At 40.8% G+C, this 118,085-nt stretch overlaps 3 protein-coding genes across 4 annotated transcripts; 2 read left to right on the top strand and 1 right to left on the bottom strand.

The window, feature by feature from the left end:
• The first annotated feature begins 14,402 nt into the window (after positions 1-14,402).
• Positions 14,403-43,206, top strand: MAEL (maelstrom spermatogenic transposon silencer). Its single transcript, XM_060770581.2, has 12 exons — positions 14,403-14,593; positions 21,758-21,841; positions 26,746-26,836; positions 30,297-30,452; positions 30,794-30,835; positions 32,863-32,990; positions 33,628-33,682; positions 33,762-33,903; positions 35,459-35,521; positions 37,970-38,102; positions 38,742-38,802; positions 40,230-43,206. The coding sequence occupies exons 1-12, from the start codon at positions 14,462-14,464 to the stop codon at positions 40,367-40,369; spliced, it is 1,227 nt and encodes a 408-aa protein (XP_060626564.2). The 5' UTR covers positions 14,403-14,461; the 3' UTR covers positions 40,370-43,206.
• Positions 43,207-50,061: 6,855 nt separating this feature from the next.
• GPA33 (glycoprotein A33) lies at positions 50,062-85,885 on the bottom strand. Of its 2 annotated transcripts, none has more exons than XM_067466669.1 (7): positions 85,773-85,885; positions 67,848-68,002; positions 62,086-62,299; positions 59,593-59,757; positions 54,847-54,960; positions 52,925-53,048; positions 50,062-50,410 (listed from the first exon to the last, which is right to left on the bottom strand). In XM_067466669.1, the coding sequence occupies exons 1-7, from the start codon at positions 85,816-85,818 to the stop codon at positions 50,248-50,250; spliced, it is 981 nt and encodes a 326-aa protein (XP_067322770.1). In that variant the 5' UTR covers positions 85,819-85,885; the 3' UTR covers positions 50,062-50,247. The 2 variants fall into 2 exon arrangements, with proteins under 2 accessions (XP_067322770.1, XP_060626566.2); XM_060770583.2 differs by lacking the exon at positions 85,773-85,885 and adding an exon at positions 82,025-82,392.
• STYXL2 (serine/threonine/tyrosine interacting like 2) lies at positions 85,626-117,287 on the top strand. Its single transcript, XM_060770582.2, has 6 exons — positions 85,626-85,806; positions 87,909-88,033; positions 98,037-98,131; positions 109,005-109,236; positions 111,429-111,646; positions 113,356-117,287. The coding sequence occupies exons 2-6, from the start codon at positions 87,927-87,929 to the stop codon at positions 116,199-116,201; spliced, it is 3,498 nt and encodes a 1,165-aa protein (XP_060626565.2). The 5' UTR covers positions 85,626-85,806; positions 87,909-87,926; the 3' UTR covers positions 116,202-117,287.
• Positions 117,288-118,085: the final 798 nt, after the last annotated feature.

The following is a 118,085-nucleotide window of genomic DNA, read 5'->3' as shown; positions in this document are numbered from 1 at the left end:
ATTTGTCTAAGTGCATGTAAAAATCAAAGGAGCGGCACTTCCAGAGAAATTGTTCAAGTTCTGTGCCGAACAGCAAGATTTTTCAGTTGCATGAAAATGAAAAAGAAGTTTTCCCTTGGTACAGTGTTTAACTGGACTTTAAAAATCCAAACTGTGACAAAACAACAGCACAATTTGTAAAAACTTATTTTTCAGTCATTCGAGTTACTATTTGCACAGTAAAGTTTCACTGATTCGGCAGGAGTCAGTGGTGTGTTTTAAAATCACCATTTATGTAAACAATTGTGTAATTGTCAAAGGCTTTCATGATGGGAATCACTGGGTTGCTGTGAGTTTTCCGGGCTGTAAACCATGTTCCAAAAGCATTCTCTCCAGATGTTTCACCCACATCTATGGCAGGCATCCTCAGAGGTTGTGAGGTCTGTGGGAAACTAGGCAAATGGGGTTTATAGATTTGAGGAATGTCCAGCGATGGGAGAAAGAACTCTTGTCTTCTTGAGGCAAGTGTGAATGTTGCAATTGGCCACCTTTATTAGCATTGAATGGTCTTGCAGCATCAAAGCTTGGCTGCTTCCTGCCTGGAGGCATCCTTTGTTGGGAAGTGTTAGCTGGCCCTGATTGTTTCATGTCAGGAATTTCCCTGTTTTCTGAATGTTCCTCTTTCTTTACTGTCCTGATTTTAGAGTTTTTTAAATACTGGTAGCCAGATTTTGTTCATTTTCATGGTTTCCTTTTATTTCTTGTTTACTTGTACAGTACTTACTTTGAAAGCAGTTGCTATACTTCATTTTTGTAATTTTGTAATTTTTTATTTTTCCTTAATGAAAACATGCCAGTTTAACCTTTCAATGTGCTGATCGTACAGAAAAAGTTTTTGCAATTTAATGAACTGTTTCCATGTTTTTGATAGAACCAATTAGATCATGACATTTATAACCAAGGAACAAAAATCGTGTTACAGAGTGAAATACATGAGAGAGTTCTTAAAGAGATATGTCAAACATTTTCCAGAAGAGCTTCAGGCATGGGATTTTTGTCTTCTCTGCTGTCTCTCTGCTTCTCTGAATCAAACCCATTTCCATCAAAGAGACTTAAAAAGGTTGGGGTTGGGTTTTTTGTTTTTTGTTTTTGTAAAACAGATGCATATCTTATTTATATAGGCATAAGAGGCAATGATAGTTCATATACAAATGATATTGGAGAAAGGACATTTGGCTTCAACACTCATTTTAGTAAGGAAGTTTTTAGGTGGCTTGGTTTGAGCTTAGCCAGAGTTTCTTATATGTAAAAAGCGTGCGACTATGATCCAATGTCGTGAGGATGCATAAACCACATCAGAGCACAGAGAGGGCCGGGCTTTAGCACAGCAGGTTAACTACCAACTGCAGTAAATCTTGCCAACTGGAAGGCTGAGTTCAAAGCCTGGATCAGGGTGAGCTCCTGGCCTTTAGTCTTACTTTGTCTGTAGCCTTACAACTTACACCACAATTTTAACTTGTTTATAAATTAGTCTCCACATTATCAGAATACCATCTCCCAGTTTGAACCAGTGTGGCAGATTTCTATCTCCCAACAACTCTTTTCCTGTCATACGTATATATAAGATAAATAAAAAATATCCACAGTACTTTAATCAATGTTTATCAAACTGCTACATCAAACTCATATCTTATTTGGAGTAAACATGTTAATCTTTGCCTAGTTATAAAGTTAAGACCCTACAAAGAGAATTTGTTTAATATTGGCTTCCTTTTTCCTCCTGTATAAGCAAGCAAATTTGGCACAGATCATTTTTGCTGGAAATAAACACTGACTCATTTGTAAGGAAACAAGTTCTGAATTAAAGGAAGTGGCATTGTTCTGCGTTCGACCCTGATTTCATCTCACTTTGAAATGTCCTTATATTTTGATTTTACAGTGCTTATACTCAATGTTATTCAGAAATGAGAAATCTCCTGTAGCTCAGGTCTCCCATAGATCAGATCTGACAAGACCTTTGCTCCCCTTCTTCTTTCTAATATTAACTTAAAAGTTAACTTGAGGAAGAGTTCTTCAGACTTTCCTACAGAGATATAATAAGCAGCTGTAAGAAAGGAAAACAAACACATTCCTGCACACAATTTCTTTACACACCGTCCACAACCTTTTTTGTTTTAACTATGTGTTTTTAAAAACTTGTTGCAAACTCTTTGAAGGTCAAACAGGGAAAAGGAGCACAAAAATAAATATTATGATAACTGTAATAACCATTACCATGAGTACAACATGCTTTTTTGCATGTCAGGAAATGGAATTCTAACTTGTAACTGTCTTGTTTACGAATCAACTGTTGTGTGCCTATTGTTTTAATTGATCCAAAAAGCTTTGGTCATGCTTCAACAGAGTGACACAATACTGGCTATTTTTTACTTTCATGTGGTCCCTCCCTAGGAACCAGAGATTGGGGGGGGGGGGGGGAATCTGCTAATCTAGATGTCTTGACAAGGCAAGAGGGAAAGCTATCAGCCGAAGCTTTTGTGTTTGTCTTAAGCACATTCCAGATAGTTCAAACAATGTTTTCGTACGAGGCATCACTAGCTTATTCATTTGCGGGTTTCCCCTCTTCCTTTAGACAGCTTTGCCATTAATTTTTTTTAATTAAGAAAATATTTTAAAACTTTGGAATGCAAATAAAATTCAGAATTGGGTCAAGAAAGACATTTTGTCACTGTTTACCATAAGGCTGCATGGTTAAATTTCTACTCAATCTGGCCCCATCTCTAATCACCATTTGTAGTCACTGACTGACTTTAGGATTTATTATAAGATGATACAGACTTTTCTAAAAGAAGCACCATTCCAACTAAATATTTTTTTTTGTTTTCAATTAACAAAGTTCTTCTAGTGGAATAAAATTATAGTTCAACTGTTTGGAGCATCCAAAATTGCGTTATAAAAGAAATCCATCCTTATCTTAATACAAAATGACTAGATTTTCTGCAAAAAGTATAGCAAATATTTTTAAATTCCTTTCCCCTTTTGGCAATAGTATCTAAACAGTTCAGAAAAGCAATAAAGATAGCCTATAAATTATTTATTTCTTTCTTTATTTCAAACATTTGTACCCCCATCCTTCTCAACCCCTGAGGGGGAACTCAGGGCGGCTTACACCGGCAACAATTCATGCCAACACACAACATAGCAGTAAAACACAATTAAAACATTGCCCAAAACATTAAATATAAATATACAGTTAAAACATTATTAACAATAATATGGCCACATCCAAATTCTATTCAACATTCAGGGACTTAGTCCAAAGCCTGTCCATTATCAGTTCACATACATTGACTGTGATTGCTGCTAAGCCTGCTGTCCAAATGCCTGGTGCTACAGAGCATTACAGCAGTTCTTCTCCTTGGCCATTCTTCTCTTCCCCTTAATTTTCCAGCTTTACTATCAACCATTTCTTCCTTCCCACTGTGGGCATGTTGTCTTTTTCACCTCTCTTTTTAATGCACTGCTGACACCTGCCCCCTTACTCTGTGTCTGAATAAACAGCCTTCCCAATAAGCTGTGTCATTGTATGTGTCACCCTCTTTTCTTAAAGTTCTCACATAGAAGGAAACAAGAGAAGGGCTTTTTTATTGTGTCAGGAGCAACTTGAAAAACTACAAGTTGCTTCTGGTGTGAGATAATTGGCCATCTGCAAGGATGTTGCCCAGGGGATGCCCAGATGTTTTGATGTTTCACCATTCTTGTGGGAGGCTTCTCTCATGTCACCGCATGGAGAGCTGGAGCTGACAGAGGGAGCTCATCCATGCTCTCCCCGGATTCGAACCTCTGGCCTGTCGATCTTCAGTCCTGTTGGCACAATGGTTTAACCCATTGCGCTACTGGGGGCTCCTAAGAGAAGGGCTGAAAATATATAATAGCATGATGCTATACGAAAGATGAGAGAACGATGTGACAAGAAGATTACCAGCACCAACACTGCCCTCATACACACTTTGTCAGCATCAGCAACATTATGGCAAGAGTGGATATATATATATTAGCCTGAGTTGCAACGAATCATGTGAGGGTATACATGCCCTTACTTAATCATCCCTACTTATTTTATTTGAAAATTCACCTTCCAAGTATTTTTTCTGTATTTTCACTCTGCAGTGTCAATTTACCTTGCACTCAATTTCCATAGAAACAGTGATTTCTACAGCTTTCCAAGATGTAAAGCAGTACTCAACAGATATTGCCAAATTGCTTCATTACATTCACTAAAGGCCAGCGTGTCACAAAAAGTACCGTTTAATCTGCAGCAACTTCATATTCATGTAGTTTCTTTAAGAAGATTGCCTTGTGCTATAAAAGCTTTCACTCTTTCTTCTTTAACAGCTTCACAACAAATTGGTGCTGAAGCACTCACTTACCATGTCTCAACATGCATTTTTGTTCCTAGCTGAATCTAGTCAATTTATACTCTGCAGTTTCTTTTTTTTTTCTTTTTGATGCAGTCAAAAGTGAGGGGGAAATCTGGTTGGACATGTGTCTGCGCACATTTTTCTTTCCGTCTTGCTAATATGCTTCCAAGCTAATTCTGTTAAGACGGTTTACTGAGCATGATGCACTGATATAACCAATCACTCAGCAAGGACAATCCTCTAAACCAGAGTTTTCCAAATAGTGTGTTGCAACATACAAGTGTGTCACCTGTAGTCCAGGTGTGTCACATGAAAAATGCTCCTCCCTACTAACAAAGGCTTGGAGTGAGTGTGTTGGCCACCCCGGGGGGGGGGGGGCAATGGAAGCAACAACCTCAGCATCAGGGTCCTCCATTATCCTCATCCTTGTTGTCCTTAGCTCTGTCTCGCCTCTGATGGCAGCATCCCAAACAGCAGCCACAGACACAGCTGGCTGGGGGGAGGAAGAAGAGAAGAGGATAATGAGGATGAGTAAGGGCTCAGTGGAGAGGTCTACAGTAGGAATTGAAGGAAAGAATTAGAAGAGCCCCCCCCCCCCCCCCCAAGTCCACCCAGTCCAACCCACTTCTGCCAGGCAGGAAGACACAGGCAAAGCCCTCCCAACAGACAGCTATCCAGCCTCTGTTCAAAAACCTCCAGAGAATGAGATTCCACTGGACTTCCAGGCAGTCTCACTGCAGTTGGAAGAAACCCCCGAAGGGCATCTGGTCCAACCCTTTAACCACAATCAAAGCACCTGTGGATGGCCACCCTGCCTCTTTTTTAAAACCTCCAGAGAGATTTAATGTTCAACTGTAGGTACTGTTATAACTTATATAAGTTGCGCAATTTGTTGATTGATGTGAAGCAATTGCCACATCTCATTGAGATAAGAATATCTGTTGACAATAAAGCTTGTGATGAACCATGTTGAACAGCTATTATATGAGAATCTTATAAATTCCCAGTTTGTTAGTACAACTTAATCACAACGTCACAAAAGGGTATCTGGCTAAAAAGCATGTCATCAACATGAAAAAATTGGGAAGCTCTGCTCTAAATAGTATCAGGCTGTACATCTTTGATAGAAAAACAGTATTACCTATATATTGTCATAGCTGGAATCACTGGGTTGTTGTAGGTTTTTTGGACTGCATTGAGAGAATGCTTCTAGAACATGGCCATACAGCCCAAAAAACCTACAACAACCCAGGGATTACATATATTAATATCACCATGTATACCCATGTATAAATTGACTTCATGTATAAGCCAAGAGCTGGTTCTGGGTCAAAATTATGGATTTTTATATGACCTGCGGATAAGTCGAGGGTCACCTCATAGAGATGGGAAAGCACCAGCACTATCTCAGGGGTCCAGTCACCCTGGCCACCAATGTGACATTTTTTTTCACCCAGGCATTCAGAAAGGCCAGAAACAGAGCCACATCAGATAGTAGAAGGGATTGCTGCTTCTTTTAGGTTCTCCCAGAATGGACTAAGGTCTTGCCTTTTGCCATTCTGTGCAGGGAAGGAGATTTTTCCTTTCTTTATAGGAGTACAGTACTCTAATGTACCTGTGTATATGTTGATCCAGATTTTGGGGGTTACTTTTTGACTAATATTTCTTTACTGATAAGGGCATTGCCTGGTCTACCAGTGCAACAAACATCTGAAGTTCTACCATGAAGAAGTAGGTATACACTCTGTATATGTAGCTTCATTGTCACACTACTATGGTTCCGTACGTTTCTATTTGGACATACTCTCTAAAAAACTAAGCTTAGAGCAGCAGATTGTTCCTGTTTTTAACTGAAAGTGGCTGACCCTTATCCCTGTGTGCCAGACTGTGTGCCAGCCTTATGGCTGACTGTTGTGAAATCAGTGGGTGCTTATGGCAGGAGGGCAATGACCCTGATCCTCATTGGCTCCCAGCTCACCACCTTCTGTCTTGCCAGACACTTGTCTCCCTTTCAGACCCTTTCTCCCATGGAGCTCCTCTCGCTCTGCTACTGCCCTGTTTTCCTTTTCCTAGGACAACTTTTATGCACAATATGTCTCTTGGTCATATGTTTTCTGACAGCCCCAGGCTGTCATTTTAAGGTGTGCCTCTTTTCTTCACCCTCTTGTTGATCAACTGGGTCAAGAGACCACCACTATGCCATCCATAGTTCTTGTTCTTGCTGCTGGGCTGCTGAGTTATGGAGACCCTAATTTTTTCTTGCATGTTTTTCCCAGTGCGACTCTGTGGGTAGTCATTTGCATAGATTTCTCTCAAATGATACTTCTTTAGTTCTTCCTTCCCCTGACTCTCTCGGGCTTGCAAAAAAAAGTGTCCCCTGAGAATATCTTTTCCCAATGGCGATTCGGGTTTGAAAAGCCTGACAGCACAGCAATGTGTTCACTTGGGGTCAAGGAGATGAGGATAAAGCCACCCAAACTTTGCCTGATGAGTTCTAGGGTTTGGAAGAGGGCCTTCTCAGTGATTGTGCCCTGACTTTGGAGCTCCTTTTTTGTTGATAACTAGGGGCCAGGAGAACTCCGTCTTTGCTGTCCTGCCATGGGTACATGAGAACCTTCTTGCATCATTAGGCTTTTAGAAATGGAATGGGAATAGACTTTTAATGATGTACTGTGCTGTTTGATGGTTTGTATGGCCCCTTAACAATTTTAATGTGTTTAATTTTATAAATTGTTTGTCTCTTAAAAAACATCAATCGTTATATCGTTTTTAAAATCTGTTGCAAGCTGTCTTTCACGGGTGCTCTGTGGCCTTAACCCCAGAGAATGCAGAGGGCTGACTGGACAAACACATGTCTTCCCAGTCTGCCAGAGCAGATTTGGGGGACATGAAATGGAGAAAATGCCCCCTCCTAATTCTACAAATAAAAATCACTGTTGTGCTTATAAATAACAACCTGGGCTCTTGACAGACTGCACCCTTTGGCAGGGAAGAAAGTGTTAACTGTAAAATAAAATACATGAAGCTGATTGGTCAGGCACTGCACAGGGTGATGGATGAGCCTGGAACTTTTGGATACTGTTACATTTTTGTTCAGGATCGAGCTATACAAATGCTCTGAGAGAAATAGAGAAAAGAAGAGAGAAGCAGAGAGAGACAGACTGATTTGCTTCTTGGCTGTTGAAAGAAGATCTCTCATATGGACAAAGAAATACCATTTTAAATCTCTCTATGTGAGTTGATGCAACTGATCATATTGTACATATGTTGTCCTGAATCAAGAAGAGTAAACTTCTTGATCTTTACTGTTCACCTGTGTGGCATATATTCTTTCTCCGGCAAGGCAGTGTGTGGGCTAATCAAACAAGAACTACACGTGGTTTATTTTACATTCAGCCACAGAAAGCAGGGGCTCCACAACAAAAAAATTCAACATCACCATATAAGTTGTTATAAAATTTATTGACAAATTTAATGGTAAGAAATTTCCAGATGTATCTTGGGAAGTCTGGTGAAACTGTCATTTGTAAGGAGAGGAATTCAACTGTCATTTAAATAAGCTATTATTTGGGGGGGTGGGGGAGCTGAAGTAGAATTGTCTAGTACGAGATGATTTTAAAATACAGGTTGAACATCCCTTCACCGGAATTCCAAAATACTCCAAAATTGTCCACATGGGTGGCTGAAAGTTGCTTTCTGATGGTTCTGTGCAACATAAACTTTGTTTAATGCAAAAAAAAATTTTTTTAATGTCGTCTATAAAATCACTCACAGGATACGTGTATAAGATATATATGAAGCATAAATGAGTTTTGTGTTTAGACTTCAGTTCCATTTCCAAAATATCTCATTATGTATATAAATGCAAAAAGAGGTATCTGAAAATTTGAAAAAAATCCAAAACACTTTTAGTTTTAAGCATTTTGGATAAGAGTTAGTCAATCATTTCTTCCTGATATGCCACCAACCCAGCCGCCAAGGTTCTTGTAAAATGTTATCTTCCAGCAATACTTTTGCTCCCACGTTTTCTCAGTTCTTGACATTTTTAAACTGAGTCACACTAACCTTGATTTATTTTTTTTAAAAACATTCCGCAGTGGGATATGGTGCTCCTATAATAGGAAAGCTCTTTTCTGACAACATCAGTCTAAAAGGGCTTTGATATAAGTGAACAATAAACCTGCAAAACAGGACCATGGGCACAGATTGGGTCAAATTAACACAGAACATGTGGTTATAGAATTCTGTGCATTACAGAAATCCAGCAAAATTCTGTAATGCTTGGTACTGCATGTATCATGAATCCTACTTTAAAGTATCTGACTTTAAAATGCAAATATCTTTACACCTCATTGAATCACAAAGTTTTCAAGTCAGTAGATTAGATTACCAATTTCTAATTGGCAGAGCTCATCTATCATTAACAACTGCATGATGCTATGCTTAGCATCTCAAACATTTCTAAGACTTTCCTTCCATGCAGGGAAAAGCTTTTTCACTAAATGTTCTCTAAAGTGCAGCTGTAAATATAAAAGAGAAACCTGAACAAAATAAAAAATACATTAAGAGCTTGTAACTTAACACAAAAGCTAGAATCCTGGATAATTTGTAAAACAATATAAAATATCTTTTAATTTTTAAAAAACAATTCAGGTAGCAATTTGACATTACTAGTACTGTATGGTTCCATGATATAAGCGAAACAATCAAATAATACACCAACAACCACCATGCTGACATCCTTTCCTGTCTGGAAAAGGAACAATGCATCCTAAGGTCTGAGTTGGTCTGGCTTTTCTATTTAGCTGCATTTTGACAAATTAATATCAGCCAAACTGTTGATTTTACCTTACTTTAAGATGGATAAAAATAGTGTTTAGTAAATGACTCATTCTTCCTCACGCCTGTCTATTGTATCATAGCTAAAACAGCGTTGGGTGCCACTACATGCTACCCAGCAACTGCTGTTTTAGCTGGCATGTTAGCGGCTCTTACCAATTTTAGACATTTGCACAATGAGCCATAACAACCTAATGAAGTGCAAGAGATTCTACATTATTCTGGTTGATCAGCCCAGTATGAATCCAAATTGTTATTATTACTCACGAGAAAACTACAGAACACGATTGATTTGTCCAGTGTTTCATATACTTTCTTTATCCAGTATTCAACTATCTACAACTTGAACATGTGTGTGTATGTACTCAAAGCCCATTATATATAATGGTGTGGTAAAATGGTTTCCCATACATACAATGATAAAATCAAAGGGGGAGATATATATAGACTTTGAGTACCCACAGATTTTGGTATCCATATTCAAGCTTCGTAGTACAGTAGTTATTTCTTTCTCAAACTGCAACCGTCGGCATATTTAGCAAGGATTGTGGATGGAGGTATGTACAGTACTGGGGAACTAACTACCTCTGTTGCATATCATCCCAACCCTATCTTCTGCCCTGCCCCAAATCTTTTCTTCTCCAACCCTGACATCAAGTGTAAGGAAGAATGAACTTAAGGGAAACCAGCAAGGTATTAAAGAGAGATGGGGAAAGGCAAAGCAACTTGGCTTGATGCAGCAGCAAATGTCCCCAAAAAGTGAAATGTCCCACTGACTGATCTGATAGGTGTTGGTATGCTCACTATTGTTAAAAAGTAATTAGATTATAACTGCAGGAAAGTTTCCAGTTGCTTATGCTAGGATGCTCTTCTTTTGCTTGTAAGAGGTCATATATGTAAGCAAACATTTCCAAAGACAATGGCTGTGTTTCCTTTTTTGTTGAGTAACTGCAGAAGTTGCATCTATCCCATAGAATAATAGAATCAAAGAGTTGGAAGAGACCTCATGGGCCATCCAGTCCAACCCCCTGCCAAGAAGCAGGAATATTGCATTCAAATCACCCCTGACAGATGGCCATCCAGCCTCCAAAGAAGGAGCCTCCACCACACTCCGGGGCAGAGAGTTCCACTGCTGAACGGCTCTCACAGTCAGGAAGTTCTTCCTCATGTTCAGATGGAATCTCCTCTCTTGTAGTTTGAAGCCATTGTTCCGCGTCCTAGTCTCCAAGGAAGCAGAAAACAAGCTTGCTCCCTCCTCTCTGTGGCTTCCTCTCACATATTTATACATGGCTATCATATCCCCTCAGCCTTCTCTTCTTCAGGCTAAACATGCCCAGCTCCTTTAGCCGCTCCTCATAGGGCTTGTTCTCCAGACCTTTTATCATTTTAATCGCTCTCCTCTGGACACATTCCAGCTTGTCAATATCTCTCTTGAATTGTGGTGCCCAGAATTGGACACAATATTCCAGGTGTGGTCTAATCAAAGCAGAATAGAGGGGTGACTTCCCTAGATCTAGACACTATGCTCCTATTGATGCAGGCCAAAATCCCATTGGCTTTTTTTGCCGCCACATCACATTGTTGGCTCATATTTAACTTGTTGTCCACGAGGCATGGGCAAACTTCAGCCCTCCACGTGTTTTGGACTTCAACTCCCACAATTCCTAACAGCCTGGGAGTTGAAGTCCAAAACACCTGGACGGCCGAAGTTTGCCCATGCCTGAGCTATACTATAGAATTAATGCAGTCTTGCACCTTTTTAATTGCCAAAGGTCAATGCTATGGGATACTGGGGCTTGTAGGTTTGGTGAGGCAGCAGCCTTTGGCAGACAGGGCACAAGCCTTGTAAGCTACAATTCCCACAATTCTGTAGCATTGCGCCCTGGCAGTTAAAGCAATGTCCAACTTTTTCACCTCCACAAGGCTGATGCAACCTGAGGAAACATTACACCACTTCCAGCTTCATTCTCTCAGGCCCCTTCTACACTGCCATATAATCCAGATTATCAAAGCAGATAACCCATATGATCTGCTTTGAACTGGATTATATGAGTCTACACTGCCATATAATACAGTTTAAAGCAGATAATCTGGATTTTATATGGTGGTGTAGAAGGGCCCTTAGGGCCCTTCCAGGCATGCCCTATATCCCAAGATCTGATCCCAGGTTTTCTGTTTATTCCAAATTATCTGGCAGTGCGGACTCATAGAATCCAGTCTAAAGCAAAAAACCTGGGAACAGGTCCTAGGATACAGGGCATGTCTGGAAGGGCCCTTAGTTTAACCTGTTCCCTTTCCATACAGATATTCCAGAAAGGAATAGATGTCCTTGAATTCTTGTTCTTTCTGCCTGGCAGTCCAACAAGATGTAAAGGCCCCGACTCTCTCCCAATGCCCCTTCTTTTCTAGTCTTTTCATAACTACTCAAATTAATTGCAACCCTCGGTTACCTGATAAAGCAGGCATAGGCAAACATGGGCCCTCCAGGTGTTTGGAACTTCAACTCCCACAATTCCTAACAGCCTCCAGCCCTTTTCTTTTCTTATTGGCAGAGCTCCTCTTTCATTAGCAACTGCATAATGATACACTTTGCATCTGAAACATTTCTAAGAGTCCTTCCACACAACCCCTTATCCCAGAGTATCAAGGCAGGAAATCCCGCAATATCTGCTTTGAACTGGGATATCTGAGTCCACACTGTCATATTTGTTATTTATTCGTTCAGTCGCTCCCCACTCTTTGTGACTTCATGGACCAGCCCACACCAGAGCTCCTTGTCAGCCGTCGCCACCCCCATATATTCCAGTTTAAAGCAGATATTGTGGGATTTTGTGCCTTGATATTCTGAGATAGAGGGCTGTGTGGAAGGGCCCTAAGACTTTCCTTCCATGCAGGGAACAGCTTAGAAAAGGAAAGGGCCTGAGACTGTTAGGAATTGTGGGAGCTGAAGTCCAAAACACCTGGAGGGCCCAAGTTGGGAGCTGAAGTCCAAAACACCTGGAGGGCCCAATACCTCTTATAAGGTCTTGAAAGCAACAGGAAAATAAAAAACTACCATTTTATTCCTCTCCCTCCCTCTCTCTTATCTTTCTCTCTGCCCTTGCCCTTTCCTTCCCTCTTTTCCCTTTCTCTCCCCACCCACCCTGAGTCCACACTGCCATATATTCCAGTTCAAAACAGGTATTGTGGGATTTCCTGCCTTGATATTCTGGGATATAGGGCTGTGTGGAAGGGCCCAAAGAGAGGAGGAAGAAAGGGAGAGAAGGGACAGAGAAAAGAAAGAAAGAAAAAGGAGAGGGTGGGGAAAGGAAGGGAAAAGAGTGAAGGAAAGGGCAAGGGGGGAAAGGGCCCTTTCACACAGCCCTATATCCCAGAATATCAAGGCAGAAAATCCCACAATATTTATTTGTATTTCGTCCTATCTCCCCAAAGGGACTCAGGGCGGATTCCAATCATAAAAGGCATATATTTAATGCCTGAACATAACAAGCAATAAGCACGTGATAACGAAAATTGACAACTCAACATATAAAAGCAAACTTTTAACAACTGAAATTAAGAAATGCAACCTATTATATCAAACATGAAACGAAACAAAACATCAAACAGAAGCGTCAGTTTCCCAGAACCAGCAGGATTCCTAGGGGCAAGAAAACTGAGCTAGTGGGGGAAACGGCACGGGTACAGATGGCCAATATTAATCAGAGGTTTAACGACAGTATTACCATGTCTTCCTCCTCATCTTCATAAGCCAGTGAACAAAAGTAAGTTTTCAGCTGCTTCTTAAAGGCAGGGAGGGAGGAGGGGTATCTTTAGTTCCTTAAGAAGGAAGTTTCATAGGTGAGGAGCAGCCACAGAAAAGGCCCTTTCTCTCGTTCCCACCAGCCACACTTGGGACAGGGGTGGGACCGAGAGCAGGGCCTCCTCTGATGACCGCAGTGTCCGAGTTGGTCTGTAGTGAGAGACACAGTTCGTCAAATAGTTCGTCAGCCTGGACCTGAGCTGTTTAGGGCTTTACAGGTAATGACCAGCACTTTGTATTTAGCCCAGAAGCAGATTATCAGCCAGTGGAGCAACATGGGAGTGGATCTCTCCCTGCACGGAGCTCCAGTTAATAATCTGGCTGCTGATCCCTGAACCAGTTGAAGCTTCTAAATTATCTTCAAGGGCAGCCTCATGTAGAGAACATTGCAGTAGTCTAAGCAGGATGCAACTAAGGTGTCAAATCTAGCATGTCAAGTGCATCCGATGCACAAGTTTTCACTGTATGAAGGCGCTCCTGGCCACCGCTGACACCTGGGGTTCCAGGGTCAGCAATGAGTCCAGGATCATGCCCAGACTGCAGGCCAGTGTCTTCAAAGGGAATGAGACTCCATCCAACACAGGCTGTAATCCCACACCCTGACTAAAAAGGTCCAAGAATGTGCTTTCATTATAGAATGCAGTCTGATCCCACTTTAAGTTGCATTATTTTGGGCTTGGCCTCATGTTAGCCACCCCGAGTCCCCTTTGGGGAGATTATAATAATAATAATAAAACTTTATTTATAGCCCGCTACCATCTCCCCATGGGACTTGGTGCAGCCAAGCCCACAGTACACCAGTAAACAAAGGCAATAGCAAAAAACAATCAATACAAAACAATTAATATAAATCACATAAACAAAAATAAACAATAAACAAGATGGTGGTGGATTATAAATAAAGTATATTAGTAGTAGTACGGCTCAATGCTCTGGAGTCATGGGAGTTACAAGATCTTGAGCCTTCTCTGTCCAAGAATGCCAAACTATAAATCCCAATGACTCTAGAATTCCCTTCGGAAAGAGGTCAGTTAGATTTGGTCCCCTCCTCATTCTGCTTCTCAAAACAGATAAAACCCTTGTTATTATTATTCCAAGCTCCTTTGGGCTTGGATCTGGGTTAGCAGAGTCCACACTCAGGCCTGTGTGCCAGGGCCCTTACTCTCTCTCCTTCCTTCTTGCAGCTGCTAAGTTCCACTGCGAAGATGACGTCACCTCTCCTGGGCTCCCTCCGCTGCGCACGCGCTCTTCGGGCCCAGTAAGCCCCGCCCCTTTCCCAACCGCCGTTCCCCGCCGGCACGTGCTGGCTTCTCGGCATCGTCGCGCGCTTGGCACTTCCTCTCGTTTGGAAGCAAGGGGAGGGGCTCGCTCTTCCTCTCTCTCTCTCTCTCTTTCTCTGTTTCTCTGTCCGCTGAAGGAGATGCCGAACCGAAAGAAAGTGCGGAACGCCTATTTCTTCTTCGTCCAGGAGAAAATTCCGGAGCTGAGGCGGCGTGGCCTGGTGGTTGGCGGCGTGGCCGAGGCCGTCCCCTACTGCTCCGACGACTGGGCGGTGAGCCTCGCCGCCTTTCTCCTTTTAGGCCCCGTTGGCCTCGCTTTCCTCCCCTGACCAGCCTCTCCAAACTGGGCCTTTGTTTTTCCCGCTCTTTTCTAGTCAAAGCTTCAAGAAAAGAAACTTTTTGCCTAAGTTGCAATAGTACAGAAATATCTAAAACGATGTGTTTCACGTTGATCAATCATTTTCCTCCCTAAGTGAAAAAACTTCATTGAATAGCCTTGTAGCTTCCAAGCCTGGCTGCTTCCTGCCTGGGGGAATCTTTTGTTGCGAGGTGTTAACTGGCCCTGATTTGTTTCTTGTCTGTTGTTGTTGTTGTTCATTCGTTCAGTCGTCTCCGACTCTTCGTGACCTCACGGACCAGCCCACGCCAGAGCTCCCTGTCGGCCGTCACCACCCCCAGCTCCTTCAAGGTCAGTCCAGTCACTTCAAGGATGCCATCCATCCATCTTGCCCTTGGTCGGCCCCTCTTTTACTTTCTACTTTCCCCAGCATCATTGTCTTCTCTAGGCTTTGCTGTCTCCTCATGATGTGACCAAAGTACTTCAACTTTGTCTCTAGTATCCTTCCCTGCAATGAGCAGTCGGGCTTTATTTCCTGGAGGATGGACTGGTTGGATCTTCTCACAGTCCAGGGCACTCTCAGAACTTTCCTCCAGCACCACAGTTCAACACCACAGTTTCTTGTCTGGAATTAATTAATTAGTCACCTACGGATGTGAGAGCTGGGCCATAGGGAAGGCTGAGCGAAGGAAGATAGCATCATGTCCCAAATGCACTTTGTTAGAGATTTAGGATTGTCTGCACATTGCACCACCTCCAAAAACCTACATTTTACCTGTTATATCCAGCACTTTTTAAATTTTGTCCATTACATTTGGCCCGGCCTTAGGTTTTAAATACATCATAGTGTCATGTTTTTAGTGTTTTATTGTTTTGCTTCATGTTTTATTATTTGCTTTATGAGTTTTACTGTTGTATTTGTTTTACTGTTGTTTTGTTGTGGCCTTGGCCTTTGTAAGCCACATCAAGTCCTTCGGGATATGTTAGCGGGATATAAATAAAGTTAATAATAATAAAGATAGATGCTTTTGAACTGTGGTGTTGGAGGAAAGTTCTGAGAGTGCCTTGGACTGCGAGAAGATCCAACCAGTCCATATTTCAGGAAATAAAGCCCGACTGCTCACTGGAGGGAAGGATATTAGTGACAAATGGAGTATTTTGGCCACATAATGAGAAGATAGGAAAGCTTGGAGAAGACAATGTTGCTGGGGAAAATGGAAGGAAAAAGGAAGAGGGGCCAACCAAGGGCATGATGGATAGATTGTATCCTTGAAGTGACTGGCTTGACCTTGAAGGAGCTGGAGGTGGTGATTGCTGACAGGGAGCTCTGGCGTGGGCTGGTCTATGAGGTCACGAGTTGGAAGCGACTGAACAAATAAACAACAAACAATTTTTAAAAACCCTCTAAAATCAGGGCAGCAAATAAAGATCAACACTCAAAAAGCAGGGGAATTCTGGACATGAAACAATCAGGGCCAGCTAACACCTCCCAACAAAGGATTCCCCCAGGCAGGAAGCAGCCAGGCTTTGAGGCTGCAAGTCAGTTGCAACATTCACACTTGCCTCAAGCAGACAAGAGTTCTTTCCCTGGGCATTATTCCACAGATCTAGAAACCCCACTTTCCTAGTTTCCAACAAACCTCACAACTTCTGAGAATGCCTGCCATAGATGTGGGCAAAATGGCCATACAGCCCGGAAAACTCACAGCAACCCAATGTTGTAATATAATATATATACTACAGCTTACAATTTAATACAATACATTATAGCATACTAATAGTATAATGTACTGGTGGCATATTATATGTGTACTTACTTACTAACTTAGGCGATCCCTCGCTTTCCAAGGATGATTGTCATCCAATATTCTTGTGGGTCCGTATGTGGCTGTAGAGCCCTATTCTTGCTCTGCATCTTCTTCCGCAGTGAGGGCACTGGTTTCCAGATGGAAGGCGGTTTCGGCCGGGGTGGGCTTGACGCGCCTTCCTCTTGGCACGTTTCTCTTTTTCACCCTCCACTCGTGCCTCCTCAAATTCTGCAGCACTGCTGGTCACAGCTGACCTCCAGCTGGAGCTGTCAAGGGCCAGGGTTTCCCAGTTCTCACAGTCTATGCCAGAGTTTTTAAGGTTGGCTTTGAGCCCATCTTTAAATCTCTTTTCCTGTCCTCCAACATTCCGTTTTCCGTTCTTGAGTTCGGAGTAGAGCAGCTGCTTTGGGAGACGGTGGTCGGGCATCCGGACAACATGGCCGGTCCAGCGGAGTTGGTGGCGGAGGACCATCACTTCAATGCTGGTGGTCTTTGCTTCTTCCAGCACGCTGACGTTTGTCCGCTTGTCTTCCCAAGAGATTTGCAGGATTTTCCGGAGGTAGCTCTGATGGAATTGTTCCAGGAGTTGCATGTGACGTCTGTAGACAGTCCACGTCTCACAGGCATAGAGCAGGGTTGGGAGGACAATAGCTTTATAAACAAGCACCTTGGTATCCCTACGGATGTCCCGGTCCTCAAACACACTCTGCTTCATTCGGAAAAATGCTGTGCTTGCAGAGCTCAGGCGGTGTTGTATTTCGGCGTCGATGTTGACTTTGGTGGAGAGGTGGCTGCCAAGGTAGCGGAAATGATCAACATTTTCTAATGTTACACCATTAAGCTGTATCACTGGCATTGGAGAGGGGTTGGCTGGTGTCTGCTGGAAAAGCACCTTGGTTTTTTCAATGTTCAATGACAAGCCAAGCTTCTCGTATGCTTCTGCAAAGGTGTTTAGAGTGGCTTGTAGATCTTCTTCTGAATGCGCACAGACGACGTTGTCATCAGCATACTAGAGTTCTATAACATGTTGTTGTGACCTTGGTTTTGGCTTTCAGTCTGCTGAGGTTGAATAGCTTGCCATCTGTCCGATAGATGATTTCCACTCCGGTGGGAAGGGAATTATATGTGTAGTGGTATAATAATATAGTACAATATAATATTATATATGTTGTTGTTCATTCGTTCAGTCGTCTCCGACTCTTCGTGACCTCATGGACCAGCCTACGCCAGAGCTCCCTGTCGGCCGTTACCACCCCCAGCTCCCTCAAGGTCAGTCCAGTCACTTCAAGGATGCCATCCATCCATCTTGCCCTTGGTCGGCCCCTCTTCCTTTTGCCTTCCACTTTCCCCAGCATAATTGTCTTCTCTAGGCTTTCCTGTCTCCTCATGATGTGGCCAAAGTACTTCAACTTTGTCTCTAGTATCTTTCCCTCCAGTGAGCAGTCGGGCTTTATTTCCTGGAGGATGGACTGGTTGGATCTTCTCGCAGTCCAAGGCACTCTCAGCACTTTCCTCCCAACACCACAGCTCAAAAGCATCGATCTTCCTTCGCTCAGCCTTCCCTAAGGTCCAGCTCTCACATCCGTAGGTTACTACAGGGAATACCATGGCTTTGACTAGGCGGATCTTTGTTGCCAGTCTGATGTCTCTACTCTTCACTATTTTATCGAGACTGGACATTGCTCTCCTCCCAAGAAGTAAGCGTCTTCTGATTTCCTGGCTACAGTCTGCATCTGCAGTAATCTTTGCACCTAGAAATACAAAGTCTGTCACGGCCTCCACGGTTTCTCCCTCTATTTTCCAGTTGTCAATCATTCTTGTTGCCATAATCTTGGTTTTTTTGACGTTTAGCTGCAACCCGGCTTTTGCGCTTTCTTCTTTCACCTTGATTAGAAGGCTCCTCAGCTCCTCCTCGCTTTCGGCCATCAGAGTGGTGTCATCTGCATATCTGAGGTTGTTAATGTTTCTTCCAGCAATTTTCACCCCAGCTTTGCATTCATCCAGCCCCGCACATCGCATGATGTGTTCTGCGTACAAGTTAAAAAGGTTGGGTGAGAGTATGCAGCCTTGCCGTACGCCTTTCCCAATCTTGAACCAGTCTGTTGATCCGTGGTCAGTTCTGACTGTTGCTACTTGGTCCTTGTACAGATTCCTCAGGAGAGAGACAAGGTGGCTTGGTATGCCCATCCCACCAAGAACTTGCCACAATTTATTATGATCCACACAGTCAAAGGCTTTAGAATAGTCAATGAAGCAGAAGTAGATGTTTTTCTGACACTCCCTGCCTTTCTCCATTATCCAGCGGATATTGGCAATCTGGTCTCTCGTTCCTCTGCCTTTTCTAAACCCAGCTTGAACATCTGGCAACTCTCGCTCCATGTATTGCTGGAGTCTTCCTTGCAGGATCTTGAGCATTACCTTACTGGCATGAGAAATAAGGGCCACTGTACGGAAGTTTGAGCAGTCTTTCGCATTTCCCTTTTTTGGTATGGGGATATAAGTTGATTTTTTCCAGTCTGATGGCCATTCTTGTGTTTTCCATATTTGCTGGCAAATGGCATGCATCACCTTGACAGCATCATCTTTTAAGATTTTAAACAGTTCAGCTGGGATCCCATCATCTCCTGCTGCCTTGTTGTTAGCAATGCTTCTTAAGGCCCATTCAACCTCACTCCTCAGGATGTCTGGTTCTAATTCATTCACCACACCGTCAAAGCTATCCTCGATATTGTTATCCTTCCTATACAGATCTTCTGTATAGTCTCGCCACCTTCTCTTGATCTCTTCAGCTTCTGTTAGGTCCCTGCCATCTTTGTTTCTTATCATACCAATTTTTGCCTGAAATTTACCTCCAATGTTTCTAATTTTCTGGAAGAGGTCTCTTGTCCTTCCTATTCTGTTGTCTTCTTCCACTTCCATGCATTGCTTATTTAAAAATAGTTCCTTATCTCTTCTGGCTAACCTCTGGAATTGCGCATTTAACTGGACATATCTCCCCTTTTCACTGTAATTGTAATGTAATACAATATAATATATTATGATATTGTAATATAATACTAATATATTAAGTGGAGACCTCAGTGGTGCAGTGGGTTAAACCGTGGAGCTGGGAAGCGGGGTGAGCTCCTGTTGTAAGCTCCAGCTTCTGCCAACCTAGCAGTTAAAAAACATGCAAATGTGAGTAGATCAATAGGTACCTCTGGAAAGGTAATGGTGCTCCATGCAATCATGGCGGCCACATGACCTAGGAGGCGTCTACAGACAACGCCGGCTTTTTGGCTTAGAAATTGAAATAAGCACCAGCCCCCAGAATCGGACATGACTAGACTTAATGTCAAGGGGAAACCTCTACTTTTAATATATTATCATACTACTGGTAATATATAATAATACTGTTTTATTGTTGTATATTTTAAGTTGTAATGTTTTTAATTGTGAGCCACTTTGAGTCTCCGTATGGAGAAATGCAGAGAGAGATAAATAAAAAATAAAACACACTAATCAAACTGGTTTAGCCATTTTATAAAAGAGGCACCATTTTACTATGCAATTGAATGTCATAGAGCTTGAGCATCAGTAGATGGGGTCTACTGGGGTGTGCTATTGTTGTCTCATTTGAGAAAACTGGTAAAATCTTAATGCATTAATGACATGAATTAATGTAGTATTTACTTATACTACAACAGCAACAGTGTCACTCTATGGCAGGCACGGGCAAGCTTTGGTCGTCCAGGTGTTTTGGACTTCAAATCCTAACAGCCTGTTAGAAATTGTGGAAATTGAAGCCCAAAACACCTGGGGGGGGCTGAAGCTTGCCCGTGCCTGCTCTGTGGGCTTTGAATTTCAGCTGAAAAAGCTGGATAAAATACATAAGCAAAAAAAAAGGGGGGGGGGGTGAGCAGAAATGCTGAAGAAGGAATTATTCAAACAATCTGAAGTTTGTAGAAGTTATATTACAGCTCCTAATACTTACAGGAAAACCCAACAAGAGTAAAGGCAAAGCTGGCCACAGACAGCTCCTTGTGTCTCATTTTGGCTCTGGTCATAAGGCGTTTCCCCAAAAGCAGCCTTTGCTCACCAAAACAATAACTTGGAAGACGCAGGAGCAGATTGTGCAAGGCTACCCCAACAACCAACCATTTATTTATTTATTTATTTATTTGCTATATTTGTATACCGCCGTTTCTCAGCCTAGCCGGCGACTCAACGCGGTTTACAACATAATATAACAATCAACAATATACAGTTAAAAGCATAAAAAACATAAAACACAATTCATACATCAATACCAATCCAGTTCAACTCTTAACTAAAAACGTGATCCAGTTCATGGCATGAAAAACCATGGCATGAAAGCATTTGCAGGGAAGAAACAATCTGAAACACAAGGTTTTTTAAATTATTATTTTGTTGGTTAGTGCTATGCTAATGTATGGACAGGCATACCCTACTGTAACCTGCCATTCCACCAATCATCAGGCTCTCTTTTTGTACTTCACCATTTTATAAAAGTTTTACTATCCCATTCTACACAGGGTGTTTTAAAAAATGGGACTCAATTTGAAACCACTATATCTTTGTAACCATGAACTATTCATGAATGAAACTCCTACCACTTGAGAGAGGGGAGCATAGAGTTTGCTCACTACTAGATGTCTCTCCCAGCACACAAACTGCTCAGAACCTCAGTCATTCGCAAGATGGCATCCCAGCCATCAAGGTTTTTTATGTTCTATTTTTGCTAATGACTGAAGCCATGGTATGTATGTGCACTGGGAGATGCATCTAGCTCTAATCATTTGAAATTCTATGCCCCACAGTTTCAAATGGTAAGAGTTTCGTTCAGGAGTGGGTTGTGGTTGTGGAGATACGGTGATTTCCAAGACAGGTCAGTTTTTTTGAAACACTCTGTATAATGCATCCATGAGGTGGCATGGTGGTGGGTCCTGAAAACAACAAATACTGATGGCTCATTAATGAGTACTTGCTCAGAGTTTGGTGGTGTTCAGGCAAATAGTGAGTAAACCTAAAATTGAAGCATGTGTTTAGGTTTTACTCATGATATAGAGTGGGATTTAAATATTTTCATTCATAAAGTGTGGGATTGAAGTATTAGGAAATTTCTAGTCACAGTACAGTGGAAATAACACACTTTAAAAGTCACAATTCTGGGTGAAGCATGTTTAATTGGCTGGGTTGTGCAATGAATTTTGGTTGGTAATTAATTTTGAAAAACTTGTTTGAAGAAAATGGTGGAAAAATTTTCATGACCTTTGTTTTTACTCTCAAAGGCCCTGAGCGAGGACCAAAAAGAAAAGTATGCAGAAATGGCTCGTCAGTGGAAAGCTAAGACATCTGATGTAGCACCAGCAAAGGTATATAGTAGTGTGATTTGGGAATGGAAGTATTTTAGGATTTATATTCTTGTCCTCAAGGCAGGGTATAATAACTGAAGTACTTTCTCATAATTGAATGAACCTTGATAGTGATAGGGAAAAATAATAATAATAATAATTGTATCCCACCCCATCTTCCCGAGGGGACTCAGAGTGGCTCACAACAATATAATTATACAAATAATCCCAACAACAACACACTTAAATATGTCCAATTTAAATTAATGACAAGGCAAACTATTGAAAAATAAAGCAGCATTTTAAAATTACATAAAATAAGAATTTTAATGTATTTGGTATAATATACTGAGTTACTGGTGTTCCAATGATAGTAGTCATTACAGAAAGTTTTTTTTAATCTTACACTCCATTTGGTTTCTCTGTTACATAATGTGTACCACTTATCAATGTAGTTATTATTTTGTTTTTTAATTTGATGAGGGTTCCAGTCAAACTCTTTCTAAAATAGGGACTGGATTAAGCAGTCAAGACAACTCTGCAGGAATTGGTTAAAGTTCAGTATTTTGAAACATGAATTTTGCACTAATAATTTTGTTTTATTAGGGTTACATTTTCTCCATATTGACACCTAGAAGTTGTTCTATCATGCCGTAATTAGGTGCATCACAAGTCCTATATAGGTTGATAATGTTGCAAGTGTCTCGCTCCATTCACAAGAACACATATTCTATGTTAGAAAAAATAGAAAGGAGATGATAATTTGGAAAGCAAGAAGGGAGGTTATAACTGATTGGATGGGATTCCTATTCTCCCTGCAATCAAGAATGCTCATTACACAGTTTCTGAGTGCTGTGAGAACTGAAACCTGTCCACTCAATTTGGGATATTATTTATTATTATTTATTATTATTAACTTTATTTGTACCCCGCTAGCATCTCCCGAAGGACTCGATGCGGCTTACAAAGGCCAAAGCCACAAAACACAACACAAACAATATAACACCAAAAGCAAAATTAAAAACAGTTAAAGCAATATTGACGACATGCAATAGACAGTATATCAAGACACAATAAAAACTGGGCCGGGCCAGAGTAATGGGTACAGGATTAAAAGTGCTGATGTGGCAGGTGGTATACGAGGATTATAGGGCAAGTGCAGTGTGCGGTGTGCAATAATCTTAGTTCTACTAAAAGTGCTTCGAGGACTTGTTATTGGAGATTTCCTATTCTGGAAAGGCACATCGGAACAGCCAGGTCTTCAAGTTCTTTCTAAGGACTGCCAATGTAGGGGCCTGTCTAAGATCTTTTGGGAGGGTGTTCCAGAGTCGGGGGGGCCACCACAGAAAAGGCCCTGTCTCGTGTCCCCACCAGCCGCGCTTGTGACGCAGGCGGAATCACGAGCAGGGCCTCACCAGATGACCGAAGTGAACGTGTGGGTTCATAGATGGAGATGCGCTCACTCAGGTAGGCAGGTCCCAAACCGTTTAGGGCTTTGTAGGTAAGCACCTGTACCTTGATTTGGGCTCGGAAAATAAATGGCAGCCAGTGGAGCTCCTTGAACAGGAGGGAGGGTTGACCTCTCTCTGTAAGGAGCCCCAGTTAGCATCCTGGCTGCTGCCCGTTGGACCAATTGGAATTTCCGAGCCGTTTTCAAGGGCAGCCCCACGTAGAGTGCATTACAGTAGTCCAATCTAGAGGTGACCAAGGCATGGACCACCCCGGCCAGATCAGCCTTCGCGAGGTACGGTCGCAGTTGGCGCACGAGTCTCAATTGTGCAAAAGCCCTCCCGGACACCGCCGACGCCTGAGCCTTAAGCGTGAGCGATGAATCCAAGAGGACTCCCAAACTGCGGACCTGTGCTTTCAAGGGGAGTGTAACCCCGTCCAACACAGGTTGCCACCCTATACCCCGATCCGGTTTGCGATCGACCAGGAGGACCTCTTGTCTTGTCGGGATTGATCTTCAGCTTGTTCCTCCTCATCCAGATCGACACAGCGGCCAAGCACTCGTCCAGCACCCGAGAGGCCTCCTTGGAATTAGGTGGAAAAGAGTAATAGAGTTGTGTGTCATCTGCGTAGAGATGGCACCTAACTCCAAAACTCCGGATGACCTCTCCCAGCGGTTTCATGTAGATGTTAAAAAGCATGGGAGACAAAATGGAGCCTTGCGGGACCCCACAGGTCAAGGGCCAGGGGTCCGAGCAGGCATCTCCCAGCTTCACCATCTGGGTTCGTCCCTCCAGGAAGGACCGGAGCCACGATAAAACCGTGCCCCCGAGACCCATCCCAGAGAGTCGACCCAGAAGGATACCATGGTCGATGGTATCGGAAGCCGCTGAGATGTCCAAGAGAACCAACAGAGTCACACTCCCCCTGTCCAGATCTCTACGGAGGTCATCCACCAAGGCGACCAAGGCTGTCTTGGTGCCGTGACCAGGCCTGAAGCCAGACTGTGACTGATCTAGGTAATTGATGTCATCCAAGAATCCCTGGAGCTGGGAGGTTGGAGATCGGTCTGTAATTGTTCAGCACCGTGGAGTCAAGGGAGACCTTCTTAAGGAGTGGCCGTACCACAGCCTGTTTCAGATTGGATGGAAAAATCCCTTTCTCCAACGATGCATTAATGATCAACACAAACCAATCAACCAACCCCCCCCCCCCCCGGCTGATTTAATTAGCCAAGATGGGCAAGGGTCTAGAGCCGATGTGGTCGCCCTCACAGCCCCAAGGACTTCCTCCATGGTTTCAGGAAGAACAAGCCTAAAAGAATCCCACAAAATTGGACAAGCAGATGCCTCAGTCACCTCACCTGGTACTGCGATGAAATTGGAGTCGAGCTCAAGACGTATCTGAGCAACTTTGCCTGCAAAATGGTGTGCGAGCTCGCAACACCGAGTTGCTGGGTCGTCGAAGGTCTCCTCCCCCACAGGTGGGTGAAGGAGTTCCCTGACAACCCGAAACAGCTCCGATGATCTGTTTGCTGCAGACGCTATACGGGTGGTCGTGAAAGATTCCCTGGCCACCCGTATAGCCACGGAATATGCCTTAAGCGAGGCTTTAGCCCGTGCTTGGTCAGACACATCCCAAGAACTCCTCCATTTGCACTCTAGCCCCCTTCTCGTGTGCTTCATCACAGCCAACTCCCTAGTGAACCAGGGGGACGGTCTGTCACGGCGCAACGTGATGGGGCGTTTGGGAGCGATCGTATCTATCGCCCTGGTCATCTCCCTATTGTAGAGATCAACCAAGGCGTCGACCGAATCGCCAGGCTCCATGGCAGGAAGAACCCCAAGATTCCTCAGGAATCCATCCGGATCCATCAGTCTCTTGGGGCGGACCATCTTAATCTGTCCTCCACCCCTGCGGAGGTTAAGGGCGCAGAGAGTCTAAAACTGACCAGATAATGATCAGACCATGACACAGGAAGGATGTTTTGTTCTTCCACTCTGATCATTCCACTGTCCGCTACAAAAACTAGGTCAAGAGTGTGGCCAGCCTGATGGGTGGGTCCAGATATAATTTGTGACAGTCCCATGGTCGTCATGGTGGCCATGAAGTCCTGAGCTGCACCGGTCAAAGAGGTCTCGGCATGAATATTAAAGTCTCCCAGCACAACCAGGCGCTGGGAGACCAGGGCCGAATTGGAGACCACCTCTGCTAGCTCAGACAGGGAGACTGCTGGGTCGCGGGGTGGGCGGTACACCAGCACAAACCCCACACTGTCACGGTTCCCCACCCTCAGGTGGACACACTCGAACCCAGATGTTTGCGGAACAGCGCATCTGACCACGGCGATGGATTGCCGAAAGACTACTGCGACCCCTCCTTCCCGCCCCCCCCCCCCCAGCCTGGCCTGCTGATGCACTCCGAAACCCGGTGGGCACAGCTGAGTAAGATTTACTCCCCCCAGCTCATCCAACCAGGTCTCAGTAATGCAAGCCAGATCTGCCCCCTCATCCAGGATCAAGTCCTGAATGGCAGCGGTCTTACCATTGACAGATCTGGCATTGATCAGCAGGACCGGGGGAACTGCTATGGGGCCTATCACTTCCTACCTTCTCCAGGGTCGCAAGAACTCTGTTGCGCTTCTCCCTGGGACGATAGTAACCAGCCAGTCTCCTCCCCCACACGACCTGAATGGATAGTGGACTATTATATACAATCTCCCTTAAAATATTGAATCCCTGCATAGGATTACTGTGTATCTTCAATATATTTATAATTTCACTCTCTTGGAGGATCTGTAGGCCAGCCATTTCAGAAACCTGGAACTTCATTTTTGTGAATGAATAAATAATAATAATAATACTTTATTTATAACCCGCCCTATCTCTCAGGGCCCTATCCCAACAAAAATAGCAACACTTGAATGCAATAATAAACAATAGAAACAAACCAAATCAAAACAGTAATCAAATACATCTATACGAATTTATAGTAACTGCCCAAAAATGTAAGGAATTAAATAGATGTGGTAGATCTAAATAAATAAAACATTCCAGCATAATAAAAATCTGATAAACTAAAATACATTAAAATTAATGAATGATTTACAGCAGTCAACAGAGCCAGGGTGAGTTACCAGTGAATGAATTCAGCTGTAGCCTGTTTCATAGCCACCATAAGAATTGATATGATATATGTCACCCATATGAAAATTCACATACACTACACCTTCATGTTATTGCTGTGATTGAAAGACACACATACACACAGAGATAATAGTACTCCAGACATGATTGCAAGCAGAGTGGGGTACCTCATGTGATTTTGCACATAGCTTCAAATCAATATGTATAGGCTCAGCTTGGCTAGAAAATGCAAAGAAAGATCTGTCTTCTTTGCCTGCAATTAGAGATCAGTTTGCTTTGCTTGATTAAATACATAATGAGTTGTTTGATTGTCTCAACATTTTTTCTCAGTCATCCAGTGAAGTTCCAGCACCTCTTCCAACAAAAACCCAGAATAGAGTTTCTGCAAACCTCACAAGTTCTCTTACAAAGAGAGAGCAAGGTAAAATACAGTGAAACATCCTACATATTTTCAGTAGTTTATCTCTTGTATGTTCTGAATACAGCTGATACACATCTCTTGTGATATCAGGGGAGTTATAAATAGTATTATGAAGCCCATTGGAAAGAAACGACATAGCAGAGCACTCTTGGTCAGTGCTATGTGTACGATCTATAAAGAATTTCCTACAGTTGCTATTATGTTATTCCTGATGACCCCGACACTGAAATGTGGTGTCTTCATGATAGACTATTCTATTGATGCTTGAACGACCACTTACACTAGAAATAGCATAAAATGTAAATCAAAACAATATTTGAACATCGGGGTCTATATTCCGGTACTGTATATATTCTTTTTACAGTGTTCTGTGGAAAGTTGACCAGTGGGTCATGAGTACATTTTCATTCTGAAAGTCCAGCAACAAGTACAAAGAAATAATTTCTCTTGAACTGTCTAGGGAAATATGTTTGTTGGGATAACAACACATATAGCTCTGTCTTCTGTTAATTTGTCAAATTCACTTTCAAAACTGTCCATATTGACAGCTATTGATGAGTTTTGAGATACTGAATTCTCTAACTTAATGGTGCAGGAATACCCCTTTTAGCTATCTTGAATCTTCCACCTTTTCATTTCTGTGGCTGACCTGTTATTATGAGAGAAAGCAGCATTCTGTTTGATTTTTCTACACTGTGCTACTTTTATCCATTTTTCTTCAAGTCCCCCTTAGCTGTCCTAAACATTTCTAAAAATTGTAATCATTGTACTCTTTACCTTTTTGAGCGATTTCTTTGTCTTTTCCATTGTTAAATTGTCCTTTTTTAAAGAAATGCCATACCAATTATTTGAAGTATAGTCACAGTATGCATTTCTGCAAGGACTGTATGATATTGGCAGGTTTTTTTCTTGTAGTTATTTCTGTCCTTGTGACAACTGACATTTTACTGAATTCTAGCCTAGTTTGTTGTATGATGTTATATGTTGATACAGTCTAAAATGGAACAAAAGATAGTGCCAGAAGATGGGACGTCCAGGCCAGAGACACTCAATGAGCTACTGGAACAGAGCAGATAATAGCTTCAAGTAACACTGTGATTAATGATGTAACTGGGCTCAGGGCAAAAGGATATTCATCTGTCAATGTCCTCAGAGATTAAAGGAAAGTCCCAAACCGCACAACATGTATTATAGAACAATGAATGTGAAAAGCATGAACCAGAAGAAGATGGACATAGTGAAACAAGAAATGAAACATAGATTTTCAGCACTTGGGGTGAATGAGGTAAAGTTGACAGGAATAGGACATTTTGAGTAACTTCATTATAGAGTGTTTTGCGCTGGAAATAAAAATGGAAAGGAAAAAGGGTGGTGTCTACAGTGCGGATAAATGTAGAGGTCTTAAGTAATACAAATCTGGTCTGATATCTAACACTTAAAAGAAAATCCGTAATCTAAGTTCATACCCCAATGACAGAAGTAGAAGGGGAAAAAACTTTAAAGATCCTGTCAGAAAAAAATCGTTCACACACCAAAACAGGAGTTCTTGTTAATCATAGATGACTGGGGACCCTTCCACACAGCTATATAACTCAGAATATCAAGGCAGAAAATTCCACAACATCTGCTTTGAACTGGGTTATCTGAGTCCACACTGCCATATATTCCAGTTTAAAGCAGAAAATGTGAGATTTTATTCAGCTGTGTGGAAGGGCCCTGGAATGCAGGTGTAGAAAACTACAGAATCAAAAGATTTATTTGTTTATTTCCTTTATGAATTGCAAAATCTTACACAATGGGACTAGTTTTAGTCAGAAGACATTTACTTATAAGTCTAAACCAGGCTTGTCCAAACTGCAGCCCATAAGCCACATACAGCCCAGGACACCTATGAATGCAGCTGAACACAAAATTGGAAACTTACTTCAACATTAAGGGTAGTGGGGTTGTAACTTAATGGTGCAGGTTTGTTAAAAGGAAATAGGTTAATTATATAGACATATGAAACATGAGTTGACCATTCTTATGACTGTACTTCCCCCCCCCCTTTTTTTTTTTTTAAAAAATTTCTTTCATCCCTGTGCTCTCCTCCAGAGCCCACCCATGGCAGAAAAGTGGGAATAAAAATTAATAATAATTTACTTTTAAATTTCATGTTAGTTTATCATTCAACTCCACTCTCTAGACTTCTTTCATCAATGTGGATTATCATTTTTCCCTTTCCAATATTTTGCTATTAATAATCTAGCTGGTGTTAATAGCATATCTATTATTTTTCCCCCTCTTAACTTTCACTTCATCTCTTTTAATTGATAGCAATATTTCTGCTGGATTCCTTCTAATTTCTATATTCATAATATTTTCTATTTCTATTACAACCATTTCCCAAAAATCCTGTACATATTTACAATCCCACTACATATGCATATAAGTCCCAGTTTCCTGACACTTTTTTCGTGCAATTCTTGGGTGCCAATTTTGTAGATGACAACAGAATGGAAAAGAATAATCAGAATATGTTACATCTACAAATATATCCGTAATTTACATTATGATTGTATAAAGTGTTGCAGGATTTGCTGGTACGTGAAGTGATTTATAGTTTCCAAATCATGACCTAATATTCACTGCTTTGACTCTGACTCCCAGAATTCTGAGACTTATAGTTTAACAGGGTATTTAGAATTCTGTGTTGTGGAGACATAGTTCAACAAAGCTCACAAGCAGATAATTTCACTTCTGCAAACATGAAGATTCAACTTTTGTAGCAAGGTTTATAGGTTTCTTTCTCGTTTGTGATTTATTAATGTTGATACGCTGCCTTGGACCCCAAACCAGGAGAAAAGTGACTTAAAAATAAATGAATATGAGACCACATGATCACATCAGCCTTAGGGTCTTCAAATGGCTGTTGAGTCCATGGATGGAGAATCTGTGGATATAGAAAGCCAACTATAATTTTATTTACATGTGGCCAGTGCTCTTCAGTTTTTTCCCCAATTTGGGTCCACAGATGTTATTGAACAACAACTCCCATCACTTTTGATTATCTGTCATGTAGACTGGGAATAACAAAAACTACAACCAAACAGCAGTTTTTGCTCTGAGGTTCAAGGAAAGTTATAGGACATTTTAAAGTCAGATATCATATCTAAATTCAATCCATACTATCCTGAGTAAACAGAACTAATTGCAGCCTCACATATGTTATTGTATTGCACCCCCTATCAACTCTAGTTATGATGTCTAATGATGAGGAACACAGGAATTGTAGTGCAGCATCTGGAGGGTTATACAAAATGACATAGCAGGCCAGATTCGTCCTGCATGCCTTGAGTTTGACACATTTATTCTAGATTCTAACACATCTTTAATATGAGCTGAGTTCAATATTAGCATCACAACAGAGCTTTTCATATATTTTAGCTATTACGTTCTTTTATTCAAAATCATCTTTTAGATGTGCTTGAAACCTCATTCTACTTCCTGAATATCTTGAGCCATGGAATGCTGCCCCGTGATTGCAGTCAGCGTTTTCTTCCTTGTGAAATTGCCTGCGTCAAATATTCTCTTAAGAAAGGCATAATTGCTGAGTTCCATCGTTTTATAGATCCTGGTGAGTTCTGTGAAATGGAGGGACATGAATTTGTTCTTTTTCATCTTTGTGGAGAGAAGGATTTTTTCCAATCCCGTTTTAACAAAAGGACAATTCAATATATACAATTCTGGTAGTGGGCAATTTGGAAATTAATAAATGGAGTCAACTTGTGCTGAGGAAATGCATAATGATGTAAAAGCAAGGTTTCTTGTGGAAAAAGCAGTTTTTAAAAGTCATTAAGAGAAGACTAATTGAACATAAATCCCATTCTTTTTATGGAAGCAAAATGGGCTTTATTTTGTATTAGATAATAGCCTGGCATTACTATGTATTTATATTTTTTTTCTGGTCTTCTGTAGGAGAAGTGCCAAGAGGCTTTCGATTTCATTGCCAAGCTGCAGGTAGTACTGACCAAGAAAGTTGGAAAGTGACAAACACTAATGTGTTCTGTACCTGATGTGTTGCATTGTTTTATTTATACTTTACTTTTAATGTGTGTTCAATAATATGCTTTGATTCTGGTCTTCAGTAGCTAAGTTTTTCACTTGATCTCAGTCTGATACGTGATAACTTTGGTGTAAAGTATTGGCTAAATGCTTTTATTGCATCCTGTCCTGAGATCACATGTTATAGAATGGTGTGTCAATAGTTTCATAAAAATAAATATATTGCTTAGAGAATGTATGTGATCCATGGGAGTGCCAGCATAGCTTAGTAGACCAGAGTTGGAATCCCTGCTTGGCCATGAAACCCCTGTGGGTGAATGGGCAAACTGCACAAAGCCTCAGTGGAAGGCAGTAGAAAACACGTGTTGGAGCAAATCTTGCCAAGAAAATCGCATGAAAGTTTTTATCATACATTGAAAACTACTTAAAGCCATATAACAACAATAAGCAATGGGAACTGTACTTTGTTAAATCCTTACTATATTTCCTGTCCATGCTTTGTGAATGCTGCTTTTAATCCTAGCTAAAATATTTTAAAACTGATAGAATAGTGTTTTAAACTCATGACAATTAGTAGTAAAGTTCAGGTGATGAGAACAAAGCTGTTGTTATCCAGCATCAAGCAGATACTACAGTTCTAAAGTTCCTTCCATACTGACTTTTTTACCCATTAGAATGGAATAACTTGTTTCCTTTTTTAAATATAGTCAAGTTATTGAAAGAAATAGTTAAGTCTTTCTTAATTTAAAAGAAGGAAATTATTTTTATTTCTGTTACTTGTTTATTCTTGTATTTGTTTATATTTGTGTCTCCATGCCAACTCAGACATACGGTGATTGTGCCATAGGATCTTGGCAAAATTTATTCAGAGGAAATTTTTCATTGCCTTCTTCTAGAACAGTGGTTCCCAACCTGTGGTCCTCAAGAACTAAAATATAGTCTGCAGCCTCACAGCTACTACACCGTTGCAGCAAGATCGATTGGTCTTGCGAAGCCCTCTTATAATGCTGAAGCAACAGGGATGTAGGGAAGGGAGAGGCTGACTATGAAAGCACGACAACAAGCCTCGTGACTGCTGCTTGTTTACTATTTATTTATTTATACCCCGCCTTTCTCAGCTCGAAGGGGACTCGTGGCAGCTTACAAATTATGGCAAATTTCCATGCCACATCATGCACATAACAATAAACATGCCATATAAAATTGTAAAACAGTTTAAAAATATAAACAGTTAAAACATGTAAAACAGATTAATAACATACTAAATGCAGAGTTACGATTTCCAAACTTCTTAGTTTTTCCATAGTTGCTATTCAGACTGCTAGGTTAGAATGATATAGTAGCTAAAATGCTGCCTCCCTAACTCTCCCTAGCAAGCAGTCACCCAATCCCCTCCCTGTTTGCTGCTTCTCCTCCTCCTCCCTCCCCCTGAGTGGAGCCATTCCATGTGGTGCCTGGAAGTGGGGGCGCTTTGGTGTCTTCGTTTTTAGGCTTGCTCCTGGGGTTTTTTGGGGTGATGGTTCAGAAAACTGCATTGGATAGACCACATCAGCTCTTTCTGTGGGTGAACAGATGAAGACTACTGGATGGCATATGTTCTGTATCAGAAACTAGAGCTGATGTGGTCTATCCAGTGCAGTTTTCTGAATCGGCACCCTAAATAACCAAACTGAATCTAAAGTTGACTAAAAACTGATTCATAACCCTTTTGATACTAATGTTAGAGGTTGGTACCTGGTCAGAGTGGTCCCTGGTCAAAAATAGATTGAGAACCATTGTTCTAAGGCAAAGAGAGTGCATTGATCACGGTCAGCCATTGGCTTTCCTTGGATGACTGAGGATTCAAACCGTTGTATTCCAGAATCTTACTTCAGCACTCTAGCCATTATAACATACTGACTCACAAGTATTCAATGTAACTGTGTAGCTCTCTTTTCTTTTGGAAGGCACTAGTTTAAAACACTGCAATATTTTTCTGTTAGCCGACGCTACACACAAAATTCCTATATCGGGATTCGACCATCCAACCACAGATCGTTCTGTTTTGATTTGTGAACTGTACACATTCATCCAGCCCTGTTGGGGCACATGGCCAGTTATATATTGTAAGGTACAGTATAATATTTTCAAACTTTGTTTTGTGTTTTTAAAAAGTAAGCTAAGTTAGATGAAATACCATTTTTGCAAATTAGACAAGTCAGATAAAAATTTACTAAAAGAAAATCAGATGTTTTTAAAAAAACATATGGAGTACACATATGTGATTTAAATCAAGAATAATATTGTCTTTGGTGATGCAAAATACGCTGTTACTTGATTAATAAATTTGCATATTTTAGTTCATACATTTTTACCAGTCTTCCAACAACTGAGTTATCTGTGACAAATTTTATTTTGGTCAGTTTTCTCTTTGTTATTAAAATAAATCACAGTAGTTCTGCACATTTTAACTTGTCCATAAATGGCTTGAAATTAGACGTAAGCAGTAGGATAGCACCCTGGTTTTGATTCTGTAGTTACAATACAATTCAGAGGACCATACTACAGATCGTTTCATAGGTCTCCGTACTAGAATCTTCAGTTATTGATCTGCATGTGCTACAGTTGAAATAAGTATCTCCAGTATTGGCATATCTTGTTCATATCCTTGAGAAAAGCAAAGTACATAACAATTATTGGCTTAAATATGGGGTTTAAGGGGAAATGCATAATTGGGTCCATAAATTCCACCTTGTTTTTTTTTGCAGTCTGATGATCACTATAGAGTCAACTGGTGCTTGAAGCACATGGCTGAGAAAGCAGGTGGGAAGCTATTTCCTTTTATAACACAAGTGTGTCTCTTTTTAAACACTTCCTATTCTAAAACTATTTTTTCTTACAGGCACAGTAAATCATCTGGAGCTCCTCAATGTGGAGGATCTTATTGTAGAATTATATTCTAAAAAACTTCAAAAAGAACCTTCCAAGACCTGGGTGTGCAGCACACTGGATTCCTCTATGTGGGATTTTTCAGCCAATACTAGGTACAGTGTATACCATCTGCTCTCTTCACATTCTCTCAAAAGGTCAGAACTTCTGTTCATTGATGACATATAATACTTTGTCAGCTGTGTGACAGAAATATTAAATTTGGAAGACATAATGTTTCATAGCTTCATTATAAATGAAATCAAAGGCTCGTTGAATTAATTTTAATTTCTAAAGTGAATATTTAGGACTATTTTGAAAAAAAAAGTAATTTCATAAACATAGAATAAACAAGTATTTGCCTCAGGTAGTTGAATGTTAGTGGTGGACTAAATCAGCATCATATGATACACATTTAAATTTCCCATGGTAGATTAAGAATTTCCAGACCAAAAAGTGATGGGTTTATTTTACTTCAGGAACAGATCCGCTCTCAATTATTGTGAACCCTGGCTGTTGTACACTAATGTGGATGTTTTATTTAGATTTTTGTTACAAAATTTTGTCTGATTATGTATAGTTTAATTTATTGATGTCAGGTTTAATTTACTGATGTTAGCTCTTAATTTGATGTTAGGCTTTAATGTTACTTTTATATATGGGTTTTTTCTGGGATTTTATGTTAGTATCCTGTGTTTTATGTAGACATTGAATGTTTGCCATTGTTATGCTGGAATCCGCCCTGAGTTCCCTCAAGGAGATAGGACAGAATACAAATAAAGTTATTTATTTATTTATTTATTTATTTATTTATTATAGATTAGATAAATTAGAGAAGGTATATCTATATGCAAAATGTGTTGCGTTGTGAAGAACAGCGGTGTCCTTCATTGACTTCTGTCATGCGGCCATTGTTAACGGCATTGGGTTTCAGATAGTCTTTTTTAAAGATACTTTATATTCATGTTGAAATCCTCTAACAGCATTCTAGCCAATGTGTAAGCTGCTCATTTTATTTTAATCAGTCATAATACTTAGGCCACGGGGGAAAAATCCAAATATATAGTACATGCTTTTAAAAAATGCATGGTGGCACTTTTATTTGCAAGATCTATTAATGTAATTCCATGATAGTTAACAGAGAAACATGAAATTGCCTTAACTTGTTTCTGAGAGGGTTTTGTGATTCAGAAATCTTTCAAGTGGGTATTGCAAAGCAAAATGTATGCAAAATGTATGGAATGTGGAAAACCTTGCAGAACTCAATGGGAAAATGTTTGAGATCATGGTACTAATTTATTTGGCATATGTCACGTTTCCATTGACACTATGTTTGAATGTGTCATTATAACATTTGTTATTTCCCATGGGGACAAACAACAAATAATTGGATATTGTCTACTAATCTGAAAATCAAATATCGCCTTACAACATTATGCTAATATATTAATATTTAAATTTCACTTTTCTACGATTTTTTATTGTAATTCCAAACTAAGTGCTGTAGATGAAAATCTAAAATTCTTCTGTTATCAGGAACTAAAATGCTCTTTTATGTATCTTTATCTGGGTTATTAACTCTCATGGCTCTTTGAGGAAGGAAGAGTGGGATATAAATGAAATGAATAAATGAGTAATTTATAATTGTGATAAAATATGGTTTACCTTTAGGTGCCAGTGGCATGAAGAAAATGATGTACTATTCTGTGCTCTTGCTACTTGCAAAAAAATTGTGTAAGTATAAATGAAAGTGAAAATTTAGAAAACATTTACATTTTATGAAATAAAGGAATAATTTTTTAGAATCACCATTAACATTATTTGTAAGATAACCATGTTCTAAGTCTCCTTGTCTGTCTTCAAAGCATAATTTGTGATATTGTTCAATGTAATAGAAGTACAAACTGTCTGAAAAAACAGGTGTGATGGTTTGGCTGTTGTACTGTGATTCAAGACCAGGGTTTGAATCCCTCCTTGGTCATGGATGGCCTTGAGCAAGTCACTCTCTCAGCCTCAGAGGGAAAGCAGGTGCGCAAACCCACTCTGAAAAATGTTGCCAACAAAACCCCATGATTTGGTTCGCAGTAACTCAGAAACAGGTTGAGACCACAATAGCAACAAATTACTTTTGTGATGCCTCTGCTGTTTGAAGAGAAGAATGTTTCTGCTTTTCTAAATAAATTCAGATTTTGTTATAATTTTATTTCTCACTAGCTGTACCCGCCACGCATTGCTGTAGCCAACCTTCCCTCCCTCTTTCTCTTCTTTCTTTCTCTCCTTCCTTCCCTCCCTCTTCCCTTCCTTCCCTTTATTTCTTTCTTTCCTTCTGTCCTTCTCTTCTTCCTTTCCCCCACCTTTTCTTTCCCTTCCTCTTTCTCCCCTTTCTTTTTTCTCTACCTATTCTTGGACTGCAACTCCCAGCAGTCCTTCTGATCGATCTATCTATCTACCTACCTATCTCTATCTAATCTGTCTATCTGGAGGATTGCTGGGAGTTGCAGTCCAGGAATAAGAACTTGGAAATATGAAGGGTTCCCCATCATGGTCCCTGTGAATCGCACATATGGTATTTCCTGCATTTGCGCAGACAGTTTGGAATCTTCTAGAAAACTTATTAGACACTTTTAGATGGTAGCCCCTCCCACTCTCCCCTTGAGAGTATATATAGCCAGTGGGAGGGGCTACTGCCTCAGTTCCTTTCATCTGCTGCTCTGGCAGCAGCTAGGAATCTTTCTCTCATTTTTCTTCATCTTTGACTGGCATTTCTGGACTCTGTGAATTTTTACTATTTTATTTTATTTTACTTTAATTTTATTTTTCATTTTGTTGTGGTTATGATATGTTGACCACCACTTTCTTTAAGAAGTGTCCCTCATGTGGAGGGAAAAGCCGCCCAATGGATGGGTGTTTTATGTGTTTGCGATGCCTGAGGAGAGGCCTTGGGGTATGAGCTGGCACCTTCTGCCCCTTTTTTCACCCCTCAGACATGTAAGAGTCGTGATTTGCATCCTATGGCCCATCTCTTAAGTAGGCCTTTCCTTTCACCCACCCACCCCGCGCCAATTTTCAGAGGGAGTGGTATTTGGGTCTACTGCCCTCGTGCGGAATACTGCCACTGAGGGGACCATTTACCGTGCTACAGCTGAGGGGCTAGGGTACTTTCAAATGTTTTGCATCTTTGGATAGCCGTCTGGCCTCAGTCAGGCCCAATGCTATGTAGCCCAAGGCGGCTCCACTGCCTACCAGTCAGGGAAAGTCCTCTGAGTGGGCCAAACAGCCAAAGAAATCTTAAAAAGAAAGGCTCCTTGGATCATGCTCCTGTCCTAAAGGGCCTGGTCTAGGGGATACTGGGAGCTGTAGTCCGGAAGAGAGTGTGGATATGCAATTGTGTGTTTTGTTTGCCAGGGGAGTCATTTTTGCACATGCGCAGTAGCATCTTTTTGCTTTTTTGGCTTTTTATGTCCCTTCTGCTGTGTTTTTCAATGTTTTTATGAGTGATGGTCATTCCTTGGCCTGATAAGTGTCTTGTGTCCAAATTTGGTGTCAATTCATCCAGTAGTTTTTGAGTTATGTTAATCCCACAAACGAACATTACATTTTTATTTATATAGATGTGTTCTATATAGACTAAAAAGGTCTCTGAATTGTTGGTATATTTTCTGGGGGAAAGTTGCCTCTTTCAAAAATTGATTCAATTACTTAAAAATATTTTGGAGATTTAACTGCCACACTGAGGGAGGGGGTGTGAAGCATGTCTTTTCTTACCCCATATCCCACAGGCTCAGAAAAATTGCAGATAAGGCTCTCCACTTCTCTACCTCTAGCATTCACCTTTTTCAGCCGTGTCCACTTACCAATCTATTGCATCCATCCTTTTACTAATGAATTTAGCTTCACTTGGGAATAGGCCTTTGTTATTGATCAGGTCTTAATTTTTGGTCCTGGTAACTTCCTGTTGCTTTGCTTGCTCCAAAGTGGGCTGCTCTTTTATCTGAACCTGACCTGTCACTTCTTAGACTCTAACCTGGCAAAATTCATATTGCTGTGCTCCCTGGTCTTGGGAATACACTTCCTTCAGTATGCATATAGCACATTTTTGTAGCTTTGCAATTTGATGGTTTCTGTGCAACCTGTCAAAATGATAATAAAGTTTTGTCTCTGTTTGGTTCTGTTCAATTCTAGATACTGCATCAGCAATTCTCTAGCACCTATATACAACATACAACTGACCACAGCTCATTTACCTCTGGATGAGAGACCATCCTCAAAAACAGTGAATGCTAAGACGGTTGTATTGAATGCTAGGCGTTTTCAGGTGAACCTTTTTATTTAGCAAACTCTTATTTCCTACATAGCTGCATTCCCAATCTGGTCACTTTGACATGTTTTTGATTAAAATTCTCAACATCCCTGACCATTGGTAATACTGCTTTTGGCCAATTGGTATTCAATATCAAAAACATCTAGAAAGCATCAGCTTGAGAAAACCCCTTCTACAACTAGAGCTAAAATTCCTTAATGTATATAAATATATTAAGTATTGGTTGGGCCAGAAGAGTGTTTGGTTAAGCGTGAAGAGTGTTTGAAAGTTCATAAGCTACATAATAAAGCTGTTCCTGACTCTTCTGTGCAGATTTTGAATTGGCCAAGTAAATTATGCGTGTTCACAAAACTGACTTTCATTTGGCACTGGTTTTTTTCAAACAGTTTTTATAAGGTGGTAATATTAATTTTAGCGGCTTTCAGAAAAGGGTTTTTTAAAAAAATATATATAAATGAACATGCATACAAATGTATTTAGCTATTGGTACAAAAGTGGATGTTGCTTAAGCATTAAATGCTCCATGCCTCTTTGTGCTCGGATTTCTTGGAAAAAGTGTGAGTAAATATGTGGAAAAAGCTCAGAAGTGCTTTTATACCATAAGTGTGTAAATGATTAGTGTTTGTATTGCAGAAAGCTGAGGGCACTGTAAATAATAGGCACATCAGATCACCACATCAGAATGCAGATACTGGTGAGTAGAAATTAATGTTGTAAATGTAATGAACATTCATAATTATTAGAATGGGGTTTTTTTTCACACGTGTATTGCTACTATTTCTTCCTCTTCTTCTAATCCCCCCCTCCTCCTCCTTTTGTGCAAGTAAAAATTCCCCAACATAGCAGATTTTTTTCTTGAACTTCAGGCTTGTCTACTGCAGTCCAATACTGTTTCAGTTTCTTTTGCATCATCAGGTGTACCACTACTTGGTGTATTTGTTAAATAGTTCAGGGGTTTCTCTACATTGATGCATGTTAAAACAGTATTTCTTCTGTGGAAAAGAGAATATCCTTGTCATTTCTTGCTCAATTTCTACAGAGAGCCTCAGTCATCTGTGTTCACAGCTGTCACATTTTGTGTCTGATTATGGAGCATCTTCAAGATAGAAGTTTTTACATTTGCGCATTGCATCGTTAATTGCTTCTAGTTTTGTATTTTTTTTAAAACTGGCTGTATATAATCCATTTAAATAAGGATCATGTGATAGAAATCTGATCCACTTTCATGATATTGCAGGTATACTTGTATGTTGAGTTGAACATCATAATATATGTTGTTCATTGGACTATAGCTTGGCTACTTCTTGTCCAGCTCTGATTTTTCCATTTGTACCGTCCAAGATGTGTGCATGTTTTTTAGATGTAAGCCTACTGTATGTGCTTGACCTTCCCTTCAATACTTAGAAGAGCAACTTGGATGCATAAAGTTAATGCTCAACTTTTAAAAATAGGATGCTGTAAAGACACATGACCAGTTAATGTCAGTGAACTTAAAAGGTAAAATACAGTCTTTGAGGTGGTGACAGCCCTTATGATTTAGCAGGGAAATACAGTGCCTGTGAACATGATGCAGGGGAGAGAAATCTTTGATAGGTAATGTTAGGGGAAACTACCCTAAAATATAGCAGAGCATCCAAAAATCAAACATGATACATGAAATTGAGCATTCAAAGCATGAAGTGTAATTGGTTGTGGCTGTAAGAGGGGAAAAAACACCAATCACTACATCTCTCTGACACACACGCAGAGAGATATCTCAAAGCACACAGCACATACTAAGATGTAAGAAACAGAAGTAAAAGTTTGCAGTAGAAAAGTATTCATTCTACACAACCAATCAGAACGAGAGCAGAAATGGGGAGAAAAAAAAAGATACATTCCCAACTGCCATACAGGAGACGTGTGGGAAGGAAAACCCGTCTATACTGAACTAACAAACTTCTCCTCGTTGAGGACTTGAGATTTGGGCAGTGTGGGGTTGAATTCCAACAAGTATAACTTAACCTCTGAGTTCTGTTGAACTAGCAATCACAGTTTATTTATTGTGATATTCTCATGTGATCTGGATGATTTTGAAGTACATTTAGTTTGTATACTGACAGAAATGCATTATTTGCTTAGGTAATTATCCTGCAGGAGTGAAAACAGCGTGTGAACCAAGCACTAGATGCGGAAGAGGAATTGCACGGTTCTTTGCACAAGCAGCCCAGCCAATAGAAGCTCACACTAAAGAATCTCCTGGCAAGGACAACTCTTTTTAGGATTCCAGCCATCATTGAGAATTGAAAGGCATTACAATGACAAATGTTTGGCATTAAATGTTTGTTCCCCTTGATTAATGTTTACATCCTATGATTTGACATTTTCCTAAATGTTAAAAAGTAAGAAAGAATTAAGTTGGTCTACAGCAGGTTGTAATGAATACTTCTCAGTACCTTTGTGAATTTAGTAGAAATGAGAGAAGATGGGGTAAAGTGAAACCAGTAGTAAAGTATTCTTAAGCAATTTCTGAATCAGTGAAAACTGTTGTATGCAGTTTACAGACAGAAAAACTGGCATTCTGGTATTTACACCTGGTATTCTGTGGTAGCATACTTGCTCTGCGTGTAACATAAGAACCCTTCAATTGTAATTATTTTAGTTGCTTTAATGAATCCGTCCATTCCCAAAGACTGGGAATGTGTTTTGTACATTGTTTCTATAAAAGAGCTTAAATTAGCTATATATTGTTCAAATAGAATCAAAGAGTTGATAGTTAAAAAAAAACCTAGAAACACTTCCTCCCCCAAAGTTTTAAAGTTCTAATTTAGTAGAACAATGTAGTTAATCCTCTTTTTTTATCCTCCCTTGATGTAATCCAAATTATTAAGCATTCAGAATGCTCAAGGCCCTAAATATGATAGACCAGTTTTATGTTATAAATTCAGTTATAATTGAGTTTGATGTGTTCTATGCATGTTTCTTGGTGTCAAAATATATTTTAAGTTAGGGTTGTTGTAGGTTTTTTCGGAAACCTAAAAAAAGGGTTTATATATCTGTGGAATGACCAGGGTGAGACAAAGGACTCTTGTCTGCTGAATAAAATCTGGCTACCAGTATTAAAAAAAACTCAAAAATTACAACAGCACAACAAGAGAGAGGAATAACCTGAATAACCTGTTATCTCTGATCTGTTAGAAAAAATGAGATTTTTGCCAATGCATAAAGAACAGCAATGCTTCAGAAGTGTTTTTCAGTACCCAAAAAACAGCATGTTTTATATCATTCACTCAGGAGACAAAAATGAAGTAAACTTGAATAAGAATAAGATTTGGTTTACTCACAACCTTCATGAGTTCAGTATTCATAGGTATAAAACTTATCAGTCCAGTTTCAGATATGTTTGAGATAATTCTCTGTGCCATCTGGCCAGGACATCTCTTACAAGCAAGTGTGTGATCTGAGCAAGATCCTTTCTAAAATGAATCCGAGAGATATCTTGGAGACATCGTTCACATGCATATTCCTCGGCATACAGTCATTTTCCATTTTAGCCACTGCTGACTTTGAAATATGTTGCTACTATCTGGATGGCCCACTTTGTCCTTGACAGTGCCATACCATGAAATCTTCTGCCTTGGATATGATGCAAAGAATGAAGGTAGCAGCCTTTCTTTTCCCCATGTACCTCTCTTGTCCTTTCTGTCGCCTAAAGAAGGCTTGTACTGCACTGGGGTGCCATTTACACTGACCATTTAATGCAGTTTTTAAGTTAGTCTTCAAACAAACACCTACAAAAGCATATGAAAGAAAGGCCTTAATGTGCATTAGTACAGAGTACTCACCATCTGGGCCTCAAAATGGTTTCAGGATTCCCTGTGTAATCATGTGCCCAGATATTGGAAGTATGATAGCACTTCAGTTATCTGATTCGTGGTATGGTTAAGTTTTTTCATTAGTTTCCAGCTTTCTATTTCAAAAGTTTGACTTTGGGGTCAATAAAGCAAGAGGAATGAACTTTTCACTACCATACATATATGGCTCATAGTTACAAAAAAATATTGCACGAATTTGAGTTAACACTAATACAGTGTTATGATCTCTTTTACATTCTTACCAGGACATGTAATGAATTCATCACTTCAGGAATATCTCAATCGTAATAGAAGCATATGGCCTTACCAAAGTTTGGAAACTTGAACTTATTATGGCTGAGGGATTCATAGAGCTGTAGTCCAATGTGTCATTATTTTAGAGATGAAGAATGCTCATTTAGGCTTTTGACTATGTTGGTCGGTATTTGTGCAGATTTTTTTCTTAAGCTCTGACACCCAAGAAGCTAATGTTTTAAGAATCACTTTATAGGTCCCTTCAAATTGGAACAAAGAATACTGTTATTAACGAAACCTTGTATTATCTGTTCACTCACTTTTTGTTAGCTCTTGTGTAATTCCTAACAATCTGTTGTAATTGCTACTTTCAAGAAATTCCATACTTCTAGAACTGCAGGTGAATGCAGGCTGCAAGATGTTTTCCGAGATCTGAGACGTGACATATTACTTAGTTCCTGTGCATTTTGTATTATGACAAAAATTGTCTCACAAAGATACAACGAAGTAATGAACTTGACCATTAAGACTATTATTGCATAGGAAAACATTATTCCACAAATGTTTGTTAGGTTTCTTCTTTAGTTTATTTTGCAACAGGAAACCCATTTACAGCACTATTCTAAGAACTTGGGAGGTTCTCCACAAGCAGCAAAGTGTGTGTGCCCTGTTTAGAGTTTTCCTTTTACTTTGGAATAAAAATGTCAATCTGGCCAGTATGACTAATTTTCCAGGATGTGTTTTTTGTATCTGTTGGGTAAGATGATATAGGAAATTAGTGATGTGCTGCTCTAGCAAATGCTGAGAAATAATGAACAAGAAAGTCTAGCTGCATAAAAGATGTGTAGACATGACCACAAAGAAATATAAAATCAAATTGCCCTGAATTAGAATTCTGTAAGTACATCTGCACATTTTTTTCAACTTTTTTTTGGTAGGCTGACTATTCACTAGACTAATTTTCTTGGGGTAAGCACTTGCATTTGTTGTTACATCTAGTCATATATACATTAAGGGTATTGCAATACAGGACTTCTGGAAAGATCCCATCAGTGTTGCTTTTTTAAAAAAATATGCAAATCTCTTGGGAAGACATGGAGAAACATCAATGTTCTGCTCCCTTCATAGTCATGTGCTCATCTGCCCATGTAAGGTAGAGAAAGCAAATGTGAGGTGCAAGAGGTGTGTGAGAAGCCTCTTTTCCATCATTGGCACCAGCACTTCCCATGGGTCCCACTCCTCCCCTATATTCACACATGTAATTCTTCATCCTTGCCCCTTACCTAGTTCAGTCTCCCCCAACCAGTTTTGGAAGACTGTATCACCACTTTACTTCCTCTAAAAAGGACAGTTATTTCTTGCCATCAGGACCAAAATAAATGTGTTTTGCCTGGGCTTTTTCAGTCTCATCCAGTCTGGTAATTGACATCGAAATGCCAGTTCAGAACTAGAATGGTTTCCTTAAATTTAAATTGAACTTGGGTATCATCTGCATACTGAAGGAATCAAAACTCTGTTTTTCCCTGTGGTTTAATGTATATCATCCTGGGAGATCCTGTTTGATGATGACCATAGCCATGAACTGTAGTCACCATGTACAATTTTCTGAACTCTTTCCCTCCAGAAAATATGGGAACCAACATAATTGCTTTCAAAATCCTTTTTCTATAGTTGGTTCTCATATTTTCTAAATTTTATTTTCGGTTATTAAAATTGGATTAAAACTAAAAATACTCATGCACCCTGAGGCATTCTTAGTAGGCATTACAAGATAGATCACTTTTGAAGACATAATATGACAGACTTTTCATTCTGATGACAACTGCAGCAAGAATTGTGTATGCGCAGATGTGGAAACTAGAAGGAACCAAAAATGGAAGAATTAATAATAAAAGCCAAAATAGCGGAAATGGACATTTTGACAAGGTATCTTCGCATAAAAGACCCTTCAATATCCAAAGACTGGGAACCCTTCAGAATTTCATGGAAGAAAAGAAAATTCCAACATGGGGATTTCATGTTTAAAATGTTATTCTATTAGATTAGATTAGATTTTATGCAATGAATAGATAATATGGAAACAACAAATAGTCTTACGTGTATAAGAAAGGCTATGTAAAATTTGAAGATATATTTCAGTAAAAAACCCATACTATAATGTTTCTCAACCTGGGGATCGGGAGCCCTGGGGGCACCGTGAGGGGGATTTCAGAGGGGTCACCAAAGAACACCAGAAAAAACGTATTTCTGATGGTCTTAGGAACCCCTTTGGCAGAGAAGGCTGAAGATCTCTGCCTGTCCTCTTTCTTTTTGGAAACAGGGCAAATCCTCTCACCAAAACCCCTCCTGCTCTCTGGATGTAGGAGAAATAACTCTCCAAAACTCAAGGTCAGTGCCCACCAAACCCTTCTGTTGGTCATGGGAGTTCTGTGTGCCAAGTTTGGTTCAATTACATCGTTAGTGGAGTTCAGAATGCTCTTTGATTGTAGGTTAATCATAAATCCCAGTAACTACAACTCAAATGACAAAATCAATTCTCCCAACCTCATCAGTATTAAATTTTGGGCGTATTGGGTATTTGTGCCAAATTTGGTCCAGTGATTGAAAATGCATCCTGCATATCAGATATTTACATTCCGAATTAACAATAGCAAAATTACAGTTATGAAGTAGCAGCAAAAATAATTTTATGGTTGGTGGTTACCATAAAGTCGCAGCTTTAGGAAGGTTGAGAACCACTGCCATACAAGAAAGTTGCCTAGAAGGATTCTCTGGTCATCGATACCCAAAACAGCCACTTTGAATTTTGTTCCATAACTAGGCCAAAGCAAGATTGAAATGGAACAAGATGATCCATGTCATCTCAACAATATGGAATAACGGAAATCTGGCCAGAAAATATATTTATAGATTTATGTCATGCTCATATGTATGCCATTTGAGTAACAATGTGAATGATAATTGAAGACAGGACTTGAAAATAGTTACTTCTGGTAACTATCCTATGTCCTCTTACAAGGGACTGGAAGCTCCACTCAATAGTATCTTTAGAGAAAGTAACGGATCTTATGCCCTTAAGAGAAGTCTGCTTTACAGCAAGAAAGACAGTACTTTTGTGACTGATGTAAAATCACGGTATAAATAACAGTTTTTTGTTCCTTTTATATCGCTCAATGCTGTATTATATAAGTTGGTTATACATTTAATATTGTATCATATAAGCTGCAAAAAAACCATTTACCTTTGTGATTTATATACAATAATTTGTAGTGGATTTGTGTTTGTTGTGATTCTGGCAATCCATTGTCTTTTGTGTAACTATCCTATGTCCCCAATCAGTTCTAAAATGATCTGCGAAGGAAACTTTTATAGCACTTTACTGAATGACCTATATGAATAATGTATTGTCAGAAGTCCTGATATGAATTCTCCTACAGATGTAAATAATTCCTTTCAGTTTGTTTCTCTTCATCTTTTGTTGGAAATATCTTCTTTTCTATGCACAGCTTAGCCCTTCAGCTGCCTCTGAAGTTGTTGATTCTTATGTTAACTTTCTTCCTTTTCAAACATTTGCTGTTAATAAAAAGCTGCTGAAATGAATTCCCAAGGGTGGGATGAGGACATAAGCATTTAGAAAAGATACTCTGAGGACATCAGCTTTTTTTCTTTTTCTTTTTTTTCTTTTGAAAAAGAAACTACATGTGAAAGTAGAAAATCAGAATTTCATTTTATTGAACAGAGACAGGAAATGAGCATGAGAAGAAAGGAAGAGAAATGAATACGGATTCAGAGAGGCACAGTTGAAATGAAAAAGAGTAGATAGAGGAAGGAAGGGTGAAGAGGGAGAGAAGAACGAAAGGAGGTCCCATTAATACAGAATAATATGGCAATTTGATACACATTTAAGTAACATGGCTGCATTCTGCTCAAACCTGATACTTAGGATTTTCGTGGCACTGGCAGATAATTCAAAATATCTCGCAAAACTACAAACTCTTAAGGTTCTTATCAAGTATGGGCAAACCCAGGCCTGGGGGCTGGATATGGTCCTTTGGTCTCTTTTCTCAGGCCCTCCTATCTCTCACCATCCTATCTTTCCTTCGCTCTTTCCTTCCTCTTTACCTCTCTCCCCTTCGTTTTCCTTCCAGCCTTCTCTTCCACCCTTTCATCCTTCCTTTCCTCTTTCCTCCTTCTCTCCCCTTTCTCCTTCCTTCCTTCCTTCCTGCCTTCCTTCTTTTTCCTTCCACCTTCCCTTCTTTTCATCCATACTTCCCTTCCACCATTTCCTCCTTCCCTTTTGTCTTGTCTTCTTTCCTTCCTTCCTCCTTACCTCTCTCCCTTCCCTCCTCCTTTCTGCTTCCATCCTTTTCTTCCACCCTTTCATTCTTCCTTCCCTCTTTCCTCCCTCTCTCCCATTCCTCCTTCCGTCCATCCTTCTCTTTGTCCCTTTCTTCCTTTTCCTTCCTCCTTTCCTTGCTTCCTTCCATCCATCCACCGTTCTTCCTTTCTTCCCCCTCTCTCCCCTTTCTCCTTCCTTCCATCCATCCTTCTCTTCCTCCCTTTCTTCCTTTTCCTTCCTCCTTCCTGTCATCCATCCTTCCCTTTCACAATTTCTTCCTTCCCTGTTGTCTTTCTTTCCTTCTCTTTCCTCCCTCTCTCCCCTTCCTTCCTTCCATACATCCATGCATCCTTTGCTATTCAATTATATTATAAATGAAAGAAATTATTCACAAGGATGTAAAAACTAGTCAGATTTGACATTTCCTCATTTAGCTATAATTATGTTGACATATTGATAGAAACTATAATAGCAGCAGCTGGTGTCTTTCATATTGGAGGTCTATGTATGGATCCACTCTGATGTCTAAATTTTAGAAGAGCTATGCACAATGCTGAACCTTATCTCCCAAATAGGCTCTGCAATTCAGCTCCTTAAAATTTTGCATTAAATTTTGGCCTGAATTTGCCTCTCCAGTGACTGGAAAGCCACGGACTGCCATTTCTGAGTCAACTTGTTAAGGGCAATTAGTCATGTCTGTATATGTCTCTGGAGAAATTTTACCGTTTAGCCAGTATTGCACCACCAGACATCAGCCGGGAAGTAGCCAATAGTGAAAGGACCAAGACAGTGACATCTCCAGCCCATCCCCTGTTTGGATATCAGCCAACATGCCAATGCCTTAAATCAAGAAATAGTTTCCTGTCGTAGTCACTGTGAATCGTACACAGATACTTGCAGGAACACCCCAGCAAGCGAGAGTTCAAAAGTGACAGGCCAAAACCCTCAACCTCAAGCCATGGCTGATACTAAATGAGAGACTCCCCCAGGGCACATAGAAGACTCGACAACTGAACAGACTGTTCATTGGCACTATGAGATGCAGAGCCAACCTTAGGAAATGGGGCCACAAGTGGAGTTCTTGACATGCAAGTGTGGAGAAGAGCAAACCACAGATCACCTATTACAATGCAGTCTGAGCCCTGCCACATGCACAGTGGAGGACCTTATAAGCAACACCAGAGGCACTCCAAGTGGCCAGCTACTGGTCAAAGGACATTTAGTGTAATGCCAAGTTTTTAAAACTTTGTGTTTTTTAAATACATTACAACTGTACCCTCAGTTTGTTTCTGATCTGATAAATAAATGTCTAATACCAAAAGGAAGCCAATCTATTTACTGCTACAAGTAGAGCACAAATATGTTAGACAATGCTTAGAATACATCTTTAATATTTTTTAAAAAAAACTTGCCGAGTTCCAAAAATAAACAGAAAATTCAGTAGAAAAGGAATCATTAACAATTCACGCATTTGAGGCTGTGCAGCCAGCTGCAATTCTAACTGCAGGAAATTAAACACTTCTGAAATGGAGGACTCTTATTATTTTCATTTCTGAGTCACCTTCCAAAATGAGTGCTATTTGGCTATTCTAGTATTTAAAGAATGTACAAAAATGAATCTGAACACAATGATGCAGCCAAGGGTGGGACAGGTTAAATGGACTGTCCAACAAATATCTGTGATAGTCATGTAATCACATTCTAAACAGCAGATGCAATAGATGCATTGGCAGGGGAAAGCAAGTCTAACTACTGATTTTAAGATTTGAATCATGGAAAAATACAGTATCTTCAGAACTAAGGCACAGCTGTGATGCGTGGTATCTAGAACTTACCAAGCAAATAAGTTGCAAGCAAACATTGTTGTATTATAAATGAAATAAAAATGTCATATATTTGTCTATTAGTTTAATGGTAGTGGAAGATATATCTGAACCAGCTCTCTGTTTATGTATGTGTGTGTATGTAAAATAGCTGATAGAAAACTAGCATGAGGCCAAATTCTGTAATCCCTGAAGACCTCTGTTAAGGCAATTTCCCTACCAGTTTGGAAGAGAGGAACAGGTTCCAAGTCTAAATGAGAAGGTTGGGAGCCTGGAGAATCCAGCTCCAGAGGGTGCTCCTTCAGGGCACTTCTCTGTCATGTTTACTCATCACCTAACTGAGGAGATCATTGAGGCATCATTGTCTCAAAAGGAGCCTTGAGGTGGCAGCATTCACCAGGGCCTCATTCACTGTCTGGTGTTTGCAATGGAAAAGGCAAGAGCCAAAGAATGCCAGCTCATTGGGAACTCGTACCAGAAGGCAGCATAGTTAAAGCAGTGGTATTCCCTGTAGTAACCTATGGATGTGAGAGCTGGACCATAAGGAGGCTGAGCGAAGGAAGATAGATGTTTTGAACTGTGGTGCTAGAGGAAAATTCTGAGAGTGCCTTGGACCGCAAGAAGATCCAACCAGTCCATACTCCAGGAGATAAAACCTGGCTGCTCACTGGAGGGAAGGATATTAGAGGCAAAGATGAAGTACTGGGTTGTTGTAGGTTTTTTGGGCTATATGGCCATGTTCTAGAAGCATTCTCTCCTGACGTTTCACCTGCATCTATGGCAGGCACCCTCAGAGGTTATGAGGTCTTCACAACCTCTGAGGATGCCTGCCATAGATGCAGGTGAAACGTCAGGTAAGAATGCTTCTAGAACATGGCCATATAGCCCAAAAAAGTACAACAACCCAGTGACTCCAGCCGTGAAAGCCTTCAACAATACAAAGATGAAGTACTTTGGCCACATAATGAGAAGACAGAAAAGCTTGGAGAAAACAATGATGCTGGGGAAAATGGAAGGGAAAGGGGCTGATCAAGGACAGGATGGATGGATGGTATCCTTGAAGTGACTGGCTTGACCTTGAAGGAAATGGGGGTGGCCACAGCTGACAGGGAGCTCTGGCGTGGGCTGGTCCATGAGGTCACGAAGAGTCGGAAGCAGCTGATTGAATAAACAACAACAAACCACAAGGCAGCAGTTCTGCTAAGCCTTGGAACACACTAGAGCAGTGATTCTCAACCTGTGGGTCACCAAATGTTTTGACCTTCAACTCCCAGAAATCCTAACAGCTTGTACACTGGCTGGGATTTTTGGGAGTTGAAGGCCAAAACACCTGGGAACCTACAGGTTGAGAACCACAAGTCTATAGCTTTTCCATGTCTGTGATTGTCTGTTGGTGTTTATGTTATCGAGCAAGCATGAGGGCTACTTGCCAATTGTGGAGTGGGCCCAATTACTCCACAATAACCATGCCCTCTGCTGATCTACCATCCTGATATGCCTGCCTGAGGCCAATGAATCCCCTGTGTTTTTTAAAAAAATCTTCACCCCTGTTGCAGGTGGGATGGTGTCAGTTCTCAACAATTTACAATCACAAGACACACATAATTGCTTTCTATTATGTGGCAATGGTGAAAATGTTTATAATGTCATTTTCTTACCCTCCCTTTTCTTGGGCAAAATTGAGAAAGAAACTTATAACCTGGTTAGCCTTTCAACTTGACTGTTCTTCATGTGTTTTAATGTATTCCATTATGCCACCAGATTCCCACCCCCACCCCATTGCACAATCTTCTATGCATAATGTCCTGGAAAGGCACACCAGAGAAGTGAGGGAGGAATAATCCATGTGTGCCATTTTTTTTCTTTCTCCCTGCTGGAAATGCTTGTTTCTAGGCCACGGCTTCAGAAGACTCTACAGATGGTCTGCGGGCTGGTGGCATTTGTAAAGTGTGGTTCTCATTCTCCCCCTCCTCTTCCTTCTGAATCTCTTCTTCAGATGGTCCTCGGATTATAGCAGGCACATTTGGTGGCTGGTAGCGATTTTCTGTCTCTCTAAATATTCAATAAAGAAGGACATGGGTTTTAGTTAACAATGATTTTTATTTTAAACATAGTTATAAGCAATGACTCAATAATGCAGAACTAGAACTGCCAACCATTATTTCAGTTTTCTTGCAGTCTGAATCGAATCTTGAGCTGTAAGTGGGTAAAAGTCATAGCATAAAGCTATTATTTCTTTCCTACTTCCTCTGTCAAAATAGTGCTCTGTAGCCAAGTTACACAGCAAGTGTTCTGTTGCAAAGTATCTAGTTTAAATAAAAGCTTGCTGGACATCAAAATTATATTACATTTGCATTCAATAAAACAAATGAACCATAGCTACATATCACTTATGAAGTATTTATTTATTTATGACATTTACATCCTGCCCTTCCCACCGGAAAGGGGACTCAGAGTGGCTTACAAGTTATAGGTACATACAATATATTATATTATTAGCATAGCACAATAGTAGTACCATATATTACTATATTGTACTATACCATTATACTGCAATAGTATTGGTAATCTTACATATAATATAAAATATATAATTATTATATTATTATATTTTTATTGGTATTATATGGTATTACAATATTATGGATATTATATGTACATACAATATATTATAATTATTAGCATAGCACAATATTAGTATATTGTACGATACCACTATACTGCAATATTATTAGTAGTATTACATATAATATATAATAGACAATTACTATATCATATTAGTATTAGTTTTATATTGTATTATAATATTATAAGCAGGCGCCTGTAGTTGAATGCCACCCACTCTACATGACTTGCTTTCTAAATTTTATTTTCAGTCATTAAGATTGGATTTGATCATAATGTTTACACATTCCAAAGGTTCATTAGTTAATTGATCCATCATCATAGTTACAAGAAAGACTTGTGGCAGGTGTTCTAAAACAGTGGTTCCCAACCTTTTTTTGACTAGGGACCACTCTCCAACATTAGTACCAAAAGGATTGTAAATCAGTTTTTGGTCAACTTTAGGTTTGGTTTGGTTATTTGAGGTGCTGGTTAAGAAAATTGCATTGGATAGACCACATCAGCTCTAGTTTCTGATACAGAACATATGCCATCCAGTAGCCACTATCTGCTCACCTACAGAAAACCATATTTAATATTCTATAGCTGATGTGGTCTGCTCGGCACTATAAGAGGATTTCGTAAGACTAGTGGCTCTCGTTGCAATGGTGTAGTAACAGTGAGGCCGCAAACCATATTTTAGTTCTTGAGGACCACTGGTGGTCCACAGACCACAGGTTGGGAACTACTGTTCTAGAATGATAGCATCATGAAGTGGGCTGTAATCTCTGTAATATACTACAATAATTTCCTTAACTGATAAGATACGTAAAAAAAATTGTTCGTGGTTTTGAGGATTTTCTCTTTCTTTCATTGGAATGGCCAAGACACAATCACCAGAAGAAGAAGCAGCAGCAGAAGAAGGCCTTTTACTGAGACCCACAAGAAGCCACGTTCTGGCAAAGCCAAAGTTGTCAAACTTGTGGCTCTCCTAGTGTTTGGGCTTCCAACTTCCAGAAGCCCAAGCCACCTTATCCAATGGCCAGTAATTCTGGGAGCTGAAGTTCAAAATACCCGGAGGGCCATAGGTGTGTCACCACTGTGTTAAGCATATCAACATATCTGTATATTCCTTCATATATGTCAAAACAAAAGTTGGAATGGGCTGCTGTGAGTTTTCCAAGCTGTATGGCCATGTTCCAGAAGCATTCTCTCCTGAAGTTTTGCCCACATCTATGGCAGGCATCCTCAGAGGTTGTGAGGTCTGTTGGAAACTAGGCACGTGGGGTTTATATATCTGTGTAATGTCCAGGGTGGGAGAAAGAACTCTTGTCTGCTGGAAACGAGTGTGAATGTTGAAATTGGCCACTGATTAGCATTTAATGGCCTTGCAGCTTCAAAGCCTGGCTGTTTTCTGCCTGGGGGAATCCTCTGTTGGTAGGGTTAGCTGGCTCTCCCAACGAAGGATTCCCCAGGCAGCAACCATCCTATTAGAGAGTAGATAATCACAGAAATAATCTCTATTTACCCTTTAAACTAGTTCACAGTACACATATGCCCTAATTTTAAGGATAGTGAATTAAAGAGTCTAATCATGCTTCCTGAGCAAAAATTAATTATTTCATGCAACAGCTGAAAAGCTATTTGCATTTAAAACCACATGTTTAATTGTATGAATCTTTTCTATATTATAATTGATGGAAATAAATACCGCATTTTTTTCTATTACAAAAAAGTCTTGCATCATCAGATTATAGTGGGCACAGTAAGGAAAGCACTGGGTGCATTTTGTTTGAGAAAAGAAAAGAAAACCGTTTTGCCTCCTCTCCAACTGAGATTACATTAGTTCAATGTCACAGCGACACAAGAATTTCCCTTGTGTGGAATCCCTTATCCATCTGAGGGGCAGGAAGCATTCTGCTGCTTTTATATCACCCACTCTTTCCAATGAAAGGTACTCACGTTAGTTCATAGTCTTTATCCTTTGATTTCTTACAGCAGCAACAATAAGCCACAATGATGACGATAATGACTACAGCAACAAGTCCACCAATAACTCCACCAATGAGGGCAAAATTCATTGATGCTGTAGAGGAGAAGAATTGCACTTAGTTACCCCACCGTTGATAAACAAAATCAGTTTCCCTTGGCTGGAGAGGGGAGATGTTGGACCAAGTTATCTTTCACTATTTCTAATCTTCCTAAAATTGCCTACAGCAAACAATGTAGAGACCTAAAGGAAATCCTGTAGGACCCTTGAGACTAGGAAGAAGGTATCTTTAGCATGAGCTTTTGTAGACTTGGATTACTTTATGGAAAGTCCAAAGTATGTGCTAGAAATGTCTTCTTCCCACTTAGTTTCAAAGGTGCTACTAGATTTCTTTGGATTTGTTGTGTACAGTAGAGTCTTGCTTATCCGACTTTTGCTTATCTGACATTCTGTCTTATCTGACACTCTTATTCAATGGCCCCCTTTTCCTCCAGCATCTCCCCTTCAATTAAAGGAGTGCTCCTCAATTTTCTCTCCATTCCCAATATGTGAAAAAGGCAAGACGAGGAGAAGGAGGGAGGAAAGGAGGAAAAGATCCAGGACCAGAAATGGAAGTGTACTCCCTCCTTCCCTCTGTGATTTCCATGCTTTTCTCCCACATCTGGGCACTTCCTGCTGGGCCGCTCTAGCCCCAAGGCGTTGCATTGCCTTAACCCTTTGTATCCTGTTGTTAGAATTCTAGGTGTCCAGCACCATGTCGGATGGGTAACAGGAGGAGACCCCGTATTATCCGACATTTTCGTTTATCCGACATTCTGCTGGCCTGTTTATATCAGATAAGCGAGACTCTACTGTACCTTTGAGTTGTTTCTCACTTATGGCAACCCAAAAGCATTGGGGGGGAGGGGGGTGTTGAGATGGCGGGATTTGTTCAGAAGGGGTTGCCTTTGCCTTCTTCTGAAACTGAGAGAAGGTGACTTGCCCAAGGTTGCCCAGTGAGTGTCTATACCTGAGCAGGGATTCAAATCTTGGTCTCCAGAGTCATAGCCCAATGCTCAAGCCACTATGCTGGATCTACACTGGATTCCTTTATGTTACGCTAAAACAGACTAACAGGATGATGTCTTTGAATGAATAAAACAAAGGAAACTAGGAAATCTGGGTTATGACTTAACCAGTCATAAGTGAGAAGAAACACACTGTCGGATGGAATAACATGAATATTATTTGCACTATATATTCTTTTGGCAAGTAGTGACACAGTTGATTTGGTTTGTTGACAGACTGGCAGCACCTAGCATGACCCAATAATTAGGCTTTTGCTATAAACGACATGCAGTCCTAGATTTGTTTGGGATGGAGGAATATCTATTGTTTGGAGGAATAGAGTATAAATTGATGAAAAGAACTACAATTGATTATCCATGCTTGATTTTTTTTTCTGTGTCAGGAGTGACTGGAGAAACTGCAAGTCGCTTCTGGTGTGAGAGAATTGGCTGTCTACAAGGACACTACCCAGGGGACACATGGATGTTTGATGTTTTGCCATCCTTTGGGAGGCTTCTCCCATGTCTTCACCTGGGAAGCTATTGCTGATAGATGGGAGCTCACCTCGCTCCCCAGATTTGAACCTCCAACCTGTCGTTCAGCTGACCTGCTGGCACAAGGGTTTAACCATTGGGGCACCAAGGGCTCTTATCCATGCTTGATGGAAGTTTATATAACTTTCTGTACATCTTGTTCTAAGAAAATTAATCTATCTGCTACTTTTGTCAATCAACTTATTTTTAAATATTTCCCCAAATATAGCCTTCCAGGTGGAATTAGTGGTATTTGATGGCTTCCATGTTGGGTCGGGACAGTCACCCACTTCACAATCAACACAAGCTCTTACGGGGCACCACAGCAAGATTGATGTTGCAGCTTTCTTGTCCAATTGAGTTTTTGGATACGCAGGTGTAGTATCCAATGGTGTCTACAGAAATGTTCTTCAGCATAAGTGTTCCTCCTGTTTCCAAAGAAGGAATACAAAAACTTTGTGTCAGTATAGCAGATACAAATGTGTCATATATCCTCATTTGTGTCATGTTTCAATCTATGTTTTTTCCAGGCTTGTCCCTATGTAAGCTGCCCTGAGTCCCTTCGGGGAGATGGAGACGGGGTATAAAAATAAATTTATTATATTATTGTATTATCCATCTCATGATATTAAATCTAGTCTCACAAACCACCGGTGATTACATTTTTCAGTCAATATAATCACAGCCTAGGGAAATATGGAGTAGACATTTTGCTGCACTAACTCCTGCAGTGCAGATGGCAGAATGGTGCATTGGGATTGGTCTTCTACAACTAAGTGGTCTTCAGAATACCTTCATATTTACAGAATGGTGCATTGTGGAATTCAAGAGTTAAAGCTATATACCAAAGTGAGCCAGCATAGGGGTATCATGCTGTAGTAAATTTGCGTATGGACTAAGACCCTGTTGTCCGCAGGAATACATTCCTGGCCAGACCAGTTATATGAAACTGCAGATCCATTAATGTCCATAAGCATTAGTAATTTTAGAAACTGACATGAAGAATAGTGAATGTGAACCAATGGGTCATTGCATGCTATGAGGTCAATATGTCTCTTCTCCAGTTAGCATAATTTGTGCTGCTCACAATGGTCTGTAGACTGTGCTCAGTCCACATTGGGGTAAAACCCTGCTGGTCTATCACACCAGGTAGATTGAGGAATACTGGTGAAAAGTATGAATTCATTGAATACATTATTTGCTAGGCCTCCAGGCAAATTTTTACATAGAATCATGGAGTTGGAAGAGACCACATGGGCCATCTAGTCCAACCCCCTTGCTATGCAGGAAAAGCACAACCAAAACAACACCCCTGACAGATGCCCATCCTGTCTCTGTTTAAAAGCCTTCAAGGAATGAGATATTGTTGTGTTGGAGAACTTAATACATTCCTAGAGAGGACAGTGTTCAGTGGTTTCCCCTTCTTGTCTTAAAGCAATCCCATTAGCCATGCTGCCTAGAACTTGTGAGGTTTGCAGTCCAACAATATGCAGAGGACTATAAGGTGCACTTATAATGGGCATGGTCACAGTAAGAAAACATAATTTTTATTTGAACTGTGAAATTCACAAAAGTGGAAGTGGCAAAGAGAAAGCTTGTGGGGTGTGATTTGGGACTAATGCCCACAAACTTAGAATAGTATGAAAATAACTTGGAAAAGCCACTTGTTTGAGTTCTACTTGTAGGCCAGTTACAAGGCGCCAATTTAGGGAAGGTTGAGATGGTAAAAATAAGTTTAAAGGTTTTTTATATTATAAGAAGAGTAGGGATAAATAGAAATGTAAAGGTAGAGAAGTATTTTCCATTGAAAGTGCTTTTAGTCTGTCTGATTGTCTACAATTGTTAAGGCAAAGGTTTTCTCCTGATATTAAGTCCAGTCATGTCCGACTCTGGGAGTTGGTGCTCATCTACATTTCTAAGCCAAAGAGCCAGTGTTGTCCGTAGACACCTCCATGGTCATGTGTCCAGCATGACTGTATGTAGCGCTGTTAGTAGCTGACAAGTTATGGATACAGGAAATGCAGATGTTATACAGACATCATACAGAAAGGAGAATAATATGCGTGCCTGTGTCTATGTGTGTGAAGCCACATCTTATTAATAGTGCATGTACCAGCTATTGCTGCAACATAGCTATGTTTCATAGCTATTTGTCATTTCATTTTTCCGAAACTTGTAGTATATAAATGTTAACATATTGATCCTTTCAAAAAGAAAAAAAATCAGCAAAGAATGGCTTTCATCAAGAATGGACAATGTATGAGCACTAGCAGTGCATTGAAAGGGCACACATTTTTCTGGTGCACTGTCACCATCTGTAGGTCAAGATGGAGAATAACAGGTACATTATTGCTGCTTATGGGATTATTATTATTTTTTGTTGTTACAGTTGCTATTTTGAGCACTTATTTAGAATACCAAGAGGAAGTGGTCTTCCATCCAAATGTAGAAAAATGTTTGCACAACAGGATTCTTTAGTTGGAGGAGGAAAAATAAGCCACCTGCCTTATCTCTCCTTCTCTGGAGGAACATTCTGGTGGTGCTTATTGCAGGGGTCTCCTTTGTAGTTGCAAAGACTAGCAAAAGAACTCTAAGGACAGTACTCAAGCAAGCATTAAAGGGAATCACACAAATATCCCCCGAAAAGTGAATTAATGCAGTGAGGCCTACTTAAAAGAGCCCCAAAGTTTACACATTTATCCCATCAGTCACTAAAAGGGAAACTTGCATAATCTCTTCCAACTAGAACCTGCAAAAACTATGAGGTTTCACTTAACACAAATTACAAAACCTTAATTTCACACCTCCATTAGAGGTTTCAAGTTCAAGGAGAGTAGCAAGATTCACAGTGTGGGGTATCACATCTTTCAACAACAACAACAAAACACATATTAGTATACAGACAATCCCTGAGTTACAAACGTCAGAATTACATGCAACTCATAGTTAAGTACAGGGGTGAGACAACAGGAAGTGAGAGAAATCTACCCCTAAGAAAGGAAATTCACTCCTGGAAAAGTGATCATAGGGAAAAGGTGTCTTCATTGAAGCTTTCTCACCAGTCCTGGTTTCCACAACAAACCAAAATGTTCAAAATCAAATTCTCACAAGGACAGAAAGTGAAATGAAATCTTCAGAACAGGGGCACAGACAGCAAAACAAACACCACGGAGCTATTGATCTTTCCTAATGCTATCCAAAGCTTATATAAGTTTATATAAGCTTTGGAGAGCATAGAGGTTAATACCCCTGCGGTATTTGTTGGAGCATGCAAGGAATCAGTTAATGTGTGTGTGTGTTAACTGTAAAATAAGATGCATGATGCATCTTATTTTACACAGATTGGCTGGGCAACGCCTGGAAAGATGGTTGAGCCTGGGACTTTTTGATACTGTTACATTTTTGTTCAGGCTTGAGCTGTGCACAGGTGGTTTGAAGAGAGAAGAAGAGGGATAGAGTTTGAACTGTACTCTTGCTTCATGAGCTGCTGAAGGAGTTTATCCACATGGACAAAAGAAATAACATTTTAAATTTCTCATAAAAGAATATTATTTGGGTTGATTCAACTGATCAAATTGTACACATGTTGTTCTGAATTAAGAAGAGTAAACTATTTGTTCTTTACTCATTACCTGTGTGGCATATTTTCTTTCTCTGGCAAGGCAGTGTGTGGATTTATCAAACATGAACGACACATGGTTTATTTTATATTACACTACAGTGTTTGTTTTGCTGTTCAGAAGATTCCACCATATATATTTACATACAAATGCAACTTGAGATATATATATGTTACACCAGCTCCAGCACAGCCAATGACTCACGTGAAGAACATCTAGACCAGTGGTTCTCAACCTGTGGGTCTCCAGGTGTTTTGGCGTCCAACTCGCAGAAATCCCAGCCAGTTTACCAGCTGTTAGGATTTCTGGGAGTTGAAGGCCAAAACATTTGGGGACTCACAGGTTGAGAACCACTTAACTAAAAAGTGTTGGTAGTTGGTGGCTTCCATGTCAGTTTACCACTGAATCTGCTCTGTGTTTTAGTCTGAACTCTGAAGAACATCTAAACACTGGCACTACTTTGGAAATAGGAGTCAGTACCTTAAATAGCTCCTTTAAAATTTGAACTAAGTTCTGAAATGCATTTCCCATCAAATTGCAAGTGGAACTACTAGTCTCCAATGCAAGCGGAGCCCACGTTTTCCACCCCTACTGCAGACAAATAACCTTTCAGAAAAATGGGGAGTCAATTCCTCTGACTGGTTCTGTGTTGGCTATGAATGAATAAAATATACTATCCCACTTTTTCCCAAAGGGAAAACCAGAGTCAGCCCCAGTTAGTGCTTGGATGGGAAACTGCCAATGAATACCAGCAGCTGTAGGCTGTATTTCAAAGAAAAGCACATGCACACACGCAGAGTTCAGTAATATCAGTGTATTTTGAATCAGGATGGGCCACTTACAATTCCGTTAAAGCTGCTGCGGACTCAAACAGAAGTACATCTCTATGAGCTCAATTATTTGACATGATGGTGCTACCTGCCCTATGCTATGGTGCAGAGACATGGACAATGATGAAGGCTCTCTCGGAACAACTATGGGTTGCACATGCCTCCCTTGAAAGACAGCCCATTGAGATATCTCTCCAAACGCAGAGAGAACGTGGACTGCACAATGAAGATATTCAAAAAATATAGAAAGTGAAAGATTTTCTTGTTGCCCAACTCAAACAATGTGTTGCAGGCCACGTGACGCGCAGAACAGATGGGTGCTGGAGCAATGCCACTGCAACACAGGGATGGACGAGACCTCTTGGTCATCCTCCCACCCAATGGCTTGATTCATTCCATATGGTGTATAATGTGAGAGACGAACATTGTCATACAATGGTATACTGGTGAACTCATGCTTGAAATAGATACGAATGGAGGCAATTAGAGAAGATCCTGTGATCTGCATGAAAGCTGAGGCTCAGATCATCTAGGTGACTAAGTGGTTTTGAATAAGGAGAGGGGGTCTTTCTTACCATGGAATACTGCCATCTAACTGAATTTGACATACCTGGAAATTGTGTTCCTCCAAGTGGCCGAGACTGATTTTGTGCATCGAAACTTTGCCAGGAATATTGAGGCTGAGGAAATCCTTCCACAGAATTGCAGGTCAGGTTAATATTTTGTCCATATTCTGCTGTCCCAACAATACTGCACACAGGCCTGGATGGCCTCACTATCGAATGGGGGGAAAATAAGCAGAGCAAGCTCAACAACATAACAATGAAAACTGTGTTGATTCCTGACATCATGCTATTCTTCATAAAAAGCAGTAGCCCATAAGGATTTTCTATTAAAATCTGAAAGGCAGTACCTTCATGACTTAGTTTATGGTTCTATACAATAGAGCAGGATCTTAATTCAATGACAGTGCAGTTGTTTCATGTGCAGAAGGTTCCAGGTTTGTTTACTGTACCTTCAGATACAAAATGGGTGAGAAGAAGTTTGCACTCCTCAGATACTACTGAACCCCTGGCAACTCTGGCAACTCTAGGTACCTTAGCCAAAAAACAAAGTTGGGTGTTTCAGTCCAGCAATATCTGGAGATCAACAGAAAGGCCATTCCTATATTCAGGGAGCATTTGATGAGTAAGATTGCCTGAGACTACAGGCAAGTACTGCCAATCCGAGTAGTAACTTTCACCTGGTACAAGGTAGTTTTCCAACCTTCCTCAACTTTTGATATACCACTTCACAGAAAATGAGCTAAAGTACTTGGCTAACCTTAGGGCTGTCTGTAAAATAAGGTATAACTGAGGTTTTCAATCTTTGTGCTCCAGATATTTTGGACCCCAGCTTTCACTAGCCACAGCCATGGGCCCAGGACAGTCAGGACAGCGGGTTGGAGCCCTCCTCCTCAAGACTAGGCTTGAGGGGTGGGCTTTTAGTGAAATAATCTGGAAGCAGAGGCGGCCCTAGGTAATTTTCAACGGTAAGCAAACAGTATTCCCCCCAACCAATCACTGATATATATATTCTGTTTGTTGTGGGAGTTCTGTGTGCCATATTTGGTTCAATTCCATCATTGGTGGAGTTCAGAATGCTCTTTGATTGAAGGTAAACTATACATCCCAGTAAGTACAACTCACATATGTCAAGGTCTATTTTCCCCCAAGAGCGCCTCAAGAGCGCCCCTGGGCAAAATCAACTATACTGCAAATGCTTACTTTGGGTAATGGGTTGAGCTGCCCCTGTCTGGAAGAAACTGAAATTTCTATGAATTTCAACCACTTTGGGCATTATTAATCAGAAGTGTAGTAAATGCACAGGCACTAAGATATATCAAGGCAGTGGTTGTTACTGAGCCCTCACAGAAGTAATAAATACTTGCAGTGTATCCTAAAATACAGAGCTTCCCATCTGTGTGCCTGTGTCATGACCCATTAGCATGTTGACTGTAATGTGTAAGTGTGTTATGCAAACATATGTTGAAAATGTATAGCATATTACAAATCTTATACTGTATTTTTTAAAAATATAAATGAAAGGTTTTCATGAGATATGCTGTGCTCCCATACATCGGGGGCCAGAGGTTTAGCACAGCTGGTAAATCACCAGCAATTATAAGATCTATTAAGCGAAAGATTGCAAGTTCAAAGCCCCAGGTCAGCATGAGCTGCCAACTGAAAGCCTAGCTCATTGTTTACCTAAACAATTTGAAAACAGCTTTAGCTGTAATTAGAGAAATTAGGTACTGCTAAAAGCAGGGGAGGTGTTTTACAACACCATAAAGAAAGAAGATCAGAAAATGCTGGGTGACCAAAAAGAAGGAGGAAGTCCTGATGGCTCTTCGTCATAGAGGATAGAGCAACAGCACCCCCCATGGCACTAAAAACAGCTGGACACTAAGTCGAAACAAACCACCTCCTCCTGTTCTGTCTGTCTGTGTATTGTCTATACAAAGCGGCATTGAATGTTTGCCATATATGTGTATTGTGTTCTGCCCTGAGTTCCATTCGGGGTAAAAACGGTGGAATATAAATAAAGTGTTGTTGTTGTTGTTGTTATTTCGTTATTATAATTTATGTATGTGTCTGTATCTCTTATAAGGGATTTGTTTAACCTCTGGTTTGCTGGTAAAACTGAATTGCTGTGTCAAGAAGTGATACAAGTGTGTCAAGAACATGAAATGTTCAGAAAGCTCTGCTATATATACTTACTTGGAAGTTCCCCAAGGAGAGCATTTCTGTGTGTTCACTGTATTTGTAAGTGTCCTCATACTGAAGGATGTTTGAATGTTAATGGCTGAGAAAAGTAGTGTATCCTCCCTCTAAAACACAGAAATGTTCCTCCTCAGCTTAATCAAAACTGCATAATTCTCATTTCTAACCCAAAACAACAATTACTTGTATTTTCAGGTTGCAACACAAGACTGTACACAAGATCATTTTTGGGAAGCAGTTTACTTCCTGAACATCACAGGCACAACTTTCTGCATGCTGAAATGTGCTAAGGAATTAAAATATGGGACTGGAAGCAATGCAAAGCATCGAATGTGCCTTACCAAGAACCACAAGTTTTATCTCAACAGATTTCTCAGGGAGTTCCCCAGCGAGACGGACAGCGCATTGATAGGATCCATTGTCATTCGTGGTCAACTGAGTAAGAGTGATGCTGACATTGCCATTGTTTACATTTCCAGAGAATGTCAAACGGTCTTTGTAATTGTTTCCTTTATATTCGGAATCACCGAGAAGTTGCTTGGAAGCAAATTCTTCCTAGGTAGGAGAGAAGGGTACCAGTTAAAACAATAGACTTAGTTAAGGTTAAACATAATTTTTGTGGCACAAATCTTTGACTCAACAATCGCACTTTTCCTGTTCTTCTAAACAATGATTCTGCCTCACTATTGAAATTATATGACTTAGGCCCAGGTTATTTGAAGAACTGTATCTCCGCTATCTGGAAAGGTCCTTCTCTCTATTCTATCACCTTGTGAAGCTCCTTTGGAGGGAACCAGTAAAGGATCTTCACAGAGGCTGCTCCCATACTTTAGAACTGCCAGGATGACCCCATCCCTGTGTGCCTTTCACTGGCAAGTAAAACATTGTTGTGCCATCAGGTGATAAGAAACTGATAAAATGGGCCTTTTTTCTAGTTTCAAAAGGCATGTATATACTTTTAAATTACACATTCATAATCTTTACAAAACTTTGAGTTGCATACATAATTTCATATTTTGCAGTCTATTATGCTGCATGTTTCTTATCTTTTTAAAATGATAAATCAAACCATGCAATTCATCATTCTGGACACAAGGTGGCAAGAAAGATTTTTTTGCAAGAAAGATTATTTTTAGGTTCTTGTGGGTTTTTTCGGGCTATAGAGCCATGTTCTAGAGGCATTTCTCCTGACGTTTCGCCTGCATCTATAGCAAGCATCCTCAGAGGTAGTGAGGTCTGTTGGAATTAGGACAATGGGTTTATATATCTGTAGAATGGCTGGGGTGGGGCAAGGAGCTCTTCCCTGCTGCAGTTAGGTGTGAATGTTTCAGCTGATCACCTTCATTAGCATTTGAAGGCCTGCCTGAGCCTGGGAAAATCTCTTGCTGGGAAGTGTTAATCTGTGCCTGGTTGTTTCCTCTCTGTTGTTTTGCTGTTGTAATTTTAGAGTTTTTTAATATTGGTAGCCAGATTTTGTTCATTTTCATGGTCTCTTCCTTTCTGTTGAAATTGTCCACATGCTTGTGGATTTCAATGGCTTCTCTGTGTAGTCTGACATGGTGGTTGTTGGTGTGGTCCAGCATTTCTGTGTTCTCAAATAATATACTGTGTCCAGGCTGGTTCATCAGGTGCTCTGCTATGGCTGACTTCTCTGGTTGAAGTAGTCTGCAGTGCCTTTCATGTTCCTTGATTCGTGTTTGGGCGCTGCGTTTGGTGGTCCCTATGTAGACTTGTCCACAGCTGCATGGTATACGGTAGACTCCTGCAGAGGTGAGAGGATCCCTCTTGTCCTTTGCTGAACGTAGCATTTGTTGGATTTTCTTGGTGGATTTGTAGATTGTTTGTATGTTGTGTTTCCTCATCAGCTTCCCTATGCGGTCTGTGGTTCCCTTGATGTATGGCAGGAACCAGGCCCGTAGCCAGGATTTCGTTTCGGGGGGGGGCTGAATTTTTTTCGGGGGGGGGCTGAGTTTCGGGGGGGGGGGCTGAGTCTGAGTGAAAGAGGGTCTAGCCTAGCAAATCTTTTGTATCATTACCCCAGTACCCCCATGCATATGGGATATATTGAGTATGGTGATCGGATCATTATATGAATAAACATAACAGTTTAAATAATGCACCAATAAGGCCTTTTCGCGAACCACCATGAAAATTTGGGGGGGGGGGGGCTGAAGCCCCCTGAGCCCCCCCCCCCCCCCCCCCCCCCCCTGGCTACATGCCTGGCAGGAACGCTTTTCCTCTGGGTGGATCTTCATCTTTACTCTCGTGGTTTGGTTATTTTTTTTGGTCGTATCACAAATGCATATACAATGACTCCACTTAGGCTGAAAAATTCACTAATTTGAAGACCACTGTGAAGTTATTGCTTGAATTACAATGGGGTTTTTACTGGGCCTTTTAATGCTGTGTGATTTTAAGGTTTGTGTGATGTCTTTAACACATGTTTATATTTAACATGGTTTTAACAATATAAGTTGTTTGTTTTTTAATTTTATATGTTAATATTTTGTATTTTTAATTAGTCTTGTTTGATATGTATTGTTAGTTGCCTTGAGTCCCCATACTGGGAGAAAGATGGCATAAAAATAAAACCCATCATTGTCATCCTCATCAACTGTAAAGATTGAAGTCTGCCACTAGGCTCTAGTATTCCTTTTCAGTTTCCACAGAATCCAAGCATCAACTTGCACGTCTACAATATCCTTTCTTCAATATTTAATATCTGCATCCCTGGTTTGGGCTCCTTTCCATGATATTGACTCAAAATTACAAAGGAAAATTAAAGAAAAAACGTTTTGTGCCCTCGGGAGTCTTCTTCCCCCTTCCCACCCCCTAATATCCCCAGTGCAGGAAATTTTATTGAGGAAGATAAAAATGACCACATTCCTTGTCACTTGCTTCTTACACTATGGGTTGTAGATGCTAAATATCCAAGCATCACAGAGGGATGATAAGATAGTGTAGATAGTTTGCAGAGCAGCGTATTTTATTCAAAAGTGTTAAATACTGTGGTGGTGCAATGGGTTAAACTTTTGTGCTGCTGTTGAACTGCTGACCTGAAGGTTGGCAGTTTGAAACCATGGGACACGGTGATCTTCCACTGTTAGCCCTAGCTCCTGCCAACCTAACAGTTCAAAAACATGCAAATATGATTAGATAAATAGCTCCCGCTTCAGCAGGAAAGGCACAAGACACTCCAAGCAGTCATGCTGGTCACACGACCAGGAGGTGACAATGCAGGCTCCCCAGCTTAGAAATGGAGAAGGGTGCCTCCCCCAGAGCCAGAGACGAGCACCACCTCCAAAGCCGGATATGAAAGGAGAAGCCATTGCCTTTGTTTGTGTTTGTGTATCTCATTGTTTGCCAGTATCTGTTTATACAGTAATCCGTTCTGAGTCCCCAAGGGGAGAGGAGCAGAATATAAATAAAGAATTATTATTATATTATTACTACTCCAAGGAATTAAGGATATTTGTTAAGATAGTCACCAATGCTCTTTAATGCAGCACTATTTTTAAGCTTCAAGTAATGGGGAGAAGCTATTTTACTAAACCTTTTAAGGCTGTTCATGGGAATAATCAGTTTCCCAGTATTTGAACATAATAAAAGTACAATTCATGTACTGCGCTCTTTAAATACATGCACCTAGCTAAGAAGGAGAAGGTGCATTTTATGCAAACTAATGCAATTAAAGAAAAGGGGACAAGGAAACAGAAGTTTTGATCTGGGGTTTTTGATCCACAAAGAGCTTTGTTGCTTGTTCTGAACATTGCCTTTCCTGTTCACTAAAAAGAGAGGGAGAGAGAATTTGTGCTGTTAGCCGAAAGCTAAAACGTGGATTGTAAATTCCACGATATTCCACATAAACAGCCTTGCAGAGGTTTGATAATATTGTTACATGAAAGTACTAGAACAATTGGGTGCATAATAAATTTTGGTCAGTTTTGGAGAAAGGTTGAACAGGTGTCTTTCATGTTCTTTGCCATTTCCATTATAAATCCCAGATATTTTTTTTTAAAAAAGTATCAAAATGTAATGTGACAAGCTAACAATTAATTTTTGCAGGCTTTACACACCAATTACTTTAGAAAGCCATGCAATATGCTGCATAACAAATTTACAAGATGTGGGAAGTTTCTGTATGAATGACTATACAGTATATGTCACGTTATGTTTACTTTGACAACTTGTAATCCATTGCATTAATTGTTATGTTGCCTACTGCCTTTTGACAACCAAGTTAGACAACATGAGGAATGAGGAGAAAACCTCAAAATGCATCTCAAGAATACATCTCAGCCTCAAAAACCTTATGAGAAAAAGTAACAAGGAACTGGTAATTGTGAAACAGAGGAAGTACATAACAACATTACTAGCCATTCCTTGAGCTCAGGCATGGGCAAACTTCGGCCGTCCAGGTGTTTTGGACTCCAACTCCCACAATTGCCTCAAACTTAGTAAAGGGCCTTCAAGTTGTCAGGAATTGTGGGAGTTGAAGTCCAAAACACTTGGAGGGCCAAAGTTTGCCCATGCCTTCTTTAGCTTGATTTGGTTTGCTTTTTCCCCCCGGGGAGTGGGAGGGTATTGTGATGTTCTTCATTTACCAAAAATATTTATCATATTACAGGTAATTGTTTGAAGCTTTGCCTATTGCTTTTGAAAAGTAACATTGTGAGCTCTGCATTTCGGGGGTGACATCCTTGTTTCGCTGCCTTCAAATGCTTGTCTTTCTCGCAGACAAACCTTGCGGTGACCAGGGCAGATCAGAGCGCCTGCCTTATGTCGCCTTGACAACCAGACAACTCTAGCTTGGGCTTCTTTGTTTGTTTGTTTGTTTGTTGGGTTGCAGCCACCATAATGGTGCCCAGCAAAAAAATGTGAAGTGCCTGCAGTTTGTCCAGGAGGGGGAAAAATGAAATAAATAGCAGTTGCCTTGAATGAGTATCTGCAACATTTCTATCTGAAATAATGACCCACATTTTGACATTTGGGGAAGAGCCAGTGTTTCTAGGCAGCCCTTCTGTCACCACTGCTTTGTCCCCATGTCTTGGCAAGACACACATGGCGGCTAAGATGCTTTGAAGGTCTTTTCTCTTTGTTGCGTGCCTTCAGATTGTTTCTGACTTATTGCAACTTTATTGCATAAGTTCCTTGGCAGGATTTGTTCAGAAAGGGATTTCTTTTGCCTTCCTTTGAGGCTGAGAGAGTGTGGCTTGCCTAAGGCCACTCCATAGATGTTCATGTCTAAGTGGGATTCAAACTCCGATATTTGTATTTGCAGTTCAGCAATCAAACCGGTATACCTCATTGACTGTCAAATGCATCTTTACTTTCATGTAATTCATGGGTGAGTTTTCAAAGACTGCAGTATTCATTTTAGTCCTTTTTCATCTATGAAGATTGCCTGACAGTTTTGGCATCCCTGTTATCTTCCTAATATTTTATTTGGATTACTGTACAAATGGTGCTCAGCTCTGAACTGAAGAATGAGACATTTAAAAATCAAAAGAAGACATTTGGGAACAATAACAGGCAAGTAGGGGAAAGGAAAGAAGGAGAAATGGGGGGAAGCAGTGTTTTCTGAAACCAAAGGGTTGTGTTGCAACAGATGTGCAACCTCTGCTCAACTAGCAGTGTCCTTTTCCTCTGGTCTCTGAAGCATGAAAAGACAATGGAATAAGCATAGTGTTTGTCAAGGAGGCTTCCTTCCATGTCATTAGGGGTGGAGTTGAGCTACATGCCTGCAGGAATGTGTGTGTTTGTTCAGCAGCAGAGAAGAATTTGCTTTTGTATTATTGCACATCATGATCCTCATCTAAGTCACTTCAGATGCATCTTTTATTTATAGTGGGATATATCCTCATTTGCAGGCTGTTCACCAAGACTGTGGTCAAAGTGGCAGTGCTTTATTATGTAATACAAAACTAAGACTTTAGGAATAAGGAAGCAGAGTTTAGGCTACAATTTGCCCTTTTCTGGTTGCTACCAAAGACAAAGGAACCCTTGATTTGCTTGTTTCCAGGAGAGATCAAAGGCACTCAACCCAAAACATTCATGCATGATCTTATATCCCACACAACAGCTCTATAGCATAACTGCTTACCGTGTCATGTACTCTTTGCCAGGAAACAAAATCTCCAGCTTGTGGACTCGCAGTAGTGGCACGGAAGATGCAGTTCAGAGTGGCATTTTTCCCTCTTTCCGCCTCCACTTTGGGCTGAGGTGTTTCCACTGTGAGGCCATGAACAACAGCCACAACTAGAGGGAAGAGACAGAGAGAGAGAGGAAGCAGGGAAGTCCACCTTGATCTCTGTCATCATGGTTAGAAAACCGTACAAGCACCAAAATGGAAGTCGTATATGCATTTTTAGTATGTTTTAACTTGTACATTTTGTTTTCTTGTTGATATTGTGTGTTTATATTCTGTATTGAGTCCGGCCGCAAAAAAAGGTGGGGTAGAAGTATCTTAAATAAATAGATAAGTAAGTAAGAATGGATACTCTTCAGAGTTAACAAAGCTCAGTCTGTGATGTTATCTCTACATCTGCTGCATTTTCTTGTCTAAACATGAGAAAGAAGAATGAGAAAGACGACTCTGTTCCAACAGACCTCACTACCTCTGAGAATGCTTGCCATAGATGCAGGCGAAACATCAGGAGAGAATGCCTCTAGACCATGGCCATATAGCCCGAAAAAACCTACCACAATCCAAAGATGAATCTATCTCTCTTGGGGGAAAAAATTGAAATCAATAAAAATGACACCGCAATTATTATTTGGAGAAAGGAGATTCCATGTGACACAAGAAGGCCTGGATTCTCATATAATTCTGTGAGATGGTTCAAAAAGTAGCTGTTTGTATTATTTTGTATATATTTTCTCTTCTCCGGTCCTACCATGAACAATCATTCTTCCCTAGCTGAAAACACTTTGGTGGCACTTTTTAAATCTCTGTCACCTTGCAGCACCAAAACAAGGCCACAGCATTTGCGAGATACCTCCTCATTGTTTCCTGTCCACCTTGACCAACTTTTGCCAATTGTTAGGTGCTTTTATGGTTGCCACCGCGGACCAGTCTTCAGGGGCTTTTTAAAAATGAGATATGTTTGTATTTTTCATCCTTTTTTCTCAAATCCATCACATACTTAGGCGATCCTTCCCCTTGTCCGTGATATGGATATTGGAAAATATATTTACACATATATTTTATGTACATTAGAAAGACTGAAATGTAGAAAAAATAGATTCTCTCTGTATTAGAAAACCAAGCTGACAGGACAAAAGGATGCTGAAGGAGATATGTGTACAAGGCACAGGCGAGAGTAGGGTGAACATTCCAGGGGGGAGATAGGAACAGCTTGGTATGGACCATACCTTCTTCGACAAAGGATCTCTCTTGGTATTATCTCTCCTATCAGCCACAATATCCGAGTATGATGGCCTTCTAAGTTCTTGGGAAATGCCTGTGAGTTTTTTTAATGTGTGGAGGTCGGTGCACAGCCAATCAACACACAGTCTTCACAGAGTGAGGGTCCCAACCAGTGGCTTGGTTAACACAACAATGATGTTGCAGCCTTCTTCCACCTTCACAGTCATTGTAACATGCACCATGTTATCTTCCGCCTGATCCACCATTGAGGTCTCCGGATTGTGCTCAGTATGGAACCTTTCTTGTCCCCGCCCCTCACCCCCGGGAGTGCATAACACAGGTTCATTGGAACACAGAAGCCCCCTCACCACAACAAAGTGACAATTCATGAAGGGATGACAAGGAAAATAACTCTGCCAGCATCAATAGATATATGTTCTATCTTGCTACCCAAGCTGTCTAGAGACTCATTCTCACTTTCAAAATCAGGCCAATGTATATTTTTGTGCTTCAAAATATTTTTATTGATACACAGATTCTAACTACATAAAACCACATTTAAGGTATAAGACTTTATTAATTTTAAAGGTATGCTGTTTTAATTTAAACACTCTTGTCTTGCCTAAGATCACCTGAAATTATAGACTAAACACCGAGTAAGAAGGATTTGTAGGGCAGAATTCATTGCTTTAATCTTTCTCAGATGCCTGTTGCCTTTTTCCTGCTTGAGTGACTTCATTGACTCATCAGAAGAAAGTGTGCATGCCGTGCTGCAAGGGAAGTTTCTACGAGGGGACAAGGTCCTCTTTGCCTTATAGTTTTATTGCTACACCACACCCAGCTACCACCTATATATGTATGCAAACACATATTTTATGTAGCTCGTTCCAACCGTCATTTCTTTATTTTAACAGCAGTTCAGCAATGAAAGAAGTTCCCTCGATCAGGACAGAGCAGGTATAGGCAAACTATGGCCTTCCAGGTGTTTTGGACTTCAACTCCCACTTAACGTAACTTAGCTTAACTCAGTTTAAGAGGCTGAGGAGGGAAAAGAAGGGCCCCAAGGCTGCTAGGAATGGTGGGAGTTGAAGTCCAAAACACCTGGAAGGCTGAAATTTGCCCATGCCTGGGATAGATCTCTGTGAAAAACTTTATGTAGAACCTGGAGATCTATCTGTTGGGGGTGGGAGAGAGGTTGTTTCCACATTCCCAGTTCATATTTCACACAACTCTTTCAAAACACAACTCTTTCATTCAGCAAGTGATGACCTGGTCTGTTTTTGCCCCTTAGCCCCAAACTGAGTTTTGATCTCCTCCATATTGCTTATCAGCATAATTGGGACATTCCTTCAAGATATAAAGTCTTTTTTTTTCAATAATGCACTTAAATACACGATTATTCCAGACAACACTGATAAATAAAAGGGCATAGATTTTTCTGGAGAGAAGTCACTGGCCTACTGCCAATGGTTAGAGCTGAAATTTCCTATCAGTTCCTGATCAACAGGTAGCTAGCAGGCAAGGCTTTTGTTTTGTTTTGTTTTGTTTTTTGTATTGTATATTATGAGTTTTGTGAAGTGACTGAGTTGTGCCAGTGAAACTGGTTCCTCCAGGCTTCAGTTCACAATCTGATCATAAGACTTGCCTTGGGGCATGTAGAGGGGGAGGAGGAGAAAGAGCTTGACTTCATAGGCGAGTCAGGCTTCTTCTAGAGCAGGGGTCCTCAAACTTCTAAAGCCAAGGGCCAGACTATAGTTTGGGGGAAAAAATGAACAAACCCCTTTGCGCTCTGCATACATCTTATTTGTAGTGCAAAAGAACATGAAAGAATACAATATTTAAAATAAAGATAAATTTTAACCGACATAAACTTACCAGTATTTAAGTGGGAAGTGTGGATCTGCTTTTGGCTCATAAAATAGTCAAGTTAATTAGGATTGTTGTGTGCCTTCAAGTCATTTCAGACTTAGGGCAACCTTTAGGGCAGGGCCCGGGTAAATGACCTTGGAGGGCTGCATCCGCTGCACAGTCCTTACTTTGGGAACCGCTGACCTAGCCGTTCATTCCAAGAGAAGAGTTCAATGGTAGTGAACAAGATTTCCAAGAAGTAGGTCCAAGGTTTGATCCCTAACGCTTCCAAGATCTCAACCTGAGATCTTAACTCAGTGGTTCTCAACCTCCCTAATGCCACAATCCCTTAATACAGTTCATCATGTTGTGGTGACCCCCAACCATAAAATTATTTCTGGCCAGACCTCCATTATTCCATATAATTGGGATGAGATGGATCATCTTATTCCATTTCAATCTTGCTTTGGCCTAGTTATGGGACACAATTCAAAGTGTGCCTTTACAATTTGGTTGTTTTGGGTATCGATGACCAGAGAATCCTTCTAGGCAACGTTCTTGTATGGCAGTGGTTCTCAACCTTCCTAATGCCATAACCCCTTAATACAGTTCCTCATGTTGTGGTGACTCCCAACCATAAAATTATTTTCATTGCTACCTCATAACTGTAATTTTGTTACTGTTATGAATCGTAATGTTGGGAGTTGTAGTTGCTGAGATTTAAAGTTCACCTACAATCAAAGAGCATTTTGAACCCCACCAATGATAGAATTGGGCCAGACTTCCCACACAGAACCCCTATTACCAACAGAAAATACTGTGTTTTCTGATAGTCTTTGGTGACCACTCTGACATTCCCTGGTGAACCCCCCCCCCCCCCCCCAGCGTCCTGACCCCCAGGTTGAGTAATGCTGCCTTAACTGTTGAGAGCACAGGGTACTCAGCTACATGGATCAATTCTCTCATTTGGTAATAGTTTTTGAAGTCTTTCATCAGACATGAATGCTAGGCTTCCCATTTCTTCTCTCATCCCTTGGCAGACAGTTTTATTTAGTATGGTCCATTTTTAGGTCGAAAAAAAGAATTAAGATCATGACAGGTCCTGGATTAGCAGGTTGAGTTTTCAACAGTGAACTCATACATGTGGCATTTGGAAGTAACTAAAGTAAAGATTTTCCCCAGAAATTAAGTCCAGTCATGTCCAGCTCTGGGGGTTGGTGCTCATCTCCATTTCTAAGCTGAAGAGCTGGTGTTGTCCATAGACACTTCCAAAGTCATGTGGCTGGCATGACTGCATGGAGTGCTGTTACCTTCCCACTGGAGTGGTAGCTATTGATCTACTCATATTTGCATGTTTTCGCACTGCTAGGTTGGCAGAAGCTGGGGCTAACAGCGGGAGCTCACACTGCTTCTAGGATTCGAACCTGCGACCTTTTGGTCAACAACATTAAGATCGTCTGGGGAGGCCCTGCTCTCGATCCCGCCTGCGTCACAGGCGCGTCTGGCGGGGACGAGAGACAGGGCCTTCTCAGTGGTGGCCCCTCGGCTATGGAATGCCTTGCCGGCAGACATCAGACAGGCACCTTCGTTGCTGACGTTTCGGAGAATGGTTAAGACCTGGCTTTATGAACAAGCGTTTGGCTAAGCAATGCAACCAATCAAGGAAGATGGTAAATGGAACATAGGAACGGCACAAGGACTATGAGAACGGATCTGATTCAACTGAGGCGTTATATATGTTGTTTTGTTGATTTGTCCTGTCTGATTGTTAATTGTTGTGGATCGATGTGTTGATCCTGTTGTTGCACTGTTATGTTTTAATTGCACTGTAAACCGCATTGAGTCGCCTGTTAAGGGCTGAAAAATGCGGTATAAAAGTGAAGCAAATAAATAAATAAATAAATAAATAAACAAGTTGAGCCATTCAGCAGTTTAACTCAATGTGCCACCAGGGGCCACTTGGAAGTAACTATAGTTGCATATAAATTCGTGTGCACACGTGTGTATGGTGTATGTGCCTTTGTGTTTCATAGGATGTTATTAGGCAAGGAACATTTGCTTCAAAAGAAGGTATAGTTGTGTTAAATTGCAATGGTAACTTAACAGGATATAATTAAAGAAACTGTTTAATTACAAGAAATGAGAAGTAAAGAGTTGCTTTTAAACATGTTTCAGTAATTTTGGTGCCTTGGAGCTGTAACAGCTGATTACTTTGAAAGTAATATCTAGCTTTCTCCCCCTGTCACAAACGCATACACATGAGGAATGAGGAAATCTGCATTAGATATGAGAAAAACTGCATTAGATATGACAACAAGAAGTGCCATGTTTCATAATAAAACATTTATCATCCTTATCTCTGCTCATCTCAAAGAGAAAGATGCTAAACCTCCTCTGCAAATTAATCACATAAATGAGAAAAAAGAAAAAGAAAAGCCAACCCAGAATTTTGTACCTATGATTCCCAGTAGAAAGACTCATGAATCAAGAAGAGCAGAGAATAGATTTGATAGTCTCAAGTGAAGGCATATGTTAGGTGTATCCAAAGAGGAAAGTGGGTTTCTGTCAGTAGCAACTATTGTGAATATGTTTCAGAGGGCCTGATCTTAATATTATCTGTTTGCTTTTGTTGTTTATTCTGCCCCTTCGTGACCTCATGAACAAGCCCACGCCAGAGCTCCCTGTCAGCCATGCCTCGCCCAGCTCCTTCAAGGTCAAGCCAGACACTTCAAGGATACCATTCATCCATCTTGCCCTTGGTCAGCCCCTCTTCCTTTTTCCTTCCATTTTTCCCAGCATCATTATCTTCTCTAAGCTTTCTCATTATGTGGGCAAAGTACTTCATCTTTGCCTCTAATAATCTTCTCTCCAGTGAACAGTTGGGCATTATTTTCTGGAGTGTGGACTGGTTTGATCCTCTGGTGGACTGGTTTGGTCCAAGGCACTCCCAGAATTTTCCTCCAACACCACAGGACAAAAGCATCTATCTTCCTTCACTCAGCTTTCCTTATGGTCCAGCTCTCGCATCCACAGGTTGCAAGAATACCATTGCTTTAAATATGTGAACCTTTGTTTCCAATGTGATGTGTCTACAATTAACTATTTTATCGAGATTGGTCATTGTTTTCCTCCTAAGAAGCAAACATCTTCTGAGTTCCTGGCTCCAGTCTGCGTCTGCAGTAACCTTCATTCCTAGAAACACAATGTCTGGTACTGCCTCCACGTTTTCTTCCTCTATTTGCCAGTTATCAATCAGTCTAGTTGCCATAATCTTGGTTTTTTATGTTTAACTGCAACCCAGTTTATGTTTAACTGCAATTTCTTCTTTCACCTTGGTTATAAGGCTCCTCAGCTCCTCCTCACTTTCAGCCATCAAAGTGGTATCATCTGCATATCTAAGGTTGCTAATATTATTGGTTAATTATGCTGTTAACTAAATTTATATATTCAGTTTCCTTTGCAAAAGGCAAGGCATGGGTTAATTTTTTAAGCACCATAGCTTTTATCTCTTTTTTTCCACTGACATTCTGTGATTGTCTCATAATCTTATTTTAACACCCAAAGATCCTTGAGAACAAAACAACCTTGCTGCGTTTTTCACTGGGCTTTGAAAACGCCCTGTTTTGTTACATCCCTGCATGCCTTCTTCAGTGTCCATTGTATTTCTTTCTCCTATAATATCCGCACATCATTAATCCCTGATGCCTTTTGTTACCTGCAGCTAAGCAAACATGTTCAAATAGGTTATGCATCTGAAACTGGGTATGTTTGGAAATGCAGTAGGCTGAATTTTAAGACAAAAAAAAATTCAACAGTAACCAGGAAGTTTGTTAAGTATCATCAAAATAGGCAGTTAGATGATATTACTTTGCAGAATGTGAAAAACAAGACCAGTCCTTACAGACACTACCCTAGCTCTATCCACTAATTTCGATTTCACTGTCCTTCTCAAAATGGCTACTATAGGTCACATGCCACCATTTCTGTCCATCATTTTAGAAGGACTGCCGTAGAAATTGAAGTATTTTGGAACAATGTCCAAGGAAGTATAACCCACTGGATTTGGAGGGGAAAATTAGGACCTGGCCCATCCCCTCAGTAAAAAACTATCATATTGGTTTTATAATATTCCCACAAAATGTTCTATAGCACCCAAGACAGCCGAGGTCCTTTGTGTCTCACAACACAACTAAGTCAAGGAGCAAATGTATTATGGATTATTATGCACAGGGAAACCCCAGTAACAATCTTTTTTTCAAAAGAAAAACATATTTGGGAAAGGATAACAGAAGAGAAAGAATATTCACACCCACCAGCTTTTTCTATACTACGAATCTTGCCCTAGTGCAGTGGTTCTCAAGCTTCCGAATGCTGTGACTCCTTAATACAGTTTCTCAGGTTGCGGTGATCCCCAAACATAAAATTATTTTCGTTGCTACCTCATAACTGTAACATTGCTACAGCTAAAAATAAATATTTATTTTAACTGTACATTGCTTTTGAAGGCATCAAATAGTTGCCTAAGTGTAAGCCGCCTTGAGTCCATTCCAGGGTGGAAAAAGGCAGGGTAGAAATGTTGTAAATAAATAAATAAATGATGTTATTAATCTTAATGTAAATATCTGATATGTAGAATGTATTTTCATTCACTGGACCAAATTTGGCACAAATACCCAATATGCCAAATTTGAATACTGCTGGGGTTGGGAGGGATTGATATTGTCATTTGGGAATTGTAGTTGCTGGGATTTATAGTTAACCTACAATCAAAGAGCATTCTGAACTCCACCAACAATGAAACTGAACCAAACTTGGCACACAAAACTCCGATGACCAACCGAAAATACAGAAGGGTTTGGTGGGCATTGACCTTGGGTTTTGGGGTTGTAATTCCCTGACATCCAGAGCACTGTGGACTCAAACAGTGATGGATCTGGATCAAACTTGGCATGAATGCTCAATATGCCCAAATGTGAACATTGGTGGCGTTTGGGGAAAATAGACCTTGTCATTTGGGAGTTGTAGTTACTGGGATTTATAGTTCACCTACAATCACTTAGGCAACTATTTGATGCCTTCAAAAGCAGTGTACAATTAAAATAAATATTTATTTTTAGCTGTAGCAAAATTACAGTTATGAAGTAGCAACGAAAATAATTTTATGATCGGGGTTCACCACAACATGAGGAACTGTATTAAGGAGTCACGGCGTTCGGAAGCTTGAGAACTTCCGAATGCCCTAAACGGTTCTGGCCCAACTTACCTGTCTGAATGTATCTCCCCTTATGAACCACTGAGGACTTTAAGATCATCTAGGGAGGCCCTGCTCTCAGTCCCGCCTTCATCACAAGCACGTTTGGCGGGGACAAGAGACAGGGCCTTGTCAGTGGTGGCCCCTCAACAATGGAATACCCTCCCTAAGGAAATCAGATCTGCTTCTTCCCTCTTGATGTTTCAGAGGCAAGTTAAAACGTGGCTATTCAAGCAAGCATTTACAAATACAGAGTAGCTAATATAGGAAATTGAATGACCTGACAATGGAATTGGACAATGCTTGAGAATAATGAGACGCTGATGATGTTGCTTTTATTGCTTTTGTGATGTCTTATACTGGTTAATGTTTTTTATCTATTATGTTTTATGTATACTGATTTGTTGGAAACCGCCTTGAGTCGCCAATTGGCTGAGAAAGGCGGTATACAAATACAGTAAATAAATAGATAAATAAATACAATCAAAGGGCTTTCTGAACCCCACCAACAAAAGAGTTAGGCCAAACTTCCCACTCAGAACCCCCATGATCAACAGAAAATACTATGTTTTCTGATGATCTTTGGTGACCCTTCCGACACCCCCTCATGACCTCCCCCCCGGGGGTCCCAACCCCCAGGTTAAGAAACACTTGACCGAGTAGCTTTTGAATAGAGATGGAAATTATACCCAGCTCTGGAGATTGTTAGACTTTGACTGCACATTTCACCATAATAATAATAATAACAAGAACAACAATATAATAATAATAATAATAATAATAATAATAATAATAATAATTTATTTATATTCCGCTATATCTCCCCAAAGGGACTCAGGATGAATTGACTAGTCCAGCTAACATTTTTGGTAGTCATGGTCCTATAAGATCTATTAGACTAGAAGTGACAGGGAAGTGATTTCTAAGTCACCTCCTCTTGGGGAAAAATACCAATATGGTCCAAACATCTCTAGAGGGTGTTTGAGGGTATTCTGGGGAAAAAATTGGTCTTTTAAAGATAGGGGTACAGCAGGGAAGGCTGATATGATCCTTGATCTTTGACAGTTGCCTGCCACTGATCTAGAGCACTACTTCTTTAACTTTGGGTCCTGACCCCAAATGGGGTTCCCTTAGCTCAATTTTGAGGTCATGAAAAATTCGACAACAGTAAAAGGTTTATGAATGCCACCCATTTTCACACATGTTTAGAGTGGATTCTACAATAATTGCTGTTTTCCACACAAAGGGAGAGCAGCCTGCTTAGCAAGCCTTGCTGGTTTAGTATCAGCAACTATTTGATTTTTATACCTATTATATACCTATTATATATATATATACCTGGGGTCATGTAAACATTTGTCGGTGGGGAAAGGAGACGTGAATGGGGAAAGGTTAAGAAACTCTGGTCTAGAGGGCTGAATGATTCCTATATCTGCTTTAAATGAAGGAATGCTGTGATTCAAGAGGATTGCTTGCTTTACATTGAACCTCACTGAATACAAAGGAAGAGCTGCAATATCCTATCACCTTGTCTGGCACACAATTCTGATCAAAGCTGCACTATGTTTCATTCAGAAGGAGAGAAAAAGAATACCATCAATGCCTAATGTGTTGAGGGCGTTTTAGCTATTTTTCACTCTCGTAATGATCACCAGGGTGTAACACATGGTAGGTCATATAATATTAAAGGAGAGAATAAAGATTGCAACATAAAAATTATATACTTCTTTAGAACATTAAACAGAAGGTAGCTTTAGCTGAAATATTTGTCTATAGCACTGAAAAGAAATCTATCATCAAGAGCATCAACAACGATTGGATATGACCAGAAACTGTGTGCAAGGAATGCAGAGAGGAGCAGGTTTATGCTTGCTGTTTCCGCTCCTGAATTACAGGTATTCAGAGATTCTAACTACAGAATCTGTATGCTTTTTCAGGTAGCCTATAGAACAGAGCTTTCGAAACTTTTTCATGTTGATAACACTTTTCGCAACACGGTAATTTAGTTTTACCAGCAAACCAAACCTTTATAAGAGTTTCATAATATATAAGGTGTATGTGTGTGTACTCACATAAATACACACATATACAGGTACATTCATACATACATGCGCACGCGCGCGCACACACACACACAATGTATAATGGCCTGTGGATCACAACCAGATACAGTGAAGACACCTGCCCTTGCACTTTGCTACTCTCCTGCTACGCATGCCCAGTGTGGAATACTTCTCACCACATTAAAACAATGGATGTGGCTCTTAATGAGACATGCCACATTGTCACAGTATGTCTACGCCCAACACTGCTGGAGAAATTATACTGTTTAGCCGGTATTGCACCACCTGGAAGTAGCAGCCTGTAATGAAAGGACCAAGGTACTGACCTCTCTGGCCCATCCTCTTGTTCGGATACCAGCCAAGCCAACACCTTAAATCAAGAAATGGCTTCCTACGATCTACAGAGATACTCACAAAAACACATCAGAAAGCGAGAGTCCAAAAGTGGCAGGCGAAAACCTGGAACCTCAATCAGTGGCTTTTACCAGATGGGAGACTCCCTCCTGGGCACACAGAAGCAGGCATGTAGCCGGGGGGGGGGGGCTCGGGGGGCTTCAGCCCCCCCCGAAATTCTCATGGTGGTTCGCGAAAAGGCCTTACTGGTGCATTATTTAAACTGTTATGTTTATTAATATCATGATTTGATCACCATTCTCAATATATCCCATATGCATGGGGGTATTGGGGTAATGATACAAAAGGTTTGCTAGGCTAGACCCTCTTTCACTCAGACTCAGCCCCCCCCCCGAAACTCAGCCCCCTCCGAAACCCCCCCCCCTGAAATTTTTTTAGCCCCCCCCCGAAACGAAATCCTGGCTACGGGCCTGCACAGAAGAGTGGGCAACTTGAAAGGCACTGAACAGACTGTGCTCTGGCACCAGGAGATGCAGAGCCAACCTTAAGAAATTGAGCTATAAAGTGGAGTTCACGACATGCAAGTGTGGAGAAGAGCAAACCAAAGAACATCTACTACAATGCAACCTGAGCCTTACCACATGAACAATAGAGAACCTCCTTACAGTGACACCAGAGGCACTCAAAGAGGCCAGCTTCTGGTCAAAGGAAATTTAGTACAATGCCAAGTATTTTACTTTGTTTGTGGTTTTTCTATACATTGCAACTGTATTCTCAACAAACAAACAAACAAATAAATAAAATGAGCTTGTTTCAATGACCTTGTGGAGTGGTTCCTCACAAACTTCATCGTTAACAGATTTTATTTCCGTATTTAGAAACGTATCCATTTTAGTGGTAATTACTGCAACTCAATTAACAAATTGTTTAATTTATAAAAGTTGTAACTGAACCTACACCTGGACAGCACCAGCACTCCACTTCTGTAGTGATAACTTTTCTGTAGTTTTTTAAAGCCGAGGCTGGATGGCCATGCGGGGGGGGGGGGGGGGGGCTCTGACTGTGCCTTCCTGTCTAGTAGAAGGAGGCTGGACTAGATGTCCTTTAGGGATCTCTTCCAGAAGAGTCTCCTTCTCTTGAGGTTTCTGAACAGAGACTGGATGAGAGTCTGTTGGGAGGGTTTTGTCTAGGTCTTCTTGCCTGGAAGAAGGGGCTTCAATCGGATGTTTGTGGGGGAAGGGAGAAATCTTTTTCATGTGACACACCTGTTTTGTCCCATTTGGAAAGCTCTGCTATAGAAAGTCAGTGCCCCTGATCATCAAGGCATGTTAAACCAACTGTTACTAGTAAAACCACTTCCTTAAATTAACTGTATACAGTTTCTGATCATGTGAAAATAGCTACAGTGCTGTCATTTAGGAATCTAAAATCAACTTCTGTTGGTGACATTTGTACACTGCCCTTAGTCTCAGGAACTCAGAGCAGCCAACTTGTTTCTTGCCTTCTCTTCACAATAACCCTAGGAGGTAGGTCAGTCTGAAACTGTGTCACTGACCCAAGGTCATCCAGTAATCTTATCAGACTTCAATAAGTAGGTTTCAAAACTCCTAACAAACGAGCACACGAAAAATACTGTACCCATTTATGTCTAATGGTGGATAGAATAGAAAATGGTGGATAGAATTCAGTGCACGTAACTTAGGTGCCATTTTTCAGAATTCATATCATATGAACTTTATCACCCATTCTTCCAGGACAAACTTTGCTGAATATTTGGAAATATTCACATATATATAAGGATTGTGTTTTCTAACAGAGGAAGGGATTGGGAAAATAATGTGATGAAAGATTCAAGGAGCTGGTAGAATACACAGAAGATAAAAACTGTGTTTGTGTGACAAAGCCACACCAGACTGTGGTCAATTTTTTTTTAAAAAAAAGTTATTCAAGAGGAAGAAGAGACACCTTAGGCAAGAGCGACCATTGGTTCCCGTCAAATCATAGCCCTTCTGCTTTCTTACTGCTTTATCCATCTTTTTTTCCCTGATAGCAAAAAAAAAAAAAAAAAAGTTGTATATAATCTCAAATCTTTGTTATTGCACCATCAATGAAGTACAGGCAGTCCCAAGTTATGAGCAAGATAGGTTATGTAGGTTTGTAATTACGGTAAGTTGAATTTGTTTGTAAGTCAGAACAGGTACATTTTTAAGTGTAACTCCAGCCACACACACACACACTAAGTGTAACTCCAGCCATTAAGTGTACTCCAGCCTATATATATATGGCCAGCGTTACACTTAAAATATACCTATTCTGATTTACAAACAAATTCAACACACACACACACACACACACACACACATATATATATATATATATATATCTCGCTTTCGATAGCATATGGAAGGGATAATCCAACCTGAGTCCCCTTGAGATCCACCCTGAGTCCTTTTGGGGAGATAGGGCAGAATATACTGTAAAAGTATTATTATTATTATTATTATTATTATTATTATTATTATTATTTCCTTTTAGTGTTAGTTTTCTGTCTGTGCCCGTTCAGCAGATTTCATCTCACTTTTTGCCCCTTGGATTTTGAAGAATTTGGCTTGTCGTGGAAGCAAGGATTGGTGATAAAGTTTCAGTGGAGACCCCCTTTCCCCATGATAATTCTTTCAAGAGTGAATTTCCCTTCTGAGAGGTAGATGTCTCTCACTTCCTGTTGTATCACACCCATTCTTTGCCAAGAGTTGTTTGTAAGTCAGGTGTTTGTAACTTGGGGACTGCCTGTATATTGCTGTTACACTGTGTTGTAAACCCTAACATAGAATGCATGGTTTAGGGAGAAAAGCAGAGCAAATGAATACCTTCTCTAACTGATATTGTAAGGTGCCGCCCATCTGAAAGCAACTCTGGATCCTGTACAGAATGTGAGAAAGAATGTTTCTTTTTTCCCATTCTTTTTGTGCTACTATTTACAGAGTCTGTCGGATATGCTGTTTTCAAGACTTTGAGAAATTTCACTTTTCCAAATCTGGTTCTGTTAACAAATTAACTACTCTGTGTTTTTTGAGTAGAAAGGATAGGCATTTGTTCTGTGCTGTGACCAATCCACAGGCATTGAAAGAATAACCTTCCTCCCTTGTTGATCAATGCCTTCAAGTCATTTCTGACTTGCGACAACCCTAAGGCAACCCTATCACAGAGTTTTCTGGTTCTGAAAGTGTGCGACTCATCCAAAACCACCCAGCTGATTTCCATGGCTAAGAGAGTAACTGAATCCTAATCTCAAGAGTAATAGTCCAACAATCAAACGACAACAGCCTGCTGGCTATCTAACCTCCCTACCTCCTGGTAACCCACAAAATATTGATAGGATAAGTAGTGCTACTCACCTGCACTTAGTAGAAAGAATTTAGCTTCCTTGTGTGTCCTCATTGTTCCTCTTTTGCCTCTCCTACCTTTTCTGTGGTTGCCAAATATCCAGTTCTTAAGTGAAGTTTTTGTATCTTGTGCTTGAAAAAGGACGACTTCCCTCCAGACTGCAGTTTTGAATTATATTCTCACTTCCGGCCTGCACCTGCTTTTTTACACTTCCATTTCCTTCTCACCTTTGCTCAGCGTCCCCCCACCTCTAACTAGAATGACAAGCTGTGTCACCACTAGGTTTGTAGGCTTGCTTCTCTTTCCCTCGCTAACTGAAGAAAATGACTCTGCCTTATTATTTTGCCCTACCCTCACCTAAGCAAACAAATCATTCTTGCTGCTTCTGTCTGAGAGGGACGTATACAAAAGAAGAACTGGGTTTCTCAAACCTTCAAATGGACATGTTACTACAAACCTGTTGAAACTGAGATAACACAAGTACTGCTCCAGGCACTATATGGGGTTTTTAAAGCGATAATTAAAGAGTGTCCTGTAGTTGCATCTATCAAGATTATCAGAACACTTTTCTAAATAAAGGATATTATCTATGGTAGTCTGATCCTTGGGCCCTTCCACATTACACAATTATAGGCAGTCTCTCAGTTACAAACATCTGACTTACTAACAATTCATAGTTCAGAACAGGGGTGAGACAACAGGAAGTGAGAGAAATCTACCTCTAGGAAGGGAAATTCACTCCTGAAAGAATTATCATGGGGAAAAGGGGTCTCCACTGAAGCTTTATCTTTGTTTTCATGCCAATTTTTTCAAAATCCAAGGGACAGAAAGTGAGGTGAAATCTCCTAAACAGGGGCACAGATAGGAAAACAAACACCAAAGGGATGTCATCCCTTCCAAGCTTTATCCTTGTTTCCACAACAAGCCATTTTTAAAAAAATCAAAATATCACTGGGATAGAAAGTCAGGTGAAATCTCCTGAAAGGGGACACAGACTACAAAAGAAACACTACAGTAGTGTTGTCTTTCATATGCTATCCTACGATCCTATACACACAGAGAGAGTAGAGTCTTGCTTATCCAACATAAACAGGCTGGCAGAATGATGGATAAGAGAAAATGTTGGATAATTAGGAGGGATTAAGGAAAAGCCTATTAAATGTCAAATTGCATTATGATTTTACAAATTAAGCACCAAAACATCATTTTTTACAACAAACCGACAGAAAAAGGCAGTTCAATACACGGTAATGTTATGTAGTAATTACTGTATTTACAAATTTAACACCAAAACATTGCAATGTATTGAAACAGCTGTGGATCCGGGTGGGAGGCAGCCTGCATTGGATAATAGGCTTGGTTGATCCAGTTCGTTAATTTCTTATCTCGTTATTAATTCATTAAATAATTACCTTTAGAAGCGATATCGACGCGTTTTGGCAACCTGGAAGTGTTTTTGTCATATCGAAGCCGCGTCCGCCATCTTCCTTACGACTTCCGCCAGTGAATTGTAAATGCTGGGGGCGTGGCCTTCAGGAACAGCTGTTCTTACCCACGGCCACCTCCTTTTTCTTTTCATCAGCGGCTTTGCGAGGTGGGTGTGACTACCTCCCTGGCGACAAGCGGCTATGCGGAAGAGCTGGCCGTAGCCACGCCCACCTCGCAAAGCCGCCGATACAAAAAGGAAGGAGGTGGGCATGGCCAAGCACAGCCCTCCTTGGAGGCCTCGCCCCCAGTGACCTCTGAGGAGCACTGTGCTTGGCCACGCCCACCTCTCCCTTGGACAGCTTGCCAGGGAAGAGAAAGAAAGGTGAGAGATTTTAAAAGTGTTAGTTGTAAAATCTCCAAGGAGCGCTATGCTTGGTCACTAGGGGCGAGGCATCCAAGGAGGGCTGTGCTTGGCCACGCCCACCTCTCCCTTCTGCATGGAAGCTTGCTGCAAGGGAAGGAAGAGAAACTGCGAGATTTTAATGGTTCTGGAGGGAGGGAAGGGCACCTTCCATTAATGAAACAAAGAAAACGATTCGTATTTCCTGGTATTTTCTATCTTTTTTTAAAGGAAATTTTGGAAATAATTTAAAAATCGAACCTCCAGCGCCCCCTACATATGAAACGAGTTTTAAAAACCATTTTTTTCTTGATCAACCAAGCCTATTGGATAATAAAGAACATTGGATGAGCGAAGGTTGGATAAGTGAAACTCTTTTGTATATACTGACACACACATATGGCTAGAGTTACGCTTTTACAAATTCAGCTTGAGAACAAACCTACAGAACCAATCTTGTTCTTTACTTGGGGACTGCCTTTATCGCAATAGCACTATAATGCTTTGATTTCACTCTAACTTCCATGGCTGGATCCTATTGAATCTTGGAGATTGTAGTTTGGTTAGGCACTACATGTATCTAGCTGAGAAATATCCCTCCCTGAATTGCAAATCCAAGAATTCCATAGGATGGAATCATGGTGTTAAACCAGAATGATAGTGGTATAACTATGCAGTGTGGAAGGGCCTCTGATCTACTTTCACATACTGAATTCTGCTGCCTTGTGTATGTGTTCATTAATATGTCCCATCCTCTAGATCTGAGGGAGATATATATTAAACCAACTTCACTAACTTAATGCAGTGCAAACATTGAAAATAATTTTAAAAGGCTAAAAATAGATTCAGTCATTCAGCATGTTAAAATGACAGATCAAAGCCTATTATAATGGTTTAGCATTTTTTAAAAAAATATTAACTGCCCTTATTCCATTGTAAGCAAATTCAATATCTTCTCCCACTCTACTGTTTTTTTTTTTTACTAAATTACATTTATAATTAAAACTTAGGAAATTGTTATTATGTTTCTGATTATCTTTAAAAAGATAATGTAGGTGCCATGTATATTTAAAAGCCTATATGTTACCACTTAATATATCAGTAACAGAGAATGGCTTTTCTTCTTTAGAGCTCTATATGTCCCAGAAGCCCAATGCACAGGAGTATAAACACTAATTAGGCATCTAATTCAAGACAGTGCAGGCCATAGTTATCTGTTTTATTCTCCTGTATGTATGCCTGAGGCACAAACTAGACATTAAAGAGGAATGCCCGTTCTATGAATAACCTGTTTTTCTTCCCATAATGGTATGTCCTCAAAGATATGTATGCCAACAATCAATGTTTATCTCCCATTGATCAATTTCAAAACAAGCCATTCCAAATGGAAGATACATAGGAAAAATTGTGCTTTCATAAACACCAATTGCAAAAAAATAATTAAAATGGAAATATAGTTTGTTCCTCATCCTTTACTTGACATACTTGACTTAGTTTACATAGGTAACATATCTTTTTAAAATATTTCAATTGTTTTTAAGTAGCAATTCAATTGTGATTACAGTAGCAATTAGCATAACTCATTATAGAACAATGACAACAACAACAACAATGGTTAAAGGACAACACCAAAAAAAGAGTTTGAAGAGTGCACAAAATTTGGCTAGAGAGGTTCCTTGATTGATATAAACAATTTGAAAAGACTAAAAGGACGATGGTGGAGCTGTGCATTGCTTCCCTACTACTCAATAGCTTGTGTCTGGAAATGCTATATTTAGAAGGATGATAAAATTTGAAGCTGACAGTTGTCCTGCCCCTTCGAGAAGAAATCAGAGAGAGGGCAAGAGGCCCACTGATCTTATCCTCCTTGTGTTCCCTGACAATTCACCTTTTTGGCTCCCAGCTTCTGTTCCCAAGAAGGAAAAACTTACTGTCAAGAGGAGACACACTTCCCCACCACAGACGGTAAGTTACCATTGGGATCTCACAATTTGCTGGGTCATTGTGTAGTGGAGCAACTCACTTCTCACTTATGGAGGCTTGCTTGCATTCCTGACATTTGAGACCAGCTGCAAGGGGGGTTGGGAGTGAGGGCTGAGTAAGGGAAGAGATACCAGAGGCCCTGGGGATTGAAAGCAGAACAGATCTTATTTCCTTTGAAAAAGGTGACAGAATCACTTAGAACAGTGGTTCTCAACCTTCCTAATGCCGTGACCCCTTAATACAGTTCCTCATGTTGTGGAGATCCCCAACCATAACGTTTTCATTACTACTTCATAACAGTAATTTTGCTACTGTTATGAATCGTAAATATCTGATATGCAGGATGTATTTTCATCCACTTGACAAAATTTGGCACAAATACCTGATACACCCAAATTTGAATACTGGTGGGGTTGGTGTGTGCGTGGGGGAGGGGGGGGTGATTTTGTCATTTGGGAGTTGTAGTTGCTGGGATTTATAGTTAACCTACAATCAAAGAGCATTATGAACTCCACCAACAATGGAATTGAACCAAATTTGGTACACAGAACTCCCGTGAGTAACAGAAAATACTGGAAGGATTTGGTGGGCATTGACCTTAAGTTTTGGAGTTGTAGTTCACCTACATCCAGAGAGCATTGTGGATTCAAACAATGATGGATCTGGACCAAACTTGACACGAATACTCAATATGCCCAAATGTGAACTGGTGAAGTTTGGGGAAAATAGACGTTGACATTTAGGAGTTGTAGCTGCGGGGATTTATAGTTCGCCTACAATCAAAGAGCATTCTAAACCCCACCAGTGATAGAATTGGGCTGAATTTCCCGCACAGAACCCACATGACCAACAGAAAATACTGTTTTCTGATGGTCTTTGGCATCCACTCTGACATCCCGCTCACGACACACACACACCCCTGGAGTCCCGACCCCCAGATAGAAGAAGCTTAAGAAACAACTGCTAACGTACTTTTAAGGCCCCATCTATATGACCATATAGTGCAATTTGAAACTGCATTATATGGTCATTGAATATTCATATAATGCTGATTGGTGCACTTAAACTGCATTATATGACTGTACTACACTGATTATGTAATGCAGTTTCAAGCTGCATTGTAATAATAATAATAATAATAATAATAAGAAGAAGAAGAAGAAGAAGAAGAAGAAGAAGAAGAATCTTTCTTTATACCCCGCCTCCATCTCCCCAATGGGGACTCGGGGCGGCTTACATGAGGCCAAGCCCAACAGTGCATTACAATAAAATAAAAACCAAAGCAAAAAAACAACACAATAAGATTAATAAAACATAAGAATACAGTAAACAATGTAAAAAATACAATGAAAAATCATTCACAATCACAGTGACAATGAGCGGGCCACATGTACAAGATAAAATGCTAAAAACTCAGGGTGAGATAGGAGTGGAGCAGATTATTTGTGAGGGAGAGGCTCATAAAAAACAGGGTTGTAAAAACAGGCCTTCAAACACGCAGGGAGAAGTGTCCTATAGGGACAAACATTGAGGGGGAGCAACAAAGAATAGATGTATGGTTACTCTCCAAAAGCGCAACGGAAAAGCCAGGTTTTGAGATCCTTCTTGAAGGTTGCTAGGGCGAGGGCTTGCCTAATCTCACTGGGCAATGAGTTCCAGTAAGGCAGTATAGATGGAGCCACTTCACATTGGGGATATAGAGCAGAGTGATTTTAATGTGGAAATAACGTAAATGTTCAATCTTCTGTAACTTTTTATATTAATGCTCAAGTGTACAGGACTAGTGAGTTTCTCGGAGATATATTTGTCTCCTGCTATACTGGCTGTGGACCTGTAGATGTTATTGTCCAACCTGAATAATTCTTCCAGCTTCTGAGCTTTTTGTTTGTTTGGAACCAAATCATAAAGAATCTTGATGACTTCAAGCAGTTTATTACTGAAAACAAACCTCTCCAGAGTCAGTCATCCATGCCTTCAGAAACATATTGATCTGCTTTGTACTACTTGGCAGATCGACCCCATTGTGGGACACTGTGACTTGGTGCATTCTGGTCCACCTAATCCTACCCTCTACCCAATTCCAGCCAGTTCCCACAGCAGCTATGGCAAGCAGTACGGATTCAGATGGTGAACAGGTGGTGCCAGATGAAGAAGGGCCTGATGTGAAAGCAGTCCAAGCCCATTATCTTCGAAGCCCCTCTCCCAGCCGGTGAGTGGTGTTTGCTTTTGGCTTGAAGTTTTATCTTTTTGTCAAGCGGGCCTCCTGAACACATAAAAGAAACTTTTCTTCTCCCTACTCACCTTCTAAAAATTTAACCTGTCACATTCTCCAAACCCTGATCAATAAAATAGATTAAAGCATTGTTTTTTAACACCTTCCAGAAATCAGGATGGAGAGCTTGTTACTTTCTTAGGTGATCCCTCATTGTCCGAGTATCATGACCTTCCAAGTGTAGTGTCTTGGTAGTGGGTGCATAGGTGAATGTAGAGCCCTATTCTTGACCCACATGTTCTTTCGCATTGGTTTCCAGGTGGAAGGCAGTCCAGGTCAGAGTTAGCTTGATGCGCCTTCCTCTTGCCATGTTCTTCCCTTTTGCTTTCCATTCGTGCCTCGTCAAATTCCACAGCACTTCTGGTCACAGCTGACCTCCTGTTAAGAGTGCTCAAGAGTCAGGGCTTCCCAGTTCTCAATGTCTCTGCCACAGTTTTTAAGGTTGGCTTTAAGCCCATCTTGGAATCTCTTTTCTTATCCACCAACATTTTGTTATCCGTTCTTGAGCTGGGAGTGTAGTAACTGCTTTGGGAGACAGTGATCAGGCATTCAGACAACGTGGCCAGTGCAGCAGAGATGGTGGCGTAGGAGCATCGCGTCAATGCTGGTGGTATTTGCTTCTTCTAGCATGCTGACATTTGTCTGCCTGAGATTTGCACAAGAGATTTGCAGGATTTTTCAGAGGCAGCACTGATGGAATTGTTCCAGGAGTCAAGTGTAATGTCTGTAGACAGTCCACGTTTCACAGGCGTATACCAGGGTTGGGAGGACAATAGCTCTAAAAATACATAGAGCTCATGTATTATTTAGCTAACCTAATTGGTTCAACAGAGATCCCCTGCCCAAAAAAAAAATCTTGGGAAGATTTGGTGAAACAAAACAGAAGCAGCAGAGCCCATCCAAGCTGCTGTTTGCATCAGCCTTACCACAGTTGTTGAGACTCACAAATTTGGGACAAGAGCACTGTTGGGTCTTGTACCCCATTTGGCTTTGAGGTTGCATCCAATAATGTGACATTCAAGTTGTAATTGTTTTTGAAATGTCAGTTACTTGGTTTGTTTTAGTCAACTGAAGTAGTCTTCTTCAGTGCTCTCAAACAATCAATTTCCATCTCTTTGTCTTTGTAGTTATTCTTTACTTTAAAAAGAACACAAATGCCTAAAACTCACATTTTATGTACAGTTACTTGAGGAATATGTCCTATGTAACTCAGTTGCACATATTTTGATGCATATTTGCTGTATATAAAAATAAATGTCTTTTCATTACTACTTTAACATCTGAAATAAATGTGTATCTGAAGAAGTATGTGATACAATCTTAGTTTTCACATAGGGTTCTTTCATTTTAAATGCAACAGGCCCATCGTATGGAATCCAGGGGTTTGTCGTGTCATGAAATATTTAAAACTTTCTGCCAGAGAGCTCTAGTTTTTCTCCAAACTATAAATCCAAGGTTTCCATAGGATGCATTGGAATCATGTGAAAGGTCCCATGATCCCAAAGCTTGTTGCAGTTTTGCTAAGACATTTTAATGGAAAACAACTCCCTTATATTGAGGGAAAGTGTGTTCAGTTTTCATTCACAGTAACATTTTGCCATTAGGACAGTGATCCTCCAAGCGGAAAGTTATTAGGGAAAATGTAAGTCTCTATCCAGTTTTTATTGCTAGAGCCAAGAAGCAGAACACTGATATACTCAGCCTAGTGAGTAAACACACTTGACACGTCATCTCCTTCCCTACTGCCTGTTATTGCTTAGAGCCAACACAATGTCTTAGCTCTTTTCACTGCTTAATGTACCATGTCCGGAGGTTGTGTTTTAGTTGGGAGAAATTACTTTGGAATACAGACTACTATTAAGGCAAGCAAGAGAGGCATTGAAAAGAACATGGAGTGACACAGGATGTGGGTGTGGGTGTGCATGTGCACCCGCATGCATGGGGAGGGGGAGTTTTTTGTCAGCGAATGCTCTTAAGCAGTGTTTCCCAACCTTTTTTGGTCCAGAACCACTTGACCAGGGACCACTCGCCAACATTAGTACTAAAAGGGTTATGAATCATTTTTTGGTAAATTTAGATTCAATTTGGTTATTTAGGGTGCTGATTCAGAAAATTGCATTGGATAGACCACATCAGCTCTAGTTTCTGATACAGAACATATGCCATCCAGAAGTCACCATCTGTTCGGTCACAGAAAGCCATATTTAATAATCTGAAACTGATGTAGTTGTAATCTTTCGTGGGTAGTGAGCCTCTCCCCTCTGACATCCTTGTTGCATTGGCACTATATGAGGGTTTCACAAGACAAGTTGCTCTCGTTGCCATGTGGTTTTGAGACAATAGTGTAGCAATGGTGAGGCTGCGGACCATATTTTCGTTCTTGCGGACCACTGGTTGAGAACCACTACTCTTAAGGGACTAGATGTATAGAAATGAATTTCTACATGGGGGGAACTCCCTCATGTATACCTTTCAGGGGCCATACGGCAGTGCTGGAAGCATGGGAGAGGACAGAACTAAATGTGTGGGTTCCCAAGGTCATATATGTGTGTGTGTTTAAATATCCCATTTTTACCATTTTTTCCATCTATCCTCCATTCAACATGCCTACGTACATACAAAAATGACCACCATCTGCACACATTCATATACCCAAACATATATCTTTTTCCTTTCGCATCTATGGGGAAAATGCTTTCTTGCTGTATGGTGCCTGCTGGTTTTTCTGATGTCCAGTGAGAGGCCAAGCTTTTGCAAATGTGTTTGAAGTGGCTTGTAGGCATTCCTTTGAATCAGCACAGACTACGTTATTGTCATCATATTGGAGTTCTATAACAGAAGTTGTGACCTTACTTTTGGCTTTCAGCCTATATAGCTTAAAGAGCTTGCCATCTGTCTGATAGTGATTTCCACACCAGTGGGAAGGTGTAGAATCATAGCGATGAAGATGTAAAATAAGGATGGAGCAATAACTCATCCCTATTTTACATGTGATCCCATCTTAAATTGTTTAATGTATTGTCGAAGGCTTTCATGGCCGGAATCACTGGGTTGTTGTAGGTTTTTCCGGGCTATATGGCCATGTTCTAGAGGCAATGGGTTACTTTGGAAACCGTTGCTGTCCAAGAATGTTGCCACTGTGTCATCATGGAGCAGCCACAGGATGTTCACCAATTTTTCAAGCCATCTTATTCTCAGAAAGATGGTCCAGAGAGCGTTGTGATTCACTGTGTCAAAGGCCTTTGCAAGGTTAATGAATGCCATGTACAAAGGTTTATTTTGTTCTCTGCATTTTTTGTTTTTGGAAGCTGTCATGCAGTGAAGATCATATCCACTGGAGGGGTGGAAGCCATTCTGGGATTAAAGGAGGGCATTTTCTTAAATAGGTAGAAGGCAGTTTGTGAATATTCTTGAGAGGATTTTCCCAACAGAGGTTAAAATGAAGATTCCTCGATAGTTTCCACAGTTGATTCTTTCTCCCTTTTTGAAAAGGGTGGTGATAATGGCATGCTTGAAGTCTGCTGGAATCTTTTCTGTCACCCACACTTTTTGTGGAGTGTTGTATCAGCTCAGGCTCACCCTCTTTAAAGATTTCAGCAGGGATCCCATCAGGTCCATTGGCTTTGATATTTTTTTAATTGGTTGATGGCTTTATTGACTTCCTCCAAGGCAGACAGTGCTGCAAGCTCATCCTCAGTTTGTTGCTAAAGGATTTGTGATAGAACCTCTTCAGCCACATTGGAACTGTAGTTAAGGAGGGTATTGTAATGCTCTTTCTGATGTAGCATAATGGATTTTTTGTCATTTGCATATGTATACACATACACACACAACTTCTCAGCTGATTGGGAAAATTGGGAACAAGCAGGAAAATAGTTTTGGAATCAACTGAAGAGAGTAAATTGAATCAAGGCACAAATAAAGAAGATGCAATGGGAAGCATTCAACCCTCAGATTGCTGGTTCCCACCCATGGATGACTAGTTCTAATCCTATTTACTCCACACAGTTTGCTGTAACTTTGTTTTCATTGTTCTTAAATAAACAGTCTGTCGTTAAGTATGAGTAGTTGTCAGTAAAAACCTATACTAAAATTGCATGATTGCTTATTCTAATACCTACACCTACACAACTGTGAGCACAGTATGGTAACAACATGTTCACAAGTGGGTGGAAGCCAGGTCTTCCTTGCTGTCTCAGTCCAGCCTCCACATGTTCAGTGTAAATAGAATCAATGCCACCATGGGCGTTTACAGCTGGAAACATGCAAACTGTCATCAGTCTGTCAGTGGCTATGTGGAGGATTGGATTGGCAACAGTGGAGACGTACTCTTTGCCCATGTGTGCTGGCTGCACATGTGAAAGGGACTTCTGTTCTCTGGAGTGTTCTTAGGTCCCTTCCTAAGAGAGATAAAAGGATAAATGAGGCTTTGTAGTCCTGATCCATTTTTCTCTTTTATCTCTTTCCCTCTTCCCATGACTAGAGATGAGAATGAGCACTGCTAGCCAAGCCATCTGTCTTTTGCCACAGCTTAGCTACACTTGGCCAAGTTCATGTTTCCCCCTTCCCTTTGCATATGGCTCATTTGCATAGACATTGTTAAGATACCCTTAGAACATTTGCAGTTGCTTTTTAACATGGTTTGGAATACAGTTGGTCTGCCACATATGCTGGGGTTTGTGGGTGGAAGAGCACTACAAATATGGCAAAACTGGAAAAATTTTTAAAAAACACACTTGCATGAAAGAACATGTCTCTAGACATCTCCATGTCCTCCAGTGTGATTCTGCTGGATCTTCACAATGAATTTATGCTGGATGACCTAGAGATTTCTGGAGACAACAGTGGTTCCCAACCTGTGGTCCACAAGAACTAAAATATGGTCCACAGCCTCACAGTTACTACATCAATGCAACAAGAGTGACTGGTCTCGCAAAACCCTCTTATAATGTCAAGGTTTATTAAATATGGTTTTCTGTGGGCGAGCAGATGGCGACCACTGGATGGCATATGTTCTGTATTGGAAACTAGAGATGATGTGGTTTATCCAATGCAATTTTCTGAATCAGCACCCCAAATAACCAAACCAAATCTAAAGTTGACCAAAAATTGATTTTGGTACTAAAGTTGGAGAGAGATTCCTGGTCAAAGTGATCCCTGGTTAAAAAAGAAAAGGTTGGGAACCACCATGTTAATCAAATCCTCAAATAAAATCCAACTAAAAATAAGTGCACAAATATGGAGGGCTGACTGTATTTCAAATATGTGAACACTCTAGATGTTATGAGGACATTAATCTACAAAATTGTAGAACGAAAAGAAGGTGGAATGAGGGCTAGCTATCATACTCTGGAACAGGACTTGTCTACATACAAGATGGTCAGAGTGCTTGATACCATTATTTCTTTGAAGTGTGGACAGTGGACCCTCCTTACTGAGCTGTGGCTGGAGATGTGTCTCTAAACAGAGGGAGGCTGAGAGAGGGTAGCTTATAACAGGTGGAGCCATGACCCCTATCAGATAGAAGGAAACAGTGCCTGGAGGTAGCTTTTAAACTGCTCTACCTTTTAGTGGGGTGGAGTTACTGTGCTCCTTGTCTTTAGGGAGCACAGTGAACCCCGTAGGAGATTGAATGGTGGGGGGGGGGCATTGGGAGCTGCATACGATGCGTTTTGGAAGCCCACGACAGAATCTGAGCAAGATAGCACCCTCTTAACTTCTCCATTAATTAGTATTTAGAGGCACAGTCCTCTTGCATGAATAATATGAAATTATTATGTCAAAATCTAAAGCTATCATAGTTAGAAGTCATTGATATTTTTATCATACATGAATTTGTCTAATACTCTTTTAAAGCTTGCCAGCATCACTACTCCCTGCATACCTAATTTCACGTATTAACTATGCACCAATATGACTTGTGTGAAGAAGTCTTTCCTTTACTGTTTTATAAATCTACCATTTTACTTAGAATCATAGAGTTGGAAGAGACCTCATGGGCCATCCAGTCCAACCTCCTGCCAGAAGCAGGAAAATCACATTCAAAGCACTCCTGACAGAAAGCCATCCAGTCTCTGTTTAAAAGCCTCCAAAGAAGGAGCCTCCATCACACCCCGGGCAGAGAGTTCCACCGCTGAACAGCTCTCACAGTTAGAATCATAGAATTGGAAGAGACCTTGTGGGCCATCCAATCCAACCCCCTGCCAAAAAGCAGGAAAATCACATTCAAAGCACCCCCAACAGATGACCATCCAGCCTCTGTTTAAAAGCCTCCAAAGCAGGAGCCTCCACCACACTCTGGGGCAGAGAGTTCCACTGCTGAACAGCTCTCACAGTCAGGAAGTTCTTCTTAATGCTCAGGTGGAATCTTCTTTCCTGTAGTTTGAAGCCATTGTTCTGTGTCCTAGTCTCCAGGGCAGCAGAAAACAAGCTTGCTCCCTCCTCCCTATGACTTCCCCCCACATATTTATACATGGCTATCATGTCTCCTCTTAGCCTGCTCTTTAAGCTGCTCCTCATAGGGTTGTTCTCCAGATCCTTGCTCATTTTAGTCACCCTCCTCTGGATACATTCCAGCTTGTCACTTCATTGGATATTGCAAGATTCTTAGAGAAGCCTGACCCTTCCTCTACACCACCTACTCCACATACTCAATGTGTATGTATATGTGAACGTGTGTTCATATGAATGTTATCCATCCCTCTAATCATCCCTTTTTAATAAGCTTCCTCTTGCTTCTCTTCTACCTGCCTGTTTACATGCTGAAGAACTGGCTGACTGAAGAAAGGATAAGGTTTCTTAGGTTACACACTTTCTTCTAGCCCAGCACCTTATTCAGTGCTATATACGTATATAGGGAAATCTATGTGCCTTGTCAAGAAGAAACAGCAACATGTTCTCTTCTGAAAATGTTAATGGCCTCATTCCTCATTTAGGAATGCTGAGTTCTGTGATAAAGATTCTTTCCCCCTGAAAGAAGCAAGTCTGCTTTTGCTGCCAAGTCTTATACTCAATGAAAAGCAGCAACCAATTATGATTTTTCAGTTAGTGCATCTGTATGATACATGTGTTTGTCACAGTCATATTTTTACCCTTCTGGAGGTGGCAAAATTCTGCAGTTCCTAAGCTACAGTTCTATGCATTCTTAAACTGTGTAGGATAAAATTCCATCTAAGGGAATGGAATTTGCTTCCAACTAAACATGTGGGAGATCAGTCTATTAGGTATTGTCCCGCACCAATGTTAAGATAGCTTTTCATAATTATTTTTCATCACACATCCCATTCTGCAAACACATAGTTAATGAAAAACATCTGTGAATTTTCGTTTGTCGATAGTGTGTGCACTGATGTTCCACATACACCATTGTGTTATATGTTGCACTGAATCATTATTATGTTTATTTGGGTTCATTTCAAACTTTTATATAATGTCTTCCTTTTAGATCTCAGGGTGGCAAACTAATTATCACAGTGTAACTGAAATAATAAAACACAAATAAGATTCTGAAAACAATAATCATTTAGGCACTAGTCAACCCACTTTTGTGAAATTGCACAACCAGGAAATCTTTGTTGTTAACACAAAGGGACCTTAATTTAGGGAAATGTTCCTGTCAGGTCCCTCATCCTTTAGGGCAGCTTTTCCCAACCTGGTGCTCTCCAGATATGTTGGATTACAACTCCAAAATCTTCAGTCAAAAAGGATACCACATTGGGAATCAATGTGTGATTTAGTAAGTATTAATGGAGGAAAATAGTATTTATATCTTAGTTCAGCAGAAAGCCAAAATCAAGGTTACAACAACATCTGTTATAGAACTCCAATATGCTGATGACAATGTCATCAGCCTAATCAGAAGACCTACAAGCACTTTAAACACCTTCACAGAAGCATACAAGAAGCTTGGCCTTTCATTGAACATCGAGAAAACCAAAGTGCTCTTCCAGCAGGCACCAGCCTATCCGTCTGCAATGCCAGAAATACAGCTTAATGGTATAACATTAGAAAATGTTGACCATTTCCACTACCTTGGCAGTCAGCATTGACATTGAAATACAACACCGCATGAGCTCTGCGAGTATTTCCTTGCCATAAACAAGCGGTTTCCTTGGCATTCCAAACTGCTTCAGTCTTCAGCTTCAAGATGCTGCATAACCACTCCCAGCAACAGCCAAAGGTTTCTTCAGCTCACAACGAGCCATCAAGCTAAGCCAAAATGCAAAACTCAAAGCTTGCAAACTTAATGCCTTGTTATATGCAGCAACTGATAACACACCCAATTAACTTGTGGCAACTGTATCAGAAAAGGTTCTGATCCTCCCTGTTACTTAGAAAAGACCTATTGTAAACCCCTAGTAGCAACATACAATTCCTCCCACATCAAAGAGGTAAGCCAAACTGGCAAATCACCATACATATAGAATGCAGGCTAACAATTATATACATTAACTAACAGTTAGTGGAGGCTTGGAAGGTTGCTGTTTCCCAAGGCAAAAAGTTTGCCCATGCCTGATCTGAGGACCCAAACTAGGTAAAAATTAAAGAGCACTGACCACCATGTAAATAAAATTATAGTTGGCTCTCAGATTATCTGTCCATGGATTTAACCTCTCTTTGAAGTCAACCATGAGGCTGTTGTGGCCCTTGATGAAAATGCGTTTGACACCCCTGGCATAGGGAGAAAGAATACTGTCTTCTTAATCTGCATTAGCCCTCAGGTGGAACTCTCTGGTGCTTTGTGCTCTCCAAACCAAGTGCCGGCCTCTCGCTTGCTGTGGCCTTCTCAATTGCCGCTGGCTTAAGAAGCTGGATGTCCATATAACGTTTCATGGTCAGTTGCTATGGAGACCCATTTTGATTAATTCAGCTGTCAGGAAGTCCTGTATTTATAGCATGCAGAGACATCTGGACCCTCTAGTGGATGAAAAAAGAAATCTTTCCCTCTTGTAAGAAGATTTTGTACATAATATATACACACATGGTCAGCTCCTTAACCTTAGCACATTAGTGACATTTGTGAATTGAGAGTGGAGAGTTTTCCGCCTTTTCAGATCATTTCGGGGCATCGCGCTTATTTCCAAGGGATGGATGTTGGGCTGATAACCTTGGAGCTCTAAGGCATCATTTGCCTCACGCCAGCTGCCCTATGAATTCTCCTCAGCTCGGGTTGTGAACACCTTATACGCCAATATTCCGCAACTATTTTTCATTACTGTATATCAAAGACTTTTACAGGCAATGTTTTACGATATCTGTGCATCGCGGTAGCTGTTATAACTATCTGAGCATTACTGCTTCCTTTTTTCAATAGAAGAAATGGGATTGGGAGACAGTGGGTGAATCTACCGAAGGATTTCCTTTTCCTCAAGGGAATTTCTGTGCAATGTTTCCATGTTTCCCCCCCATAATAATTTGCATATCCATAGGATAAAATCAATGTAAAGAATGAGAGATGCAGCATCTGTGTTCTCTAAATCTGCCATGGGCAAACTTTGGCCCTCCAGGTGTTTTGGACTGCAACTCCCACAATTCCTAACAGCCTATCAACTGTTAGGAATTGTGGGAGTTGAAGTACTAAACACCTGGAGGGCCAAAGTTTGCCCATGGCTGCTCTAAACGAATATTATGTTGTACTACATGTACATGTACGAAGCTAATTTGTGTGAAGGACACATTGATGATATTTAACTATAGGCGTATTGGAGACAGTTCATCTTTAAAATGGCAGACTTGTAGGAACGAGGGAGAAAGCCTTTTCCATTGTTGCTTCCCATCTTTGGAATTCACTACCTGGTGAGATTAGGCAAGCCCCCTCCTTAGCGGACTTCAAGAAAAACTGCTGTCTTGTTCTGAAACCGTTGTGAGGAGCTGCGATGTTAGAGGTGAGTGTCAAAAGACTTGCCAAAGCCTACCTCATGCAGTTGTCATTGATCAACAGATATTCAGTGATATCAGATGCAGGCACTGAGAGCATCTTCATGGAGCCCATCCATCTTTCATCTGCTGTGGCTGCCAAGCAGATCATCAAAGAAGGTAGGAGACAGAGGGGAAAGGTAATAAAGGCAATATTCAGCTTACAAGAGGAAAAAGGTTGGTGAGTAAGTGGCTCCATTTAAGGTTACAACAAACCTCTTCCCTTACAAAAAAAACAAAACCCTGAGCAGCATTTACAGAACCTTGTTTTCATACTTGCTTCCATATGGTATGGCTGTCCTTTCTTTGTTGATGTGATATCAAAGCTTGAAGTGTTATATTTTCCTCCTTTTCCTATTTCCAAATCAACTTTATAAAATTCAAAACAATTAAAATCTCCGTCTGACTGTTGTGACCAGGCTTTTAAACAGAGACTAGATGGCCATCTGTCAGGGGCACTTTCATTGCGGTTTTCCTGCATGGTAGGGAGTTGGACTAGATGGCCCATGTGTCTCTTCCAACTCTATGATTCTATGACGCCTAAGATGCTTTTGGTGTATTCTATGGCTTTACTTTACTTACTTAGGAGATCCCTTGTTGTCTGAGTATGATGACCTCCCAAGGGTTTTATTTTTTCTTGGAAGACACCTGTGCTTGAGTTTTTTTAATATGTTGAGGTTGGTGCACAGCCGATCAACACACAGTCTTCACAGAGTGAGGGTTCCAACCAGTGGCATGGTTAACATGGTTAGTGGTATAGTACAATATAGTAATATATAATACTATTATTATGCTATGCTAACAATTATAATATATTGTATGTACATATAATATTGATCATAGTATTGTAATAAAATATAATAATAATACAATATAGTAATATAGTAATTATATATTTTATATTACATGTATCATTACTAATAATATTGCAGTATAGTGGTATAGTACAATATAGTAATATATAATACTAATATTGTGCTATGCTAATAATATAATATATTGTATGTATATATAACTTGTAAGCCACTGAGTCCCCTTCAGAATGTGAAGGGCAGGATATAAATGTTGTAAATAAATAAATAATAAATAAACATGACGATGGTGGCTTCTCAATTTGTTGCAGCCTTTTTCCGCCTTCACAGCCATTGTAACATGTACCATGTTATCTTCCACCTGATCCGCCATTGAAGTCTTCAGGTCTTCGGATTGTGCTGAATTCTATGACTACTGTATATTTCATTAGTAGCTTTCTATCCAATGCCTTCCTGTTTCTCGTGGCAGCAGAATGACTGGTTGATTGCCTCCGAACTATGCCTTCTTATTAGTCAGTTCTTGTTACCTGAGATATCAAGTGATTTCCTCTCATTTAAAAATATTGCAAAATGAGATATATTAATTTCTCTCCCATCAAAGGTGTGACAGATTGTAGATCAATTGGCTGCAGTAGGGGATGAAAGTACTTTACAGAGGCTTGTGTAACAAAATGTATGCTAGCCCAGCATCCCACAGAGCTACAGCTATTACCTTTCTCTGTGGTCGATTAATTTGATTAATTAAAGTGTAATTATGAGTTTGTTAGCAATTTGCTGAACACAAAACAAAAGCTGCAAGGTGCAAGCTTTGTGTTAAAGCCAAGAAACAGGGTATAGTGATAAGTTATAAAAGAGTCTTGGCCATGGGAAATAACACTGCTGAACAAAATGGCCCTATGTTACATACCTCATGGATATGCCATTTAAATTCTACTTTCTGTAATGGGAGAAAAAGTTCCACATCATCACTGAAGGGGCTTAGTGTAAAAGACATTTAAGTTCTAAAAACAATCTTTCAATAGAGTACTTGAGCTATATATCATTTGTCTTTTGCTAGCAAAATTTATTTATTTATTTATTTATTTGATGCATTTATTAACCGCCATTCTCAGCCCTTTAGGGCGACTCATGGCGGTGTACAACACATATAAAAAGCAGTTTACAAAGAGGCAATTACAACAACCTATAAACAATACAACAATTACAAAGTTACACTAAAAATCCGCTTCGTCTCATAGTGGAATCATAACCAATCTCATATTCCTTGTTCCATTCCAGTCATCTTTACCACATTGTTCTAGCACTTAATTAAATGCCTTCTCGAACAGCCATGTCTTGAGGCTTTTTCGGAAGGACATGAGGGAGGGCGCCTGTCTGATGTCTGCAGGGAGAGTGTTCCACAGCCGGGGGGCCACCACCGAGAAGGCCCTCTCCCTCGTCCCCGCCAGACGTGCCTGTGAGGCAGGCGGGATCGAGAGAAGGGCCTCCCCAGACGATCTCAAGGTCCTCGTGGGCTCGTAGGCCAAGATGCGGTCCGAAAGGTATTTTGGGCCGGAACCGTTTAGGGCTTTGTAGGCCAAAAACCAGCACCTTAAATTGGGTCCGGTAGCAAATCGGCAGCCAATGGAGCTGGGACAACAAGGGCGTTGTGTGCTCCCTGCCTCCCGCTCCAGTTAGTAACATGGCTGCCGCGCGCTGAACCAGCTGAAGCTTCCGGGCCGTCTTCAAGGGCAGCCCCACGTAGAGAGCGTTGCAGTAGTCAAGGCGGGATGTGACCAGAGCGTGTACCACCGTGGCCAAGTCAGACTTCCCGAGATACGGGCGCAGCTGGCGCACGAGCCTGAGCTGTGCAAATGCTCCCCTGGTCACCGCTGAAACCTGGGGATCCAGGCTCAACGATGAGTCCAGGGTCACACCCAAGCTGCGAACCTGCGCCTTCAAGGGGAGTGCGACCCCATCCAGCACAGGCTGTAACCCTATACCCCGTTCGGCCTTGCGACTGACCAGGAGTACCTCTGTCTTGTCTGGATTTAATTTCAGTTTGTTCGCCCTCATCCAGACCGTTACAGCGGCCAGGCACCGGTTCAGGACCTCGACAGCCTCCTTGGTAGCAGGTGGAAAGGAGTGACAGAGTTGGACATCATCTGCGTACAGATGACACCGCACCCTGAAACTCCGGATGATCTCACCCAGCGGCTTCATGTAGATATTAAACAGCATGGGGGACAGTATGGAACCCTGTGGAACCCCACAAGTCAAAGGTTGTGGTGTAGAACAGGAGTCCCCCAATAACACCTTCTGGGTGCGGCCCTCCAGGAATGACTGGAGCCACTGCAAAGCAATGCCCCCAAGGTCCATTTCCGCAAGGCGCCCCAGAAGGATACCGTGGTCGACGGTATCGAAGGCCGCTGAGAGGTCCAGGAGCACCAACAGGAACACACTCCCCCTGTCTAGCTCCCGGCGCAGATCATCCACTAAGGCGACCAAGACCGTCTCGGTACCATGTCACGGTCTGAAACCAGACTGTGCCGGATCCAGATAATCCGTGTCTCTCAAGAATACCTGGAGTTGTGAGGCCACCACGCTTTCCATGACTTTGCCCAAAAAGGGGAGATTGGAAACAGGCCGAAAGTTGTCCAATTTAGTGGGGTCCAGTGATGGTTTCTTCAACAGCGGCTTTATAATAGCCTGTTTTAGGCTCGCTGGAATCTTGCCTTCCCGAAGGGAGGCATTCACCACCACTGTTACCCACTCAGCCAATCCCCCTCTGGCCTCCCTCAGAAGCCAAGATGGGCAGGGGTCTAGGATGGACGTGGTGGGCCTCATTCCTCCAAGTATCTTGTCCACATCCTCGGGTTTCACAAACTGAAAAGAATCCATCAAAATAGGACAAGCAGGTGCTCTTGTTACATCCTCAGAGACTGCATTTAACGCGGTGTCCAGCCCAGAACGGATCAAGGCGACTTTGTCTGCAAAGAACCGAGCAAATGCTTCGCAGCGCGTGATCGTATTGTCAGGGCTCCCGCCTGAGGTGGCGGGAGTTAAAAGACCTCTGACAATCCGAAACAACTCCGCCGGACGGTTCTTTGCAGACGCAATAGTGGCCGCAAAGAAGGTTTTCTTTGCGGCCTTTATTGCCGCGGCATATGCCCTAAGAAAGGACACAAACCGTGCTCGATTTGACTCGCTCGGATCCGAACGCCACACGCTCTCTAGTTCCCTCTTCCTTCGCTTCATCACTGCCAGCTCCTCAGTAAACCAAGGGGCTGGTTTAGCTCGGCTACTTGAGAGGGGACGTTCCGGAGCAATCATGTCAATAGCCCTGGCCATCTCCCCATTCCAGAGAGCGACCAAGGCTTCGACATGGTCACCTACCGAGGTGGCGGGAAAATCCCCAAGAGCCGTCAGGAATCCATTCGGATCCATCAGCCTCCTGGGGCGGACCATCTTAATAGGTCCTCCACCTTTGCAGAGGTTAGGGGGCGCAGTGAGCCTAAATCTGATCAGGCAGTGGTCGGTCCATGGCAACGGAGAGATGGACAACTCCTCCACACCGCCACCCTGTTCCCATCCCTGGCAGAAAACCAAGTCCAATGTGTGTCCAGCACAGTGGGTGGGGCCAGATATTTGTTGGGACAGCCTCATGGTTGCCATGGCAGACATGAAGTCCTGAGCCGCACCTGTGAGGGTCGCCTCGGCATGGATATTGAAGTCTCCCAGCACAAGGAGCTGTTGAGACTCCAACGCCAGGCTCGAGACCACCCCAGCTAGCTCAGGTAGGGAGACTGTAGTGCAGCGAGGTGGACGGTACACTAGCAGAATCCCTATTCTGTCCCGGTCACCCACCCTCAGGTAGACGCATTCAAAATTTGTGGTCTGCGGGATGGGGCACCTGGTCAGATGGATGGAATCTCTATAGACCACTGCGACCCCGCCTCCCCGACCTCCGGATCTCGGTTGGTGCTGCACGGAGAAGCCTGGAGGACAAAGCTGGGTCAGAGTTACTCCTCCAGCTTCATCCAACCAGGTCTCCGTGATGCACGCCAGATCTGCCCGCTCGTCCAGGATTAGGTCCTGGATCCAGGTCGTTTTTCCATTGACAGATCTGGCGTTCAACAGCACCACCTTCAATCCAGAGGGTCCGCTCACCTGGTCACACCAATTTACCTTAGGAGATCGATTTGGAATTGTTAATGTGGATAAATGGTCCGAATTTAACCGAATTTGAGGTCTCCTTTTCCCGCATCTCCTCCTTCCCACCACGACCTCTATGGGGGCCCCTCGGCTAGTGGAACACCTCCCCTCCTCCGTGCCGCAGTTCATGACCAAGGTCTTAGTCTCCGTTTCCCCAACTGTTTGGAATGTTGGCGTTTTTTCTTGCCAGTTGCCTTGGTCTTCTTTATCCCCCCTCCCCTCCTCATTGTTCTTCACAGGCTCCAGCCCACTTCCTCCCCTGCCCCTTTCACCGGTCAATAATATCAGGGACAGTAAACATAGAAGGGTGGGGGACCACATGGATGGAAACAGTACACTTCAGTGGATGGTAGTGATACAGGTGGTAACGTTTAGCCGCGAAAGTCAGATGGTACCTAAAGTGCTTGAATCTTAAAGTGCAACAGTAGTAAACTCCGCGGTTGCGAGCCACTAGGGCGATTCATAAAGGTGCAGGATCTTAAAATGCGACTAAGCCCAGAAACTGGCCCTCAATACTACTAAAGTGCGGCAGGAGGGATCGGGGAAGGGGTAAAAATACCCATTTTTAAAAAATCAATTTATTTCCATAGAGTTGGAAAAGACCTCATGGGCTATCCAGTCCAACCCCCTGCCAAGATGTAGGAAAATGGCATTCAAAGCACCCCAGACAGATGGCCATCTAGCCTCTGTTTAAAAGCCTCCAAAGAAGGAGCCTCCACCATACTCCGGAGCAGAGAGTTCCACAGCTGAACAGCTCTCACAGTTAGAAAGTTCTTGCTAATGTTCAGGTGGAATCTCCTTTCCTATAGTTTGAAGCCTTTGTTCCATTGTTCCCTAGTCTCCAGAACAGCAGAAAACAAGCCTGCCCCCTCACCAGTGCACTCTTTCTTATCCACCCAACACCCAAACACCCTATTATTATTATTATTATTATTATTATTATTATTATTACTATTTGATACACAACAAGATTAGTACACAGCAAACAAAATCACTATGCTGGCTTTTGTATTTGATCACAGGTGAGATACTACCCAAGTGCCTAAGACTGTGATATAATAATGTGTGCAGATCCAAGTAGGGTGGCCTTTTGCAGCTGACAGATGGTAATTTTGCCAGCACCAATTGTTTTTAAGTGCAGGCCAAGGTCTTTAGGTACTGCATCCAGTGTGCCGATCACTGGGACCACCTTTACTAACTTGTGCCAGAGTCTTTGTAGTTTTATCTTTAAATCTCATATTGTGTAAGCTTTTCGAGTTGTTTCTCAACAGTTCTGCTGTCAACTGGGATTGTTGTTGTTATTATTATTATTATTATTTGAAACACAACAAGATTAGTACACAGCAAACAAGATCACTATGCTGGTTGTTGTATTGGATCACATGTCGGACACTTCCCAAGTGTCTAGGACGATATGATGTATTGGCGAATAATGCATGCAGATCCCATTATTATTATTATTATTATTATTATTATTATTATTATTATTATTAGAAACATAACAAGATTAGTACACAGAAAAAGTCACTATGCTGGCTGTTGTATTGGATCACACGTCAGACACTTCCCAAATATTATTATTATTATTATTATTATTATTATTAGTTTATTGATGCAAAACCACAGTATGTCATAGCAAACGAGATCTATATGCTGGATTTCGTATCACAAAATCACAAGTCAAACACTTCCCAAGCGTCTAGGACTATGTGACGTATTTTCGAATTATGAGCGCAGATCCAAGTAAATGTGGTCTTTTGCAGTTGATGGATCGTGATTTTGTCGATGATGATGATGATGATGATGATTCTCTCCATCCTGATACCATTAAGCTTTTACCAGTTCTAGTTAGCTTACAAAATCCTGTGTCCACTTCAAACCAGTGCTATATGTTTCCTCTTGCACTCCTCTTTTTTATGGTCTTCCCCTCCACTTTGTTATTCCTTCAGCCTCTCAATCGCCTAACTCTTCTCTTCATCATCAGATGCCAAGCGTCTCTCTCAAGGTTGTCAAATTCTAGTTTCCCAAATTTAGACGACACTTTTGGAGATTATTCAAATAGTTTGCTTTTAGAAAAATCATTTGACCAGTTTTGAAATGTTGACCAGTTTGCACATAGACAACACATTGCTAGGCAGAAACGGAAAGTGGCTTTGCTACATTTTTTAGATTCTTTGCATGAACTGCAGGCTTGTACAACATCACTTCAAAGTGTTTATGTACTGTGGGACCAAGCATTCAACCAGTAAATAGTGCAATAAGGATAACAGACTCATGGAATTCACAATTGGATAGGCCTTGTACTGCGATCTGGATTACGTGATTTTAAATGATGTTTTAATAATTAATGTTTATTGTATGGTTTTAATTGTTTTTATATTTATATGTATTGGGATCAAATTGCTGCCTGATGTAAGCCTGCCCTGAGTCCCCTACTAGGGTGAGAAGGGAGGGATACAAATATATGACATAAAAATACCAAATATTGCCATGAATCTTTTTCTTTGTGATGTTTGCTTTTCACAGAGCCCCTCCGCTTTTAACATCTCAGGGAAATGCAGAAAGTAAAGTGATAAGGCTTTCCCAAGAATGGGGATTTCCACAAATTTTGTAGCCTTGATAAGGTAGTTGAGTATTACCTAGCATTGGTAATGTTCAGCAACAGCAGCATATTTTTATGCTCCTTTTCCATGATACAACTAGCGAGTCATCAGGAAAAAATTACATAATACAAACTGACAATAGTTTCAAATGATCCAAGGACAATTAGAATTCAAGTAATAACAATTCATACAACAGCCTAAACATCCCAGAGTAACAAATATGCAGTAATATTAGATATTAAAGAATCCACCAATACCATATCTAAATCAACTTCATGTATAATTTTATTTATTTATTTATTTACAGTAATTATATTCTGCCCTTCTCACCCCACAGGGGACTCAAGGTGGATCACAATGTGCTTATACATGGCAAACATTCAATGCTATAGACACACAACATATACAGACAGACACACAGGGGCTATTTAACTTTCCAGCTTCATGATCGAATTCCAGCCACCGGGGGAGCTGTCGCTTCACCGTCCACTTGTGACACTGATGGAGTACTTCCTCATTCTTTTGCATACTGCTAGAGATTTTTATGGCACCGTAAATTAGTTAAATTAGCCTGCCCACATAAGTAGTACCTAAATTTCCTACTCGACAGATGCAACTATCTTTTGGGCTGCAAAGGTCAACAGCAAGCTAGACAAATGGTCAGGAGCTTACTCCGACCCGGGCTGGCATCGAACTCATGACCTTTCAGTCACTCCAAACCAGCTGCGTCACACCCGGTCCATGTGTAAGTCAACCTCATGTGTAAGGGCAAGTTTTATTGCCAAAATGAACATTTTGATGTGACTCATGGATAAGTCGAGGGTTATTCTGTGGAGAGTGGAAAGCACCAAGGCCATTTCAGGTGACCAACTGCATCTGGCCACTGCCACCATTTTGCTACCTAGGTATTGAAAAGGGCCAGAAGTAGCATCAAGGCAGAGAGATTAGGGAAGATCGGTGCTTTTTGTAGGCTCTCCCAGGATGGACTATGTTCTTGTCTTTTGCCACTCTACTCAAAAAAGAGTGTGCAGGTACAGCTGTACCAGGAGCTCCAATTTTGTTTGCTTTGCATTGAATGTTTGTTGTAGCCCTAAGTTTCAGGGACTCTGCAGATAGGTGGCTTCTTTTGGTTGCAATCATAGGGCAAGCCACCTGTCAATTATAGTTAGGTTCCCTGGTCCCGCCCTCTTTTGGGTTTTTGGTGGGAATAGGAGCCATTTTGAGTTCAGTCCACACAGAGAAGCTTTCCATACAGGACATAATACCAAGAGCTTCTGTAGAAAGCTTTGTCTTCTACAGCTTGGCCGGGGTTACACAGCCCACAGCTTGGCCGAGGATTATACAGCTTTACAGCTCCTTTGCTGAGGGACTTCAGCCAGCCATCACCGAAACCTGAACTCCTTTTTCCTCTGGAAAGCCAGAAGCAGTTGGTACCGGGTGCAGGGGCTCCACGCCAACAGAGGCAAAGACAGACTGCCCAAATTAGAAGTTAAGGATTTCCCCATTAGTTACAGTTATGAAGATAGTGCCTGTTCCCTGTGGACAAGATTGAGAGAGAGCCAATAGACTGTTAAGAAAGCCTTGAAATACCTGTTTGTTTTCATTAATAAAGAACTTTGTTGAATCTTTAAGTATTCTAGAGACTGTGTTTTAAGGAAATCCAAAGGCCTTTAATCTGAGGCAGCCCTGGCGTCCCGTTGGGCACACAGAATTTATGTCCTGTCTACAGTCTGATGCACAGGCCCAGCGTGCGACAGCACAAAGAGAATGGTTCCTTTTTTGATAAGAGCCAAGGTACAATACTCCCATTGATCCATGAATAAGTCAACAAAATTTTGGGGGTTGATTTTTTTGGACTACAGTTTTCTAGACTTACATATGAGTATATAGGATAATTCACACAAAGGTGCAATTTGAAATGTCCAAGGATAGATGCCCCTGGCATAACACCTAAAGAACACTCTATTCTTTGAGACTGGAGCCAGGGTCCTGCTTTCTGGGCCAGTTGGAAATGGTCTAGAGTAGGCTTGGGCCCAATCAGTTTATTCGGTGGTCCATTTCTTGTAATCCCCCCCGAAAACAGAACGGGGAGGAGAAAACCGAAAAGCTAGGCAAAACCAATCAAGAGAGCCGGATTTATCAGTGACTGGAGAGGATGGAGTTAAGTTTGCATTATACCTGAGGCAGGGGTCCGCCGTGGAGCTCCTGGAGCCAATACTGCATCGTCTTTTCTCCCTCCCCGGTAGCAGAATTCAATCATTTAAAGTCAATTTATCTTTAAATGAAAAAAATATAGCCCTGAATTGTATGCCTTCGGGGCAGAAGACTAGTACAAGTTTAGCAGTCAAGGTTTCACCGTCTGAGAAAACACACATTATTTAAAATTACTGTGGCCAGCAGTCTCTAGTTTGCATTCAGTGTGTGGCATTGGAATGCAATGCAAGCATTACTTAAGTGGCTCACTTAAAAACTAAACACATTGTTTTTCTTCTTCCATGCAGCATAAAAGTATTTTGAATACAAGTTTAGTATCTCTTATCCATAATACATGGGGCCAATAGTATTTTGGATTTTTATTTTTTTTTTGGATTTTGGAATACCTCTATTTGCATAGACATATATAATGAGATGGGGGCCCCTGGTGGCAAAGTGGGTTAAACCACTGAGCTGCTGAACTTGCTGACCAAAAGGTTGGCAGTTCAAATCCAGGGAGCAGGGTGAGCTCCTGCTGTTAGCCCCAGGTTCTGCCAAACTAGAAGTTCAAAAACATGCAAATGTGAGTAGATCAATAGGTACCGCTTCTGTGGGAAGGTAATGGCGGTCCATGCAGTCATGCCAGCCACATGACCTTGGAGGTGTCTACGGACAACGCTGGTTCTTTCGCTTTGAAATGGAGATGAGCCCCACCACCACCACAAAGTCAGACACGACTAGACTTAATGTCAGAGGAAACCTTTACCTTTACTATATAATGAGGTATCTTGAGAACAGAACCCAAGTCTACACATGGAATTCATCTTTGTTTCAAATACACCCTATACACATAGCCTAATTTAATACAATTTTGAAAAAATGAAAAATCACATACATTGAACCATCAAAAGCAACGATGTCACTATGTCATCTATCTATGTGGACAATTATAGATTTTTGAGTATTTTGGATTTTGGGATAAGGGATGTTCAGCCCATACTATGGTATAGAAGAGTTTCCTGATATTATAGAATGATGAGGGTTATGAGTCCATACAAACTGTAGCTTGAGTATCAGTGTAACTGTATATTAAAGTAAAGGAATTGATGCTACCCTAGGCATGATGTCAGCAGTAGATAATCTTAAAATGGTATCTGCAATTATGAAATTGAAGATCTTCATTCATTTCAGAATTGAAGACAAAGGAAGTGAAGGTAGATACTACATGTCCTGGAATGCTGGAATCTGCAGAGCAGCTATTGGTGGAAGACCTGTACAATCGAGTGAAGGAAAAGATAGATGACACCAGTCTTTTCAACACACCTTGTGTCATGGACTTGCAGAGGGCACTTGTGAAAGACCGCCTTGAGTCCCCAAGGGATTCTATTGATGAAGTCTGGCCCAATATCTTTATAGCAGAAAAGTAAGTAGGATTCTCCCTTCCTCCTTGAATAAAAATCAGAAATGTGAGTTTCTCAAGTTATGTTGTATAAAAAGATTAATAACAACAACAGCAGCAGCAGCAGCAGCAACAACTCTGGGACTTCCGAATTCAGATACAGAGTTTTGGAGCACAATACTCCTGACCTCATGATCGTGTTAAAAAACAAAGTATGGATTGTTGATGTTGCAATCCCAGGTGACAGCAGGATTGTAGAGAAACAACTGGAAAAGCTGACACAATATGAGGATTTAAAGATCAAACTGCAAAGACTCTGGCACAAGCCAGTCAAGGTGGTCCCAGTGTTGATCGGTACACTGGGTGCAGTGCCTAAAGACCTTGGCCTGCACTTAAACACAATTGGTGCTGACAAAATTACCATCTGCCAGCTGCAGAAGGCCACCTTACTGGGATCTCCACGCATTATTCACTGATACATCACACAGACCTAGACACTTGGGAAGTGTTTGATCCAAGACAACAGCCAGCAGAGTGTCTGCTGTGGACTCATCTTGTTGTGTTTCAAATAATAATAATAATAACTTTCTTTGTGTATCCCACCTCCATCTCCCCAAAGGGACTCGGGGCGGCAAATATGGGGACAAGCCCAATCAACATAGTTTAAAATATAACACAATGAAATTCATAAAACAATATCACAAAACAGTATGAAATAACCATCAAACAACAACAATAGCCTGACATAGTAAATAATTTCTGTGCTTGGGAAGTGGGCTGATGCAAATCAGTTACAGGGACAGGGCTGATGGATAAAGTGCAAAATCCAGATGACAGATTAGAAGGGCAATATGAAGTAGAACACTATATCTATAGGTTGTTGTAGGTTTCTTCAGGCTATATGGCCATGTTCTAGAGGCATTCTCTCCTGACATTTCGCCTGCATCTATGGCAAGCATCTTCAGAGGTAGTCTGTTGGAACTAGGAAAATGGGTTTATATATCTGTGGAATGACCAGGGTGGGACAAAGGACTCTTGCTCCTATTATTATTATTATTATTATTATTATTATTATTATACTGACACAAAAACACAGTATGACACAGCAAACAAGATATACATGCTGGATTTCGTATCACAAAATCATAAGTCGAACACTTCCCAAGTGTTTAATAAATTTGTTGTTGTTGTTGTTGTTGTTGTTGTTGTTGTTACAAAGGCTGGGTGGCTATCTGTTGGGGGTGCTTTGATTGTGCTTTTCCTATATAGCTTGAGGGGGTTGGACTGGATGCTCCTATTATAATATGCTGGGGGTGCTTTGTGTCAAAAAGTTTGCCCATTCCTGATATATATACATTATATATAACATGACATAACATAACAACATAACATAACATAACATAACATAACATAACATAACATAACATAACATAACATTAACATTAACATTTCTTGGGGCTCCACAAGAAACTTTTGCTTCAAAAAGGGATCCATAGCTGAAAAAGTTTGAAAACTCCTGACCTAGAGGACCACCTTCTCCCCTTTGAGCCTACCTGTTTGTAGGATCATGGGGGAGAATCTTCCTGTTTTGTCCATAGTACGGCCATCCCATTGTAAGCTGAAAGAGGAGTTTTCCTATGGTTTTAAACTCTTGCCACTGGAGGTGCATTTGCTCCCCTCCCTGTCTGGCCAATACATTTTTATTCTGTTAGCATTTGACCTGTCACATTAATGCACTTTTAGCAGACTACCCTCTTCTTTTAGATGTGTTTGTATAGCTTATTCCTGTCCCTGAGGTCCTTTGTTCTATTGTAATGCTTTTCTGAATGGATTTTATAGCAGTTGTTTTAAATTTTGCTGCTGGTCTCTCTGAGTAGTGTGGTTACAATAGAGGGCCAGGATATAAATCTGCTTAACCAAAATAAAATACTTGTGAAGTATCTGAAAAAGAGAAGGCACATTATAACATTTTGTGCTCCATCAGATATTTAACACGCCTTGTGAACCTGCTCTATTCTCTGCATTTCTTATCCCGCTTTGGCCATCTGAAAAATAGATCACACATAGTGCAGGTTGTAAAAGTTTTCTGGGTCTGTACTGATTCCCATTAGGGTGTCATCAGCCAATTCTCTGTTGTCGGTGTTCTGGTTATAAGATTAGCTTTGAAATACTCAAGATATAAGCCAGTATCCCATCTCTCTTCCTTTGCCTTGAAGGAGTGTTGCAGTCAACAAAGGCCGCCTAAAGAGAATAGGAATTACACATATCCTGAATGCTGCTCACGGCACTGGTGTGTATACAGGACCAGACTTCTATAATGGCATGGAAATCCAGTACCTGGGCATCGAGGTAGATGATTTCCCAGATATGGACATCTCTAAACATTTTCGCCAGGCTGCAGAGTTCCTTGATGAAGCATTACTAACCTATAAAGGTAAATAAGCCAAACAGTGCTCTTTATTTCATTATCATTTGTCAATTACCATTGTCATTATATAAACGAATAATATTGTGCTGTCCTTCAAACAGTTTTTTAATGCTTTGATAATCTTTTGAAAGGAGCCCCAGTGGTGCAATGGGTTAAACCCTTGTGCCAGCAGGACTGCTGACCAAAAGGTCGATGGTTCGAATCCGAGGAGCAGAGGGAGCTTCTGTCTGTCAGCTGCAGCTTCCCATGCAGGGACATGAGAGAAGCCTCCCACAGGATGGTAAAACATCCAGGCATCTCCTGGGCAATGTCCTTGCAGACGGCCAATTTTCTCACACCAGAAGCAACTTGCTGTTTCTCAAGCCACTCCTGACATGGGAAAAAATCTTTTGAAAATAGTACGATGACACACACTGGGAAGATAGAAACTAGATATTTCTAAGTTTTTCTCTAAGTAAAAATGGGAAACATGTGAAATTCAAAAACATTTAATATCAGTAAGGAGGAAGAATTTATTTTTCTCTTACACACACGCAAACCACTAAAAAAACTACCACTATCGGTTTTTTAGCATAATTCATGAACTAGGGAAGATTTGATTCTTCCACAATCGGATGAAACATCCAAACTTGTAACATGAATTTGAAGATAATATTATAAGGAGATATTGCACAAAATTTTGTTTTCTGAAGTTGTCTTTTATTTTATTTATCACTAAGACTAACCTTGGCAGGCACTAAGAACTGTTGGGTTGCTGTGAATTTTCCAGGCTGTATGGCCATGTTTAAGAAGCATTCTCTCCTGATGTTTTGTCCACATCTATGGCTGCCATCCTCAGAGGTTATGAGATTTGTTGGAAACTAGGCAAGTGGGGTTTATTGGCCACCTTTATTAGCATTGAATAACCTTGCAGCTTCAAAACTTGGCTGCTTCCTGCCTGGGGAAATCCTTTGTTGGGAGGTGATTAGCTGGCCCTGATTGTTAATTGTCTGGAATTCCCTGTTGTTTGAGTGTTCCTCTTTATTTACTGTCCTGATTTTAGAGGGTTTTTTTTAAATACTGGTAGCCAGATTTTGTTCATTTTTATGGTTTTCTCCTTTTTGTTGAAATTGTCCACATGCTTGTGGATTTCAGTGGCTTCTCTGTGTAGTCTGATGTGGTGGTTGTTAGAGTGGTCCAGCATTTCTGCATTCTCAAATAATAATACTGGCTACCAGTATTTAAAAAACTCTAAAATCAGGTCAGTAAATAAAGAACTACACTCAAAAACAGGGAAATTCCAGACAAGAAACAATGAGGGCCAGCTAATCACCTCTCAACAAAGGATTACCCCAGGCAGGAAGCAACCAAGCTTTGAAGCTGCAAATCTATTCAATACTAACCAAGGTGAGCAATTGCAACATTCACACTTGCCTCAAACAGACAAGTTTTTTTCTCCCACCCTGGACATTCCACAGATATATAAGCCCCATTTGCCCAGTTTCCAAAAGACTTCATAACCTCTGAGAATGCCTGCCATAGATGTGGGTGAAACGTCAGGAGAGAATGCTTCTTGAACATGGCCATACAGCCCAGAAAACTCACAGCAACCCAGTGATTCTGGCCATGAAAGCCTTTCAGAGCACATTAAGAACTGTTTTTTGGTTTGGAAACTAATTCTGAAATATCCTAGTTACCCCTGAGAATAATTGATCACCTGTATCATTTACTTCTAGGAAAAGTTTTAGTCAGCAGTGAAATGGGAATCAGTCGCTCAGCAGTGCTGGTAGCTGCTTACCTGATGATCTTTCATCACATGACAATCTTGGAGGCCTTGATGACTATACGGAAGAAGCGAGCCATATATCCTAATGATGGTTTCTTGAAACAGCTAAGGGAACTCAACGAAAATCTTTTGGAGGAACGACAAGAAGACATTGAAGAAGATACTGATGACACAAGTAGCCAAAGTTCTGTGGTTAGAGCTGGAAGCTGTTCCTTGTTGTCTGAGAGAGGGAATTCTGGCAGTATCATGGGAGCCAAAGTCCATTCTATCACAGTTGAGGAGGATGACACCACAAGCCTCCTGGGAAGTGTAATGAGTGCTTCTTCTATGGGAAAATCAAGCTTGGTTTCCAAACAGCCTACTCTAATCAGTGAAGAAGAAGAGGAGGAACTCTATGAAGAATGGAGGAAAAAGCAGGGCTTGCCTGCCAGGGAACTTCCAAATAAAGACGGAGAGAACAAACCTTCAGATCTTTCATTTCCAGAACAGGATAATTCTGAGGAGGATACTGAACGGTTGATCAAAGAATGGCAACGCAAAAATGAGAAATGCCAAATGGAAAGCTACTTGTTTCCCAAAGAGGAGGATGGAGACTCTAGCATGGGAGAAAGACTACATTCTGTAAATAATATAAGTGATACTGAGAGTGTGAGTAGCCAACAAATCAAGATCCTGAAACAACAACTGGAAGCAAGTGGCATCAACAGAACAAGGAGAGGGCGCACAGATTCTATGTCTACAGAAAGTAGTTGGGATATGTGGAATGAGAGGATGATGGAGATAGAGAAAGAAGCTGCTCAGAGATATTGTTCCAGAAGTAAACATAGTAATGAGAAGCCAGAAAATGGAACAAAAGAAAGAGATGTGGATGAGGAAAGTATATTATCAGATGCTAGTTCCTTTTATAATTTTTGTCAAAAGAACAAAGATAAACTGACTGCTTTGGAAAGATGGAAGATCAAAAGAATCCAGTTTGGTTTTCACAAAAAAGACCAGGAAGGCTCTGAGCAATCCAAGGTTGAAGGTGGCAGCCAACAAGGTAACGATACTACAGAAGAGCAGAAGAACTTGTCAGATGTCAACCTAACAGCCTACCAAGCCTGGAAGGCTAAACACCAGAAGAAGGTGGGCAATGATAATAAGGATGAAATTGTGGAACTGGCTAAAGTTGAAGATTCTGCTTCTTCCAGGAGAAAACAGAGACGAATGGAGTTACTTGAGCATTCAAAGAAAGTTTTGGAGGAAAGCCAGTCTCTCTGCAGCTGGGAAGCAGATAGTGCAATGAGTGGAAGTATCCCATTGTCAGCCTTTTGGCCATCACCAGCTTCTGTAAATGGCACCGATGATTCTGCTTCAGCATTGAGCATGCAAACCAATCGCTCCTCTTTATCTCAGGCCAGAAGCAATTGTGGGGCCATGTCAGGGCATGCACTAGGAGCAAGTATGCCCAATATCCCCCTTGGTCCAGACAACACAATATCAGTAGCCAGTATTCAAAACTGGATTGCCAATGTTGTTAGTGAAACTATTGCTCAGAAACAAAATGAGATCTTGATGTTGTCACGGCCTTCATCTGTACTGGCTTCTAGTGTTAAATCAGGTGATGCAGACAGATATCTGGATGATGACAAGACTTCTATGCTTAGTGCAAAGAGTGGCTTTTCTCTAGCTAATTCCTTGCTCCACAAGCAAGACGCACAGTATGCTGACACTCGATCCACCCTGTCTTGCGACACATCAATGAGTGGAAGGATGGAAGGATCCAGTTCAAGCAGGAGAGTGACACAAACAAGCAAGCCTCTTTTCAGTCTCTTTGCTGATGAAGTTGACCTGAAGAATCTTAGCAGAAAGGAAAAGAAGATGCAGCTGGAAATGAAAGAGAAGATGTCAGATTACCAGACTGAGAAGCTTATCAGCGACAATAAACGCAGCACTTTATTTAAGAAGAAGAAGATCAAGGGTGATGAGGATGGGGATGAGACAACAGGAAATGATACAGAAAGCATAATTGGTGGACTTAAGTTCCCAGTGCAAACAAATCTTGATCACACTGATACAGCTTCCACTTTCTCAGGTCAGTTTGCCAGTTATGGTGGTGCTATCAAATCAGAAGTGGAGAGCAATGTAAACAAGTGGCTTAAAGGTTTGAAGGCAGAAGAAAGGTCTTCATATCAGGATTGCTCTGACACTGGTGAAGAAAAATACAAAAGATCTTCCACCTTCAGAGAGGTCGACACTGAATCTTCTAGCTACAGGATTTCCAGATCTCAAAGAGAAGAAATGGATAGATTTTCAACATACCAGTGTAAAGATGATTTGCAAAGGGCATCATCACAATTTTCTTCCTCCAGTGTTAAAGAAGGCAAGGAAGCACGTACATTTACACGGTCAAAACTGAGTGAGTCAAGTTCCAGAGAAGAAAGTCCAGAACCAAATTTTTCCAGGAGAACCCCAGAGTCCTCCTACACCTCAGAATCCTCAGAACCATCCGCACGGAGTAGGATCAGATCGCGTCACTTGGAAGAACACGAGGAGGAGTCCAGTTCAGATGTGTCTGAGTTTGGAGCCAAAAGAAAGTTCACCCAGAGCTTTGCAAAGTCTGAGGAGAATGGAGAGAAAGAGGGAAGGGAAGAAAAAAGGGAAGAGTGCTTTTCATCGAGGCGTTTGTTTAGAAACAGACAAAGCACTCGTAAAGAAGAAGAAGAGGAAATGGATGATGATGCCATCATTGCCGCCTGGAGAAATCGGCAGGAAGAAACAAAGGCAAAGCTTCGACGAAAGAGGGAGGAGCAATAGAAAGCCATGTTATACCTGCTCTGTATTACTCCAGTTGAAGAAAAGCCTTGGGGGAAAAAATCTCAAAAGACACATTTTAATCACTCTATTTTCCATCATCAGTTTCAGTTAAGAGAGTACCTTTTAGTCCTGCATATATTACCTTATTCTTTCTTTTCAGTCGTAGTGGCTTTCCCATTGTATATCAATAACATCCAGGTCTTTCTGTATAGAAATATTTCAAGTGCTCTTTGAGAAAATGTATTTAGTCATAATAATCATCATCATCACCATCATCATCTTTATTTGTATTCCGCCCTATCTCCCCAAGGGGATTCATCACACTAGAGAAAAAAGTCCACTTAAAATCCGGTTTCTGCCTCCTGCAGAATTCTGGAGTTTGTAGTTTAGCGAAGCTATTAAAGGCTCCTCCTTAAACTACAAACCCCAGAATTCTGCAAGAGGCAGAAACCAGATTTTAAGTGGATTTTTTCTCTAGTGTGATGAAGAGATCGGAGTGGTTTTTGAAAATAAGTCAATGCTCACAAACATTTGTTTGAAATATGTAAATTATTATATTTTCTAAAATTATCAGAATTAGTTTATTATTTTATTTTAATTTAATTGGGATTAAAACTAGAACAATATAAACAACCTTTATTGGCAGGTTATAATGCAGCTCTTCTTATACCATCAGTGCCCTGATCCCATGTGGAAGGTATAACTGAACTTTTAATATTCTATTGCTTCAAAATCACAGAGCCTTTTCCATCTCCGGTGTGCATCAATATAAAGGAAACTACTGAGGGAATAAATGCAATGTTTGTTCCCATGACAACTTGTAACTGAGCAAAATATCAATCATCAGTCACATGGGGAGACTTTGTTTAAGAATTTTTACTTTGTTTGCTATATAAAGGAGACAATACCAGAGGAAAAAATTTACCTTTGGAGCAGAATTGTATTCCTAACCTTATAAAGCATATGCTATAACAGTTTGTATCACTTTTAAATGAAAGTGTGCCCAGGCTGCATTCTGGTATATTGGAAATAAAAGCACAGTGTAGAAAATGGAACAACTTAGCAGCAGCATTCTAGCAAAAGAAATCACAGTGTGTCTGTTTTCTTTGCGGTGGATAAATGGCAAGAAAATCTCATGGAAGGTTCCCTATGAGGGCTTCAAGAACAGACCATTTTCCTTGGTCTCACTAGCAAAACCTGGCATTACTAAGTCTTTGCTAGTGGGTTAACTTACTCTTCCAGTCGAAGAAGAAGAAGAAGAAGAAGAAGAAGAAGAAGAAGAAGAAGAAGAAGAAGAAGAAGAAGAAGAAGTATTATTTGTTTGTAGACCGCCCTATCTCCCTGAATGGACTCAGGGCAGTTTCCAACTTATATGGCAAACATTCAATGCCAATGAGAAAACATATAAATAAATCACATCTATATAAATAAAATGTAATGTTCGTTTGTGGGATTAGTATAATTCAAAAACTGCTGGACGAATTGACACCAAATTTGGACACAAGACACCTATCAGGCCAACGAGTGACCATCACTCATAAAAACACTGGAAAACACAGTGGAAGACACTTAAAAAGCAAAAAAACCCAACAACATTACAACGAATGCACAAAACCATATATTTACACATATATACATACATACACACACAAAACACATATACACAGACTGGGCCACAGCAATGTGTGGCAGGGACGGCTAGTTATCTATATAAATAAAAATGTAATGTTCATTTGTGGGATTAACATAACTCAAAAACCACAGGAAAAATTTACATCAATACACCTATCTGGCCAACAAGTGACCATCACTCATAAAAACACTGAAAAACACAGCAGAAGGGACTTAAAATGCCAAAAAAGCAAAAAGATGCTACAGTGCATG

This window comes from Anolis sagrei, chromosome 3 (genome assembly GCF_037176765.1).
Source record: "Anolis sagrei isolate rAnoSag1 chromosome 3, rAnoSag1.mat, whole genome shotgun sequence".
Lineage (NCBI taxonomy): Eukaryota > Metazoa > Chordata > Lepidosauria > Squamata > Dactyloidae > Anolis > Anolis sagrei.
The sequence above is the reverse complement of the archived record's forward strand: the minus strand, read 5'-3'. Positions and strand labels throughout refer to the sequence as shown.

What these genes read in the sequence shown, in the direction of transcription:
- MAEL (XM_060770581.2), top strand. Translation starts at nt 14,462, where the DNA reads ATGCCGAACCGAAAGAAAGTGCGGAACGCCTATTTCTTCTTCGTCCAG. An exon ending in ATTTCATTGCCAAGCTGCAG is followed by an intron (nt 30,836 to 32,862) that starts GTAGTACTGACC and finishes TTTTTCTGTTAG; the next exon opens with CCGACGCTACACACAAAATT. An exon ending in ACATCAGAATGCAGATACTG is followed by an intron (nt 38,803 to 40,229) that starts GTGAGTAGAAAT and finishes TTATTTGCTTAG; the next exon opens with GTAATTATCCTGCAGGAGTG.
- STYXL2 (XM_060770582.2), top strand. Translation starts at nt 87,927, where the DNA reads ATGGCAAGCAGTACGGATTCAGATGGTGAACAGGTGGTGCCAGATGAA. An exon ending in AATATCTTTATAGCAGAAAA is followed by an intron (nt 109,237 to 111,428) that starts GTAAGTAGGATT and finishes TTTGCCTTGAAG; the next exon opens with GAGTGTTGCAGTCAACAAAG. An exon ending in AGCATTACTAACCTATAAAG is followed by an intron (nt 111,647 to 113,355) that starts GTAAATAAGCCA and finishes ATTTACTTCTAG; the next exon opens with GAAAAGTTTTAGTCAGCAGT.
- GPA33 (XM_067466669.1), bottom strand. Translation starts at nt 85,818, where the DNA reads ATGGTAACTTACCGTCTGTGGTGGGGAAGTGTGTCTCCTCTTGACA. An exon ending in AAGTGTGTCTCCTCTTGACA is followed by an intron (nt 68,003 to 85,772) that starts GTAAGTTTTTCC and finishes TCTTCCCTCTAG; the next exon opens with TTGTGGCTGTTGTTCATGGC. An exon ending in GGCAAAGAGTACATGACACG is followed by an intron (nt 62,300 to 67,847) that starts GTAAGCAGTTAT and finishes TCTCCTACCTAG; the next exon opens with GAAGAATTTGCTTCCAAGCA.